General features: G+C 39.0%; 4 protein-coding genes and 1 non-coding gene across 9 annotated transcripts; 2 read left to right on the top strand and 3 right to left on the bottom strand.

The window, feature by feature from the left end:
• The first annotated feature begins 7,215 nt into the window (after positions 1-7,215).
• On the top strand, positions 7,216-7,322 carry LOC122670198. Its single transcript, XR_006334172.1, has one exon. It is a non-coding gene; the product is annotated as a small nucleolar RNA R71 (small nucleolar RNA).
• Positions 7,323-21,653: 14,331 nt separating this feature from the next.
• LOC122667646 (AT-rich interactive domain-containing protein 4-like) lies at positions 21,654-46,447 on the top strand. Its single transcript, XM_043864014.1, has 16 exons — positions 21,654-22,080; positions 22,177-22,687; positions 22,788-22,979; positions 28,954-29,007; positions 29,201-29,289; positions 29,746-30,022; positions 30,111-30,167; positions 30,754-30,785; positions 32,734-32,869; positions 33,031-33,204; positions 34,592-35,230; positions 35,842-35,979; positions 36,099-36,197; positions 37,366-37,466; positions 38,016-38,106; positions 45,961-46,447. The coding sequence occupies exons 2-16, from the start codon at positions 22,535-22,537 to the stop codon at positions 46,057-46,059; spliced, it is 2,331 nt and encodes a 776-aa protein (XP_043719949.1). The 5' UTR covers positions 21,654-22,080; positions 22,177-22,534; the 3' UTR covers positions 46,060-46,447.
• A 3,817-nt stretch (positions 46,448-50,264) lies between these two features.
• Positions 50,265-51,305, bottom strand: LOC122668790 (probable E3 ubiquitin-protein ligase rbrA). The gene is made up of 2 exons (XM_043865321.1): positions 50,485-51,305; positions 50,265-50,368 (listed from the first exon to the last, which is right to left on the bottom strand). Exons 1-2 carry the CDS (start codon positions 51,303-51,305, stop codon positions 50,296-50,298), a joined length of 894 nt encoding a protein of 297 aa, XP_043721256.1. The 3' UTR covers positions 50,265-50,295.
• Positions 51,306-54,883: 3,578 nt separating this feature from the next.
• LOC122668008 (transcription factor LRL1-like) lies at positions 54,884-85,828 on the bottom strand. Of its 5 annotated transcripts, none has more exons than XM_043864524.1 (10): positions 85,674-85,828; positions 78,689-79,415; positions 78,147-78,251; positions 77,873-78,031; positions 77,701-77,766; positions 74,868-74,933; positions 71,422-71,490; positions 70,031-70,523; positions 66,067-66,095; positions 54,884-55,064 (listed from the first exon to the last, which is right to left on the bottom strand). In XM_043864524.1, exons 2-8 carry the CDS (start codon positions 79,235-79,237, stop codon positions 70,095-70,097), a joined length of 1,443 nt encoding a protein of 480 aa, XP_043720459.1. In that variant the 5' UTR covers positions 79,238-79,415; positions 85,674-85,828; the 3' UTR covers positions 54,884-55,064; positions 66,067-66,095; positions 70,031-70,094. The 5 variants fall into 5 exon arrangements, with proteins under 5 accessions (XP_043720459.1, XP_043720463.1, XP_043720462.1 ...); XM_043864528.1 differs by having other exon boundaries at positions 77,873-77,983; XM_043864527.1 differs by having other exon boundaries at positions 78,156-78,251.
• Positions 67,495-68,286, bottom strand: LOC122668010 (probable E3 ubiquitin-protein ligase RNF217). The gene is made up of 2 exons (XM_043864529.1): positions 67,708-68,286; positions 67,495-67,582 (listed from the first exon to the last, which is right to left on the bottom strand). Exons 1-2 carry the CDS (start codon positions 68,244-68,246, stop codon positions 67,504-67,506), a joined length of 618 nt encoding a protein of 205 aa, XP_043720464.1. The 5' UTR covers positions 68,247-68,286; the 3' UTR covers positions 67,495-67,503.
• Positions 85,829-108,112: the final 22,284 nt, after the last annotated feature.

Here is a 108,112-nt window from a genome sequence, read left to right as displayed (position 1 = left end):
ACAACCCAATTGAAGACTTAAATTGAAATTAAAGCATAAACTAAACCTATTATAAGCATTAACTAAAAATTATAAAAGCAAACTAGAACTTAAAAAAGTCAAAAATCACAAATTAGAAGGAGAAGAAGAGAAGAAATTTCACCAAGTGAATGAGCAAATTTTTACAAGAGAGGTAGGGGGTATTTATAGGTGGAAGAGAGGAGAAGAGAGAAGATGGAAGTGTAGGAGAAATATTCCCTAAGAAAAGAGAATATTCTCTTCTCTTTCCTCTTTTACAATGCCTTGAATCCTAAGAAAAAGAAAAAAATAAAAGAAGAAGAAGAAAAGATTGTTTACATGACCTTCTATTTCTAGAAAAATAAACTTCCAATTTTAACAAGTGCTTTCTTTTCTTTGTAGATATCTTCTCCAAGCAATAAAATCAAAGCATCTTTGATTTTTCAACCTTCCATAGATGAGAAAATATAAATCTATCCCAAGTAGAATTTCAGAAGTGCCCTTGAGAAGTTGGAGGAGAGAGAGAGTAAGGGTGATGACTAGGATTCCTTCAAGAATAAATAAAATACCCATTCTATCCTTCAAAAAACATGGAGCATGGGGTGCTTATATAGGTCTCACCATTGTGTTCCTTGCGAAAAATCACACAAAATAGACCCAAATTTCATCCAATTCGGAGTTGGGGAGCCCTAGATATCTCAAGTTGAAGTTGGACTGTCCAGAGCCTTCCAAATGGAATCTTTCGGGTACAGTAAAGTAACTTCTGATAATTCATTAAGGCCCCTAAAATCCGAACTTCCGTTTCACTTTGTCCCCATCCGACTGTCAATAATTATAAATAAACCCTTACAGACCATTTTCACGCGTCGTTACGGAAACGGCCATAACTTCTTCGTTTCAACTCGGAATTAAGTGTCGTTTGAACCATTACGAAGCTGACTCGATGGGCTATGCATCCATTTACACTTCTAAAAAGCTTAAAAACATCTCCTTAGCATCATCTCCTTCATTTTCACAAGAATTCACCTAAACCCTGAAAAGCACAAGAAAGCACCGAGTAACTCTGTCCAATGTGGTAAAATGTATAATTTATGCCCTAAAATTTCACACATAAATGTGCTCATCAGATTCCCCCACACTTGAACGTTACTTGTCCTCAAGTAAAGCAAAAACAAAAACTAACCTAGAATGCAGAAAATCCTAACTCACTTTCGTAGGAATCACGGTTGCACTTAGCATGTGCAACAAGCCTTTAAACCCCTAGGTTACCCCTAGTGGACGAGTTGTGTCTCGTGGGTGTTTGCAGTGAATATACACCCAAAATTCAATTGTAAATAAATGCTACAAATTTTAATCATGGCATAAGTAGGACAGTGCACATAATCCCAAAAAGTGTTCAACTAATGATCAAGGAGCCAAAGGTTCCCCCACACTTGAATTTTATCACCCCACATCAATTCATGTAACAAGCATGCATCAAGTTCAAGGGATCTCCTCATATTTTCTGAACACTACTCATCTTCAAGTAAACCCCCGTAGCATCGATGGAACCAAAGACTTAGGCATTGAGTATTGTTGACCATACTTTTTTTTTTTTTTTTTTTTTTCAGGCATTAAGGCAAAAGTTTTTTTTCTTTCTCAACCACAAACTCTATTTCTACTCCACTACTGTTCTCTGAATGACATGGTGGAGCATACACCAGACACCCAAATACTTGGTAGCTTCTCTTTTTGCATATATCCATAAGACATTGAGACATTGATGCAAGAGTTTTTTTTTTTTTTTTGAGTTTCCTTCCAAGGAATTTCGATCAAGTCACCCCGCTTCATGAGGCACAAGGCCTGTCTAGTCCTAAGGAATTCCACTTTCTTTTCTTTCCTTGTTTTTTTCTTTTTCTTTTTTTTTCATTCACTTCCACTTTCATGCCTTGCCTTGCCACAAACAAATTGGTCTCAACTACTAGCCAAAAGATCAAAGGGGTCCATAAACACATAGAGGAATCTAACCATCACATGAAGTAGCACTCATATTTTCAAACTCAATCCCCATCACCGGATACAAACCAACTACCATCCTTGAAAAGAGATTTTTTTATTATTTCGCATGCTAGGAGGGCACCTAATTCCCTCTCACTCTCGCTTTGCAAATCGAAGAGACTTATGCACATACCTAAAAACTATCGCCACAATCAAAATTCACAAAATTCAAAATTCATAAAATTCACAATTAAAGTCCAACACACCCCCCCACACTTAATTCATGCAGTGTCCTCAATGCATGCAGAAAAGAAAGAATAAGGGCAAGGGAGGGGATACATACCAGGATATCAGGGGTCAAGGTAAAGAGGCTCATGGAGATTCATGACCTCTTCGTCAACTGGAGTAGGCATCTCTATGTACGGCTTCAATCTTTGGCCATTGACCTTGAAAGTAGCTCCTGTACTTGGATTGAGGACTTCAACAGCCCCATGAGGATAAACTTTTTGAACAATATAGGGCCCATCCCATCTAGAACGCAGCTTACCTGGAAAGATATGCAAACGAAAATTGTACAACAAAACATTCTGGCCTACCTCAAAAGATTTTCTCAAAATGTGCCTATCATGGAAAGCCTTGGTTTTTTCCTTATAAATTCGGACATTCTCATATGCCTCATTCCTAAGCTCTTCCAACTCAGATAGTTGGAGTTTCCTATGGGCACCTGCAGTGCGTAGGTCAAAGTTAAGCTTCTTGATAGCCCAAAAGGCCTTGTGCTCAATCTCTACAGGTAAGTGACATGCCTTTCCATACACCAGACGGTACGGAGATTGACCAAGATCGGTCTTGAAGGCTGTCCTATGGGCCCACAACGCATCTACCAATCGGTTAGACCAATCCTTGCAGTTCGGGTTGATGGTTTTCTCAAGAATTTGCTTGATCTGCCTATTTGAAACCTCAACCTGGCCACTGGTCTGGGGATGGTAGGGTGTAGCCAACTTATGGACGACACCATACTTTTTCATGAGGGCCTCAAAAGGCCGATTACAAAAATGCTTGCCCCGATCACTAATGAGAGCCCGGGGAGTACCAAAACGGGAGAAGATGTTCTCCTTCAGAAAATTCACAACCACCTTGTGGTCATTGGTCTTACAAGCAACTGCCTCAATCCATTTGGACACATAGTCCACAGCAAGTAATATGTACAGGTTACCAAAAGAGTTAGGGAAAGGCCCCATGAAATCAATACCCCATATATCAAACACCTCAACCACCAGAATTGGGTTGAGGGGCATCATATTTCTCTTAGTAAGACGCCCTAAGGATTGGCATGAAGAACATGCCCTGCAATAAGTAAAAGCGTCTTTAAACAGACTAGGCCAATAAAATCCACACTGTAAAACTTTGGCTGCAGTCTTATTAGGCCCAAAATGGCCTCCACAAGCCTGATCATGGCAAAAAGATAAGACAGATTGTTGCTCATGATCGGGACACATCTCCGGATTACTTGATCCGGCAGGTCTTAAAAGATAAGGATCATCCCAAAAGAAATACTCAACTTGTGAAAAGAAACGATTCTTATCTTGGGTGGACCAATGTGCGGTGTCACACCAGAATCAGATAATTAACAATGTCGACAAACCAAGGTTCACTAGACACTGCCATCGGATACTCATCAGGAAAATTCTCGTTGATTGGAGAATCAACAGTCAAGGAATTAGGGAGCCGGGATAGATGGTCTGCAACCAAATTTTCACACCCTTTCTTATCCCTAATTTCAAGATCAAATTCTTGTAACAAAAGGACCCACCTAATGAGGCGAGCCTTGGCATCTTTCTTCGCACAAGATATTTGATAGTGCATGGTCGATATAAACAATCACATGTGATCCAACCAAGTAGGGCCTAAACTTCTCTAAAGCAAACACAACGACTAAAAATTCTTTCTCGGTGGTGGTATAAATAAGTCTGTGCATCATTAAGAGTCCTACTTGCATAATAAATCACATAGGGCAATTTATTGATTCTTTGCCCAAAACAGCCCCTATAGCAAAATCAGAGGCATCACACATAAGTTCAAATGAAACTGTCCAAATTGGAGTTTGAATAATGGGGGCTGAAGTCAACGCTCTTTTCAATTGCTCAAAACTATCATGACACTCAGAAGAGAAATCAAATGGGCAGTCCTTTGCCAAAAGAGAGGTGAGAGGTCTAGCTATTTGGCTAAAGTCCTTGATGAATCTTCTATAAAAACCTGCATAGCCAAGAAAAGACCGAATGTCCTTCACACTCTTGGGTGGTGGTAAATTGGCTATAAGGTCCACCTTAGATCTATCAACCTTGATCCCTTCTTTGGACACAATGTGACCAAGAACTATACCTTGCTTTACCCCAATTCAGGACCAAGTTCTTTTCTATGCATCTTTGAAGAACCAAAGAGAGATTATGCAAGCAATTAGAAAAAGTAGAGCCGTGAATAGAAAAATCATCCATAAATACCTCTAGGAAGTGCTCTACCATATCAGAAAAGATACTCATCATGCACCTTTGGAATGTAGCAGGGGCATTGCAAAGCCCAAAAGGCATACGCCGGTAAGCAAATGTTCCATAAGGGCATGTGAAAGTGGTCTTGTGTTTGTCCTCTAGAGCAATAGGAATTTGGTTATAGCCTGCATAACCATCAAGAAAATAATAATATTCATGGCCAGCTAGTCTCTCTAACATCTGATCAATAAAAGGTAAGGGGAAGTGGTCCTTCCAAGTTGCCGCATTCAATTTCCTATAGTCAATGCACACTCTCCATCCTGTTTGGATACGGGTTGGAATCAACTCATTATTAGCATTCTCAACTACAGTGACTCCTCCTTTCATAGGCACAACCTGCACAGGACTCACCCATTGGCTATCAGAAATAGGATAAATGATGCCATGATCCAAGCATTTTAGGATCTCTTTCTTGATTGCCTCTTTCATCACAGGATTAGCCCTCCTTTGGGGTTCCCTAGAAGGTGTGGAACTCTCCATCAGATGTATATAATGTTGAACAATGGAGGGGCTAATACCTTTGATGTCAGACATGGTCCAACCTATGGCTTCCTTATTGTCCTTTAGAAGCTTAATCAACTCTTCTTCCTGAATAGAAGTCAAATCAGAAGCAATAATAACAGGAAGAGTATGATCATGTCCTAAGAAGACATACTTGAGGTTGGAGGGCAATGCCTTCAACTCTAATGTGGGGGGCTCAATAATAGAGAATTTGGGAATGGAAGTGGATAGGGGTCCAAGGGGCTCCAAAGGTGGTTGGATGCTCCAGACCTCAGATAAGGGAGTATCATCAACACCCTCCAATTCTTGCATACATTCTTGAAATCCCGAATCAAAATCAATCTCAAAGAACGTATCAATATCATCGGAAAATCCTTGAAGCATATGCACCTCTTCATCCATGTCGGTGCTTGCCCAACCTAAACACATTGAAGTCAACGAAGTATTGCCAAAAGATAATTTCATGAGACCATTCCGTAATTGATTAAAGCATTACTGGTAGCTAGGAATGGTCTACCCAATATGATTGGGATTTGCTCCTTGAAGTTGGCAGTGGGTTGGGTATCTAAAACAATAAAATCTACAGGAAAAATAAATTCTCCAACCTTCAACAGGACATCCTCAATCATTCCCTTAGGAACTTTAACCGATCGATCTGTAAGTTAAAGAGTAATTTTGGTCGGTTTTAGTTCTCCCAATCCCAGTTGTTAGTAGACATGAAAGGGTAAGAGGTTCACACTTGCACCAAGGTCCAATAAGGCATGATCAATAGTAGTATGGCCTATAGTGCAAGAGATGGTGGGGCTTCCCGGATCCTTATGCTTGGCTGCTACTAGCTGTGAGATTAGAGAACTAATGTTAGCAGCCAAGAATGCCTTTTTGGACACATTGGTGGTCCGCTTTTGGGTGCATAAGTCTTTGAGGACTTTAGCATAAGCGGGGATCTGGGCAATAGCATCCAACAAGGGGATATTCACCTGAACCTGTTTGAACACATCCAATATCTTCTCCATAGAAGGAGACTTCTTACTAACCAACCTATTTGGGAAAGGGGCAGGTAGGGTATAAATTCTTTCAGGGTTGGTCTTTTTAACTTCCTCAATAGAATCCTCTTTGGTTTCCTCAACCAAATCATCTGGTATATCTTTAGGTTCATCAGACGAACCTGAAACTATAGGCACTTCAATGGCCTCTTCAAAAGGGGGAGAGTCAACAGGAGTATGAGATGATAAAGACTGAGGTGCACTAGCCTGTTGATCCTCACGGTCACTCCTTAAAGCATAAACAACATTTACCTGTCTAGAGGGCCCTCGGTGCTGTTGGCCTTGTGCAACATTTGGTTGGAGGAGCTTGGGTACCTTCTTGAATATGAACTCGATGCCTAGGATTTGGCTCAGGTGCTAGGTAACTTCCCTGTTTCCCTCTCATGCGGGATAGTGACAAGTCGGGTGAGTTGTTTTTCCATGTTATTGTGGCTTGTCATGAGAAGAGCTATCTTGTTGTCCATCTCATTCGATCTTGTTGCCTCTCCTATATTGGTAAACCCGGGGTTCTGATAAGGTGCAAGGAGAGGAGGCCTAGCAGAATTAATAGAAGGTCCTAGATGAGGACGAGAGGGAAAGGGGTTAGGAGACATTCCTTGGCTTTGTGGTGCATAGTTGGTCCTTTGGACACCAACCTGGCCTTGATGGTTAAAGTTGGATGGGCCTGCTTGGTTCCCTTGATTCCATGAGAAATTGGGGTGATTTCTCCATCCTGGATTGTAAGTATTGCTATATGGGTTATTTTGGTAGAGAGCACTTACAATCTCAGTGCTGGAATTGCCCACCAAGGTGTTGGGGCATTCCTTAGAAAGGTGTCCAGGGGTTTGGCACCAACTGCATACTGACACATGGTTGACCTGGTTGACCAGATTAACTGGTATAGACTCTTTAAGAACTATGGACTCCAAACGTTTTATGAGGCTATCAAGTTTGGCCTCCTTGGCTGGCATACCCTCAATGAGATACCCCTTAGTGGTCCTTTCAGCCTCTTGGGAAGATTCCCATTCCCTAGTCTTATCACCAAATTGGTTAAGAATGTCCATGCATCATTCTCCTCGAAAAAGAAGTAAAGCCTTGGACACATAGACTCTACAAGTTGCTTGGTCTGATAATCAATACCCTCATAAATAATTTGGCATAGCTGCCACAAGTCAAAACCATGGTGAGGGCATTCTAAGAGGAGGTCCTTGAATCTTTCCATGAATTTAGAAAATGACTCATGTGGTTTCTGCCTGAACTGGTGGATGTCACTTTTAAGCTTATTGGTCTTGTGAAGAGGGAAGAATTTTCTCAAAAAGAAAATGGTGAACTCATCCCATGTATTAATGGAGTTTGTTGACAGTCCATAGAGCCACTTCTTGGTCTGGTCTTTCAGGGCAAAGGGTATAAACCTAAGCCTAACTGCATCATCAGTCAAATTATGGACCTTAATTAGAACACAGACCTCCTCAAATTCCCTAAGGAAGAGATATGCATCCTCATTAGCCATCCCATGGAAATGGGGTAGCATCTTGATGAAGTTGGTCTTGAGTTCATAGTTATTCCCTGTAACAACAGTGACTAATGCATGAGGGCTGTGCAGCCCTGGTGGGGTAAAACCTATCCTTAAGAGTCTTGGGTTGTTGGTCACCCATGGTCAAAGGTGGTAGAGAAGGTGGTCTTCTAATAAGACGATTACTTGAATCACGAGTCCACACCTTAGCCACCTAAATAGATATGAGGTCTCCTTTAGAAAAATTAAAGAAAAATAAAACACTTAAAAAAAAAAAAAAAAAAAAAAAAAACTAGAAACAAGAGGGACCCCAAGGTAGATAGTGCATCTCTATCCCTCAAAAATCGAAACAATGGTTCAAAAGCTGTAAGGATGCCATATAGGTTGACAAGAGGGAACCCGTATAGTCTTCTATAGCCACCTACGTGCGACTCCAATATGGATTCTGATGTAGAATGGAGGTCTACTATACGTTTATGTTTCCAACACTCTCACTATGTCGCTTTCCTGTTATCAAGAGTGGTCACCTCCAAAGATAAGTCACATGTCAATCCACCCAACTAAGTCAAGATGTAGCGTCATAGGTAACTTAATCCTATGAGGGACACCAAAAGATGGAGGGTTGAAGCATATGAAGGACTTTAGATTGGGCGCACACTATTTGAAACAGAAGAGAAACAAGAAGAGGTTTTCAAAAACTGATTTTTTTTTTTTTTTTTTTTCAAAAAAAAAAAAAGAAAAGAAAATAATAAACTAAAACACTTCGAACTACTTAAAAATCAGATAAATAAAATGGACAATAATCTCCCCGGCAACGGCGCCAAAAACTTGTTTGAGTTAAAATAAAACCGCAAGCGTACGGGTTAATCGTAGCTACGGGTCGAACACGAGGAGATATACGCCACTCTATTTAACTAACTTAAAAGTAATGCAAAATGAACCAAATTAAAGTGTTAAATTAAACTAATTAAACTAACGAAAATCAATGCATCCTAACTCATAAGCATCTAACAAAATTAAGGGATTAAATCGGCGTCCTAACACATGAGCATCTAACCTATCAAACTAAAGCGAATTGAAAGGAATAAAAATACAGCCACACATACTAACCACATAAAAAGAAATAAGGGAATAAAATGCATCCATAAACCACAACCATATAAAATTAAAATAAAAGAAATAGAGGGGAAAGAAGAAGAAGAAGATAGAGAGAGATAGAGGAGATGGAGAATGAGATTGAGAGTTTCGATAGTAAAACCTGGATGTGCTTGCATGAATGTAAATGAAAAGCTTGAATACTTGCATAAACTTACCATAGCCTCCTCTTTTAAATCTTCAAGTCTTGTCATCAACTTAAGAACTTAGACTAGAAGGCTTAAAACCTAAACTAGAATTAAGAAATTACAACCCAATTGAAGACTTAAATTGAAATTAAAGCATAAACTAAACCTATTATAAGCATTAACTAAAAATTATAAAAGCAAACTAGAACTTAGAAAAGTCAAAAATCACAAATTAGAAGGAGAAGAAGAGAAGAAATTTCACTAAGTGAATGAGCAAATTTTTACAAGAGAGGTAGGGGGTATTTATAGGTGGAAGAGAGGAGAAGATGGAAGTGTAGGAGAAATATTCCCTAAGAAAAGAGAATATTCTCTTCTCTTTCCTCTTTTACAATGCCTTGAATCCTAAGAAAAAAGAAAAAAAAATAGAAAGAAGAAGAAGAGAAGATTGTTTACATAGACCTTCTATTTCTAGAAAAATAAACTTCCAATTTTAACAAGTGCTTCATTTTCTTTGTAGATATCTTCTCCAAGCAATAAAATCAAAGCATCTTTGATTTTTCAACCTTCCATAGATGAGAAAATATAAATCTATCCCAAGTAGAATTTCAGAAGTGCCCTTGAGAAGTTGGAGGAGAGAGAGAGTAAGGGTGATGACTAGGATTCCTTCAAGAATAAATAAAATACCCATTCTGTCCTTCAGAAAACGTGGAGCATGGGGTGCTTATATAGGTCTCACCATTGTGTTCCTTGCGAAAAATCACACAAAATAGACCCAAATTTCATCCAATTCGGAGTTGGGGAGCCCAAGATATCTCAAGTTGAAGTTGGACTGTCCAGAGCCTTCCAAATGGAATCTTTCGGGTACAGTAAAGTAACTTCTGATAATTTCATTAAGGCCCCTAAAATCCGAACTTCCGTTTCACTTTGTCCCCATCCGACTGTCAATAATTATAAATAAACCCTTGCAGACCATTTTCACGCGTCGTTACGGAAACGGCCATAACTTCTTCGTTTCAACTCGGAATTAAGTGTCGTTTGAACCATTACGAAACTGACTCGATGGGCTATGCATCCATTTACACTTCTAAAATGTTTAAAAACATCTCCTTAGCATCATCTCCTTCATTTTCACAAGAATTCACCTAAACCCTGAAAAGCACAAGAAAGCACCGAGTAACTCTGTCCAATGTGGTAAAATGTATAATTTATGCCCTAAAATTTCACACATAAATGTGCTCATCAGTACCCATATGCAACAATATCTCATCTATCTTCATGAATCATAATAATTGGATCTTAATATGGGAAAAGGGGGTATGGAATTTGCAATGGAAATATTATCAAGAGAGGGAAGAATAAACAACAATAACAAAATAAGAAGAGAAAAGTGCTAAGAAATGAGATTATTGTCATCAGGACTAAAAAAATTACTTTTTCATAATCCATATCATCAATAAGAATAAACAAAGGCTCTATTGTTATTATGTCAGCAAAATGTTCAGTACAAAATATTAAACTACGAGTATAATGTGTAAAGGGGATAAAAGCTACAACGGAGGCACAACAATACTCTAACAACAACAACAACAACTCAGTCTTATCCCAACTAAATCGAATCGTTAAAGGGGGGAAAAAGTAAAAGAAAAGAAACAAAACAATCACAATTACAAATCTGTCGTATACAAATTAACTCGAATCGACTACACAGATCCTTGCTCCAATTAGCTCTATTTGACGTCATACTAGAGACAAGAACTAAATTATGTATGAATTTCCTCACCACTTCTCCTTGGGTTATTTTAGGTCTTCCCTAGCTATTTTAGTACCTTAAATCTGAATTAGGTCACTGCTCCGAACTCGAGTGTCCGAAGGTCTCCATTGAACATGGTTATGCCACCTCAAACGACTTTCTCGTAGCTTTATCTTGAATCGGAGCAACTTCCAAACTAGTTCGAATATAGTCATTCCTTACTTTATACTTCCTGGTTTTGCTACTCATCCATCTCAGTATTCTCACCTTTGCTACGCTTAGCTTACCTATATGACACTTCTTGACTTCCCAACACTTCGCGCCATACATCATACCCGGTGTTACGACTGTTCTGTAAAACTTTCTTTTATGCTTTAAACGGATCCGTTGATCACATAACACTCCAAATGCCCCTTTCCACTTCATCCACCCTACTTTGATCCTTTGTGAGACATCATCCTCTATATCACATTCTATTTTGATGATTGACCCTAGATGCCTAAAATGGATACTTTGCAGAATCTTCGTCTCATCAACTTTCACCCCCTCATTCTCCGTCCCAGAGTTGCTGAAGTTGCATACCATATATTCCGTATTTGTTCTACTTATCTTAAGACCTTTTAATTTGATTCAACAACACACCACCATCATATACATCTTTAATTATGTCCATATATTTACTTGAAACATTTCTCCTCCCTAGCACCTGCCAGATTAAATCTCTAGGAACTTTGTCATAAGCTTTTTTAAGGTCAATAAAGATCATACGGAAATCCTTCTTACTCTTTCTAGATCTTTCTGTTGTTCCCAGGTTGACACTGGGAGGGAGGGGGAAGGTGAATCAGTGGACCCTAAAAATTCTTTCCCTTAATAGTTTCACTCCCAATTCATCTGTTAAGATCCCTTGCAATCAATACTAACACAGACGTGGACCTCTCAAATACACATGCACTCAAACATACACTGATTGACAATCGTAACGAAGGCACACTCAATTACAATCACAGACTCTGCTACATAGAGCTGATCCTCACACTCTGCACCTCTTTATCAATTAAACAACCTCAAACATTGCGGGGACCCTCACCGTGGGCATATAAAATCACACACAGTCATGTACACACCCTTACTTGATTGTTAAAGGCTATACCAGGTGTGTACACCCATCCTACAACAGAACACTCCAATATACATACAACAATCACAAACATCAACAACACAGAGATACACGTGCTTCGACAAGTTGCTTGCATGCACGGAGTAATGCCCAAACTTGGGCTCAATTTCTACTCACTACTAGTCTTCAACTGCAATCAACAGTCTAAGTCCTATACCGGCTTCAATTTCTGATATACAGAAGCATGGACAATCAATCCCATTGGTGTTTCAGTCACAATAATAACATAGAACACTTTGTCTGCTTTAACCCCTAAAGCATAGAGGCAAGGGTGTTACCCTTAATGGCTTTCCAACACCCATTGGTAACCTAAATACAAAATTTGGTTTATCACAGTACCCTACAATGAAACCACATCTAGCATAGGTCTATGGCAGTAATTAAACCTATCTAGAATTCAAAGTGAATACACAAAAATAATGACAAAGGCAATGGTAAAGAAAAGCTCACAGTATGCTAAGTCAGTATTGGTGTCCTAAGAAGCTCGATGATGGCAATTCGGCTTTAGAGAAGGTTCCCTGGTAGTGGTGGACCTTCACAAGGATCTCCTAGTAGTGGATAATCCCTTGCACACTCTCTTCTTCCCTTTTTTCTTCTTTCTTCTTCTTCTATTACATAAACGTCATAATTTGTTCAATGTAGTTTTCCCACCATTCAAAAGACCTTAAATGAAGCCATGAATGCAAGTGGAATGGATAGCTATGAGATTCAATGCATGTCCATACAAGCACAACCTCATTTCGGGTTTTTCTTCCCATTTCTTCAATGGAACTCACTCAATGCACCATTGATGTGTTCAAAAAAGCTCATCTACCAACTTCAACCTTCAATACATCTTCAAAACGAGTTCACCAAAGGTGGTTGGATGGTGTTCAATGCATTCCCCCAAGCACACACACACACGCTCTTTCCCTTCTCTATTTTATCCTATTTTTCATGCTTAACCAGTATACTACTTATTGCAGGGATGATAGAGCCTATTTTTCTTAGAATTTTGACACCTAGCTCACCTCAAACGGATATTAGACGGCTAAGATATGGCTAATCAAAGTCCATCCAACCAAAAAGAAATTACTTAGAAAAGAAATTTTTGTAATCATTACTCCTTGTGACGATATCTTTTTTTTTTTTTTGGTAGATAACAGGGCTATTCATTCATGCGCGCCCAACGCCAACAGAAAATAGGATACATAAAAGGATACTAAAAAAAGATAGGTAGCATGACCAACAGAAGGTTTGGGTATACAGGACCCAGATCGACGAAGCGAAAAGCGACCTGGTCTCGCATGCCAAAGACTGAGTCATCCAGAGAAGGGGATAGGTGAAAGCCATTGCCCCAAAGAAAGCGCTGTCAACACAGCAACTGATAAGCGCATGCACTTTCGTGCCAAAAGAAAGGACCCCAAAAGTGCCAAAAAGATCTGCGCCATCATGCCCACACGAGCCGGCACGCTGCCGCGTCGAGAGGAGCTTCGGTGAACGGTGATCGGGCCACAAGATCTGTACGGTGAGAGGGGTAATGGAGCCAGCCATTTCCATGGCGACACCAACTCCAGAATCAGCGTAACCTGCAAAGCCAGAACCTAAAAAAGAAAAAGGAGGTGGTGGATGTCACGTCCCTATCCCGATGTAAGATATTTTGCCACATAGGGGTATGACTGGGACAATTACACATCATCCCAACACCTACCAGGATCGCGGATACAGTGTCCCGAGTCACAGTCCACCCTAGCATCATGTATTGATAACAGAAAGGAACGTACAAAAAAAAATAAATCATTCCAGAGACAGAGTTAGCGGAATCGAAATTAAATTAAATCATGTAAAATTATAGAGCATCGGTTCTCTAATGATAACATATATTACAATTCTAACATAAGTAACCATTCATTACTCTCCCTATAAATAAACACACAGTTTATACTTGATTGTGGAATGAAGACAGAAATTAATAAAACAACAGGTGACCGCCACAAGGGCACCAATCTTGGGTGTGCATCTACATCCAAGTCACAGCATCGGGTCCCACTTGATTGGCATCCAACGGTGCTCATCTAAGTAGTACCTCCTGTATAACAACTAAAAAGGGGTTGCGCAATGGGGTTAGCTACACTAGCTAGTGAGGGAGCAAAGGGGATAGCACATTCACCATACAATCAATATCAATCAGAATGATGCATGCTAATGTTAAATTCGTTTTCTACCTAGTACACAATTCTATCGGTCAAGTATATGCTACTGTGATAACTCGAAAAACACTGAGGGTCACTTATCCTATCGCTCCAGTGAGACCTCAATTATCACATGGGGACCTACGCTGGTAGAAGCCATAATGACCACCCAGTGGCAAACCCCGATAGCCATCACTGCCCCTACCCTGGCCTCTCCCACATCCATAGACCGTAGGTACTCATACTATCCAACACATAAACCCCTATTGGCAAGGGTCGTAGTATAAGGGAACAAGCATCCTAGCCGCAGATATACTATAAGCAGGTCCTATCGTCCCAAGAGGTACTAGATGGAATGGGACGATAGGACCAGCACGGCACAGTACATACAGATCAGGATGGCATACAATAGTTTTCATAATTAAATAAATTGGGGTTCCGGTACCTGCACACCTGGCACCGTAGCCCGATACATTGGTGAGCATGCTATCACATTCATAACAATTCACATTTGAATAATAATGCAATGCGTACATTGCTTATAAATATATACTAGCATGCTTAAAATTAACAATTATATAATATTCAAACCCAATAAAATCACCCAGAACCCACTCACCTAAGACGAGCACCATCGCGTATGGTTGACATGAATCTCACATGGGCTTCCCACCAACCATCAAGTTGGGTAGCCTAGGAATACAAAAACAATCATTAAAGCGTGCATAGAAGGGTCCCATGCTAGGCCCATAAGCTTAAAATCAGGTTTCAACCAAGACAGCACGAGTGGACTCACGGGCAATCTCAGTAGAGGTGAGTTCGTCCCTGACTTCGTTCTGGCCAAAAGGTGAAAACAGAGCGAGCGGACCCACGGACGGAACATCATACATGGATCCGTTCGTGCATCCTTTCGACACCTAAGACAACTATAAATGGAGCAGATGATCGGGCGGATGTGCTTCTTGGGTCCGCCCCCTGCATCCGTTCGATTTCCTGAGACAGACACGAGAGCAACAGGCCCCAGGCGGAGGCAAACAGAGTGAATCCGTGCCTTTGTCCGCTCAAGCCAACACACAGGATTTATACTGGGCGGACTGACGGGCGGTATCACAATAGATGCATCCGATCATTCGTCCGCCGACAGTCTCTTCCGAGATTTCAGGGGGCTTCAACTCCAACTTGAAGCTTGGAGCTCCCTTAGCTCTCAGGGACAAGGGGGAGGTGTTTAAGCCTTCCTAAGGTCACTAGGTCCTAGGCTCACCTTAAGGATCCAAGATCCTACAAGGGTTGGGTTTCAAGGTTCAAACCAGGGATTCATTGGCCATGGCTGTAATTGCAACACTTAGAGGCCTAGGTCAGCATCATTAGAGCTCCCAACTAGGGTCGAGCTTCACATTGAGTCCCAAATGGAACCCTAGGTTATCCCTAGCTCAAGAAACCAATAAAATCAAAGAGAAATGAGGGAGAGCTAGGCTTGGGGAGCTTACCTTGGTGAGCTTCCTTCTTCCAGCCACTCTCTCCATCTCTTCTCCCTTGGATCCGGCCAGCTTGGGAAGAGGTGTGGAGCTGCCAGCCATCTTTACATGGCTTCCACCTTCTTCCCTTCCCCTCCTATTCCTCTCTTACTTCTACTTCTCCTTCTTCTTTCCTTCTTCTCCTTCTTCTCTTGTCTCTTCTCCTCCACGGTTTATGGGGGAGGGGGAGAGATAAGTGAGAGAGAGGGGTTCTCCTATCCTTTAAGGGGTTAGATGGGCCTTAGGGTGTATTTGGTTTAGGTATCCCCAATCACTTAGTGGCCCTAGGTCTTTAAATGGGTTTTGGTTTAGGTCTTAGGGCTTGTTTGGCTTTAGCCATACCCATTAGGTCTATTAGGTCATGTTTGGGGTGCACCTTACGTCCATAGGACTTAATTGTCCACTAGGGTCTGTTTGATTTGTAAATTCACCTAGAGGGGGGGTAAATAGGTGTAGGTTCAAAAATTAAAACAACAATGCGAAAATAAAACAAGTAAAGATAACCAATTGACAAACAATAATTAAACAGAGACACAAAAGATTTATAGTGGTTCGGTCAACACGTGCCTACGTCCACTCCTCTCAACTTAGAGAGAATTTCACTATAAGAATCTTGAGTAAGAGCAAGAGGATTCGTACAACTACTCCTAAGAAATGAGCAAGAGGACTCAACACTACTCTTGATTCCGAGCAAGAGGACTCAACCAATCTTGATTCCGAGCAAGAGGACTCACTACTCTTGATTCCGAGTAAGAGGACTCAATTAAAACATAAAGTAAAAACTACTAGGAAAAGGGTTACCTCAACCTTAGTAGGAGTATATGCTACCTTCCACCCTTGGAGCTCGAAGCTAGATGAGGTTGAGGAGCTTGAGTGTGTGAGCTTGTGATGATTGGATGCTTGAATGCTCACTTAGGCTATTGCAATTAGAGCTTGTGACGAAGTCTCTTAATAATGATTCTTAGTAGTCATTAGAGCCTAAAACAAAAGGGTATTTATAGGCTAGGTAGCTCTAATAAATATGAAAACTGTCTTAAGATCGGATAGATTTAGACCGCAATAATCTGGTATGCTGGATTCCAATCCGGTATGCCGGATTACCTAATTTCCGTATTGAAACAAGGTGCAACGGTCAAATTGAAACAGTTATAAAGTGATCCGACATGCTGGATTATGATCCGGTATGTTGGTTCATGATCCAGTATGCTGGATCCTTATCCAGCTTACTTAACCAAGCTACTGTGACCATTTTCCTGAGATCAACAGTTGATCCAGTATGCTGGATTTTGATCCGGCATGCTGGATTCTCAATTTTCTGCATTCTCATTTAAGTCCTTTATTGGACTTACATGGGAGATTCCAAAAGAGTTTGGTTTGGGGGGTTCCAAAACTCAATAGTCACATGTTTAGGGGTCCATTTAACCTCCTAAGGTCATTCTAAATGAATGTATGTGTGCGTGTGTGTATTACATCAATTATGACTTTAACAAATGAATTTACAACTTAGTACAATTCTAAGTCTTCACAATTCTTCAAGTATTGAACTTCACTTCTTTACACGAGTATCTTCAAAGTGAGTTCCTCTAACTTGTCTTGATCTTTGTCTTCAAAACTTGTTCTCCATTCTTTATGATTCTTTGATGTCTTGAAAGATTGGACAAGTTCAATTTGCTTTTGAGCACAATCTCTTGAATTGAGTGCTCCCCCTCACTTGATGCTCTGCTCTTATCTATGCATCTTTTAGACAAGAGTTAGTACAACTAACTTATTTGTTATCATCAAAACCATAATGGGTGATGTGTGGAATTTACCCCAACATGGTTTAGGCTAAGGTGTATAAAATCCATTATTCACCTAAGTTAAGCCTTGTGGGTCCACTTTCATGGCCCACTCAACCAAGCAAAGATGAGGGCAGGGGTCCATAAGGTCCAAAGGTTCAATTAGGTTGTCTAGGCCACGGGGATGTGGGTCCCATAGGAAAATAATCCAAAAAGACTGATGACAGTACGGGCGGATCCTCGAGCGGATTCAACAAGAGTGAGTCCGTTCGTGACTCCGGTGCTGCTGTCATGGCCCAAACTTCAAGAAAAGTTATGGGGCTTTGGCCCACACTTCCAAAATTTTGAGGGGATTCTTTCTACGGTATTACTAGTTCAAGATCATCAGTATTGACCATGGCCATAAGGCATTGCCCCTTGGGTAAGGTCTGGATTGCCCCGGGGTACAAGGGGATATTTGGGGTGCGGGTGTAACAGTGGAACTTGGCACCACCCAAATAAAAAAGAAAAACCTTCCACACCAAACACCTCGGCGTTGCTCACAGCTCGCATTACCAATACTTCCAACAACTGCAAGGACGGAAACTCGATCAGCATCAGCCACGTCCCCTTGCCTATGAGGCGTCTGCCATCCTTATTGCGCAGGTCAAGAGCCCACCCAAAACCATCGACAGAGATGAAGACGAAGACGAAGACGCCGACGCCGCCCTGGTGGAAGTCGAAGAGCACCCTGACGTGGGAGTGAGCAGGGGAACCACGGTCTTGCGCTTGAAGTCCAGAGAAAACAAAAGGTAACGCTGCCAGAAGGAGAAGGAGAGCTTGTATTGTCTATGCACTTGGGCTCAGCATCATTCCAAATGAACCAGATGCAGAGGAAGATTCCGGCGTTGGTCAGCAGGGCAAACTTCTGGCATTCCTTGTCCAGATTAAAGAGATCGATTTCAAAGAGTAGTGGTGCTCGAGAGATAGGTTAAGTTTGGACCTGAGATCGCCGTTGGAGTCATCGTCGGCATCGTCGTCGGCTTTGGCGTCTTCTTCACTGGGGGATCCAATGATCATGGTGAGAAAACGGAACACGCACTAAGGCGGAGAGCTAAACACGCACTACGACGGAGAACGAAACACACACTGCGGCGGAGAACTAACAAGCACGACGGCAAAAAAATAAAAGCATGCACCCTGCGGTGGACAACAGGAGAAGAGGAAAGAAAATCCTAACCCTATTGCCTTGCTCCACCAACTCTTTTAATTCAGAAAATTGACTCAACAGGTGCAGCAAAAAGATCAGCAGAAATCTTCAATTCATCAAAGAGCAAAGGAGAAATCAGAAATGATGAGCACTTTGAAACCCTTGTTTGAAATAGCAGAAAGAACTCGAGCGCTCTAAAAAGAAGTAGTGGCAGCAAATCGATTCAGCATCAGAGGCAGCGAGAGCATAAAATCCGCAATTGGTAACCAATATGATTACTCTGAGAGATTCTGCGGTGCTTCTTTAATGTCTCTTCTTCTTCATCTTTTGCGTTCAGTTTTTCAAACAGAGTAGACACAGAGAAAGATTAAATCTTGGATGTCTGTTATCTTAAACATCATGGTTGAGGACCCCAACATCGACTCTGCGTTGCCTCTTTGATGTCTCTTCTGCTTCGTCTTCTTCGTTCAGGTCTTCGAATCAAATGTTTCAATGGATTTGCACTAGACTAGAGAATGTGGCAAACAAGCATATCAACCCTTAGGAAAAGATCCAACCATTTGAGTCTAAGCATATCATGATTTTTATTTGGGAAAAGATCTCCACGACACAAGAGTACCTCTACCATTTACAAAGAGGAGAAAAATGGGAGTCCTCCTTGTGACGATATCACTAACTCCAAATCATTCCATATTTGGTTATTAAATTCCACTTTACTTTGCATCCAATTCCCTTTAAATTAAAATGTAAAATAAATATTACATATAAAATGTATCATTTCAAGATATGATAAGAAATTTAAGTAGTTTATACAATCACATGGGGTAATGATTACAAAAGTTTATTTTTTAGGTTTGAAATTTTTTCTTTCCCTTCCCTTTCATTCCCCTTGCAAACAAACGGAGCCGATGTGCTTTTCACCAATTGAACCCCAACCCAATGTTGATAATTCTATTGATTTATAAGTGGACCTATCACCTCAAGCTTCTTACTTTGGGTGTTGAGATGAACATGTCGTCCAGAAATCATGATTCTTATTTAACTCTTGATGATTACCAAAGGTTATCAGATGGGGCGTCTTGTATTTTCATTTGTGATGACAGTTATGAACTAAGTACAGGTACCATAGGTTGGACTTATATATTCTTGATTAACTCTCAGTTTGTGGTGGCATATCATGGTTTTATAGGGTGTTCTCAAGAATCAGAAATTTTGGGATTGTATCAGGGCTGACAGGGAGCAAAAGAGCAGGGGTGGACAAGTATAGCGGTATGGATGGCCTCTCCCTGTCAGGATGTGGCTGATGCAGGCATTGTCTAAGTTCACGGTATCAGATTCGAGATCGATCACCCAGAAATCGATACAAGATCAGATATGGATCGGCATATTGACATGCATCAGACAGTTTTATCCCCGGTTTTCTGTAAAAAAAAAAAGAGTAAGGTTTTATTGACCTTTTTACCCTTGGTCCGTACTGTCACATTGGTACGAGATCAACCAAGAATTAGTATCAGCCTCAACTGATATCATTGTGGATTGATCCCAAACCGATACTTAAAACCATGTATGCAAAGGTCAAGTACAGGACGGCTATGAGAATATTTCAATAAAACTTTAACCTTTGTGTCGGCATAATCAAGAAGAATAGACAAATTATATCTATAGCTCATAAATGGGCTGTAAAGGGTATAGTTGAGAAACTAATAGCTACTAACAAAAAGTATGTTAAATTTTTTTTATTTAACTATTATAAAATTGGGAAAAAAGCGTGGTTCCTGCGCTAGACACATTGGGGGGCAAAATGACTACCCTACCCTTCATGAAAGGCAGAAATTCCACCCCGTTGATGGTTCCATGTGTGCTTCAATTGGCCCTCACATTGACACACGACCACACTGCCTTTGAGAGAATCCTTTCCTTGTAAAATTCTTATAAAAAAATGAACTCTGTCCTAAAGCGTGGCCCCTGCATTAATGTTCCAGCCAATGAGAACATACATGTGGGTATCGACTAGAAGGGGTGCGGTGGTCATTTTGCAAATCCTTCTTATGTTTGGGCATCAGATAGAGAAATTTTTTTTTGTGGTAAAAATGGGACAACACGTTATATCAATTTTTTTTTTGGGTGCAACTTTTATATCATTAATAACCACCGTTTTTAGCTTTGGATCAACGCCGTTAGGCTATCCACCTAACTACACAGTACTACAGTACACATTGAATTTTGCACCCCCAAAAAAAAAAAAAAATTGAATTAATGTTGACAATCCAATCTGGTTGGTCAACCCTACTAAAAATTTGTATTTGTTCAATAGTACAGTTGATGTCAGGCAATATTTTGATGAAATGAAATGAAGCCCACTCGTATTGGATGAAACGTACAGAAAATAAAATTGCATCCAAAATGGTTTCAAATAGATTGGAATCTGATTCCAACTTAGCACACTATAGGATGGGACCCCCATATATGTGTTACACTTACAGTTTTTTTTTTTTTGGTAAAACAGTATGAGTTTCTTAAGGAGACGAATTATACTATTTTTTTTTTTTTTTAATGTAAAATTTTCCTTTTACCATGTCGATAGAGAGAGAGAGAGAGATCCCAACGCAAGATTGAGAGTTGAGTGTTAGCGTAAGTTCTCAAAAACGGTGGAAGCGACGACGACGAGAGACTAGAGAGAGAGAAAGAGAGAGAGACACAGAGAGAGAGAGGAGTATGAATGCTCGAGTGTCGGGCAATAGGAATAACAGTCATGAATCTAATCTCCCGTCAGAGAATCCAAAAGGAAAAAAAGAAAAGAAAAGAAAAAGAAATCCGAACCAACAAGACCCATTTCAGGATTATTCAGATTTTGGAACCTCGAAGAACAAAAAGGAAAGTAGAAAAATCTGGCTTTTTTAGGTTTATCTTTCAGAGCAAGACAAAATGTTGGGTTTATGATCTCCGAATTTCTCGTGGTTACATACGGAAATAATCGAAAAATCTCTTTCTGATTTTTCTTTGGTGTTTCATTTTCAATAAAAAGGGCTTTAATATTTTATATGCTTTGTTTTCGTCTCTCGCTTTCTAATTTCTATTTGTTTGTTTTTTTGGATTTGTTTCGTTTCCTTCTCGGTTTGTCAAAAACCCCAAGATTTTAATTTTAATCCTAATCCCTCACCAGTGTCGCCACACCCACATTCTCTCTCCTCTCTATTCCTTGATTCTCTTTTTTTTTTTTTTATTTTGCTCTTTCCCTTTGTTTCATGCTTTGTTTTTGTTTGACCTGGTTGATTTGGGCGTGCGTATTATGTTTTGTGACAGCAGGAAAACTGACATTTACTTAACCAATGTGAATTTAATTTTAATTTTAATTTTTGCGAAGTTGAGTTTGTGCTGATATTGCGGGTGGAGGAAGTGAGAATTTTTATTTGACGACGTCCTTTCCGGTTTTTTTTTGTTGTGATTTTTAAGGGGTCTAGGGTTTCCTTTCCACTTTACTTTTCTTTATCGACGAGCGTTTTGAGTTGGGAGCTGCGGATCGTGTTCTTCTCACTTTGGTCGTTGATTTTTCTGATTTTCTCATCTGGGTAGTTGCCTTTTCGTGGTTCTCTCCTGGGTCGCCTTTTTCTCCTGCTCTTCTCGTCTGATGCGATTGTTCTTCGAGCTTCTTCATCACTCATAAGGTTTGCTGATTTCTCCTGTTTTCTTCATCTGGGTAGGTTGGTTTCGTCAACTTGGAGTTGTTCTCAGTTATAATTCGAAGTTTTGAACTCACTTAGGTGCTGCACACGGTTCTGTCCAAGTGGGCTTTTGATAGGATTGTTAGGGAATCCTTAAAGTTTTCCCATTGAGAGCGTGGTGGTGGTAAATGTGTTTGGAAGGATTATGAAGTGCTTTGTCCCAGATTTGGCGTTTTAGCTCGTGAGATTTTGGTTATTCTCACCAGGACTTATTGGTGCCGTGATTTTGTTCTATGGTGCTAGTAATTGGGAGGTGGTGGCCTTGATTTTGGGTTTTTGCAATGGTACCGTTACGCTTCTGGTTTTAAGGTTTCAAAGCGCGGCAACAAGTCTAACTAATTATATTCGGAAGAATATTGCTTCCTCTATTTGGATTCGCTCAGGGCTGCCATGTATAATGATGTTTCATGCTCAGGGTTCTTCAAAACATACGTGTAGTCTCCTTGTAGTTCTCTGTGGAAAGATCCCCGATTATAAGCAAAAGGAGGAGAATTCAGAGGATCACCCAAAATATCCCTTTCCAGAGCTTGTCTCTTCTGGGCGTCTAGAGGTGGAAGAACTAGTACCGTATTCTCAGCATTTGCTGATGCATTTTTTCAGTTGAAATCTACAAGTCACAATAATCACCCACTCTTTCCTTGTTAATGCAGGTTCAAACATTGACAAATCCGACAACTGATGAGTTCCGTCGTGTTTTTGATTCATTAGAGCCAAGTTTTGTCTACTTGAAAGGAGAGCAACTTTCAAATGAGGAAGAAATAGGCTCTCTGGTATGGGGTGGCGTTGACTTGTCAAGCCCCGAAGCAATATCTACAGTGTTTGGTCCAACATTACCCTCTACTGTAAGTGATTTATATGTGGCAGTGACATTTACTTTGTGTTTATGGGATTTTCTTTTTGTCTATGGTTTTCTATTTCTTTTGCTGCTTCTGAATCTTTCTTTGATAGGGTTAACGACTAGAAGACATCCGAGACCTTGAAGGTCTATACTGGTTTTCTTGTAAATGCTGATATTGTTCTGAAAGATCGTATATAAACTGACCCCAAACAGTAGAGAACTTTATGTGAAAGCACAATAAGATAAAATTCAAGTCTTGGCGGATTTACTGTTTCTCACTCTGCAAATTCCACTTCCCCCCCCCCCCCCAAAAAAAAAAAAAAAGGGAAAAAGAAAAGAAAACCCATCCAGATGAAGTTGGGATTCAATTCCAAGACATGGTTTTATTAAGCCACTGTCTTTACCAGCTGATCTAGCTGGCACCTTTGATTCCCTTTAAATTTGATGCTGAGTACACAACAATTAGGTTTTTCTACATGAAAAGATGCTCTATGGACCACTATGGTCAGATGATTGCTAATTATAACTTTGCTTTGAACCGTTAGATTTACTGGGTTGTGCCTCCTATTGGATGTTATGGATCGGGAATTGTGGAAGGTAGGAAGTTAGAGGAAGATAGCTAAGGAGAATTAAGATGTTATAAAATTGGAGACAGTTCTGACTCTTGGAAATCTCGAGGGACCCCCAAAATGGGGAACAGTTATGAGAAAGGGGAGGGGGAATCGGTTAGTTTAATGTGCCTTGTTATAGATATTCAAATAGATGGGGAAAGATGGAAGGAAGGATGATGGAGTTTCTAAACTTCTAGCCGAAATAAAATCTAACAAAGAATAGAAACGAGAGGATTGCAGAATATAGGAAAGAACTATAAAACAGAGCACAATCAATAATCTCAGCAAACAAATCAGATAGGTGTGAAACTCGATGGACCTGTTCTGCAGGTAGAACAAGTCTGCAAAGTTTGATTAGATTCAGACAACAGTTTAGCAGTATTTTCAGAAATCCTACTGTCTGCAAAGTTTGATAAGATTCAGACAACAGTATAGCAGTATTCTGTGTAATCCTGCTGTCACTGGGAAAGAACGAAAGCAAGAACAGAATTGCAGCAAATTGACTATCAGCACCAGAAATCAAACCAGAAGATTTGGAAACTATTAGAATGTAGAATAACAGATCAGGTCAGGCCTAAAACCTGTAACAGATCTTGAAAATTAATAGCAATACAGGTCTGAAAGTCGATTAGGAGATTTAGAGCTTCAAAACAGAACTTCAGAAAGAACTAAACTAGAGAGGAATTGAATCAAACTGAAGTCAACTAGCAGCAAGGATAAAGAACTCAGTGCCAACATAGGTTTCAACCAGCCAGAAACTGAAATTTGGTCGAAACTGGTTAAAACCTAGTATTTTTTGGGCAAAACTCGACATGTGATGGGCTGGTCAAACTGGTCCAAACTACCGTGTTAAGATATGTATCACAAGTAGGGGGTTTGTCCCTATCGTGATTACATAGGCTAGTTGCTATTTCTTTGCTATGTTTCCTACTCTAGGTTAGATTCTCTTGTTTTTGTTTCCTTATTTGATTAATTTCCTATTTTCTCTGCTTGGCTGACAAGGAATTAGTTTCCTTTTCTAATGTAAAACTTTTTATTGATTTTACTATAAATAAGACAAGGGGAGAAGAGACCACTCTCATGTTACTGAGAGCTAACATAATCAGCTGCCCTTTCTTCTTCTCCCTCAATCTCTTTTTCTCTTCCCTTTTCTATTTCAGTTATTGATTACAGGTTCTGGGTTTGTCACATGGTACCAGAGCAGTTACCAGTAGCTGTTTTGAGAGTCGTTTTAAGTTCTCTTGCTACTGGTGAAACCCTAGTTCATAGAAGAAGAAAGAACTAGGGTTTCGGATGGGTTTCGATGAAGATTGATGCTTTAAATGAAGCCATACCTGTTACTGCTGATTACTCTACCCTGCTGATCGAAGAACGAGGTTTGTCTCCATTTTTTTCTGGCTCGTGTTCCGCTGGGCTCTGTCTATTACTGAAGGTTGAAGACGAAGGCGAAGGGAGAAGGCGGCGATCTGTTCATTTATAGTTTGGCTACTTGCTGCTGAACCGATTTGCTCCTATTGATCTCTGTGTTGCAAGATTTGGTGATCTTTCGATCATATTTCCATTTTCCAGTTACTGCTCTTGGAGTTCTCTCCGTCGTTCCATAAAGTTCCACACCGTCATCTGAGTCGCTGTTCTGGGTATGTTGCTGAAGATGGTAATGTCCCCTTTGGGTATTTGTGCTTGCTATTGATAAATTCCCTGGTGTTTTGGTGTTTCAGTCGATTGATCGAAGAAGATTAATATACTACTGGTTTTGGTTCCATGCTTTCCGCCTCTGGTTCATGATTCAATTTCGCCAGATTATAGCTTTCTTGGTCGATGGTTGGGAAATACTCCAACATCAAGTTGAAGTCGATGGGGGTGTTGGGGTTTTGGTTCACAACTCCTCACGTTACCTATTTCAAGAACTCTTTTTCTTGTACTTTATTTTATTTCCTTTATTTTGTTGCCCCTTTGTTTTCTTGGACGATAACATCTATGTCATCTTTACTTTATCTAGTTTCCATATTTACCCCTTTCTTCAGCATTAATGTACTCATGTCCATATTTTATCATCTTACAAGTTTACCCTTTGGCCTCCGTTTTTGCTTATATTTGAATTCCTCTAAATTACATTCATGCCATTTCCCTTCTGTTTTGCTATATTTACAGTATTGCCATTCTTCTCCTTTATTTACAAATATCCCCTTGCAAAATTCTGGTTATTTACCAAACCGCCACTAACCCCTTGCATTATTGCCTATTGTGTACTTGGGTGGGTCCATACTGAACTCAATTGGGTATTTTGTTCCGGTTTCTGCATTACTTGGGGATTGCATGCAGTGATTACAGAATTGCCATTGGACTTATATATTTACCATATTATTATTTGGTGGGCCCGATGATATCAATTTGGGGTTCCAATTTTTGAAGATTGGTATTTTGCATGGAGATTGGAAATTATTTTTTGGGATCGTACTTGCGTGGAGATTATTTCTACCGTGAAGGGATGAATTGGAAATTATTAGGATCTTGTTGCAGTGCTACTCTTGATTATTGGAATTTTTTTGTGATGCATCATCCTTTGAGATGCTGCTTATTGGTGGTCACTATTTGTCCACGTGTAATGCTACACGTGAGAGGGAGACTAAAGATTATAGTCTCGTACCTGCTATTGAAGATTATTATTTTCTTATCTGCTCAAGTCATCAACTCAAAACTATTTTTATTTGAAGATTACTATTATTTTGTTCGTCCTCAACAACAATTTTATCTGTTAGGATGATATTCAACAACAATTCATATTTATTTGGTCTACAACAACCTGATGTTGTCTGGTCCGCAGTAATCTATACTACCTATCTGGTTTGCAGTAACCTATACTGCCTAATCTGGTCCACAGTAACATATATTGTTTATCTGGTCTGCAACAACTTAATGATGTCTGGTCTGTAGTAACCTATACTGCCTATTTATCATTGAAATTTTTATCTGAGACCTCTGTTTGGGGCTCTAAATCTGCCTTTGTTTGAGCAAAATACTACTTAGTACTTACTACCTGCCTTCTTTGAGAAGGGTTTTTGATGCGCCGTTGGAAGCTGCGCTTTTATTTTTCTTTGGGTTGTTTGGGAAGATTACTACCTACTACCTGCCGCTTATGATGTAGCCGTTGGATGCTGCACTTTTATCTCTCTTTGAGAAGATGACTACCTACCTACTACTGGCCTTCTTTGAGAAGTGTCTTTGATATTATTGTTGCTGCTATGATCTTGTGGATTGCGGTTCGTGTTCACTGCCGCCTATTTTACTCGTTGCTGATTGAATTTGTTCGACACGAAGGTTATTATTTACTGAAGTTGTTGATGATTGGTTTGCTCGAGTTAGTACTGCTCCCTGATTGATTGAAGTTCTCATTGTGTTCATTGGCGTCTGCAACTGCTATTCAAACTGGTGCTGCTTTTAATATCTATTCGTATTGTTCCAAGCTAGAGCCCTTGATATGTATACTTTAGCTTGAGGGGGGAGTGTTAAGATATGTGTCACAAGTAGGGGGTTTGTTTCTATCGTGATTACATAGGCTAGTTGCTATTTCTTTGCTATGTTTCCTACTCTAGGTTAGATTCTCTTGTTTCCTTATTAGATTAGTTTCCTATTTTCTCTGCTTGGCTGACAAGGAATTAGTTTCCTTTTCTAATGTAACTTTCTATTGATTTTATTATAAATTAGACAAGGGGAGAAGAGACTACTCTCACGTTACTGAGAGCTAACATAATTGACTGCCCGTCTCTTCTTCTCCCTCAATCTTCTTCTCTTCCATCTTCTATTTCAGTTACTGGTTACAGGTTCTGGGTTTGTCACATACTGAAACTGGGTTGGTTGAAATTGGTCGAAACTTGGTATTTTTTGGTCGAAACTGGTCAAAAACTATCAAAATTTCCGAAATATTGTCGAAACCTGGTCGAAACAGTAGTACATATAGGTTTTGTCTCAGAAACTTGGGAAACCGAGATATCTCAGTTGAAACCACTGGTTTCGACCGAGTTCTTCTTCCATGACTAGCAGGATAGGCAGAATCAAACAAGCAAAACAGATTTGGAAAACTCAACAGAATAGTATAGCTGCAGGGTAGTAAGTTGAGTTGATCTGACCTGAATCTCAATAGCAAGATTGATAGATAGAAAGGAGAGATAACAGGCCAAGAATCCCACCTAAGCCTCACCCAGAATCCATTGAGTAACAGCACTGAATCCACAGAGGTAGGTCTGAATTCACAGCACCAAAATCATAAAATGAATACTTCATTTCTTCAAATCATGGGGATGGCCTGTAGGCCAATACGTTTACTTATAGCTTAGTCTTTAGTCCTTTAATCCAACCAGAACTGATTATAATAGTGTAGAAACCAAATCTGATAAAGAGAAGGGAAGAAGGAAACCAAACAGAAACCGACTCTAATTTCTAATCAACCAGACGGAAGAGGTAGAAACTAACTAGAAAAACTGAAAATAATAAAAATTACAAACCAAACAGAACTGGAACTAAAAAAAACCTAATCCAGTCTGACTAATGATAATTATAGCAATTTAAAAAAAAGGAAAATAAGGCTCCTTAAAAGACCCCACAATTGTACTGCTGAGTAGGCAGGCTGATAAGATAAGATTCCTGCTGTAATCTGGAATCTTATCTCAAAAGCAGAAGCAGAAAAGGAGCAGGAATTGCAGGCTGTCATGACAGAAGATCTGTCAGATTGCCTGACAGGGCTGGTTGTCATGGCTGTGATGGCTATGAGACTTCTTCCTTCTCTGGTACCGTTGCAGGAACTTAGTTTCTGCATCAAAGCACTTATAGAAGAGAAAAAAGGTAAGGTTTGAAATGTTATAAAATTGAAGACAATACTGACCCTTTGCAATCTCAAGGAAGCAAAGAAAAAGAAAAAGGAATCTCAGCTTGTCATTTAGTTCATATTAGAGAGAGTGTTTTCTCTCCCCTGATATGTTCTTAGTTGTTAATGTAGCCTTTTCTCTGTATGTCTTTGTCCACCTTCAGTCTCTTGGATGCCTAGATAGTTGATATATACTTGTTTCCCCCCCCCCCCCAACACACACACACACACAAAAAAAGGGGGTGGTTCCATGTCATGAGCTGATACCAAGTTTCGTTTTTAATATGAAGCTGTGAATATGTTGAAACTCAAATGCAATAGAAACATAATGGCCTTTTCATCTAGACAATGCCAAAGTTGGGGAATGGTAGTTCGAAAAAAGAAAGGGAGGGGTGAAGGGGAATATAGTACACATGCCTATAGTGGTTATGAGAGTTCCACAATTTTTGGTAAGTGATTAAATAGTTCTGGAATTTGATTTGTTTCATCGCCAAATTTTGGTTTAGGTTTATTTGGAGGTCCCGAATGGAGAAAAATTGGCAGAGGCACTTTACTCTAAGGTAATCCAACTCAAGAAGTTTCAAAGCATGTTTCTTGTTTTTCTGCTGATAAAGTTTTGACCATGGTGCTTTAGGTTGAATAACAAATTATATCTGTGAACTGAAATCATAGATTATATAATTGCTTTTGCATGCTCTGCAATTTCGGCATTCTATAGAATCCATCATTGAAGCAATATCTTTCTGCTTGCAGGGTGTTCCATATGTGATATATTGGAAGAATGCTTTTTCTTGTTATGCAGCCTGCCATTTTCGCCATGCTTTGATTTCAGTGGTACAGAGGTATTAAATGTATATTGCATGGGAAAGTCTGGTACGAGGGGGTTCCTGCTGCATCATGGATAGTTGAGGTTAATGCCTGTCCGCTTCTTGGATGGGCCATAGCCTAAAATCGAACTATTGGATTATCCTTTAGTGATCATAGCCTAATATTGAACTACTGGATTATCCTTTAGCGATCACAAACTAGGATTGGACAACTGGATAGTTGTTACTGTTTGATTTTATGTCTCGATTAATCTGAAAGATTTCACCTATTGAGCAGTAAGGTTGTCCATTCTAGGTATTTTCAGGCTATGGACTGGGTGACTGTGATAGGTAAATACATGTTGAGCTCTAAGATAGAGGAGCACGTCAACATCCATTCTTGGGGTTCAGCATGTATTATGTACTTACTATTTATGTTGGAGGAAAACTAGTGATCATGTTCTTATTTTTCCCCCTTTTTGTCGGTGGCAGTTCCTGTAGTCATACATGGGATGCATTCCAGCTTGCAAATGCATCCTTCAGGCTCTATTGTGTACGAAACAGCCACGTTTTGCCAGCCAACAGCCATAAGGTTAGTGGTAAGCTGGGACCTCGCCTACTTGGGGACCCTCCTAAAATCAACATTCTTCTTCCAGAAAAGGATGCAGCGGAAGAGGAGGAAGGTTCGACTGGCTCTCTCCCTGCTATAAAAATATATGATGACGATGTAAGCATGAGGTTTCTTGTTTGTGGATTGCCATGCACATTGGTAAGTTGGGATAATTTCTTAATTCTATCCTATATTTGTTTTTTGTTGGTGGAATAGTATTCAATGCTTACAAATTCTTTATTTGCAGGATGCTTTCTTACTAGGATCTTTGGAAGATGGCCTCAATGCTCTGTTGAGCATTGAAGTAAGTATTATTCTAGAGTTTTTTGGATTCTTGCAGTAGTTAATTAATGTGGCCCTAATTAATGTCTATACCCATCTTAATATTTGAGGACTTTGTTGTTCCGAGTGCTGCATGACCATGCCATGTTCTCTCCTGTAAATGTTTTTTCTATAGAAATCAAGCTCTGGTAGTTCAACAAGTACTCGGGAAGAGGAACTAAGAAGTTGCTTTACTAAACTCAGCACAGTCCTATTCTCTCTTCATTCTCTTCTGAGCGGAGTTTGGAGTTTCGGATGGTTATGATTTCTTGGCTGAATATTAATGTATTCTTGTCTTTATTCTGGTCATTATTTTAAATCCCATAATCAGGATAGCTACATCTTGATGTAGCCTCACTTTTTCCAAAAATGACTTGAATAAAGATACAAAAAATTATGCTTTGATTTTTTGGTCCAATATATGTGATTATTACACCCTCTTGGATCACTGACTAATTTATTTTCTTTTTAATATTACTTTTGGCATTATTTGCTTTTTTTCTTTAATTTAAAATTTACAGAAGAATACAAGTTCTTATTGTCTCAATTCTTCTGTGGTGTTGTTTCAGATACGGGGGAGTAAACTTCATAATCGGGTTAGGTATGTTGTTGCTTTAAAGCAATTTTCTTTTCTGTTAAGGGGAGGGAAGCAATGTTTCATTTAACACACAATTTACATGCAGAATTAATTGCAAGTGGGTCTTTTAAATTTTTAGTTCTATTTGTCTGAGTAATTTATCAGTATGCATGCACTAAACTATGATTCAGTAAATCTATGAATGCTACAGTCTTTGCAGTATTACCCTGACGTTAGAAGAGTGGGGGAGTGAAGAGAGACCTATTCTTCTTAAGATTATAGGCAAATAAAATGTTCTAAACTGTGGATCTCCTTGATAAAAGCTGTGTTGGTGGGGTGGGGGCTTTCTCTGCATGGGTGGTAAGGTTTACCAGTTGTAGCATGTAAATTTCTTGGTGTTCTCTATTAAAATCGGTCTTAGATTGTTACTGCATAGGTGTATTTCCTTGGTGCAGAATTTGTTGGGTTTTTCTCTTCAAACTGATCATAGGTTGGTGCTACAAAGATCTATTTCTTTGGTGCATTGCTTAATAAAAACCCTTCGGGCTGGTTTGTCCTCAGGGTTGTTTTTTCTTAGCCGTTTCTCCTTTGCAATAGGCACCCTTGGGTGTCAATGAAGAAACTTATGGACATTTTTCCTTGATAGCAATCTTGTGGATTTTTTTTTTTTTGGGGGGGGGGGGGGGGGGGGGGGTGGGGATGGTGGTGGTGGTTAGCATTAGGAGCAAAGCTGCAGAGAGTATTGACCAGTTTAACAGTGTTGTGCACTACTGGTATAGTAAATGGTCTCTCCAGGTATGAGTTTTGGGTATTATCTAATTCAAATTTGAGTTTTGGGTTTGTTAATTGCCTAGAAAACTGGATTATATACTTTAGGCCATGTGGGGACAGTTTCTTAGATAAGTCATTCATGCCAATATAAGACAATTATGAGCTTGAAACATGAAATATTAAGTGCATAAAATGATATGCAAAATGTCCAATGAACTAGGTCAAAAGGGCATGCAAATTATTGACTTGATTACCATGGAGTTTCTCATTGGGTGATCGCTAATACTTTAGTTATTTATTCTTTTTGATAAATAATGATCTCTCTTGCTAGTTGCTACTATCAGCTACTATCAGGGACCTAGCTTTTTGGTTGGGAACATCCTTATGGGTTTTAGGCTTCATGACTAATGGACCGATTATAATGTTTTTGGGGCCTCTCCTCCATAGTTATCAAGGCGACGCCATGGCGTCCAGACTCCTTGGTCGCCTTGGATGCCTTGGGCGCCATGGCGGGCGCCTTGCCGCCATGGCAGTGTCACCTTGCTTTTTACCCTCTAAAACGCCATGGTCGCCTTCCCGCCTTGATAACTATGCTCTCCTCCATGTGGTGCCATTTTAACTTATTTTTTATGGCATCTCCTTGGAGGGTTTGGTGTTCTCTGCTACTGCTGGAGCTTTCTCGAACTAGGGGTTATTCACAGGCATTCTAAGGTCCTTCATGGAACTTTGTAGCAAAGGGCACACCTCATCAGAAATATGTTGCACTGTGTCTATTAGGAACATCTTCTTCAAATTGGTGCTTTGACTAATTCTCGAGGGGGTGAGCTTGTCAAATAAGGTGTGTGAGGGTTATTTGGGAATGGTATGTTAGGTTGATCATTTGCTCTACTTGATTGTCTTGTTATGTGACCCCTTTTGGGTTTCTATGTCTCCCTTGTTAATACATTCTCTTTTTGTCTAATACTGTTTTATGTAATTCTATTCATTGAGAGTGTTATAGTGAAAAGGCTGTGTTCTTCTGACGTCAAGGGAATGTATGTAAAGACTCTTTCTAGGGTGATAATTACAATGATTAGAAGAGCATTAGTTGATGGATATCTGTATGCGTAACGGCAACAGTAATTGCTGATGAAGTCTCTGTATTTGCTCTGAATAAATGAAGAAATTTCTGCTGATGGATTGCATCATTTTGCTTTTCCAGTGCCCCACCACCCCCTCTTCAGGCTGGGACATTTTCTCGTGGTGTTGTCACCATGCGATGTGATTTTTCCACCTGTAGCTCTTCTCACATATCACTTTTAGTCTCTGGTAGCGCACAGACTTGTTTTGATGACCAGGTAACGAAATTTGCATGTGGGTATCAATTGAAAGATAATTAGATAAAGTTCAAATATGGATTAGCGTTGCTGTACTGGACTTCTACCCTTATTGGGGTTCCTAAAGTTTATAGATATGCATGGTGATATTATTTTATATTTTTTTTGTTATTGATTTTCAGCTTTTGGAGAATCATATAAAGAATGAGCTTATTGAAAAAAGTCAACTAGTCCATGCATTGCCTAGCTGTGAGGAAAACAAACCACCTCTCTCTGAGCCTCGGAACTCTGCTTCAATAGCTTGTGGGGCCACTGTATTTGAAGTTTGCATGAAGGTCCCAACATGGGCTTCACAGGTTTGTAATTCCTATGCCTTCTCTTTTTATGTTTAGATGATCTATAACGAATTAAGTAAACTGGAGGGATGCCTATCAACTGCAGTAATCTAATGTTGGGCAACGTATGTTTGGCTGTGGGTTAGCAATTGCCTTGTTGACTAGTTGTTGTTCAATAAGCCAGTTGCCCTATTGAATTTGAAGTTTGCATGAAAGTTAAGATATGGGCTTCACAGGTTTTGATTCCTTCTTGGCCTTTTCTCTGTTTGGTAATTCTGTTATGGTTGTCATCTAGATTTGTGCTAGTCAATTCACTTGAGTAGTTGGGACCGTATCAGCTACATTTAAAACTAATCTTGGTTGATGTATGTTCGGTGGTGGTTCTGGTGGATTGGCCATTGCCCCAGTTGACTGATTGCTAGTTGATATGTCAAAGCACTTCCGTATTTTACTTAGACAGACTGAAGACCATTATATTAAACAGTTGACCTCTTTAGTGGCTGTAAAATAGTAAATCTCAACCCGCAAACCTTGAAAAGTCAAATGATCCCTTCATATGATGGTTTGAAGAAACCTAACAATGCTTAGCTTCATAGTTGTAGGCGAAGCCTGGGCGCCTTGTTGGTATCACCTTAGTTTTTGACCCCCTCGACCACCTTGGGTCGCCTATACGCCGTGACAACTATACTTAGCTTTGTTGCTCGATAGTAGATTTAGCTTTAATCAATTCTTTCCTGTGAAGAACTAGCATATGCATCCTATAACATGTAAACATTGTTTTGTTGTTGCTGACTGGGCTATGCCTAGTGATCACTAGTTGAGGACTTGTATTTGGAGGCTAAATGCCTAGGTGTTGCATGGCTCCATTGCTAAACAAGGGTTACCGTGCATTTGGAAGAACTTTTTTTTTGTGCAGTCCATATTTCACATTTGGCTCAATAAAAATATTGGTGTGATTGTTTAATTGGTTTTTCACCTTCTGCAGGGGGACACAGTCCCAAGTTCTCATATTTGATCAAACCACTGTTTCTGGACTTAAACTCTTGGCATCTAAAAGTATGGTAAATAATGGTATAACAGGCCTAGTGGTTTCTTATTTTTACGAACTTCAATTGTTTCATTGAAAGCGAGGAAGATTTTCCTTTGAGACGGCTTAAAGATTCCAGAGCAAAAGGTAGTTCATGTGAATGCTATGACTGAACTAACTAATTAGGATTGACTTGATGAGTTCAGTTTCTGCCATCCTTTCTATTTGAATCCATGACAGTTGTTTAACTTACAAGCAGTCTTATTCAACTTGCAAGAAACACTTATTAACCCATTATGTGGTCCTTATGTGATGGATTGGGTTGACCAAACACGCTGTAGTTAATATTTTCAGACCTTATATTGTTGCACATTTTGGCAGGTCTTAAAGCAACTGGCACCAGATGTTTCTTACCGTAGCTTGGTGACACTTGGCATAGCTAGCATCCATGGATCATCTGTTGCTTCTTTTGAGAAAGATGATGCTGAGCGCCTCCTATTCTTCTGTACAAGGCAAGGGAAAGATCTCCATCCGACCAAATCAAGACCTTCTAATCCTCCAAGATGGTTGAGATCACCTGAGCCTGGCCGGAAGAGATCTGAACCATTCCAAGGAACAACAGATGTCATCCATAGTAGACTGGTTGCTGAAAATGGAGCTACTTTCACAAAAATAGAAAATGAAAATGAAGAATCCAGATCAATAGATGAGGTCAGCATGCCTTTAGTACCTGTTCGACAGAAATTGAAAATTGCTGCTATGAGGCCCATTCCTCACACTCGTCAGTATAAGATGCTTCCCTTTTTGGGAATTCCTGAGGCAGATGGGAATGATGGAGGACAGACAAAACCTAACTTAGCAATTGTTCCCTCTGCAAAGCATAATTTTGCAGGGCCCACACCTGCCACACATCGGAAATCATTTTCAAGCTCATATCAAGCTCAGCAGATTATTTCATTGAATCCCTTACCCCTGAAGAAACATGGCTGTGGAAGATGTCCAATTCAGGTTTGCTCTGAGGTGAGTTGTTCTGGTGCCATTTCCTCGAGTAGTTTAGAGTGACTTGGATGTAGTTCATACTACGGTGTCAGATGCCGTTTTCAGGGAGATCTAGCATGATTATGTCCCACTTATTGTGCACCGCTTTACCATGAATGATAGACACAAAAAATAGCATATGTGCGGTAATTAGGAAGAAAAAATAGAAGACTGTGATGTGTTATTTTTGCAGGTTCCCCTCCTGAATTTTGTTTTATTATATTTAATAATGTGTTTCGCTTGTATACATTGAAATTCATTCAATCTTAGCCCTTGAACGAATCGAAAAGAAGTTATTATGTCAATACTTGAAAGAAAGAAGCAAGCTTCCTTGCTAATATTCTAGAATGTGGCAATATGCTGGGTGTACAGTATGGATCTTTATGATAATCTAGTCAGTGGACTTTTCATAAATGTTTCATTTCACATCTCTTGTCAATTAAATATGCCATTTATGCATAGGTTTGGATCATGTTTATTGGGGTTGCTTTTGGCCCTAGGATAGCTCCTAGGTTTTTAGGTTTATCGTAATTTTGGAACTTTTTTCTTTATTTTTTAATTTGAATTGTTCTCTCCCATATTCTTAATTGCAGGAGGAATTTTTGAGGGATGTCATGCAGTTTCTAATCCTTCGTGGTCATACTCGTCTTGTCCCTCAAGGTGGGTTAGCAGAATTCCCAGAGGCTATACTCAATGCAAAGCGTCTTGATCTCTATAACTTATATCGAGAGGTGAGCACTGGTGATGTTTTGTTGGTCTGAGGGTGATATCTTTTTTCTTCAAATGTGATTTGATTTTCTTGTGATATTGCTTTAACATAAAAAATTGTAATATGATGGAGCTGGTATAGGTGGTTTCAAGAGGAGGCTTTCATGTTGGGAATGGCATCAACTGGAAAGGCCAGGTTTTCTCGAAAATGCGCAATCACACATTGACTAATAGAATGACAGTATGTCACTCGCTTTCCGTGGATTGCAGGGTTTTTTTTTTCCTCGCAGCTGCTAGTGCTAGGATATTTTGTTACCACAAGATCCTGCAAAACAAACAATTAGACCTATGTTGTGCTCAGGAACCTTAGTTTTCTTTTTTATAATATGATTTCTTGCGTTATCTAAGAATTGTATCCATCTATTATAACTATAATAAGTTTCTTTAATTACACTGCAACTAAACTTGTCTTTCAATTCTTCTCTAGTGGACTTTTATTTAAAATAAAGATTGAGTGTGAACCTAAATAAATGTTGAGATTCCACCAGTTTATCCTACGATGGTGCTTGAAACCGTATGAACAACCTAAAGAACTACTAAAATAGTGGACTGTAAATAATGGCTATTCAATGGTTTTCTTATAAAATTGGCTAAATATTTCTGTTTCCCTTGGGGTCAAAATGGCATAGTTGGCAATTTTTTGAGAGGAATCTGTTGAAATTGGCAAAATATTTCTGTTTTCCCAGGGGAAATCAAATCCCCCAGCCATAATTTCAAACATTGTTGATTTGGGTGACCAAGACACTGGCTTCCTTCACAAAATAAAGATTAAATCACTGTGGTCTGCAGGATGACAGTGGTCTTTTTGTTCTTACAATCTACTGTGTGTGGCCTTGAAAAGCTCAACTATACATTTTAATACATCTCTTTTGGTTGTATACTAACTGTTTTCTGTTTCCCATCCCCTGCAATTTTTCAGCTCTTTCTGACACCTGCATCTCATTATTTCTATGCTTCGTTCTTAACTTTATTTTAGTCTCGGCCTAGGCTCCTGCGCATAACATAGTTGTCAAGGCGTTGCCTAGGTGTTCAGACGCCTCGGTCGCCTTGCGTCCAGGGCCCCTCCAACGCCATGGGTCGCCTAGACGCCATGACAACTATGGCGCATAATCTGTTAAAGTTGTCACTGGAGAAAAGAAATGAGGCATTTTATTAGTTATTATGTTGCATGAGGTCTGCTAGCCATTACTTTTTTGGAGGTTTGTACAAAGTCATTCAGGTTTTTTTTTGATGTGCTTATTTGCAATTTATTGTGTTATTCTAGATTTAGCTCTAGCCTGCTGTTGACTCCTTTTTCTTTGTTGAGAAAGGAAATCTCTTAAAGTCTGTAATCTTTGTGGTTGCACCAGGGTGTTGGGAATACTCTAAAAAGGCATTATGAGACATATTTGTTAGAATATGAGCTGGCTCATGATGATGTAGATGGAGAATGCTGCTTGTTATGTCACAGGTCTGTTCTCTCTCTCCCACAACCCCACAAGATCAAGGGAAGAAAATACCTCAATCAATCTATCTAGATTTTATCTGTCTGGTATGGGGTGTAAAGCATGGATATCTTTTTGCCATCTACCTGAGGTACATTAATAAGATCCCCAGTACTTGAAACCATATTTGCTTGCTATTCAGGGAGCAGGAAACTTCTCCTAAGGTCAATCCAGAGGGTACCTGTTAGGTGGTTAGTTTATATCCTCATCAAAAGGTTGTGGTGGTTGAACCAAGGATGCAATACACATTATTGTAGGGGTTTTTAATAATTCAGCCTTGTGTACTGTACCCATTCCCCTTGAAATTATGCTGACTGGTTCTTCTAGAGAGTTCTCTACAAAACTTTGAGTGGAATCAGAACATGGGATAGGATTTCTGGACTGGCCAGTTCATTCCACTAGTTGTCTCAAATGAATTTTGGGCTGCCTAAAAAATACCTTTAGCCATGCTTCCGTGTGTGTGTGTGTGCGTGTTGCACTTTGCTAACAATGGGGTTGGTGCATCCTTTTATCAGTAGTGCAGCAGGTGATTGGGTGAATTGTGGCATATGCGGCGAGTGGGCCCACTTTGGCTGTGATAGACGGCAGGGCCTTGGGGCTTTTAAGGTACGCTGCACATCTCTGTACTTAATCACTATATTAAGTCGTATTTTCCAAGTCTGTCCAGAAAGTTTGCTTTCTTGCTGGTTCTCTTGTGGGACTGCATAGATGAATATAATTACATGTCTTGATTATATCTGCTGCCCCTGTCAAATTTCAGTGGGAAGACGGTCTGGTTTATCTAGTTCTAACATGTTTCCATGTGGGGCCTGTAAGTTGATATGGTATGTCATCGTGGGTGATTCTTATTTTCCCAGGTTGAATTGCTGGTTTTGTGATTATGCAAGAAACTAATGTAATAGACTGTGCCTGTAGAAGCGTAATGTGACATAGCAAGTTGCTGGTTTGGTCTATGTCTCTATGATTGTGATCATGCAAGAAACTAATGTCATAACCATGATTTTTTCCCAGGGTCGAGACGAGATGGCATACGAAACAAAAAAGTACCCCAACTCGCTCGAGATCTTGAGAGATCTCGACCCAAACTCCTTTATATGAGTGCCAGATCTTGAGATCTCGCCGTCGGTGGGAAATCTTGGTATACAAACACCTATCTATGCAAACCTTGGTATACAAACACTTATTTATGCCTAATATCATTTAAGTAAATGAAATTGTATTTCGTTTACTTAAGTTATTATTCATAAATAAGCAAATATCCCCTTATTTGAATCCAATAAAAATAGTTAAAAAATCAAATTCCAAAAGAAAAAAAGTCAACCCCCCCAGTTCAAGAACAAAAACTGGATTTTCGGTAGTAGGTGCAATTTTCAACTTTCTAATGTTGGGGTTTTTCTTAAATCTTAAAATTCCATAAATTTTAATATGGTAAAACATTGCTAAAAACCAAAAGTGCGATAAAATATTCATTTGTTTTGATTTCCAAAATATATTTCATTCAAAGCGATTTTGACAGCATTCACGCACACCAAATTAAGTTTGACCGGTACATAACTCCTTCTATATAAATCAGATTTAAGTAATCTTGGATTTGTTGGAAAGCCCAATCCGGGTTTTTGGTCCAATAAGGGTTGGTAGTAGTTAAGTTAATCTATGTCTTTTATTTGTTTTGGGTAGGATACGTAGGAGATAGGCTAGATATGTTGAACTCTATTTTAGTTTTAGAGTTGGATTAGGAGATATAGTTTGATTGCAAGTTTTTTTTTTTGGATTAGTTTTAAGGGACACATTAAATACACCGCACCGCACGCATCACGCCTCGCCACGACACGACACTATTCGAATCAACTCGACTCTGTGCGTGCGTGCGTGTGTGAAAAAGCACCCCGGACCCCCCGACACATGTGTGAAGGGAGAGTCTCTCCTCTAAGGGGCTTACGATTGCAAGTTAGTTTTATTAGTTTAAGTTTTACATTTCAATTAGGACTCTTTTGTTTTGTGTATTTATACATTGTAATCCAACAATGGAAACACAGATTGAAAATACAAAGTGATATTGGGTTGCTCCTCTCCCTCCCTTGCAACTCTAAGTTCCTTCTCAGATTTCTTCCTCTTTCCTAATCGACCCTCCATCAATTTAGTATCGACCATCCATCAATTTGGTATCAAAGCCAAAGGACCCCTCTTCCTCCCCATCAATTTCTCTCCCCTTCCTTAAGGTACGAGGTATGTTACCCCTAATCCCTTCTCTTCCTATTGTCACTGCCATCCCCTGCAACATCCTGCCGCAATCCCCCTCCCTCCCGATTACTGCAACAACATCCCATCTTCCTTTTCTGCCCTCTGTAACATACCCCCCCTTCTAGGGTTCGCCAGTAAAAAACAAAGCAAGAGAAGAATTTTGAGGTAGGAAACCCATCGAGCCTACCTAGTTTTCATCGCTGTAGTTCGAATCCCTCCCCTCCGGTGTGCCTGATTTTTGGAGTTGAGTTCCCTTCTATCCAGCTCTGAGTGTCGTCTCCGCTGGTGTGTTTTCTACCGTGACCAAAATTGAAGATGATTGACCTTATTCGCAATTGTCTGGTTCGTTAGTTGGAATCGATCCCATCTCCCATGCTCGAAACTCCAAGTCGAGGGCCTCTCTTTGTCGAACTGAAATCCTTTCCCACTGGTTCGACCCCAATGTAGAAGATGCTGCCCTTTTCTCCTTTGCTGGCTGGTTTTTTGGTGTTGTGAGGTAGGAGACGGTATCCCCTTCCCACGATTCCCTTTTGTCTCTTTTTTTCTTTATTTTTCCCTTGTTTCCCCAAATTGCCACTCTATTTTACCTTTATTCTGTTTTACCCTTTATTTAACATTATCCTTTTATTTTAATTCCTTTTTAATCCAATTACCCATCTAACTACTTGGGTGCCCTTTAAGATTCCCCTTGTTTATAATTTTCGGCCACCATCCTTATAAACTTCCGTTTATTTACTGATTTGCCATTAAGCCTTTGTCTTAAGTGTTCTCTTGCTATAGTGGGCCCATAGTGATTTTAAATAGGAGTTCTGAACCCCAGGATCTCCACCACTTTGGAGATTCTATCCATATCTTAACCATGGTGGCAATAATGAGATCCTCCAACAACTTAATTCTTATAAAAATGAAAGCAGGATGGAGATTGCCAACCTTATAGATCGTGTTGATACCCTCAACACAATTGTTAGTTCCATCCAGACAATGATAGCATCCATGTAAGCTTCTATTGACTGACTAGTGGCTTCTGATAAAGCCAAGGATCCCATGCAGTCTGGGGATTCTTCCAACTCCATCCCACAGGGTCCGTCTCATGGTACACTACCTCCACCACCACCACCACCACATCTTGTACAACCACCACTATATGGAGTTGGTTGATATGATGATCCTCTTTATGCAGCTGAAAGAGACCCAAAGCTGGATGTCCTTGATTTTTATGGGGATAACAACCCTGAGCAGTACCTTGACTGAGTTCACAGTTTGGAGATCTTTTTCATATGGTGCGGGTTGACTGAGGCCTAAAGATATTATTTGCAAAAGTTAAGCTGAAGGGTATGGCTCGAGTCTGGTGGATGAAGCACCAACAACAAAATCAGAATCAAGGAATTGGGTTAGTCACTCCTTGGGTTGAGATGAGTGAAGCCATGAATCAGAGATTCTTGCCTACCGACTACAAGCAGTGCATGCACCTCAGGTTTGCACAGTTGAGAAAGGAAAGCATGACAGTTGAGGAGTACATCGCCAGGTTTTACTATTTAGCTACCCGATCTGACTTTGAGTGGAATGAAGAGGTATTGGTGGCATAGTTCTATAATGGTTTGTACCCTCAGATCAATGCTGCATTAGCATCCAGTAGAAAGCCTATGATGGAGGATGTTGTAAAGTAGACTATCAGGTAAAAGAAAGTATGAAACGGCCATATCTTTGGAAAACTTTCAGAGAAAGGTCCAAGGGTGATAGTTTCAGTCAACAACAATCTTCTCCATAGGGGAAGTCATTCAGCAGGCCACAGGTTAGTGGTTCTTCTATGGCACCTTTGAGGCCAAACCACCCTTATTCTCCGCCTTGGCGTGTTTCGATAGACCTCCTATGAAGCCACGGGCTGAACTACAATGCTTCCATTCAAGGGAGTACAAATATTTTCTGCTTAGTGTCCTAATTGTTTGGCTGCTTTCGGTGATAAAGAAGAATTTATGGCTACTACTTTGGAAGAGACACAGAGAAACAACCTAGTACTTCTAGAGCAGGACGCAATTGTGAACCTAGTGAAGTCAATGATAGCGATAGTGATGGAGAGTCACAACATAGTTACATTTAGGGTGTCAAAAACTCGGCCATCCCGACCCGGCCCTAACTCGCCTTGAGCCTTGACAGGGCTGGGCCGGGCCTGTGTTCCTGCCATGATCGGGCTGAGTTTAGTATTTTCCTGGCCCTAGCAGGGCAGAGCTGGGCTGAGCCTCGGTTGAGGCCTTGGTCTTGGCAATACCAGCCGACCCTGTATGCACTTAATAAATGTGTCGGACCCTGTATGCACTTAATAACCCACTAGTGCATTTTAAGGTAAATGCACTTAATAAATATAGGCTTTGTTAAGTGGGCTGGGGCTATGTGAATACATCATATATATATGTTTAGTGGGTTGTGATGGGTCAATCAGGGCCGGGCTGGGGAATGGTTGGGCTGGGTTGAGGGTATGCTTGGTCCTGGCAGGGTCGGGCTGGGCTTGGGTTTTGGTTAAGGCTGCCAGGGTTGGGCTAGGGTTAAGGCCAAGACCAGCCCGTTGACACCACTTGTTACGTTCTTTGTCTACTTTTGGCTACACACAATGTTTTTGACGAGGATGATTGACGTTGTAATAGTATTTTCCAGGCCGGAGTGAGATGCAATAGTTTGTTCACCATGGTAAGCGATGGTGGTAGTTGCACCAATGCCGTCTCTAAAGACATTCGCAAATTCGGTGTAAAGACAGAGCCGCACTCTAACCTCTAAAAACTTGCATGAGTGAACAACACTAATCTTAAGATCAATGATCGATGTTTGCTCACATACTCCATTGGCGGGTTGGTTGATAAAGTGTAACATGATGTCCTACCCTTAAGGGTGTGTCACATCCTCTTGGGGCATCTATGGTTATTTGATAAGAAGGCTCAACATTATGGTTATGACTTATGAGAACTTTTACTCCTTCAAACTCGATGGATTCAAAGTGAAATTTCTCCCAGCTAACGACCTTCCGGCGATCAAGCTTCAGCGAATAGCAGGATCTTTTCTACTTCAGCATGTTAAGTCAGATGGTCTCCTCTGTCCTTGTCCAAACTCGACGGAGTCGAGTTCTTTTCAGAAGAGGAGAGTTGATGTAGTAGCACTCGACTAGTTGGACCAGCATGACCGGGTTTAGAAATCCAAACCCAAATGGAATCTGCCGAATCCGGGTATTTGGTCCAATAAGGGTTGGTAGTAGTTTAGTTAATCTCTATATCTTTTATTTGCTTTGGGTAGGATACGTAGGAGATAGGCTAGTTATTTTGAACTCTATTTTAGTTTTAGAGTTGGATTAGGAGATATAGTTTGATTGCAAGTTAGTTTCATTAGTTTCAGTTTTACATTTCAATTAGGACTCTTTTGATTTCTGTCTATTTATACATTGTAATCCAACGATGGAAACACCGGTTGAAAATACAAAGTGATATTGGGTTGCTCATGTAAGAGTGTGGTTATGTGAGTCTCTTCCTCCCCAGCAACTCTGAGTTCCTTCTCTCTTTCCTAACTGGCCCTCCACCATACTTAGAAGACATTGCTTTGCTTTTTCTTACATCTTGTGTTGGTGATTTCTATTTTTGACATCAAGACTGATCGCTTGTGCAAGTGGAAGTCTTAAAAGATAGCTTTCTTTTAAGGCAGACATGGTATAAATTCTATTAAGCTTTTGGTGGTGTGAATGCTGTCAGTGGGAACCACACTCATGTCTACCTACACATGGCTGCTTTCTATGGAAATTTATTTATGGGTAATTTACACATACCACCCCTGAGGTTTGATGAAAAGATATTTTCACCCCCCAGTTTTGGAAAATTCTGCGTACCCCCCTGAGGTTTGCAAACGGTAACAAATAAGCCCATTCCATCAGTTCATGACTAACACTGTTAAAAATTAGACTTGAACTGACTGAATTGCCCTTACAAGAAGAAAAAAAAAAAAAAAAAAAAAAAAAACACCTGCAGCTCATCTTCCCCAATCGATTTTGGGGAAGATGAGTTGCAGGTTTCAAAACCCTTTCAACCCTTAAGGAATTTAGGGTTCAAATTGGGAAAAAATCCCAAATCAAAACCCTTTTGCGCACTCACTAACATCAATCAACACTGAACCATTTCTCACATCAATCAAAACCCTCTTCACCCATTTACTACCTCTTCTCCTTCTTCTTCTAAATCCTCATTGTTTCCATTTCTCACTTTCTACTTTTCTTCTAGAAAGTACCCTTGCAAAAAAAAAAAAAAAAAACCTGCAACTACTCATCTTCCCCAAAAAAACCTGCAACTCCCATATCTCAATCCTCAAGCAAACCTACCCTGAAACCAATCAAATTGGATGGAAACTGTAATGGATTAGTTGAATCAACTGATACACTATCAACCTCTTCTTTGTTTGGTTTTAATTTGTTCTTCTTTTCTGGGTTTTTGTTTGATTTTTATCTATCAATCACAAATTCTGGACTCTTGATTTTTTATTCTGATTCTCTTCCAGTAGTCAATAATGGAAGAAAACGATACCCGAGGATTGACACCTGGGAGCTTTGCCCTCCATTGCCGGTGGATTTCAGATCTGGAAACTATATATTGGAGAGTCCTGCTCCAATATCTCAAATTTTCTTAAACTTCAGATATATAGTTTCCAGATCTGAGTTTATATATAGGGTTGGAGGACCTTGATTTTGGCTGTGATGACGTTGAGGGGAGAACTCAAGAAGCTATTAATACTCTATGCATTGCATGAGGACGAAGGTAGGAATTTAGTGTCTAGGAAAAACGCCTGGAGCAGGGGAAGCAGCAAAAGGTATCAATTTGAGAACTCTCCAGTTTCAGTGAGCGAAAGGAAGCAACCAAAGAGTACCCCAGACTCCCCAATTCAATATGCAATAACTGTCCATTAATAAGAATGAATAACACATTACTTCTGTACAGCCTAATATACAGTTCCACCAAAATAAACAATTTTGATAGGATAATGTAGTTTACCAGAAGAACAAAAAAAAGGATAAAGTACAGTTGCCGCTTTACATTCTTGTAGGTAATTCATCGAAAACCTTATCTGCAAGCGCCATCAATCGCAATGTAACACTCTTCTTATCCTTGAAACGGAACCCATCAAGAAAGCTCTTGATGTCTGCCCTGAAATTTGATTAGGTTTTAGAAGAAGGAGAAGAGGTAGTGAAGGGGTGAGAGCTGAAGGGGTGAAAAGGGTTTCGGTTGCAGCAGTCCTAGGCGACAGCAAATCTGGAATTTCAGAGCTGTCTGAGACAGATATCTCAGAGATCTTGGATTCCATGGTGTTCCCTACAAGGATACCTGCAACTCATCCTCCCCAACAATCTTGATCGAGTTCTGCTTGAATCGAGCAGTGGACGGCGAGGGTATTGGTAGTTTGTTCCATACCTGCAACTCATCTTCCCCAAAATCGATTGGGGAAGATGAGTTGCAGGTGTTTTTTTTTTTTTTTTTTTTCTTGTAAGGGCAATTCCATCAGTTCAAGTCTAATTTTTAACAGTGTTAGTCATGAACTGACGGAATGGGCTTATTTGTTACCGTTTGCAAACCTCAGGGGGGTACGCAGAATTTTCCAAAACTGGGGGGTGAAAATATCCTTTCGTCAAACCTCAGGGGTGGTATGTGTAAATTACCCTTTATTTATTATTGTTCCTAACTCTTTGTGCAAGCAAATTCTTGAGGTTTCTGTCTTTGTAGATTTAGGTTCGCTTTTTGAGTGCTCTTACTGGGTATTGGGTTTGATATTAATGATACTAAAGAAAAAAAGAGAAAAAGGAAGGGTGTTGGGGGGGGGAGGGGAAGCCTCCTGTGCGAGGAGCTGCTGATTCTGTTTTGGATAGTTCATCTGCCCCCTCCATCCCAAGAGAGAAAAAGAGGGTTATGCTGAGTAACTGAACTGAAGTTCGCATATGCATGCCAAATGGTGGTTGGTTTTGAACAGCTACAACTCACAACTAAGCCTTTTCTGATTTTATGTAATCGGGCTACATGGATCCTGTTTTGTTTTTCCATTCAATTCTGTTTGAAGCTATGTCCATTTTCAGCCCAAAGCCATTCCACTTCCCAATTATTTTTCGATCTACCCCTTGGTTTACATGGTTTTCACTATCTTCAAATTATGGCACTAAGCTATATAGACATGTATATCTCATTATTAGTTATGTGGTGATGGCAGGACTATGCCAAAACGGATGGCCTGGAGTACATTTGTCCTCACTGCAGCATTACAAATTTCAGGAGCAAACCACTGAAAACTACGAATGGATTTGCCTAGGGTCAATAGTTTCAAGGCCTGTGTAATCTTTTATCTTTCATTCTCTCTATATATATTTTTTTGTTTTCTGAGGCACAAGAGAACCCCAACCTGTTCTGGGGTCAGTTGTATTATTGTTCTTCTCCCATTGTTGGATTGTCACAGGTTTTTAGGGAAGAAAACGGAGAAAAGCTCCCCACTTCCCCAACACCCCCATGGGGAAAAAAAAGGAAAGGCATGTGTTAAAGAGTGCAAATATATGAAGAAAAGCCATTGTAGAGTATGTAGCCCCCCTCGAAAATCTGTAGGATGGATGTAATAGTCTGTGGTTTTTATTTTTTTATTTTTGCTTTTAATTCCATTCTTGTTGAATGGTCGGGTTGATCTTTTTCTAATACATGATTTATACATATGATGAAAAATGGTCGGGTTGATCTTTTTCTAATACATGATTTATACATATGATTAAAATTGCCTGCATCTGTCACAACTCTTACAGGTTTGATATCTAATCTTTGGTGATGATATTAGTTGTGTTGCAGTTGGCAGTTGCCACCATGAGCCTTTTTCCCTTATTACTTCAGGGTTTATAATGATCAAATGACTACAGATGGCAGAGATGGATTTATTCCCTATCCAATGGTTAGAGTGACTTCTGACCGACTCTTGTGAGCTATTTTTAGGTAAAAAGGATACTACTCATTGAGACTCTGTTTCTATCTTCTGGGGGAAATATTTCAAGGGGATTACATAAAAGCAATAGAAAATATTATTTGTCAAAAAATTCTAAAATTACTATAAGGTAAAAGGTTCTGCACACGTACAGTGTGCTTGAAATGGATTTCCTCCAGCCGTGGCGGGAGCTGGAGTGTCCAGCCCTGCTAAACGACAGCAAAAACAGGGGTGGGCTGGTCATTTCACAGGTGGGAAATGACCAACAACCCCCCCTGTTTTTAGGGTGGTTTCCGAGCGCTGGAGGACCAGATCCCAGTGTCCCTTCCCCCCCCCCCCTCTCATAATTTATTTTTCTCCCTCTAGTCGATTGTTCTAACCCCACTCCCCTATTTGAAGATTTGAAAGGGAATCCACCGTCGCCCGAATTAGTACACCGGCAGCGGAGGGAACCCTCTTCCATTACTAAATTATAATATAAAATTTTGAAAAAATTCAAAAGCAAACAGATAGTAAAAAATGCAAATAAATTTTGTGGGCACAGAAATTTTTTTAGAACTCATCGACTGCAACTTTGTGAGGGAAATTGAAGCAGAATTCCAAGATCTCAGAGAGCATTCACTGATGTTAAACTGATGAAAGTGATGATCTGCAATCTAAGAAGAATTCAATCACCTGATTAAGATTATCAATCTTTAAAGAATCTCTCACGTTTAATGGAATGTACATTTCACATATTGAGCAATCTGCATGAGATTTAAGTTCTTAAATGGAACTATGATGATTAAGCTTAGCAGGATGAGTGACTGGAGGAATGGTGGGGCGTGAACTTCTGTTAAGGTAGTGTTTAATATGCATTCTCGAAATAGATTTTGGGTCTCGAATGTATTCTAAAGCAAGAAATAAAAAAAAATCGGATATCAGAATTCGTTCTAGACCCAGAATCTGTTCCGAGAATGCATAGAAAAAGCCAGCCTTGGATTTATGTGATTGATAATGAGATGGAGCAAAAAAAATCACTGGGAGGTTGTGTTATCTGCTGCTTCTATGTAAACTGTTGGTTAAGTAGATTATCATTTAAGAAACAAATCTACAATACAGATTGACCGATCAGGAGAGGCATCCATGGCCTTGGGATCTCTTTTATCTGCTATTTGATATCCAATATCTATTTAAGTCTTTTTGGAATGTAAGTATTATTAGACAACCTAGAAGTTTAATTCTCCCTGTTTATAGACTAGCTACGCAGGCAAGACTTTTTAATTCTGCTGAACTATGTATGATGGATTGTTTCAAGTAATTCAAATTATTTTCCTTTCATTAAAAGAAAAAAGAAAACCCAACATTGCTTGTAATACATCCATTCAGCTTCCTACTTGTAGCGTTAGTAGCTAAATTGTGGGCTATGCTACCGAGTGATCTGTCCACCATCTTAATACTAACATAATTCAGTCTTCTAAAATATATTGCAAATAAAAGAGTGGTAATAGTCTCCCATGACAAGGTTTGTCCTCCGGTTGCATAAGCCACTGTACCATTTCTGCTGAATCTGTTCATATCTCTTCTCTTTAATTTCGTATCCCAACCAAGGGAAGAGTTTAAATTTGGGGTGGAAATTGAGATTCCAAATGGCCTTCCATACCAGCTTCTTATCATCACCAGACTGGTGCAACAGGTAGTTACCATTTAAAAAGGAAGCAACAACTTTAGCTATTAGGATACCTGCTGGGGTTGTTGGTGAAAACACTTGGTCTGGGTGAGGGCTAATGCTAAGTGGAAGATTGACAATAGTTTCAACAATATCATTTGGGAAAATATTGAAAATCAAATTACAATTCTAGTGCCTATTTACCAACAAATCTTCTACTTTACAATAGAGGGGGTGCACAGGAGTCGATGGAAGAATACGAAAAACTGGCGAGATTTGGCAACCAAGGGTCAGTATAGATGTTTATTGAATGGCTATCACCATCCTTCCAACAAAATGAGGTTTTGTAAGTCCATTAAGGCTACCTTTAAACTGTTCCAAAACCAGGAGTCATTAGTTCAATCAACATTCTTATCAAGGATGCAGTTTGAATGAATTTACTTGGCTTTAATGATCCAAACCCAGAGACAATCAGTTTGTGTGAGCAAGTGCCAAGCAAGTTTAAGGAGTGCTTTATTATGTATATAACACTTCCTACTCCAAGTACACCATCAGATTTAGATGTACAGATGGATGACCAAGATATTAGACTAAGGGTCTTTTCGGATCACATGAATGGAATCTAATTGTTTGCGTATTTTTTTTAGGAAAGAGAAAACAAGACATGAGGTAAGTGGGAATGGAATTGAGAATCGATTTGGTAAGAACAGTTCTACCTGTTCGAGTAAGTACATTGTTCTTCCAATCAGATAAACACTCGAACAACCAAATGATGAGGCATGAGAATTTGGATCTAGGGTGGAAAAGGAACACATTTGCATACTTGAACAACCAAACGATTGCATAATCAAACAACTTAAATTAGTTGAGTGTTAAATTTCAGCTTCAAATTTAACTATTTTACCTTTCCATCTAATGGCATACCCTTCGTTTTATGTCAATCAACCTTCGTTGGTTTGGTTTTGGAATTTTAAATGTTTTGTATATTGCCATGTGACCAATTCCAATTAACGTAAAAATTGACATGTGAGTAGGAGACCCTAAAGTTTATCTGCCAATAAAATTTCAGCGTTACTTGACAGATCTAGGTGCTCAACCACTGATTTGCCTTGGATTGCTGCTCCCAATTTTTTATTATCACACCAATTAAGTCTCATCTCTTTGAGTTAGTTATTGGGGAGTAATGATTTTATTTCCGACTATGTTGTCTATTGCTTCCAGACCATGGAATTCCATGGTCAACAAACTTACTCCAAAATATAGTTATGCAATTGTTTTTTTCTATATTGTTGGGTAAGTTTTCAATTTCCTATTCCTATTATGAGGTCCTCTATCACATGTACTTAGCAATAGTGACACCTAGAAGGACCATTAAAAAAATCCCAAGGACTATGGTGTCTGATAGTGATTAATCTGTGGGAGGATAAATTTCTCTCTTCTCTTTAGTGGGTTCTACACTCCAGAAAGAAAGAACAGACCAATCCTCATCTGGGTTCACACTTTCTCCCATTTATCCAAAAAAATAAAAAAATCTTCACACATACAGAGATCATTTTTCAGATAAGATTTCTACAGTATTTCAAGCCAAGCCGGCATAACCATAATGGATTCCAACGGCAGCTATGAATGAACTATGAGATCTGTTCTAGTGTTGAACTCTAACTCATAACTATCAATATGCACAAAATTTGGGTGGAATTAAAATCAATTTCAACTATTCAATACGATCAACATTTGGGCGGAGTCAGTCTTGAGCTCCATTAATGGTAACACATTATGGACAATTATTATAATGATATATGAAGGACTTATCGTTTCCTACCACCTTCTTCCTCTCCCAAAACATCCACACACAACAAGAGAGTTGATCGATCGCCTTCTAATGACCCACCACCACCACCACCAGCAGCAGCCGATTACCTTGATGCCTTCAGACTTCACAGTCCTTCGCAACTACCATGAGTTTCAGTCCATGTCGATCGGCATCGATAGCAGAATTGAAACCCACACCTGCAAGCAAAATTAACACACAAAAACAGGGGAATGAGGAGGTGATTTCAGACAGAAACATAAATAATTAGTTTGTATATAACCCTAGTAATTAAGGGCATGCGTGACAGAGAGACCTGCAAGTAATATGAAGACAACCATCTCTCTTCTCAACAAAGAAATTGCACTGTGGGCATCTCTTCCAACTGAGCTTCTTAGCGAGTTCAACAGCCATTAAATCTTCTCTGGTAGTGTCGTTTTTGTCCAACCTCTGGAACTCCTCGCAAGGGATTTCAGAGTGCCATGGAACCTTGCAGTGAGCGCAGAACAATCTATGGCAATAGGGGCACTCGGATGCCCTAATAACTTCTCCTTCGTCGTCCACTAGCATCACTCCTGAACATTCCTTAAAAGGACAATAGAACCTGGAAGAGCCAAGTATCAGAGAATCGCAAATGGAGGTTGACCAGCGATCGAGGACTTCATCAGGGACGACGGAGAGACAGTGATGTGGCTCCAACACTGTTTTACAGTTGAGATCGGGGCACTTCACCAGGTTTGCGTTTTCTTGGATCTTTGAAGCAACATGTTTTCCGATACAGTTCCCACAGTAGGAGTGGCGGCAGGTGGTCATGTTCCTGAACATCTCTTCCACCGGTTTTGCCTCCATACATATCTCACAGACGCTCTGGGAAGATTCACCGATTTCTTTCTTAACCTTAATCTCAGTCTTGGTCTGTTGAAATTGGTTCATCCGAACAACACCGATGTTGGATGATGATGGCGACGATTTCAAGAGGTTGGAAGAGACCAACGAGGACATCAACACCTCTTGAAACTGTAACCCTTGTGAATATTTCTCATCAGAGATTGGAAAGATCTCTACTTCTACTTCTTCTTCTTCTTCATTTGCGAGTGCCGAGAAATAAAAATCATCCACGCATGCAACATCCGCCATTGAAGCTCCACTGCTTCCGATCTTTTTTACCTTCTGGTTGGTTTCAGTAGTGCTTCCTTAATTCCTCACCTTCTCCATTTTTTTTTTTTAATCTAAAAAACCCTTTCTTAGTAAAGAAGGAAACAGAAAGCCCGTAGTTTCGTTCTTGGGAATACGTACTCGTTACTACTACTACACCGTATTGAATTAATTTGGTTTGTTGGGATTTGTAAAAAATTTATACGAGATTTGGTAATGGCTTTATTTCTCTAAAATACCCAAATTTTATTGGATTTACATCACCAATTTATTCGTTTTCAAGGCAGCTAAAAAGTCGTCCCAATCTTTGCTTTTGGATTAAGATCCTTTATTTTCTCCACCCCGTATCTCTCTTTCGTTCCACTATGCCAATCCATTCTCTGTTTCCTAGAATCTTTCTCTCTCAGGAGTCAGGGCCAGGACTCAGGACTCGGGACTCGGAACTCGGAACTCGGAACTCGGAACTAACTACTACTTATTAACCACAGCTGAAATTAAAATGAATAAATCCAAAAGCAAAAAAGAAAAACTAAAGGGAATTGTGAATTTGTGATGATGATGGGAATGATGGCCACCCTTTTTAATTCTCTTTTTTCTTTTGTCTTCATTCTGTCCTCCCATCCCATGAGGAGGTTGTTCTTTTCTGTGCTTATTGATTATATTTTTTATTCATAAAAAAATATAAATAAAAAAAGAGAAAAGGCTAGGTATTTTAACGGTATATCGTAAGCTAGCACCTTATGTGTCTATCTCTCTCCTCTCCTTTTGAAATAACTCCCTTGCCCTTCAAAGAGAGGAAGAGAGAGATAGACACATAAGGTGCTAGATTATGGTATACCGCTAGCATACCCAATCTTTTCTCTTGTTAATAATTAGGAAAAAAGATCTATGTTTGGGAGTGTGGCTTATGCCAGCACTCCCATGAGTCTATCTCTCTCTTCCCAATGTGAAAAGACACCTCTGCCCCCTTATTTTAAGGAGAGAGATAGACACATGGGAGTGCTGGCATAGGCCACACTTCCGTGCAGAAAACTGTTTCCCTAATAATTAATAGAGCAATACATACTTTGTGCAGTGAAGGGAAGGAAAAGAAAAGAAAGCGAAATTAGTTTTAAAAAGAAAAAGGGAAAGTTTTCATACACGGCTGTGTAAGTCGTGTTTGTGAGAGGGTTTCTCACAAAGAGTTGGAAAAATCATAAATTCCCACTCATTAATTAATGCGTTAAAATCCCCACCCTCTCACATACACGGTTTACACGACCGTATATGAAAACTTTTCCCAAAAGAAAATGTAAAGTTTTTTAATCATGATTATGTAATCTACCTTGAATTCATATCCTATTTGGTATTTTAATTTTGGGAAAAAGATCTCTACTTGGTGGTGTTTCCTACGCCCTCCAATGGGTGAGCACGCCTGGGTATCTACCTAGGGGGCAGAGGTGTCATCTCACGGTGACTTGTGAGAGGGCGTAGGAAACATCACCAAGTAGAGATCTCTTGCCCATCTATTTTTTAGATGTAATCTTTATGGGAAAGGAATCTACACCCTCCACCCTTATATTGATATCTTACCAACCAACCCAATAATGGATAGTGAAACATTTTGTAATACAAGAAGACTCTGTAAATGGTTCTCCCTCTTTAATTTATTTTATCTTTTAGGGAAAATTACATAGTGACCCCTTGAGTTTTGCCCTAAATATAGTACAACCCCCTATGTTTCTAAAATATACACTCGAACCCCCTGAGTTTAGGTTACTTGTTACACTCAGCCCCACTCCATTAGAGCATTCTCGTTAGTTGTTGACGTGTTAGTCATTGATGCCTTAAAATGACAAATATACCCCTATTGGGATGTGAGTTTACCATCTTGCCCATAGGGCAACCCAAACTTCACACTATCGTCTCTGTTACTTGTCTCTGCTATCTTTCTTCTTTTTCTTTTTCTTCCTCTTCCTCCTACAAACTCACCTACCCCCACCCCTTTGCAACCCCATCCATAGAGGTTTAACCCCCCCACTCTCCTTATTTTTATTATTTCATTTTCCCACAACCTCACCCACCCTTACTCCTCTGTAACTCCGTAATCTAAACCATAACTCACCCTAGTTTTATTTTATCAGAACACTTGCTCACCGACACGAGTCGTCCCCTTCTACGAATCCGCCACTTCTGTCGTCAAATCCAATACCTGACAGAAGGATGCAGAAGGAAAAATTACAATGGGTTCAATGGTTTTGAGTTCCGGCCTCAGGACCTTAATCAGAAGGACATTGAAGGCCAGTGATGTTGTAGGCTCCAAAATCTTGGCTGGCGAAGTCCCTATGGACCACCACCAATGGAGGACTTAGATCTGAAATTGGATTGATTCTGGACTGTTGGATCCTCGCAAGAGGGTCACCGTCGGACTCAACCGAGGTATCGCTGAATATCTTCGTGGCTAGCAGTAACCATTATGGCCACTGGTTTTTGTGGTTTTGGATTTATGAAATCGGAAAACAGTGGGTGTATATTTTCTCTTTTCTAACCTATGGGATCCTCATTAGAGGGTTGTCGGAGTTTGCAGAGCACTTATAGGTGTTGATATAAGACGACGTCAGCCCTTGAGGCCGCCACTGCGGATCCCATAACCTCCCTGTGGCTGTTAAGGTCTCCAAGAGGGGGATTTGGAGCAATTTTAATTGAAGGGCAAAATTGCCATTTAAATTTTATGCTTAACACCATCCACTTAAAGGTGCCAAGTGTATATTTTAGAAGCATAGAGGGTTGTACTATATTTAGGGCAAACCTCAGGGGGTCGTCGTGTAATTTTTCCTATCTTTTATTATAAAAAAAGGCCAAATGTTCTCTGTGTCAGGGGCGCAGAATGCATCTATATGGGGATGGGCAAAATGACCACCCCACCCCCTGAATGGTCACCCATGTGTCTATGCGCAGCCTGCGCTCCCAGGCAGAGAACAATTGCCATATAAAAAAATAGTGGATAACGAAACGGCATTTTTATAAGGAGAAAGAGCCACTATATTTAATAAGAGAGAAGAGATTGGGAAAAGTAACTATATACCGAAAGAGTACTTTTTCCCCCAATTTTATTTCCAGTGCATTTTAAACCTATGTAACAATGAGAAGGGCAAGAGATTAATCACTGCCAGGCTGTATGGCTTGTGTGGGCCAATGAGAGCGAGCATCAACATGGATGAGATTTTTAATTTCACGGTGGCAGAGCAGTAATTTCACATGCTCCTTTGTCTGGGCACATAGATCTTTTTCCCCTTATAGAACTACTTTAGAATATGCCTATTAAACTTGTTATTGCATTTAATTAAATGGGAAAAAGAACGTTGTGTGGTTGTGTGAGACCTGTGCCTAGACACAAGAGAGCACAAATTACCACCCCACCCCCTGTGAAATAAAGTATTCCATCCATATTGATGCCTCTGTATGCGATGTCATTTGCCCCATGCTAGTGCAGGGGCCACAAGACTAGGCAGTGATTTCTTGCCCTTACTAGATATTCATATATTAGGTCAAATATGCTTTCACAGTCAGCCCTAATGCAATAAAATAAAATGGTTAAGTTGAGCAAACTATTTCATTACATCACAAGGAATTACAGAGTCATACATACATGTCAGGAAAGTCACAAAGTACTTATTGATATATACTGATCTTTGTACTCTGTACCTACTTACCTCATCGTATACTCAGAAAAGAACCACAAAAAAAAAAAAAAAAAAAAAACTATTCAAAATGTTTGGACTAATAATCTCTGATGATCCCAGATTCCCAAATTGACACTGAGAAGGGGGAGTTCTAAGTTGGCCCACACATCAAGGGCTGCATGTTGGCAATGCGGGCTCAAGATGAGATTATGAATAATTAGGTCGAGTAAGAACAAGGTCAACAAAGTGTCAGTTCGGTTTTCAATCGATATTACAATTAGCGTGTCGTCACTTAAGCGTTAGGCTCTAAATCCCTACATGATGCATGCTGGTTAAAAGATAATAGGATATAAAAGGGTTCCCTTAGCAAGGTGCTCCTATATACCTCTCACCACTCTTACGAGTAAGATGATCAAACTGCACGACGGTGCAAGGTTCCCGTAGCATGATTATGAAATTTTTCATATTTTGTATTACCATGTGACCAACTCCAATTGGACTGAAACTTGACATGTTTTTTTTGTAAGAAAATTCATTAACGAGGGAGCAAAGTTTCAGAGCAATCCGCATACAAAGGAAGGAAAATGCATAAAGGAGGAGAGCCATGCCAAACAAAATGATGATGTAAAATAGAAACCTGAGAAGCTAATCTATCTACAACTGCATTGACCTCACGAAGCCTATGAAGGAAGATTACTCTATCAAACTTGAGGGAGAGTTCCCAATAGTTTGAAATAATGGCTCAGATTCTCCAAGGGTTTGACTTTGAAACCTTGTTGAGAATGTTAATAACCAGTAGATTATCTCCTTCAATGATCAAATTCTTTACATGCATGCTTGATGCCATTGAGAGAGCGAGCCTGACGGCCAGAACTTCTGTGACTAAGGCATACTTCCAACCAATCCCGAGGGAGAAACAAGTAATGAAAGACACATTAGGTGATCTGCAAACATTGTCGATTGCCGACTTCCCTGGTTATCGAGACTTGCACCATCCACCTTAAATTTTACAAAGCTGCTTGGGGGAGGATTCCACTTAACAAGGCGACAACTAGTAGCACTTGGTTGAATGAATCCATGTACGTGATCTCTATACGATGCCATAGCTCTGAGAATAATCGCATTGCAGTTGAACCTGACTTGCCTAAAAGTCGAGTCCCAATAGCTATTCCAGATATGCCAAATCACACTGCAGAAAAAGGAGACCCGAAACCTATCTTCTCGATTGCTGTCGTGTTTAGTATTGACAATAGAAGTGACACCAGCAATCATGTTGTGATTTGAGAAATTATTAAGGAGACCAACTTGTCATCACAAGTCTTGAATAATCGGGCATTCCAGAAATAAATGATATGCAGATTGATGCGAGAGATGACAAATGTTATAGAGAGGATTAAGATTCGATCCTCTAGAGTTTAAAAGATTTGGTAGGGGAAGTTTTTTATGTGGCATCTTCCAAATGAGATGTTGAGTTTTTGGGGTAGTTGGAAGATACCAAACCTTAAGCCAAAAGTAGGGGGTGAACTACCCATGATAGCAAGGTTATAAGCTGAGGCTACAGAGAAGTCACCATTAGAAGTAAGACCCCATACAAAGTGATCATCTTGGGGGCAAAATAGGAAGAGGGATAGAGAAGATAATGAACGCTATGTCAGGTAGCCACCATTGAAAGACCTCATCTCTACGCCATGACAAGCATGGGGATCAATTAAGTGATCCACAGAATTAGGAGCATTGAAAGGTAGAGGGAAGGGAGCAGCAAAGGGTGGTGGTGGTTAGGAATCCAATGATCTAATCAGGGTTTGATGAGTCTACCATTACCAACTTGAAAGAAAAGACCTTTACGTAGAAGATCTCTTGTGGAACAAACTGAATTCCAGCCCCAATATGAATTGGCTGAACACTTTGCATGGAGGAAGGATGTAGAAGGGAACGTATTTTTCTTTCATGAGTTTGGACTAGAGGGATCGGGGAGAGTGAAGGAGTTCCCAACCTTTTTTGGCAAGCAAGCTTGATTCATCAGGGCGGAAAGTTTGACATTCAAACCTCCACACCACTTAGGAAGACAGATGGTGTTCCAAGAGATGGTAGGAACAAGAGATTGGTTACCACTTGACCAAAAGAAGGATCTGCTTGCAAAATCCAAAGCTTTTTGAATAGAGACAGGGATATTAAGACATGACATGGTATATAGGAGAATAGAGGAGAGAGAGTGGATTGGACAAGGACAATCTTACCTGCCGGGCTCAGGAATTGGGCTTTCCAATGCTGTAACTTGGAAGTAACTCTGTTGATGAAAGGAAGGGGTGATCCATTGAGAAGAATGTCCACCTGAATGTTTTCAACACAAAACATGACCCTCTAAGTCCAACCATTGTCAAATCCCATACTTGTAAAAGTATCTCTTAAAAAATCCCATTCAAGTCTGTCGTAAGCTTTGTTCATATCCAACTTGAGCGAAAAGAAACCTTTATTACCTCTCCTGGTACCTTGATCTTATGAAGGAGTTCATGACAGATAAGAACATTATATTGGATTTGTCTACCTTTGATGAACCCATTTTGGTTGAATGAAATGATACGATTAAGGATAGTTCGAAGACGATTAACAATGATACGAGAGATGATATTGTAAATGAAATTGCAAAGGCTTATGAGTCTCCGAGATGGACGAAGGATTATCAACCTTGGAAATTAAGGCAATGAAAGTGTGATTCTTAGATAAACTGAAAGAACCAGAGGTGAAGAAGTTCTTTATGCAAAGAGAGATCTCATGACCAATGGTGTCCCAAGAGCTTTGAACGGGACCAGGAGCTTTGTTGGTAGGCATAGATTTCACGGTGCGCCAGATCTCATCATCTGTTACGGGGATTGTCAATATGATATTATCTTCTGTAGAGACCTTCCCACGAACTAGAAGAAAGTAAGAATCTTCAATTCTAGGAGAACTCGTCCATCTCCTGCTCCTCTGAGAAGGTGATCCCATTAGCATTAATGAACCTAATCTTGTTCCTAGCTCTTCTTTTGAGAGTGGAGAGATGGAAGAACTTGGTATTTCATTCTCCTTCCATGTATCAATTTGCCCTTGACTTCTGTTGCCATAATAATTCCTTTTGGTGAGCTAACCTTCGCAAAATAGCAATATGATGTTTTTTTGCTAGAAACCATTGGTCATCTCTCAATGATGGTTGTATATCATAAAGGGAGGAGAGAAATTCTTTTTTTGATTCAATCCTTTGAAAGATATTCCCAACATGATGCTTATTCCAAAATTTAAGTGAGCTTTGTTGCTTTTTGAGCTTGTTGCAAACTTTGAAGGATGAAGAACCTCGAATTATAGTGGAGGACTAGGTCGAAGAAACAACCTCAAGGAATCCTGGTTCTTGTAGCAAAAAAGCTTCAAACTTGAAAGGTCTGGCTTTCCAATTGGAAATTTGATTAGTAAGAAGAATCATGGCCTTATGATCTGAAGAGGCAACATGTTTTGTAATTATTGAAGCATTCTGATGAAGATTAAACCACTCAGAACAAGAAAGAAACCTGTCAAGTTTAGCTTCTATTCTTCTATCTCTGAATTGCTTGTTATTCCATGTGTACTGGTATCCAATTTGTTTGATTTCAGAAATGCAAGCTTGATTAATGAATTCCCTAAAAGGTTTGAGTTGGGATTGCCGAATCTTCCTTCCTTCTATCTTATCATCATAAAAAAGGTAAGCATTCCAATCACCAGCAATAAACAAAAGAGACCGTCTATGTTCGATTCAAAATAGAAGGCTTCAACATGGATGCACCTATCATTACTCCATAAGACATTGCATTGAACACTGAGACCACATAAGTAAAATACCGCCAGCCACAAGATTGGCTAGGGAGCAAACAAACTGATTGAAAGAAAGAGACCTGCAAACATTCAGTTGATTTGAACTGGAGTTTTTTCGTCTCAGATAAAAGCAAAAAACAGGTCTATGCTAGCTTATCGAATTTCCCACTTCATCGAGGGGTGACCAATTCCTTGACAGTTGAGAGTTAAGAGCTTCATTTCCCCTTGGGTGACTGCTTCCGGCCAGTCAGCTGTGCCTCAGATTCAATTGCTAGTGTTATACTCGCGCCCAAAAATCCAAACTAATTTTAAGTTTAATAGTTGGTGCTGCTGTAATGGCAATTGTAGGCATCAGTGACCTTGGGCCGTAGTAGTCAAGGTTGGAATTGTTGATCAAGTGGATGGGAATTTCGCCTAGATGGGTGGTGTGGCCACACAAAGGTGAGCATTTAACCCTTAATGTCATGTATACATACAGCCTTTGAGGCCCTTGAAGTGTGAGCCAAGGCCCGGAAGTAATTGATGTGAGAAAAGCCTTTTCAGCAAGGGTGGTTTATCATGCGATTGCAGATGCTGATGAAACCGCCCATAAAACCGCTAAGCTGTAAGGCTCCAAATGAAGTGGAATTCATGGGGGCCACTTGGCCCGTGAATCTAGATAGTGTGTTGGTGCCTTGAGCATCGTCAACCTTGACCCTAGCTCCCCATGTTTCTTGGATGATGGTTAGTGGGTCTCGTTGCCTAATATAGGGTCTAATGTGTTTTATACTTAGGCTGCGTTTGTACGCAGATCAAAGAACGCCCGTTCTTGACTAAGAACGTTCTTTGCGTTCTTAAATGCAGGACGGCGTTACGAGACCAAAAATAACCATTTGTAACGTTCTCAAGAACGCTGTTCGAAACGGAAATGGTGTTTGGTAAAATTTGTTGAAACAGTTTTGATGTTAATTATAATAATGCCATCCTTACCTCAAAATACATGTTTCTCTACAAACATAAATTAAAATTGTCTCATAAGTTCCTTATTTAACATAGATTAAAATATCTAATAAATTCCTAAACTTAACATAATTTAAAATATGTCTATAATTAAAATATGTCAACTTATAGTTAATTAAAGTCATTAAATTACAACTTTGACAACCTCTCTCATGATTTAATTTTCTTCTTTCTTCAAGTCTAACTTGGTAAGACCTTTAAGGATGTCTTTGAACATCTTGGCATGATTCTCCGAGGATGTAATTGCACTCTTGCAATAACCTTTGAAATTTCGAAGAAGACGGAGCGGATACGTGTGTGAGCACGAGGGACAAACCACGATACATTAGTCCATTGGCTAGAAGATGAGGTCATGCCTTCTTCTATCGATTGAAAAAATTCACATCCGCAATTATCACTCTATAAAATCCAACGAAGTTACATAAACAAGCCATAGTTTGGTCAAACATATACAAAAGAAACTCATTCAAATCACATTCTTGCATTGTCTCTCGATTGAATATCTAGTTTGGTCAAACAAATACAAAAGAAACTCATGTAAGTTGCGCCATCCTACAACTTATGGCCAATTCATTTGCAATGTTTATCCAATCCATTCATGATTCTTGCACTCTCTCTCCGATTGAGAGTAGACATAGATGTATCATAAGGCAAGTGTACGAGGATTCGGTGGATCTATGACTACTTTGTCATCGACACTTAAACAACAAATATTTTATGCGCCTCTTGTTAAATCACGAATAAAATTATGCAACCCACAACGAGGCCATCACAATGTAAGTCGATCTCCGATTGAGTAACTAGTCATATGTCTTAATATTCTAAACCTATTTTTGAACCCCAAATGTACGCTCAATTACATTCCGAAGTGAGGAATGTCGTAGTTGAACAGCTCTTTAGCAGTCTTTGGGTTTCTCCCACTCCCTTGTAGTCCGGAATATGGTACCTCTCACCTCGAAATGGAGTTAAGTAACCAACTTGACTTGCATACCCGAGTCTACAACATAATATTTTCCTACACATACAAACCATTGTAAGGAAAAACTCAACTTTACCAATAAGTACTTCATATATCGGTAGAATTAAATGGGTTTTACCTTCGGTGGATGTGGGAACGTAATGTTGGATCTCTCCTTGCGTTCAAATATCGACAATCATTAGCGCTGCCCTCCCAACCCGCATAAACATACGTGAATCGCATATCAAAAGAACATATACACATCACGTTTTGTGTGGTAATGCCCTTTCGATTTACGTAGCGAGTAGCATCTTGTTGAGGCACTATGGCACTAATATGACTACCATCTATTGCTCCAATACAATCCTAAAACAGATTTCATAAAATAAACTTGTCATACTAAAATAAGAAAAATTTAAATAATTGAATTTTCATACTTGTATTGATTGTATATTACCTTAAAGAAAGGATAGTATTTTGGTTTTGATTGCATGTCTAACTGAATTTTCGGATGTCCGGTGGTGTGATCATTTCTTTTGCCAATTTTCCCATAGCCATTAAAACACGCTTGAATGTACGGCTAATGGTCTCTCGGAATGTTGAAACTCCTCTTGAATATCCCGATTAGAGAAACCCCTTCCTACTATCATCATAAACATGGCTATTTGTTCATCCACCCTTAAATATCGATTGTCTTTTAACCACTTTCTAGATATCATCGAGTGTACATAGATTTTGGAAAACATGTCTTTCCATGCTAAACTTCGAAAACAACGGTCCGCATGACCACTCAAAACTTCATGGACCATAATTGATCCTGGATGTCTACCATCCCTACAAGGTTCTCTTGTATATAGAGATTGTGCGGCAACTAAAGTTGCGGCTACCATTATCAAGTCATCCTCATCACTTGAAGAGTCATTCGGGCATATTGTTGTCATGACCGCTAAATATACACAACAAGTAATAAACTTTTAATATAATACGATAAGTAAATTGTTTCAAACATAACTAAAAAAATACAAGATTGTATCATCATACCATCCAAATTAAACATAACACAACCTAAATTGTTTCGGACCACCACACAAAATTTAAAAAATACAAGATTGTATCATCATACCATCCAAATTAAACATAACATAAGTAAATTGTTTCAAACAACCACACGATTTAAATAACATCACCCTATAACTCCTCCAACCCACATCCTCTGTCGGGCCTACAACCAATGAATGACTCCTCCACGGTCCTGACTCCTAATTTGTTTTAAGGCTTTCGGATACATGTCCTTACTTATATCGGGTATCTCATCAAGGACACGTGTACATGCCAAAACACTAGTATCGATAGGAGTCACGAAGTGCCATGGCCGAAACTTGATAGCCTCGGCACTTGCGATTGCCTTCTCTATCTTTATCGACATAACTTCCCAACATATCCCAAAGCGGTTGTCACACTACCACTCATACTTCGCTTCCGTTTAGCTTGGAGTTCTATCTTGTTTATGGTGTAGTATCTTCCTCAACCTCATTGACTTCAAAGTCATCTAGACCCATTGAAGTGGTGTGGGTTGGTGTAGGTATTTCATCATCAACATCTAGATCATCAATCTCGATTGTCACCCGGTCTTGCGTGTTATCCAAATGACCATCTCCACGGGCATAAGAATCTCCAAATATAATTTGGAGTTCGGACCAATGTGCCAAACCTTGATGCCTAAATTTTTCCATCCTGAATTTACCTATATACAATATCAAATAAATTATTAGATATTTACTACATAATCAACATAAGACTAAATATAATAATTTAGATCAAACCAAAGAAGATATTAGTATAGTATTTACCGCTATAGCTTTATCCCAAACACTGTCATCGTCAACGATGGCTATCGCAGGTGATTGAGTTCCATCCAAATCCTGTAGTTTGAAGTAATGACTTGAAACTTCCATAATCTATCCTCATCTTGTTGAACTTGTTCCTTATCATTCCCTATCGAACACCCTACCAAGAGTGGTTTCCAACCGGGTCGAATATCATCCCACCCATTCTTCTTTGAAGGTTGCCCCACTCTTGTTGCCACCCTTACATTATCTACCATCAACCGAACTAGTAAGGCAACCTCGTAGTGGACCAAGATACGGGACCAACTTTTGATTTTCCTTTTGACCTTGATGAAGTAGCCATAATATCCGAATAATAACACATACATTAGTTCTATCTATTTCATAATTCCCTTCCTTTCAATGTAAAACAGGGGCTCCATTTGAAAACCTGACCCTCCAACCCTTCTATCAATTGCCATCGCTGGCTTCAATCCAGGCAAAAAGACGGCCACATTTTTTCTTGTGGAAATCAAATTAAAAGAAGATTAGTTAAGAAAAGAAATTACAAAATCCATAACCTTCTTTGAGGCCCAACAATGCAATTGAAGTTTCAACATTGCTAGTAATGACAAATTGAGAACCCATGGACTAAAATCAAACCAGTTGTTATGCTACAGAATCTTTGAAAAAAGTTTCATCATGACTACACTATGAAACCACATGGAGAAGTTGCATACTGTCCACAACTTGGTTGGTTAAAAACTTGAAAAAAAATACCTTGAAATGTACATAAAAATTGACTTAAATGTATACATATGTGACCTAAATTGACGTAAAAATGTACTCTCTAGTTTCATTCTCTTGCTAATCACTTGAAAACCAAGCTGTTGGATCTTCATCCTACTTTGAGGGACCGAGGTACTATTAGTTAGCTACATGTGATCTAGATTGGGGCTTACTTTTGGTGTTTAACCTTCTGGTTTTGAGTCTTATAAATTCTGCGTGTTGGGTTAGAATCACCTTCAGCTTCTCCCTACCAGAATTTTTTATTCAGCTTATCTATCTCCCTTGGTTGTACAAATAGGGATAAGGAAAAATTTTCCAACTTTGAATTCTTTTCCTCACCTTATCAACCAGAGAGTCAAAACATAAACTTTTTTTTATTCAACTTGCCTATAAAAAGGGATTTCCAAGATCTCACTCCTTTTTTGACATAGTGCTAACACCCAAATATAATAAGAAATCTCCTTTTTCAAACTAGAAGTCTTGAACGGCTAAAAACAACAACGATTGCATTTTATCTTCTAAAAATAATAAGTAATCCCAAGGTATGGTCCTTATCTTCCACAATCATCGCAATAGTCCGTTCTCTTGTCATGAGTTGTTAAAGACAAATCTATCCCAATTACCCAAGGGGGGAAAAAAGATATATTAAATGCAATTAAAGAGGGGAAAGAAATTGGAAATATGTGTTTAAGAGCTTAAAAAAACAGTCACAGATATGCAAACCAGAGACTCTGTAAAAGAGAACACTACAAGAAATTATGCTATTCTACACCAGTTTTCTATTTAAAACCACTTCGGAAGACATACATTTTAATGAATTCATATCAACCTTCCAAAAAATAAAACTTAAATATTCAATTTCCTCTACAGATATTTAAATATGTGCAATTCAAATACACTCTTTAGGGCTAGCTTACTTATGAATCTTATTCCTAGTGGATTATGTTAAATTAGAATGTGTTGTTTTATTACCTTCGTGAGGAACTCAGGAGTGTATATCCGGCCTCGGGGACCAGAGGGTGGATTCTCTAGTGTGTACTTTCCTGTAAGAGCACCTACAAGTTCGAAAAGACAGCCATTAATGTATAGATACATTAAAAGAAAATAGTAAATAAATAGAAAGGAGAAGGAAGAAGAAGGGTGTGCGGTGGGTGCGAGTTAAAGCAACCACGAAGCAATCCTTTTGGACTCAAAAGTATAGAACTACAAAAGTTATTTATTTCTCAATTGAAGCGATACAAAATAAGTGCTTATCACAATGACAAACTGATGAAATTTCTCTAGGCAAAGAATAAGTGAAATAAAAACAAGGTCAAAATAAAAGTCAGCCAATTTTGTAAACCTTGAGAAGGAAGCACTACAAGAAATGCTTGATGTGGTCTTGGGTAAGGAATAGTCATAGGTACTTGGGTACAAAAATACCAAATAAAAGTAAACTAGAAAACAAAAGAGAGTAACAATACGATTAATGCAACACTAAAGTCTCATTGAATTCTTGGACAAATCCTCAACTTGAAACTAAAGTTGAAAATGCTTGAAAAAGTAGTCATCTAGGTTCTCCTTTGCATCCTAAGTTGAATTTTGAGTTCAAGCTTATATTTTTAGCAAAATGTTTCTACGTACATCGAATGTATAGGAATCCCACCTTAGGTAATAGGAGAATACGCAATTAGAGTGATCCCACTCATCACAGGTGGCTTTCACACCTTTTTCCTCCGGAGCTCGTATATCAGTGTAATTTACCTGGTTGGAAGCAGTGGAATACCTCTCTTCTTAAGCTTCTCATAAGCATCACAGAGGCGTTTAGAGGAACCTAGACCTACCGACAAAATTCACTTACATATAAGATGTTAATTTGGGACTAAAGAGTTTTATACAAGTTTTCTCAAGGAAACAATAGAGGTGTCAGTGTCCTCAGTGTGGTGCTCAACTTTGGAATCCCTAAAAAATGATTAGATGTTCTAAAGAGAATTCACAAAATTAAATCATTGTAATCCAAAGATCATCTTATTTGTTTCCCTTGTAACTTTTTTCCACACAAAAATCATAAACACCATGTTCTTGAAAATGAGAAAATTAGCGTTGTAATTTGAGACACCAAGACCTTCACAAGGCCCGCTCAACCGCATCTCCAAGGCCATCAATGTAACCGCAAATATCTTTTAATCAGTCTATGTGAGAGAGTCTTAAGACAGTTGAGCATAAGAATGATAAAATTTCTGTGCTCATTGCAACATGGAGAGTAATGGGGTTGCGCGAGCGAGGAGGCCGTGAAGCTCTGTTTCGATGATGGTTCAAAAATGGTGGCGGATCATGTCATTGTGATAGTGTCTTTGGGGGTTCTCAAAGCTGGGATTCTGGGAAAATCAGGTATGTTCAGTCCTCCGCTTCCCTCCTCTAATGCCCAACTAGCCATTCAAAGCCAACATAAACATTAACTTAGCATAAAACAGCCATTACGAAGACAGATCAGAGAACTACAGATCTACTACCTTCACAAACCAGCATCCCCAAAATCCCCAAAATCCCTAACATCCATCCGGACCTAAAAATCAAATATTTCAACAGATCCAAAATCATACCTTTCGGCGATTACTTCTAATTTTACGATTGTAGATCCAAAACCGAGATTCCCGAGACACAAATGGGAGGAAAAAATTCAGTCCTCGTCAAAATCACAATCTAACAACGATTGACAGAGAGAGAGAGACAGAGAGAGCGTGAGGGAAAGAACGAGCAAAGAGAGACAGAGATAGCGAGATAGAGCGTGAGGCAGGGAGAGAGCGAGCGAGACGAGAGAGAGAAAGAGAGGATGAGAGAGGAAGATACACAGAGAAAGGAAGAGAGAGCGTGAAGGAGAGAGCGAGAGAGAAAACCATTGTACTGCGGGTGGTTCGAGCGTTTCCCTTCTCTTCCTTCCCCTCCTCTTCTCGCGATTGCGTTTCTTTCGATTGTGAAGTCACGGGTTTTGCTCGATAGCCTTCTCGATTTGTTCTTTGTTCTTTGCGGATGTCTCCAAGGCGATGCAGAAGAACGTTCTTTTACTTCAAAAATGCCCGGTTCGGTCTTTAAAGAATAAAAAACGAACCGATAAGCCAAACACTTTTTCATATTTTTTGTTCTTTTTGAACAAAAGAACTGTCTTTTATTCGGACCGTTACCAAACGCAGCCTTAGAGTTGGGCTGTCAACCAAATGGGCCCTAAGGCCACTTAAATTTATATAAGGCACTGGATTCCCTTAGCCCATTTCATTTCTCCACCAAGTCAAAAACGGGCGGAGGGGAAGAAGAAGAGAAGGGGGAAGGGGGAAAGGGAAAGCCCTTTCTGTCCTCACCTCTTGTGCACTACTCTCTTCCTCCCCTCTTGAAGGCCATGCCAAAAGAAAAGAAGGGGAAGAAGAAAAGTAAGGAAGAGAAGGAAAAAAAGGAGAACGAAAGAGATCACCTAACCTTGATTCTTGCTCCCTCCATAGGTGAGTGCTCTTCCCATATCTTCCTCTCCATTCCTGTATTTTAGTTTTAGGGTTTTGGATGGATGTTCGAAATTTCAAATTGATCCACCTCATTCAGCAAGTACCCAATGGTGACCAAAGTTTTATGGCTCCAGAGAATTACATCTCCGTTGCACTGACACCCAAAATCTCAGACAACTTTTTCTGAATATAAGAAGACTTGACACATTACATTACAAAAGGTTAAAAAGACTAGATAGTGGGTCTTCTCCACTTTTCACACAGAAAGCACAAACAGAATTTGTCCCATTTATGCCCCCCCCCCCCAAAAAAAAAACTTTCCACAGTATTTCAAGCCGCCATAACCCAAATGTATTCCAACAGCAGTTATGAATGAACTATGAGATCTGTTCTAGTGTTAGAACTCTAACTCATAACTATCAACATGCACAAAATTTGAGTAGAATTAAAATCAATTTCAACTATTCAATACGATCGACATTTGGGTGGAATCAGTCTTAAGCTCCATTAAGGGTAGCATAATATGGACAATTATTATAGTGATGATATATCAAGGATTTATCTCCCTAAAACATCAACACAGACCAAGAGAGTTGATCAATCGCCTTCTAATGACCCACCAACACCAACACCCGATTACCTTGATTGATGCCTTCAGACTTCACTCTCTTCGCAACTACCATGAGTTTCAGTCCATGTCGATCCGCATCGATAACAGAATTCAAACCCACACCTGCAAGTAAAATTAACACACAAAAAAAAAAACAGGGGAATGAGCAATGAGGAGGTGATTTGAGCAACATAAATAATTAGTTTGTATATAACCCTAGTAATTAAGGGGATGCGTGACAGAGAGACCTGCAAGTAATATGAAGACAACCATCTCTCTTCTCAACAAAGAAGCTGCACTGTGGACATCTCTTCCACCTGAGCTTCTTAGCGAGTTCAACAGCCATTAAATCTTGTCTGGTAGTGTCGTTTTTGTCCAACCTCTGGAACTCCTCGCAAGAGATTTCAGAGTGCCATGGAACCTTGCAGTGAGCGCAGAACAATCTACGGCAATAGGGGCATTCGGATGCCCTAATAACTTCTCCTTCGTTATCCACTTGCATCACTCCTGAACAGTCCTTAAAAGGACAATAGAACCTGGAAGAGCCAAGTATGAGAGAATCGCACAAGGTGGTCGACCAGCGAACGAGGACTTCATCAGGGACGACGGAGCGACAGTGGTGTGGCTCCAACACTGTTTTACAATTGAGATCGGGGCACTTCACCAGTTTTGCGTTTTCTTGAATCTTTGAAGCCACATGTTTGCCGATACAGTCTCGACAGTAGGAGTGGCGGCAGGTAGTCATGTTCCTGAACACATCTCTTCCACCGGTTTTGTCTCCATGCATATCTCACAGAAGCTCTGAGAAGATTGACCGATTTCTTTCTTAATCTGCTGAAATTGGTTTATCCGAACAACTCCAATGTTGGAAGATGATGGCGATGATTTCAAGAGGTTGGAAGAGACCAACGACGACATCAACGCCTCTTGATACTGTAACCTTTGTGCATATTTCAAGTCAGAGATTGGAGAGATCTCTTCTTCTTCTTCATTTGCGAGTGCTGAGAAATAAAAATCATCAACACATACAACATCCGCCATTAATGACGCTCCACTGCTTCCGATCTCTTTTACCTTCTGGTTGGTTTCACGTTTCAGTAGTGCTTCCTTGGTTCCTCACCTTCTCCACTTATAAAACCCTTTTGAGAAAGGAAGGAAATCGAAATCCTTATAACAGAAAACCCGTAGTTTCAATTTCAAGAAAGCTAAAGAGTCGTCCCATATTTGGATCCTCCAAGGCCATATCGTGCTGTGCGTAGCCGGTAGCTCTCAGGTCGCTAAAGCAGCACAGATGCCCATCCAATGGTTGGGCATTGAGCTCTTTAAAAATACCGTTCAAAATTCAAATCTGATAATTTAATTTATGTCTGTTATAACCAATTTCCTGTTTACCAAATTACTGGAAGTTTCTTCTACCAAAACAAAAAATTTACTGGAAGTTTCAAAAGCAAAGCTTATCTTGAGAAAGAAAAAAAAAAAAGGATTTAGATCCTATGCCTGCGGTTCAAATGGATTTCATGTATGCGGCCTCGTATTTTTGAAATTTGAACGACAATTTGAATTTTGAAAAAACTAAAAACTAAAAAACAAAGCAAACCAAACTTTGCTCTTAGATTAAGATCCTTTATTTCCTCCAACCAATCTCTCACCCTTTCTATCCACACTATGATCTATGACAACCCATTCTTCTGTTTCCTAGAATCTCTCTCTCAGGAGTCAGGACTTCTTATGACCCAGTGATTATATTTTATCTTTATTCAGATCCTTTATTTTATCTTTTATTATAAAAAAAAAATAGTGGACAGTGAAAGGGTATTTTTATGAGGAGAAAGGGCCTCTATATTTAATGAGAGAGAAGAGTTGGTAACTAAGTATAGATTGATAGAATACATTTTTCCCCACTTTTATTTCCATTGCATTTTAAACCTATCTAACAATGGGAATGGCAAGAAATCATTGCCAGGTTACGTGGCTTATGCGGGCCAATGAGAGCACATGTATGGAACATCAATATAGATGAGATTTTTAATTTCATGAGGACAGAGCAGTAATTTCACATACTCCTCTGCCTGGGCACATAGACATGTAGACCCTTTTCCTCTTATAGAACTACTCTAGAATTTGCCTATTAAACTTGTTATTGCCTTTAATTATATGGGAAAAACAACGCTGCGTGGTTGCGTGACACCTGTGCCCAGACACAAGAGATCGCAAATTTATCGCCCCACCCCCTGTAAAATAAAAAATCCCATCCATATTGATGCCCTTGTGTATGCTCTCATTTGCCCCCATGCTAGTACAGGGCCCACACGACCAGACAGCAAATTCTTGCCCTTAATAGATATCCAAGTTATATATCAGGTCGAATATGCCTTCAGAGTCAGCACTCATGCAATAAAATAAAAGGGTTAAGCTGAGCAAACTATTTCATTACATCACAGGCAATTAGAGAGTCATACAGACATGACAAGAAAGTCACAAAGTATTTATTGATATATACTAATCTCTGTACTCTGTACCTACTTACCTCACCGTATACTCGAGAAATAACCACCCAAAAAAACAATTCAGAATGTTTAGACTAATAATCTCAACAAAAATGTGGGGGTTGCGAGAGAGAGAGAGGATGTCCCAGCTATGCCTCAGGTTTCAGTTCTCTAGTATTGCATGAAGTGTTCATCTCTTCTTGATTGACAACAATGCAACCATTGGTTGTGATGCCTTGTTTATTGTAGATCCCCACTGCATTATCCTTGGTCAAAACCTCACCACCAGAGGACATTTGCCCAACCCCAGTATCAAGTGAGCTGTTGTTATGAGGAACAAAACTGGGTTTCTTCATCTCACCAAAGATACGGCTCAGCGATGGCTTGCTCCCAGAGATGGCAGTTGCAAGAGCAATCGGCATGAGACAGAGTCCTTTGCTCTGAAGATATTGCATGGCTATGGTGACATTGGATTCCATCAGTTTTGCCACTTCCTGCTCAAAGGCAATATTATCTATGGATTTTGAAGGATCAGCTGCCTGACCAGTTGATGATGATAGTAGTATACCACTTGATCCCTAAACAAACATTATCTAACATTAACTCACTACCATGGCAGCAAAAATTTCCAGGTTGATCACAGTATAATTTGTCTTAAGATCCCTGCTCCCTATTAATCAGTTTCAGTAGCTTTCATATTTTACTCACGCACTATTAATGAGTTTAGATACATATTACCACGCATAAATTGGACACACACACAAATACAAGGGTTAGGACCAGAAAAATATTGGGTCAGACTCACTGATCATTTGGATGTAATATGTATTGATATTCTAATCATTTGAAGAAAGTATAAATATGTATTCAAGTTCATAAATTAGTCTTCATGGCTGCCAACAGAAAATGCGTCTAACAAAATCTATATACATCTGCGTTACTGCATCTTATTACAGTATTACATAGAAGTTGAAGGATGCTAAAAACCCAGGAAAGGTTTTACTGGTCTGTGCAATCTAGAGAATAACTCTGGACTGCGCACAAATACAGCCACATGGCAGGTCATGAAGAGCTGAAATTTTATGGAAAGGTAGACCTAAGGTCAGCCCCATGTTCAAAGGTCAAGTTTTAGCCCAAGATGGAGGTGGCCAAGAGGAAAAACGAAGCTTTGAAAATTCCAGGACCGTGGAGAGGGTGCATGCCAATACATGGGAGGGTAAAAAAAATTGAAATTGAGTCTAAGTTTGACAGTGGTCAATGCAGACCATTTCCTAGATATAAAATATTTGTGCCACATCATTTTCCACATGGCACAACTAGGTGCATAGTCCAGAGATACCCTTCTAGTCGGGTGGACCAAAAAACCTTTTGCCTAAAATATCAAGTAAACAGAATAAAACAACTGGATATTTTTAACTGTTAGAAGAGGATGAAATTCAGATGAAATGTAGAGTTAGAGAAGTAAGGATTGAGCACCTCAGCTTGACCATCAGTGATGAGAGGAACAACTGCCCCTGCTGCTCCCAGCCTGCTCATGCTCAAGACCTGCAAGAGAGCAGAAAGATGACCAAGTCATTCAAGATAGATTAGAAAGCAAATTTCCACAATTCACAGGATTGGCTCACAACTTGGACAACAGATGATTTTAGCAAACTGTAATCAAAACATCTAAACAGTAACTCGCTAAGGATTGCTTTGCCAAGGGATAATGCAATCATTGGTAATAATTCACATGCACAGAGACACAGAGAGATCAGAAGGGTGAGTTCTAAGCAATGTGAAAGGTTTCAAGAGATTGAGAGGCTATGAATATTCTCATGTATAACTTTACAGTTGTGCAATTTTCATAAGTTGTAGATGCAGTGTGGTTTTTATAAGTTGCTGATGTAATGCATGGGTCTTGGGCTATGGGCCTACTGTTGTTGTTTTTGTAATACTAGTTTTATTTCTCTTCTTGCTTATTGTTAGAGAATATAGATGAAGAAAACCAGAACCGAGAATGGAGGAAGAAGAGAGAAAGAGAAAAAGATGAGGAAGAGGAGACAACTGTTAAACTTATCAGTCTCCCTCATAATGCTTGTATTTATAATCTCAAATTACAATAGAAAGGGGAACACCTAATCAGATTAGGAATTCCTAATCATGATACGATTCCAAGTTACAATAGGAAAAGAACTAGAACTAACAACTCAAACTGAAACTAAGACTAACAACTCACAGTAGAATTAGGACTTGACATAATTAGAAACTAGGACTCCAACTAGGACTAGGAAATAGAAGATACACATATCAACCAAATCACTGTTCACATGAACAGTATCACATGAACAGTACTTCAACACTCCCCCTCAAGCTGGATTATACAAATAAGTAAAGAAAGAAGATCCAGCTTGAACTAAAAGGGAAAAAAAGAACTCCATAATAATGCAAACACTCCCCCTCAAGTTGGCGCATACAAGGTATCAATGCCCAACTTGAACAAAATGAGAAGAAACTAAATTGCAGCAGAATCCAGCTTGACAGATGAATGTAGCTCCAAATACACCTTCAAGAACTTGAAATAATTGATCTTCAAAACCTGGACAGACATGATCAGCAAACCGGGACTAGAATTTCTTCCAAAAAAAAGGCAACTTTTAACGATCTTCAATAGCTAACCAGTGATGAATCTCAGATTGTCATAATGACATAAAATCTTGAAGTTAAATAAATAGAGCAGCAAGTAGCGAAAACAAACGGAATCAGGCAGCGGAAAAAAACTATACTGAAAGTCCTCAAATAGGCAACAACTAAATATCTTCAATACTTCAATCTCCCCCTTACGGCAAACTCAACCCAATAACGAACGATACCCAATGGCAATGGTGGAAAAAAAATGGTGGAGAAAACTGATCTTCTATGTTTTGCATCAATGTTCCTACAAGTTCTGCGTTCTGCAATGTCTGCAGGTATACTGTACATAATCCCCCTCTCACGTGTAGTACACGTGGACATAATAGAGATGATGTAAGAAATAGGGCAAAAACATAATATTCCAGAATTTTCCAAAGGTGCTATGGGTAAGTAAAAAGGAAGGAATGGCAAAAATATAATTTACCAGAAGTTTCCAAAGGTGTTATGGGTAAATACCAAAGGTATGGGATATGAAGGGAATTAGAATTATTGAAAGAGAAAGGTGTTGGAAAAAAAATGGCATGGCTGTAATTTGGTGGAAATCCACTTTTAAATACAATCCAAGACAAAGGGCAAACTGGTGATAAACCAAAATTTTAAGGGTCAATTGGGTAGTCAAATAGGGGAATGTATTAAAAGGTAATTGCAATTCCGTAAATAACCAGAATTTTGCAAGGGGTTTTGGTAAACAAAAAACCATGGGATGCAATTGGTAAAATAATGGCTATGGAGAGTGGCTATTTGGTAAATAACCAGAATTTTCAAGGGGACAGATTTGGAAAAGAATTTAATTCCCTAGTAGAAAGGGTAAACTAGGAATGGAATGTAAAAAATGGATTAAAGATAATAAGAGATAAAGAGAAGGGTATTATTGGAACTCAAAATATAAGATTTTAAGAAACCAACGTACGAAGGTTGTCTTCAACCTTACGACAAAGAAGTCAGGGAAAGCTCGGCAGCGGAAACAAGGGGAGAAGAGGAACCAGCAGAAGCGGCAACTCCTCATGGTTCATGATCTCCTAGAACTAGCAGCACCATCTCCAACCTCCAGCCAAAAAAACCAGCCGAAAAAACGATGGCAGCACATCATAGAAACCCAATCTCACGATAGATCTGCAACTCCATTGACCAAACCTTTGAATCAAGGAGGAACATCTTCACAAACCAGTAACAGGGTAATCGATTCAGCAAACCCTGGTAGCAACTCAATACCAACAAGATGCTACTGAATAATCAACATCAGCAGCAAATCGATTCAGCCAGCGAAGAGAACCTGTTGACAGTCACGCTACCAGTAGGAAACCCCTATACCCCCATTGACTTAAGAGAAAAGGGGAAACAGAGAGGCGGAAACCAAAGGACCCCATTGATGAAGGTTGTCTTCAAACTTCGAACCAGCAGCCAACGGAACTGGTTCAGATATGGTAGATCGAGATGGATCGAGATGCAGCAGGTCTTCAACTAACCTAGAATTTCAGCAAAGAAGGCCATAGGTAGAACAGATCTTCAAAAAACAAGAGAAAGCCATGTCGAGTCAAATAAATCTTTGGCAGTAGAACAGACACTGCTGCCAGAAAACCTCCGAACCTTAGGGCAGCAGCAGAAAATCGTTACAGCCAAGGATCCTCTTCAACTTTGCAATACATACAATGACTACGGAAAATTAAAAAAAAAATCGATAAAGATTAAATGAGCAGGAAACCCTAGTTCTTCTTTTCTTTCTATGAACTAGGGTTTCTCCATAAATTGGAGAACTTTGAAACAACTCTCAAAACTGCAAACCAGAAGAGAATCAATCATTGGTTACAACAGCTCTGATACCATGTTAGAGAATATAGATGAAGAAAACCAGAACCGAGAATGGAGGAAGAAGAGAGAAAGAGAAGAAGATGAGGAAGAGGAGAGAACTGTTAAACTTATCAGTCTCCCTCATAATGCTTGTATTTATAATCTCAAATTACAATAGAAAGGGGAACTCCTAATCAGATTAGGAATTCCTAATCATGATACGATTCCAAGTTACAATAGGAAAAGAACTAGAACTAACAACTCAAACTGAAACTAAGACTAACAACTCACAGTAGAATTAGGACTTGACATAATTAGAAACTAGGACTCCAACTAGGACTAGGAAAATAGAAGATACACATATCAACCAAATCACTGTTCACGTGAACAGTGTCACATGAACAGTACTTCAACACTTGTCAATAAATTATTACTTATCAAAAGAAATATCTCATGCATACCTTGACTTGAAGCTGAAGAAATTTGACATACTCAATAATTTCATCCAGCATTGATGCCTTATCTGTCTGAACAAAGAAGATGAAAAGATTAGCTTTCCTTTCCTTTTCCTCGGAAGCAAAGACCCTTCTATGCTCCACCATTCAAGAAGAGACTTCACTTTGAACTTCAACTACTTCAAAAGAACTAGGACACCATGATGCATATCAAAGGGATAGTCGGTCTGTACATAAAGATCTGAGAAGCTGCTCATTGGGGAATAGTAGAAAGAATTAATTAGAGCCCTGACTTGACTTTCAGAATCAGTCTTTCCATTTCCAGGAACAGCTTTGCCAAGTTGTTATTGACCTAATAAGTATAGGTTGGTTGATCCAATCGCTTTGTGAATAAGTTATTAAACTTTATACCTAAGCCCCATCAGATCAAGCAGAGCAGAAGTCAAATGCAATTCTTCTTGGATTTTTCCCCCTCATAGAGTCAGCACTCAAACTAAGATTTTGGAAAAATTTATCATTCATCTAATGAGCCAGGATCAAAGACATTCGGAACCATGTTTCAAATCTTTTTATGCTGATCAAAGAAAGGTAGCACTACAGCATGTCAGATACAAATCAAGCAAGTTTAATTTGAGAAATAAGTAGATCCAAACTGAATGCAGCTAACTCAGCCAATAGGCACAATACAGCGAGACCCAGACAAGAGCATTTGCAGTGCAGCATCTGACAGACTATCAGACAGAAGAAACTCAGAAAGAACTAAAAAATACCTTGGTCATCCAAGATGTAAATCATGCATGCCACTTTAAGTTGATATCAGTGTGCAATGTCAGTCTCTAGATAAGTTCAGTCAAGAATAATCTCTTTTTTTGCTTCCCATGAATAGGCTACATAAAGTCAGAAGAATTTGAACTAATATACCTTACACCCCTAAGAAGTCCGTTTCTGTGATTTTATGACATTTCACTTTGACAAGAAGTTCCCAATGACCCTCTTGATGGCTAACATATAATTTGTAGGTCAGTTCCTGATGCAGACAAGTCACATAATAGGCTTATTTTATTAGAAATAAGCTTTGGGTGGGGTTATGTATGCATTTGTAGGACAGTTCCTGATGCATATAAGTCACATAATAGGCTTATTTTATTGGAAATAAGCCTTGGGTGGGGTTATGTATGCATTGGGCCTTTGATTCCATGTGTTTTCTTTATAATGGGCCACTTTAATGGGCCTAAAATGTGGGTACAAGGAAGGCATACAGGATTAGGCTTAGTAGTAGCTTATTTTCATTCCTAGGTTAATTAATGTAGTGGGTTTTACTTTTCTAGGTAGTATTGATTAGTCTTTTAGTTTTTCCTAGCTAAGTAGCTATTGTCTTTGGAAGCCTCCACCCATGTCTTGGGAATTCCAAAAGACCATTTAATGTTTTAGTTGTTCATGTATCCAACGTTTGGAATTCTTCCCTTTGTTTGGGAATTGCAAGTGCTGACTAGGATATAATCAATTGAGGCTCAGCCTCCTTCATCTATAAATTGAAATCATGGGTGAGCTCTCAATCATCCAAGAATCCAAGAAAAATATGAAATATGATTACTCATTTTGTGAGAGTTTTTCCTTGTGAGATGCAAGAAGGTTTGTGAGACTCAAACGGGATCAACGCGGAACTCCTTCGATCGTGACCTTGGGGGGACTCCGACGGCTGACAACTAGTGGGACTCTGGGCTGCACCTATCCAACTATCATCATCACCTCCATCAGTCAATTTCATCACCATCGCAGGTATTTTGTTTTAGATCTGGATAATATTCTCTACCAGAATTGGTCCTGGCGTGATAGCCTCCAAGGCTACACCAGTTCCCCTTATAGAATTCACCTGTGTCCACATATCATGTCAGATATTCACATAAATATAGTTAAGCACTCATTTGGATACTCTTGTTCATATATTGCATATCATCTGCTTGACATGCCTCTGTGAAACCACTAAACCTACTATCAACATAATTTTATCTTTCTTTCTTCTTTTTTTCCCCATTTAAGTATAATATCTTATACAAAGGTCAAGGACACAAAAAGTACTCTTTCATAATTTAACCACAAAACAACCTAATGTTAGTGCTCCTTTTACTTTGGCGAAGGGATGATCTATTTTGAAGATTCAAAATATTTTTAGCATAGATGGTCAACTAATTTTACAGAGCCACATCTCCATTTCTGAATTTTGAGCTCATACACCCTGTTTCCATGTCCACAAATCTTAGCATATAACTTAAATATTGATGGACATTAATTGGAAACCATGTCTGGAAACAGCCATTCTGCGAAAGCAGGGGTAAGGCTGCGTAAATTATGACCATCTCCAGACCCCGCAGTGGCAGGAGCCTCGTGCATTGGGTACTAATTGGAAACCATGTCCATCAGGCACGGGGGGTTGTTTTTGGTGCTTTGCTAGCTCTATTTGCACTCTTTCTTCATGGGTGCCACAGTTTCAAAAGCAAGATATATTATGCTTTGACAATGGAGAGTCTAAATCATTGAGCAACTCACTCTGGGAAGCTAATGCCCCTTAATAGAGAGTTCAAATTTTCAGCATCTAGTATGAACATTAGATGCCCAGATTGGCTAAAAGGATGGCAAATGACCTAGTTAAAACAAGGCTTTCAGAAAGGAGTCACTATGTTGCCCAATACTTGCCATTCTTGTCAGGCAAGGGTTTTGACTCCTTCCCTGTTGATTTAATCCGATATTGTTCATAAAAACAAAAAAGAAATTTCTGGCAACGTACTTGGTGATGAATGAAAATTAGCACAACTCAAGTACACTTCATGCACATGACTACCTTGTTAGAATTTGGTACAAGTTCTTGCAAATTCTTCATTCTTTCAGCAATTTTTTCTCTCCGAAGCTGCATAAGAACTCGCTGATATTAAAAATTCGGAATAGCATAAGGAACTTCAAATCCAAGCTAAGAACATGGAAACAAACTTAAACAAAAAGGTAAAATTACATACCCGTTCAGCAATACTGTGTGGATCAGTGGCCTGACCACGGCGTGCTCTAACACGAGGCTTTACAGTTCCATTACAACCCCCAACTACGGGGGCCGACTGAGAAGCAGGACCCTGGTATGTATACTGCTTCATGGAATTTCCTTCACTCAAGTGTGACACCTGAGAATTGAAAATGACAGAGAATAAAACAACAGACTAGAAAGAGGAAGTTGCCAGATAGAGCCTTCAAACAACTGTCAAAAAAAAAAAAAAAAAAAAACTGAATAATACTTATTTTTAGCACCTCCAATTGAGAATTAAACCCAGCAGTTACCGGCATTGTTATCAGGGGCCCAGTGACAAAAGAGGCCAAATGATCATTTTGTAGCTCATCTTGCCCCTACAATATCAAACGAACAAAATAAATGTAAGATAAAATGCCAGACTCTATGAAGGAACCACAGCACTGGAAGACAATCAGCTATGGATAGTTGAGATTAGCTTGTTTTACAGCATTCGCTGGATGGCCCTTCGATTCAGAGCATCCAATCAATGGAGCCTACCATTAGATGGCAGATGGAGACAACCAAACCAATCCAAAAGATCCAAACCAAACAACAGGAGGAGTTGATGGTTAGAATCATCGGCTAGGTGCCTTTCCCCTGTTAGAGCCCATTGACTGGATTACCCTGATCAACGATCACAAAGACCCACTAGGGCACCAAGGCAGCATCATCACCAACTGCAAGCTTCAGACTACATTTCCCCAATCACATAAATGGAAGTCAATCATATAAATGGAAGTTAATCATGATAGAGATATAAAAATATATATACATTTATTGACACTGATGCAGGCACATTGTCCATTTTCAGAATTTTATCATCCCCAAGGTATTTGCTCCCCAAAAAACTATTATCAGTATCTACAAATTCTTCTTGCAAACCAAGTCCTTGTAGTTTATCTTGTCCTAAGACAGGAGAGGAGGAAGGCGCAGTCATGTAGGATTGCGAAGGCCACAGCTGTGCAATCGAAGAATCTCCAAGGGCTTGTTGACACGCAGATAGTTCATTGCTGTTGCTTCCAACAGAATCAGACTCCGGTATTGCAGTAGGTGACTTGGCCGAACTGCCAGCCAAATGAAGCACCTCTTCTCTGGGAATTAAACCCATTCCAGAAGCACAGATGGAACCACCACCAACAAGAACAGTTGAAGCACCTTGTGCAGCTAAATTCTCAATAAGTTGATTAGTGGGAATCAAGCTTATAGAATCAGGGAGTAACCCATTGGTTTGAGCAGATCCACTGCAAAGCCAAGATTTTTCAGCTGCATTCACATCTGACCATGATGAGGATGATAATAAGTGATCAATGAATTCATCCATTAAAAAGATTATCTGTACAATAGGAGCTTCGCTTAATCCATCACTTCACAGCAATTTGCAGGTTAAAAAAAAGAACTGCTCACAACTGCTTCCTCTATCACTGTAGAGCTTTTATCATAGAAATGTTCAAATGGAATGAAGAGTTATATCTCCTCACATTCTCTTGGCTCCTGCCTACCTATGAGGAAAGTTAGAGAAACATCAGCTTTTTGTTAAGCCCTTCTTGGAATAGAGGTTTCTAATTTCATAGAAAACCATTTCTTCAAAATATTGCATATAAAGTGATTATAAAGTAAAATAAGCAATAAATATCGTTTTTCAAGGTAAAAACATGGAAGATTCATCATAAAAGATAAGCTTACAATTTTGTTTATCAAATCACGGACATGCAATTTTTAAGATAACAATACCTAATTTTTTACGCTGTTTAGCTGGGCAAAGGATACAGCTTGATGGTTGGACATGAGACTGTGTCCTTGACAGGTTTTTCTCAAGGCAATGGTATCAAAATTTCAGAAAATGAGCATGTCACAGCCCCACCCAACACAATAAAAGGGGGAAAAAATGTAATGTCTAACACCTATACAAAAGAAATATGATGTCTTGTATTGGCAGCATGTTTCATTAGAAATACCTAAGATGGAATCCAGCCATAATTAGTGAAGCATTCTAGAACAGCCAAGCAAGGTAGTACATTATGACTATTCTGACTATTAACAAAAAAAAGGTGTAATGATAGATCCAATGCAAGGTGCCAGCCGTGACATATTGACCATCCGCACCTTCTGACCCATCAACAGAAATAACTACTAATATGATTACAGAAATTCAGCAAAGCATATTTGCTAATAATAAGATGAATGGTGATATAGGATCCATGTAGCCGACCTCATTTAGTTGGGATAAGGCTGTTCAAACAGAAACAGGGTGTAAAGATATTTTGTCAAATATATAAACAAATATAAGGTGTCAGACAGCCAGAGAGTATATATTGCAACTCAAAGGTCATGGAGCATAATTAAAATTTTCCTTTTGATTTCCTCACTGATATATCAGATATTATCTTCCTCTTTCTGATGCAGAACTGAAGACTTGCATCCATAAGAAGACGAAGAAGTCCAAGTAGCTGTTTAGCCTTTTAGTAGTTTTTCATACTTAGTTTATTTTGATGTATTTGTGTTTTTAAATTGAACCAGGTCCGAGTTGGTTCGACCAGTGATTCAATTTAAGTGATTTTAGTAGATTTTCATTATGTTGTTTTTTAATGTTTTTATTTGGGTCCACTCCTCTCCATGGTTTTAGAGAGGGAGTGTTTTGTTTAGTAAGTCGGATAGGGGGGGGTTTTCCACTCCTTGGCTGATTAGGAGAGCTGGCCTGTAGGCCCTTATAAATAAAAGGAATTTGTGGGGCTCTTTTTACCTCACAGAATTTTAGAAAAAACAACTCTCAAGCTGCAGCTCTGCAACTTTGTCTTCCTTGCTGAAAATTTGTCTTGTGTTTGATCAAAGCTGACGGAATCGGTGTTTGATCCGATTGACACCTTGCGGTGGGATCTCCATTACTGTTCTGCATTCAAGTAAACTGATCTCAAGGATTTATTCATCACCAACAAGTAAGTTCAACTAATGTAGCTCTAGATAGGCAAAGGACCTACTAGAGGCCAAATATCCAGGATCTAATGATAAAGGAACCAAGGGGCTTCTGCTTCTGCAGTTGCAATAGGGCAGAATTGTAGTTTTAGGTCAAAACTAGGGTTATATGTAGGGCATTGAGGTTGGATCTTATTTAGTAATGATAGGCAGGTCTAGGGGAAGCTAACGGTATAGGTTAAGTTAGGTTTGAATGAGTTTCTAAATTCCAAAAAATTAGGGTTAGGGTTTCGGGTTTTGGGAAACAGGGAAAGTAGCTACAACTAGGGTTTAAGATGGGAATCTGGACTAGGGCTTCTGGCCAAGTGCTAGGGGCAATGGGAAGGAGGTTCGGCTGTAGTATGGTGTAATTCTGATGACTGGTTAGGTCTAGACAGAAATTTAGGGCTTTCGGGGTTTTACAGAGACAATATGGATTAGGGTTTGAGTGGGGGAATGGGGCAGAGCTTAAAGTCGAGTGTAAGGGGTGTGGAGAGGAAGCTGTTGTCTGAATTTGGGTTGAATCTGATGAAGGATGAAGGCTGGCTGGAGTTAAGAAGATCTAGGGTTTTGAGGGGATTCAAATAAAATAAAAGGGGATCGATTGAGAGAGGGATTGGAGGGTTAGAAACAGAAATTGAACTCAATATGACAGCAGATTCCACTGGCAGCAAGCTTGACCAATGGAAAAGGATAGAACCACCTTCAATGGATATCCTCCCGATCGTCTCGATGCAAGGAGTCGTAGGTGATCCACCTACCCTTTCCACCTTGATAAAACCACAAGGATGCAAGCTCTCAAGGAGCAACAGCAGCAACAATGGCGGCAGCATAATTCTGTCTTTTTTTTTTAATTCATCAACTGTGGGGGAGCCTCCCACGATATTCAATATTTATAATAAAAGGCCAATGGCCAAATCCTAATCTAAGCAAAACACTCCCTCACTAAATCGTGGAGGGGTGGGGACCTAATAAAACAACTTAAAAACTTAAAATAAAAAAACCTAATTGTTCCAAACAACTTAAAATAAAGGGTAAATTACAGATCACCCCCTGGTTTTTGAAAAAACTCAAATGTCCCCCTTTACAGTAACGGTGTTAGTCTGCTGTTAGTTGTTGGTATGAAAGGACTATTTTATCCTTGTACTAAAACATTAAAATTAAATTTACAATACTACCCTTCCTTCATCTTCAACATTGGTCATGGGTAGTTAGGGATGTAAATATATTTAACTGGCTAACATCATCACTTAACAGCATAAAACTAACAGTAGGGACTAATTTGTTATTTTGGGGTCTAAATCAGGGGGTGATTTGAGTTTTTTCAAAAATCAAGGGGTGATTAGAGTTTCGATTGAAAACCAGGGGGTGATCTGTAATTTACCCTAAAATAAAACACTTAATAAAAATCACTTAAATTGAACCATGGTTTGAACCGGTTTAATTTAAGTTTACAAATAAGCTGAAAAGTATGGAAAATACTAAAATGCAAACCTAAACTATGGCTCCCAAACTAAGCCCTAATTTCAGGGCTGCTTCTTCTTCTTCTTCTTCCTCTTCCTTTGGGTGTAGGCACTTGGTGCTGCATCATCAAGTCCCCAAACCCTAGATTCCCTGTTCTCCCCTTTCTTTTCTCCAAGTTCTATATTCAGTCCAGACCAACCCAACCATGCGAATCCTCCCAAAATTAGGTGGAGTGCTCCCCTGCCCCATTGGGAAACTCGATCCAAATTAGGGCTGGTTCTGCCCAGCCAAACCCTAGCAAATCCATTTTCTCCCTATTAACCCTAACCTAGTTTTCGCTTTATTTCCCCATTGCTTACTGCCGATTCTGTCCACACCTCACTGGTTTGCTAATTTCAGTTCATTACATCACTGATCTTAGTAAATTAATTACCTAACATTAACTCTAACCAGTAACCATCATACCCTAATTCCCATAAAACCCTAAACCTAATTTAGCCCTTTTTCCTGGTTTTAAGCCCTAAATTGAGTCATCCTTTGAAGACAGATTCTGGTTTGGCTTCTAATTTGAGCAATTCAAATCCAGAACTACATTACTGATGCAGATTCATCACCAAATAGGGCTTTTTCATTGGGAATAAGTCTAGGGTTGTGTTACATACATGTTGGGCCTTTGATCCCATGGGTTTCTAATGTAATAGGCCACTTTTATGGGCCTAAAATATGGGTAAATAGGTTGCATATGGGATTAGCTCCCATACTTAGCTTTTTATTTGGTGTTTTAAATTGAACCGGTTCAACCAATGGTTCAATTTAAGTGATTTTATTACTTTTTCTTTTAGTTGTTTAGTTGGGCTGGATTAGGACTCTATTTTGAATCTATTTCAATTTCCTAGTCAGTTTAAACTAGCTAATAGATTAGGGATAGGATTAGGCCTTTCCTTTTTAGTGTCTAAGTCTATTTTTGAGTCTTCTATATAAGTTTGTAAGGGAGGCCAGCATTGAATACGAATTTGATTAATAAAACTCAGCTTTATGATTCCTGCCTTTGTTGCTGCTATTCTCTCCTATGAGATCTAGTCTTGTAAGTCATATCAAGGATTGAAGGACTGGAATCCCCAGTGACTCCTTGCATCTTGCAGATCGGGAGGTCCTCTCTTAGCTCTTCTTCAATCTGTTACTGTTGGATATCAGTGTTATTCAAGTAAGTAGTTTATTTAATTCTACAATTACTTTCTTCTTCTAATCCTCCAACCCTAACCTTCACAATCTGTCCAGCATTCCCTTCATTAGACCACATCCAAACCCCCCTCCATCCATTAAACCCTAGCCTCCATTAAACCTGCAACTTCCCCCCATTCGATCCATAGCTTGAAATTCAAGCACCAACCTTCCAGCCATCAGATCTGTCCCAAACTTTCAGCAGACATCTCTCCCTCTCCCTCCTACACTCGATCCAACTTTGAACCCAATCTGACCATCTAAACCCTAATTCCCCTCATCTCCCACAAAACCCAAAAACCCTAAAAACATTCTAAATTCTGTCCAGACCTATTTAACCATCAGAACACCTCTAAATTCTGATCGAACCATTACCCCACTGCCAGCCACACTCGACCAGAAACCCAGGCTCAAAACCCCACTCTAAACCCTAGTTTACAGCCTAGAACCTAAAACCAAAACCCAAACCCTAACCCTAGATTTGCAGAATTTCTAAACCTATCCAAATCCTATTTTCTTTAGAACCTTCTAAACCTGCATACTAAAACCATATACAATCCTTACCCAAATTCCTAAACCTAACCCTTGTTTTACCCTAAACATCCCCAAATCTGCCTAATTAGCAAACAATTTCAGAACTCTGATCTTACCAGGCTCCTATTAGGCCTTGCCTATATAGGACTACATTAATTACCTTCCGAACCTGCTTTATTTAATTGAACATCATATATAAACTTTTTGTCAGGAACAGACCTAATATAGCATAATAAAAAAAATATATGGTGAATATTGTGGCTAAAAAAATGGAATCATAACCAGGCACCCCACTTATGCTGTCCATGAGCATGCAAAAGTGAAATATTTTAATAGTTTGCACACACACACAGTGGATTTTATAGTGAAATGGCATGCTTCAGTCAGATGATCTATATAGGGCAAATAAATATCGTCGGACAGAGAACAAAGCATGTCTTGTCAAGCAAAAATCTTTTAGTGTCGATCATCGAACACCAACCATTGGCTCTATAGTTTATACTCTTGTTCTCAAATAAGTAAACTCTCTTGGAAAGCTACGAGAATAAATAATTAAATACTAAAGTGCTTATAAATATTAAAGGGAATCACATCAATGGCATGTTAATAGTCTACGACAATGCACATTATATACCAATAGAAAGCTAAGAACTCAAGGAGATCACACTTATAACAACTTACTAGTCATTGATGCTGTTTTATTAAGCGGAAAAAAAAAGGTGAATAAAAAAAATTCATATAGTTGGCAAACCAAAAAGACAAAACGGTAAAGGTTGCTCCATTGTGACCAAGTGGTCATGGGTTCGAGTCTGAAAACAGCCTCTCTGCGAAAGCAGGGTTAAGGCTGCATACATTATGACCCTCCCCAGACCGCGCAGTAGCGGGAGCCTTGTGCACTGGTACCCCCCTTTTTTTTGGGCAGACCAAAAAGACAAAACAACTAGCTGATGCACAAATTCACAAAGATCAATGGTATCAACTGAATTTAAGTGTCAATGCTAAGTAATCAACAAAACTTGACTCTGGTCAATAGCAAAAACACCAGTCACATGATTGAGATGCCGATGATGGTTAAGACAGAGAACTACAAAAACGTCAAATTTATTCACATTAGCAGTAGAAAATTAAACATAGAAATGAAGAGAAATTCATAAGAAGAGGAAGGAAGAAATAAATTTACTTTCTAAGCTGAGAAAGCTCTGAAGTAAAACCAAAATCCTACAGAAAACAAACAGGTCAAACCATTTCGAACAAGTTCATCAAAAAAATAAAATAAAATAAAATGCCCAATCAAATAAATTGAATCCCTTTTGATAAATGAGAAGAATATTCATGCAGACCCAGCAGCAAAAAGTTAACATTTCCACAAACTGTTAGCTAAACTCCAAAGAAAATTTGAATTAAAAAAAAATATTCTAAACAACATTTTCTCGACCATAATTCATTCGAATGCTCTTTAATTTACAAATAAGAACAGGATAACACAAGGTGGGAAAAAAATCAGAAAATTACATAAGTAAAACTTCAAAACAACTTGTGATTCATTTGTAAATGAAGCAATTCAAGAGTAAGAACGACACAGAACTTACAGAGTAAGCTTCGGAGCATCCAAGAAGACGAGGAGAAGAAACACCTGGAAAGGAAGTTGCAGCCTTTTTGACGAAAAACCGCTCATAAAAAATAAAGAGGGGGTAGGGGAGGGAAAAGCAGATTTTTATTATCGAAAATTCTACCATCACCAAGTTATGTTACATTGGAATGTAAACCACTAATAATTTTATTCTTTTTTAGCGTAAAACACCACCATTAAGGGGGGGGGGGGGGAGGATTATTAAGGTGTGGAGGGCAAAAACTGATACAATCTTAAGAAACTCCTCCCAAACGCAACCCACATAAAAATAGCATGAACCATAACATCAGAAAAAATTATTTTTTGAGATGTTGGGGTTATGGAAACAAGTAAGATATGAGCAATACAAAGATAGATCCATAATGAAGAAAGAATCTCCTAAGCCACAATATTTGACCTTTGGATTAGACTTAGGAATGATGGTTTTGATTATTAAAATATTATACGAGAAATGAATGATAGATTTCATCATTCAAAAGTACAATCATAAGGTCACATCACCTGAATAGTGAAAAAAATTCACTTAAAACAATCAACAAAATTGAGGCAAGCCCCAAGGGATAGATGACTAGATGATCAGCGATGGGGGAGTGCAATTCTTTCATAGATTATTATCCTCTCCAATTCCTAAAGCTCAGCAGTGTGGCAGTGCTAGGTGGGGATGCCGACATATGGCAGCTCAGACATCCAACGGTCCGAGCTCAATATAGACAATGAGCTCGGATCATTGGATGTTCGAGCTGTCACATGTCGGCAACTCCACCTAGCACTGTTGCACTGCAGAGCTTTAGGGAATTGGAGAGGATAATTTTCCCTCTTTCACCCCTATTGTTGCCACATGCCTTGATAACTAAGCAAATCCCAACCATTGAATTGGAACATGATTTAGATATGGTTTATTGAATTAGAATAGCATTCGCCCATTCACATTCCTATTTTATGTACTCCAGTGTCTTTCATTTGAGATCATAACTCTTAACATATCATTTAAGTTGTGTTTAGTATTCATTTTTATACTAGATTTTGGGAGTCAAATCATTTTGAAGTGAGAAAATAGAAATTAACTATAGATCCATAATCTATTCCAAGAATTCATACTAAACAACTTTAATTCCCTTCCTTCTCTCTATCTTTATGAAAAACCCCATCAAAGCTATATGGAACTAAGAAAAGCTTTGGTGAACTTGCTACAAAAGCTTGATGAAATCTTAAAAGTCAAATTATGAAAACTTAAAATAGTTGAATCTTAAGATTAGGCAAATAAAAAGACGCAACAATAAGAAAGATTTTTTTTTTTTGTTTTTGTTTTTTTTAGTAAATATCAATAAGAAAGATAATATCATAACAAGGAGAGGACGGTCATCTGGTTCGGTTTTAGTATTTGGACCAAGTTTCTCTATATCCATAGTGAGGAAGGAATTGTTGGACAAGTGTGTGTCCATCAAACCCGATTCACCTTTGTATTGAACATTTATACATTTTAGTTTAATACTGTCACATGCGATATAAACTTTTTGAGCATTATGTATCCGTAAGTTATATTTAAAATGGTAGTCACGACTAGGGTTTGGGCTGGGCACCCTTATCAAATGGTCGTCGCATTGGGTATGCCTAGACATGTGATGTCAGGGTACGAATGCGAGTGCTCACATGTTTGATGTGTGGATTGGCGAAGAATCTACTCTGTCGATTCCCTCATGTATTACTACCAGATGTAGGAAGGGATAGACATGCGTCACCGACACCCTGTACTTGAGGGAACCCTGTCACTGCAAAGTGTGATCGCATTCTTTGGTTCATCAATGACTGAGACTCAAGCGAGTCAAAGCCGGTGTTCTGGGAATGCGTGAACACTTTGTGAGTGAAGGAGTTATCCAACACGGTCACCACTGCCCGATTGGGGAACCCCAAGACAGAGACTGTCTGTGCATAGTAGGATCAGAATTTGGATCCAGTACCGTTTTGAAAATGGTTTTGCAAAATTTATTTTACATAAAATGATACATTATTTATAGTTATTTCAAATAAAGTGTTTTATCGAGTTTTGCGGGACCCAATCGGATGCACAAACGCTCTTATATGGACATGTACTATGGATTGGGGTTTGGCAGTACATGTGTACATGCCCTAGATTCCATAATGATGGTGTTGATTAGTGGGGGGGGTTGTATATGATAAATTGTTATCATATAGGGAGTTATTTGAAATTTGCTAATTTAATTGGCTCTTTATTTAATTAATGGTTTTGGTGCTAATTGTAATTATCCATTAATAATTAAATAAAGAATCTAATTAATACTTTCCCTATTAGATTTTGCTTCTTCACCTGTAGCACTTTTAAGTTTAAACAGAATCCAGAGAGAGAGAGAGAGTCGACTCTCACTAGAGCTCTATTAAATCTATATAGGATTTAATTAAACTCTATTATTATACATAGGGGACCATAAAATGCAGAAGAGAAGAGCTCTCCACGTTTTTGGAGCAGACACTTTCTCTCCTGCATTTTTGGTTTCTCTCTCTTCCTCTTGTGATCTCTCTTCTTCTTCTTGCTTCTCTCACCTGTGTTTGAGAGTTAGGGTTTGTGAAACCCTAGATCTGTGCTGAGGAGTTTGAGGGCATCTGGGATTGGCGTGTAGAACCTTGGTAGCACCATTGGAGGTTCAGATCTGTTTGCTTGGAGCGCTCATTAGAGGAAGAACCATTGTCTATTGGAGGAGCAACACTTGAAGCTCACCAGGTTAGCAGTTCTTTATTAATTCCTTCTGTTCATTGATTATTAATATTCATGGGATGCGAAAGAAACTCGAATCGATTTATTTCCGCTGCGTATTCGAGTATGGGATGATCCCTCTTGCCATGTGATGACTAAAGATATATTTTCTCTGTCCCTAATGTGTTCTATAATTGCGTGGGACACATGAGAGAAGGAGAAACCCTAATAGGGATGCACCAGGGTTCTCATGGGCGACCATGAAAAACCCTAAAATTTATTAGGGGCACCCATGGGACACCATGGGATAACCCAAGGCGTGCAATATCCTAATTGGTTTATAATTGGTTTCCCTAGGGAACCATGTTTTGATCCCTGGACCGTTGTTTGACCAACAGGAATTCCACGTCTAAAGACATCTAACCATTTGGATTAGCATGGAAAAGGTACTTCCAAATTCCAATCTTATCCATTAAGGAAATGAAAATTTAATAATGACGCAAGAGTCCAACCATACTGTCGTAATGTATACTTCCATTGTCCTTAGTCAAGCTTACAATTTTATTGTGAGGTGCCTAGCAAAGTTATGTATTCTTTTTCTCATTAGCTCATGAAGAAGCCCAATGGTCAAACACATGGTTGGGCTGTATTGGTGGGTTTATCTTTTAGCATAACATGGCCGTTCATACTTAAAGAAGAGGCATGACTGCATGATCATGAATGGTTGAGTATATTTTTGTTAGGACTCCTTTTTTATGTCTCCTAAAAGTCAATGAGTATACAAATTCTTTCTTATTTGTCGTTTTTGTTAAAGTTTTTTTCTGATAAGATAATGTATCAAGGAGTTGTTGGCCTACCTCATGAGCTTTTCGGTTTCCCCCATTTTATAGCTCCTCTTTTAATGAGAAGTCAATTCTTTAGGGGTAATTTACCAAAAAAATATTCTTTATAAGTGTTAAAGTAAGGGCAAAAAGGATATAGCACCTTCATTAGGCAACTTGTTGAAGCGAAGGACACCCTGGATTTTTGGTAAGTGCAAAAATTCAGGGCTTAACTCAATTAGATGGCCCATCATTTATTGCCCAATTTCTATTTTCTTTTAGTTCTGTTTGTTTTTACGTAGAAAGTTTGACGCGGTAAATTTTGCTTTGTAAATGTAAAATTTTACATGTTGAAAAATTTTTTAATAATTGTTTTCATAAAAAATATATATATATATATATTGGAACATTTTTCAACATTTAAAATTTTATATCTAAAATTTTTTGAAGTGAAGAATTTTCAAATAAAAATTTCCAGGTAAAATTTTACATCGAAAACAAATAGAGCCTAAAAGATAAAGATCTCAACTTGGTGGTATATACTACGTTCTCTCATAGGGCCCTGTGACACGACGCCTTTGCCCCTGGTTAGATACCCAGGTGTGTTCACCCATTGGCCTAGACACTTGTGTAGAGATCATGCGACCAAGTAGAGATTTCTTACCATTTTTTTCAAATGGTCTAGAAGATTCATAGACTGAAAATGGCTTTAATCACTTTATATTGACTCCTGAACACATAATAAGTTTCTACCAAAAGAACACATGATAAGTAATTTGGACCTAAATTTGACTGGTGAACAGTGTAGGATGGACCTTACCTTCTACTATAGTATATGGGCTCCAACTTACCTAATTATTTGCCAGAAATTAATGTTTGAGTGGGCCTTCAAGGCAACTCCCCCAAGCTGAATCCACTCCCCTCCCCTCCACCCCTACCTCCACCTCCATTGAAGTGGGAAAAAATCTATAAAAGTTTCTTTTTTTCTATACCGCTTAATTATCCAAAATGGAACTTTAAGTCTTATTTGTTTGACGAGGACTTAGGTGGAATAAGAGAATTGAGGTGGGAAAGTATTGATGTGACACTTCAAAATCCCACTCCAATTTTGTTTGTTTAATCGGAGATCACTTACAAAAGCTCAGGAACAACATTAAATGCTTTGTATGCTGACATGACACTTAAAAACCTCATCCCTATGTTATCCAAAGTTTCATACAAAAGAAAAGACTTTGGTTACTGTTCATGGAAAAAGTAAAAATCGCACCTTTGATCCCAACCGACCACACTATGGGATCCAATCCCAAAATATTCCCACCCCATCCTCCTCGTCAAACAAACGAGGCCTAAAGGAAAAGATTAGGCATGCTGCCAGGATGTCCAATATGTGTCGAACCCATGAATTCCTGGGAGCTTGCACTCCACTAGGTAGGATAGACCAACTGAGTAAGTAGTTGTCTTCTGAAGGTAAGAAGACAATGAGAGGGTCAAATCCCATGATGGAAAGAGATTCTTTCTTCACCATAGATGGAAATAATTCTTCCCCCAACCCCAAACGCATGAGGTTGAAAACATATTTTTCCTGTCCAATGTGAAAAGAAACTGAATCCTCTTTGCTTGAGTCAGGAACAAACATCAGTAAGATACCTGGGGTATTTTGGTCAATCAACAGTGTAGGGTTATGATAATGCATCCGGATGGTGCGGCCGGTCGGGATCAAGATCCTCTCCAATTCTTTAATCTGGCAATTCCCGACAGTGCCACCTTCCCTGTGCAACACATGGCGTAAAAAGATCCTGTGATTAAGATTAGTTTGCACCATTTCATGAACCACAACCTGATTTGGAATATGGATCATCTCAACCCGAGTGGATTGTAAACCCAAAAACATGGTTTCCTAGAAAAAAAAAAAAAAAAAAAGGCAGAAAGGGGGAGATAAGTTTCAAACCGTGACTTTCCCTCTTCCTCTCTTCCTCTCTTCCTCTCTTCCCACCATTGGAGAGCTTCAAGGTCTGAAACCAAAACCCAAAACCATGATTCTTCTTTAACACCCAAATCCCTGACCAGTTCCACTACTGGATTTCCTGCGTGCTTTTATCGGAGCAGGAGGAGCTTTAGAGGTGGAGTAGTGGCCATGGCTGCCCCTGGCTCCGTTAAGAAATCGGAGGAAGAATGACAGGGAAGGTGGCACTGCCGGGATTTGCCAGATTAAAGAATGTTTGTTCAAATTTATTTTAAAGGATAAAGGAAAAAGAATAGAGAACATTATAGAGAGTAGTTAGAGTTAAAATCGGATTATCTTAGCTTTAGTTTTCCACCACCGTTGGTGTTGCCACAAAATTAGTAATTCCCCACCTTAAAACTATGAACTCATAGAAGAGAAAACACTCTCTATTTATCGTATTGTGTTCTATAACACTAACCCCACCCCACCATTGATCAGGTCAGAAGTTGGGGATAGATAGAGAGACCCACAAGCCGCATTTTCTGGAAAATTTTCTCCTCTTAACTTTTTATCTTTTTGCAATGCATTCTTCAAATATATTTACAATTTTCATGCTATTATTTTAGGAGCAATTATTTAGAATGATTGATACCAAAAGTAATCAATAATTTGATAGCTAGGTCTTTAAATTGTTTGCATCAATGCACAAGAGTAATCCATTCATTGCCAGCTCGTTACCGAAAAAAAAAATCCATTCATAGACAGCTTGGTAACCTAGTGCCTAGTGTGAACTTTCCTTTTAATTAAATAGTTCTCCTAAGACTTTCATAACTTCCCGAGTCCGAAGAAAAAATATATGGGTGTGGAGTTTCTAAACAGACAATATGAGAAAGATTCTGTGGATCCACACTTTGTTTTATCACATTGTAAATTTGTAATGTAGTTGAGGTTAAAATTTATTGGACCGGTAGACCTCAAGGTTTGTTATCTCGTATGTCAAGGTTCAATTCAAATGAAATTCTCCATTTTTAGGGTTTAAAAACTCGGAATGGTGACCAGATAGAAATCGATCAAGATCGGTGATGAATTAGTAAGAATCAGTCCAAATATATCCTAACCCTAATTTTTGGAAAGGGATCGATCTCGGCCAATCCCATCCTGGTTCTTGAAACTTTGGTGAAGTTCGAAAACAAAGCATTGAACAAATTGTGGGTGCATGAACATGATTGAAAGGGTATAAATAGAGCATTAGATGGAGGAGCATATGAATTAGAGTTTGAAATTTAGACCATTTCAATTATATCTAGCTAATTGTTGAAATTGCCATATCATTTCTCCATGCCGTATGAATTGTTTGTTGGATTTATGTGTCCATCAAACTCAGTTCGGTCCGGTTCAATCCGATTTTACTTTGTATTAAACCTTTATACATTTTAGTTTAATATTATCATATGCAATATAAACTTTTTGAGCATTATGTGTCCGTAAGTTTTACTTAAAACGACTAGGGTTTGGGCTGAACACCCTTATCATATGGTCGTTGTATTGGGTATGCATAGACGTGTGATGTCAGGGTACGAATGCGAGTACTCACATTATCGATGTGTGTATTGGCGAAGAATCTACTTTGTCGATTCCCTCATGTATTACTGTCAGATGTAGGAAGGGATAGACATGTGTCACCGAGACCTTTTATCTAAGGAAACCCTGTTGCTGCAAAGTGTGACCGCATTCTTTGGTTCATCAATGACTGAGACTTAAGTGAGTCAAAGCCGGTGTTCTGAGAATGCGCAAACACTTTGTGAGTGAAGGAGTTACTCAACATGATCACCACTGCCCGATTGAGAAACACCGAGATTGATGTTGTCTGTGTATGGTCGGATCGGAACCTGGATCCAATGCCATTTTGGAAATGGTTTTTTGCAAAACCTATTTTACATAAAATAACAGATTATATATAGTTATTTGATTAAAGTGTTTTGTCGAGTTTTGCGGGACCCGATCAGATACACAAACACTCTTATATGGACATATACTATGGAATGGGGTTTGGCAGTACAAGTGTACATGCCCTAGATTCCATAATGATGGTGTTGATTAATGGGGGGGAGTTATTTGAAATTTACTAAAATAATTGGTTCTTTATTTAATTAATGGATATTGTGCTAATTATAATTATCCATATATTAAAATAATTAATTAATTATAACATTCCCTATCAAATTTTTCTTCTTCACCAATTAGAAGCACTTTGAGTTTAAACAGGACAGCCAAACAAGGAGAGAGAGAGTCTGACTCTCATTGGGATTTTATTTTTCCCATCTAGGTTTTAGAAACCCTAGTATTATATAATAACCAAAAACGCAGAGGGGGGCACCAGTGCTCCACGTTTTTGGCTGCCTCCCCCCCCTCTTGGATGGTTTTTGGTTCCCCTCTCTCTTGTGATCTCCGCTTCTCCTTCTTCTTCGTCTCTACTTTGTTTGAGTGTTAGGGTTTTGGAAACCCAGATTTATGCTTGAAGAACTGAAGAGCATCTAGGAGTGGCTTGAAGAACCTTGGCTGCACCATTGGAGGTTCAGATCTATTTGCTTGGAGTGCTCATCCGAGGAAGAACCATTATATATTGGATGAGCAACACTTGAGGCTCATCAGGTTAGCAATTCTATGTTAATTCCTGTTGTTTTAATTATATAAATTATTCATGGGATGTGAAAGTAGACCGAATAGATTATTTTTCACTGCGCATTCGGGTGTGGGATGGATCCCTCTATCTATGAGATGGAATAGGGATGATTATCCTCTATGACATGGATCCCAATATTTTTATGGGATGTCAAAGAGACAGACTAGGCATTGGTTTGTTATACCAAACCCTAATAGGGTTCCAATAGGACACTATGGACTACCATGGAAAATCCTAAAATTGAAAATAGGATGTCCAAGCCAGATTAGGGTGCCTAGGGCGACCTTAGGGTTCCCTAGGGACAACCCTGGAGTTCCCTAAAATAGGGAACTCGAAAATATAATTTCATTAATTTACCAAGGTGAAACACCATGATCCCATGGACCGCAGGATCAACCTACAGTGTATTCATGCTAGAGAAATCATTAACATGCACCATGAATTGTAGCCCGAAATTGTCATATCATTTCTCCATGATCATAAATAGTTATGATCAAATCCTCTTTGGTAGATCAGAACCTAATCCAAGTTGGATATTACACAATGTTAAGCCAATGGATGAATGATTTAGCTAATTTGGGTTTCGTACTGCACATGAGAATTGTAGTTTGTCGAGTTCACTTTGAAATGTAATTGGAATCATGCATTTCTGACATTTGACGGCGAAGTTACAGCGATTCTCGTTTTGCACTTCAAAATTAAGGGTATTTTATGGGTGCTCGTGCACCATCAGAACTTCGAATGATGATATCTCCCTCATCCGAGCTCTGTTTGAGACGATTCAACTTGCTGAATTTTTGTCTTGGCGAGCTTTAAATATAATAAATGAGAAAAGAGGTGGGTTGTAGCCTTCACCTATGCCAAAATCGTAAAAATCCATGTAGGGTTATTTTAGTAATTGCATCAGATTGGTCGGCACTTTCGAAGTGTCTATGAGCTAATCTGGGATTCATACTGGACATGAGAATTATAGTTCATCGAGTCCTCTTTGAAATACAATTGGAATCGTGCATTTCTGACGTTTGACGGCGCAGTTACAACAAACCCTACCTGACCAAATGTCACCGACTCTAGACTTGAGTTAATAATGGGCTCATGTTTACATGCCTTAAATAAATTTTTGGGAAAATTACATGATTCTTCAAAATTGAACGACCCCCAACATTTAAGGGTTTCATGGCAGCTTGAGTGGTGGGTGGCTTTGTTTGGGCTCAACACAATTTACTGTAGTACTCCCACCTTCTTTGCAGAACTGTAGCCGGGAGTTGTGATGGTGGTTTGAAGTAAGAATGGTTATTTCCAAGCTATTTTCTTTGTTTATTTTGTCTTTATTTTTTTTCCTCTCACCACATCCAGAATCGAACTTGTATTATTCCCAGTTGGTTCCTTCAAATTTCGTTCTCATCCTCTATACACGGAAGTCACATTTTCCGATATTGGTTAGTTAACTAGTACCTATTCCTCTAAACATGTTTGGTTGTTTTGCTTTTGTTGATTCTTATTTTGACACATTCAATTCATTGTTCTTCAACTTAAAAATAGAGTAAAGAGATACATGTGTGGTTGATTTTGATGTTGTGTATTAGCGGCCTAGTAGTTGGAGAACATATTTATCCCATCCAATCATGGAGTTTCTTGTTAGACCCAAAATCACCATTCCATAAGCAAAGACAAATAGAATCAAGAGAATTACAATTTGTTTTTTTTTTTAAATAAAAAACATGACATAAGATAAGATGGAACAAATGCAAGCACATATTGAATTAATACTTTTATACTAGCATACGATATGAAACATGATTTTCACGTAGGAAGTTTAGATTGAACCTTCTTCACCATGTATTCCAAGTCCTTAACTTTGGAACTGGAGTGGCACAACCTTGTTCCCAGGTGAGTAAAATTAAGAGACATTTCAGGAATTTTAATGAATGAGCAAATCTTTCTTCTTTGAGTAATATTCACATTCTTACTAAAAAAGATCTCGCTCTTAGAAAAATTGATCTCTTGTCCTGTAATGTCAATGAACAGGTCTAGAACTGATTTTGTGGTAAATAAATCATCATCAGGTGCCCTGCAGAAAACAAAAGTGTCATCTGCAAAAAGGAGATGTGTGATTTCAGGAACTCCTCTAGCAATCTTAATCCTTTTAAAAGCCCCTAAGTCTCTATAAGGCATTAAGAATCTGGAGAGAACCTCTATTGCAATAAGGAAAAGGTAGGGATTTAAGGGATAGCCTTGTCGGAGACCTCTTTCAGGCCTTAGATACCCATAAGGACTTCCTTCAATTTTGAAGGAGAAAGAAGTAGTTGAGATGAGGATATGGATAAGAGACACCCAAGTGGGGCTAAAGCCAAGGTAAAGAAAGAGATTGCAGAGTAGAGGCCATTCAACTCTGCCATAGGCTTTGTCCATGTTAATTTTGATGGCAATATACACGTTCTTGCCTTTCTTTTTATTGAGATAGTAAAATATAACCTAAGCTATGGTAATATTATCAAAAATCTGACGACCCAATAAAAAGGCATCCTGAAAGGGATATAATGGGGAGGGGAGGGGAGGGTATCCTTTAGCCTAGTAGTCATGATCTTGGCAATGATTTTATATGAGACATTTCAAAGGCTAGGGCCTAAAATTCGAAGCAGTTGTGGCATTGTCTTTTTGGGGGATCATGCAGATAAGGATATGGTTACCATGCATGTGGTAAAATAGAAGAAGTAAAAAAGATCTTAACCATACTCACAATATCATAAAGAGAGGACATCCTAAAACTTATGGTAAAAACAAGGTTGAAAACCATCAGATTTGGGAGCCATAAAAGCTCCTGTGGAGAAAGTGGCTTGTTTGGTCTCCTCCTAAGGGATATAAAAGTTTGTTTTTAAAAACTTTTTCGCCCAGATTTAGAAACTCGCTAATTAATTTTATTGGGATTTTCTAAATGATAATAAATGTATTGACGGTAACTGCCAAGTTGCTGTTGGTTTCTCTTTTGCTCAGTTCTTGGAAGAAGCAAGGAAGCATATTCCATGGTAGACAAGCTCCAAGCTTCATCATCTCCCTATCAGAGTAAAGGACGACGGAATATATTCAGTGAGAACAAGGTCTAAGAAAATCATGTTAAAATGCCCTTTTTCTTATGGTGGAGGGTTTATAAACAGGGATGGTGGCTACCTGAACAACAATCTAAGTAAGAAAATTTCAAGACAGGAGAAGGGAATGCATCCGGCTAAATAATAAATCTTGGGAGCAGAGACACAGATTCTGGCATTCATACTCATTGCAACTGTATTTTTCACTCCAAAAAAAAAGGGGGGGGCAGGGGGGGAGATTGAGATGCTCTATGCGTCTCAAGATAGAGCATATTATTTTTCCTTCTCTTGCATCTTATCCAACCTACCTCTGTCAAGTTCTCATTTGATTAGCTGTTTAAGTTGCTTTGATTGCCTAGCGCAGTTGGTCGAGTGTGGTGTGTAAAAGCCCACCATACTAGGAGGTCTCAAGTTCGAGCCTTCTAATTATCACCTTCCCTGTCCCCCTTAAAATAGAATACCTATAAATATAAAAAAGAAAAAAGCAAAAAAAAAAAAAGAGACTTGGTGGACTACTGTTACTGTTATTGTGGTATATGGCAAGATTATTTTTGTAGGGCTTGACTTTGGTGGAATAGAAAATGAGATTGAGGTCGTAGCAAGGTGTCACAGCCCACCACCAAGGCCCACAGGCCAAGCTCACCAGCCCATGGACATAGCCATTGGGCTAAGGAAAGAAGGTTCCTTATCTAGAAATCTCCATACTTGTATAGAGAGTCTAAAAATTCTTGAACCTCTAAAAGTCAACAAGGTTCTAGAGAAGCTTATATATAATTAAGAAAGTGGAGATTTCAAGAATTGTCCAAGTTGATAGAACCCTCTACAAAGGAGGCGGGAACTTACTAGTATCCAAGGCTAGAAAGTTCGCAACCATTGGATGTGATAAATGTACTATCTTAGGCATTCTTCGGCTCCTTAGTTGCTTATAAATAGGAGTGACCTCATTTAGCCAAGGCTCCAAGCATTGTAAACAAGCATTCTTAGTTTAAAACAATTTACATTCTCTCAAATTCTCTTTTGTTCTCTTCCCAAGTTCCTTGCTAGAGTTGTCTTATCTCAACTTCTCCTAACTTATAGAGAATTGAGTATGTTTAAAGATATTAAGGTGGTTATAAATGCACTTGAAATTTCTCATCTTCTATTTGCTGATGACACATTTATTTTTTGTCGGACAATTGAGGGAGATATTTTATCTATCAAGTCTATTCTTGACTTATTTTATGACATGTCTGGACAGGAACATTAACTATGGTAAAAGTGAATTATATTTTAGTCGTAATGTCCATCTTGATGACAGAAGGAAACTTTGTTCCTTCATTTGGATCAAAGAGATGTCTCGTGATTCTATCTACCTTGGTTCTAAATTGTTTCCATCCAAATCTAAGGTCAAAGATCTTGAGTTTCTTGTCAATAGAGTCAAGTGCGTCCAGACTTTCCATTTGGAAGTCAATCCTACTATTTTTTGCTAGACGAAAAAATTTTAATTCAATTTGTGTTGGCTTCAATTCCCTCCTACCTTATGTCTTGCTTTCTGTTTCCCATCAAGATTTGTAGAAGTTTGGATTCCATTTGCTCAAACTTTTGGATTGGTAATTATGAGAACTCCTTGAAAGTCCATCGTATTGGATGAGATAAAATTTGCACTCCCACTTTGAAGGAGGTCTTGGCCTTCGTAAGTCCGATTCTCATAACAAGGCCTTACTTTTGAAATTGAGATGAAGATTTTTAACCGTACAAAACTCCTTGTGGATAAAAGTGTTGAAAGTAAAATGTTTTCACAACTCCTCTCCATTTAACTCAAAGGTTCTTGTTAAGCGAGGATCTTGGACTTGGAACAATATTGCCCATATTCTCACTACTTTAAGGAAAATTGTTCAAATTAGTATTGGCAATGAGACCCCCTCTTATTTCTGGGATGACCCTTGGATTCCATCTATCCCTGGGTTCTCTCTACCAACTGAGATTACTCCTATTCATCAGAATTTTCTGGTTGTAGACATGGTTTAGGACTTTTATGGGAACATGGACATGCTTCACTCCTAGCTTCCTACTCTCTTTGTAGATGAAATTGTACCTATTCACTTATCTGAAAATGAGGATTGGAGGTGCACTCTTTCTCAAGACGGCCACTTCTCTACCAAATTACCTGATAGATTTCATTTCCAGCATGCTAGCCCTACTAAAGATGTTAATCTTTATAAGTGGTGGCGTTTCTTTTGGAAAATGAAATTACATCCTAAATTTAAATTATTTTTTTGGTGTGTTTTACATGCAGAAATCCCAGTTAAAGCAATCCTCTCAAAATGGATTTCGGTTGAGCCACAGTGTGTTCTTTGTGGTTCTTGTGCTAAGTTGATTTGGTACCTCTTCCTCTCTTGTGATTGGTCTAAACATATTTGGACTACAGGTCCTCTGGGACTATGCATTTCTCATTCCTTATTGGCAAACTTCTGTGTGTCTTTCTTCTCCAACAGGTCTCTCAACAAACAATTTCTTTCATGGTTCTTTTATGTGTTTATAATATCTTGTAATTTTATTTGGAACATTCAAAACAAGGCTCTTAAAGGCTTGGCTAAGCTTGATTCATATTTGGTTCTTCACTAGGTCTCTCGGTGGTTATGTGATTTAAACATTCACCCCTCTTCCTCTAATTCTGTTGTTGATACTTTGTTTTTAAATCCATCTGATGATGCCATCTGTATGAATAATTTGTTTGTTACTTTTTTATAACCATCCCATTCTAATTTGCACAGGAGTTGCTAACCCATCCCTAGCCACCTTTGCCTGGGCTTTTTGCATTTTTGGTAGAAGGAAATTTTGTGTTGATAGCTGTAGGTTTTATGAAAACAGGGAATGGTGTGGAGACGGAACTTGCTGGAATTTTGGAAGGAATTGGTCAAGCAAAAAAGTTAGACTTATCATTGCAAGAAGTCTGGTGCAGCACCCCCAAAATCTCTCTCTTGCTTCTCACTCTTTCTAAAGATTTCTGGCCATGGAACCTCTTTCCACTGTTATTACACTATTGGGATGATCTTCTATCTCTAACTGTTAAAACTAATCCTAGTAAGTCTCTTGTGATTATTGAGTCTGGATCAGCTACCCATATGGGGATGGGTGAGGACAGATCTCACCCCTTCATGGGGCATGGGTTCCACACCCTAGAGACGGGTCCCACACCCCCATGGAGGGTTCAAATCTGTCCCCACCCGTCCCCATGTGGATAGCAAATCTGAACTCGTGAGTATTATGCAACATTTAGCTTATAATGTGATGGTTGGAAAATGGTTTTTTTTTTTTTTATGTATAAGAATACTGATGCAATCTCTTCCTAATCAATCTATTTTCTTTCTGATTAAAAAAAAATAAAACAGGGAGAGGGAGGGGAGGAGTATAAAGAAAGAAAGTCCCTCGTATGGAAGCTAGACCAAGGAAGAAGAGAATTCACTGCGATCATACACATTATTAAAGAAACCCATCAAATTTTCCATCAACTTAAGTCTCTTTCTCATTACCTTAGCAATCTAGGATTAGGCTTTAAATGAGAGTAATGGAGAGAAACATCGGGGTATCTTTATCAATCATAAAACTTGGCCAACTGGTTAAAGTGTTCTGTTCTTCAATATTCATTCCATTTTGACCAGTTTGTAAAAGACCCGGAATTAGGATTCAGACTGGTCCAGGCTGATTTTGATCCGGATTGAATTAGAAATAATAAAAACTTGTTTAAAAACACCCTAAACCCTAGATTCCATATAGAATCGACGCAAACTGGATCAGCTTGATCGAATTGGGGATTGGTCTAGAGTCTAGATTGATGTCGATCCGGATCAACTCCAATCAACTGATATTGATCCGGTTCAACTTGAATCAACCAACTTAATCTGATATTTGATTTTTAATTCCTTGATCTTGACAGGCAAGGCTGTTAATATGGATGAGTATGAAGAGAAATTGGAAGAACCTTCTCCATGGGACTTTATTAATAAATAAAAAAGTGGGCAAAAGTTTTAAGCAAAAATCCCATCTAAGTACACTTATTATTAGTGATAAGAACATGATTTTGCCATTTTTGTTTTCTTAACAAAAAAGCTTTTGACTTTCAAAAGTATCAATCCTCTCAAAAATCCAACCTCATCAGTACTTCTCTCTCTCTCTCTCGTAATAATGAGAGAAGGTTCAATTATTGCCTGTGACCTACATGCACCCAAGTGACCCAACTCTTCAATGTTTTTGAATTCCCCCATTCTTCTTTCTTAATAGTTATCTTCTGAAATCCTCTGTGCTTTTACTTTTGTTGAGGTAAATGGGCCATGCTGGGCTGGGCTGGCTGGCATCCTTTAATTTGAAGTGTCCTTTTCCCTCCTCTATCAAATTTTTTTTAAATTTTTTTTGGGCTTTTGCAATCCTTTGGACTTTGTTTCATCATTTCGATTTTTCCTTCAAACTACTATACATGGTAAAGTATAAATCATATCTATAATAAAGAATGAGAAATAGAGAGGGAAGAAATAAGTAAATTAATTAGAGGTTCGGGAGTTAAAAGGAGAGATGTGTAATGTTTTTTGATGATGGAGGTGTGGCTTTAAGAAACAATGTCCCTACCAGGCCACTCTCTATTGTTCTTTTAGAATAGATAGATGATGATTACTATTTATTTAGATTTTGAGTTTTGAATTCGAAACAACTGTCCTTAATTAGTAATTACTACTACTCCTTAATAGTTAGTAGTAAGTGGTATACCATTCCCTTGCACGTGTACATGTGCTTATGCAACTGATCCCAAGGGAGATTGGGTCTCTCTCCTTTTGACCGATGGTTCATGGTTGGTTAAAATGTGAAATGGTAAAAAAATTTGTTCTAAATTATTCAGAATTTGAATGTTATGGTCAAATAAATTGGGAATAGTAAGATAACAAATCAGATTCTCCACCTATTCGGCTGCACTTCCAAAACGACTTATGGTTTTTAGGAAGGTTGGTATTAGTTGCGGATGTCTTGGGGCTGATTGACTCTCTTAGATCAATGATTTCTTTTTTATATCGTAAAGAGTATAGAGTCACGGATTTATTGGCCAACTTGACTTGTGAGTCAGCGTCGGATTTGGTGCTTTATGGAAACTCTCATCTATCTTAGAGGTTGCGGCGAATTATTCGAGAAGATGCAATGGGCTTTCCAATGTTAAGAAAATAAGTTGCATGTATCTTTTTTTTCTGAGGGGTCTGGGTGCGAGATTTTTCTTTGAGCGGTGGAATAATTGTTTTATTCTTGGGCTAGGGTAAGGCAGGAACGTCCCCCTTGTATTCATCTATTCTTTGAGACTTTATTAATAAAAGCTAAGGGGCTGGTCCAGGTCCTAAAAAATATTCGGGTTAAAAAAAAATCCAGTAAGATAACAAAAACAAAATTGATTTTTGACGAGCTTTATACAAATAGGAATGATGTTCTCTATGCCGCAGAGCAGCCTACGCACCCGACACAGAGAACATTTGGCCATACAAATATTGTGGGATCAATTCATATTTTATTAGTTAAATATTAATATTTGGTATATGAAATTATAAATTATGAGTGATATTTAATTACTTTTTTTGGGAATCTAGAATTATGGTTTTTTTTTTGGTACTAAAAAAAAATATAGGACTCGTTCTAATTTTTTTTTTAGTTTAAAGAAATTTTTACTTCATTCTTTGGATAAAAATAATTTGTATTTGAAACATGTTTTAACTAACTATAGTCTTGGTCTTATGACTCTTATCTAATGTTAGGAGATAGTTTTCCTACACTTTTTATTTAAGAAGTTTTTCTGAATAGTCTTAAAGATCTATCACAGTTGTAGTAATCTCTTAGGTCTCTTATTTGCATGTTAAGTTTTTATTAATTTAAACGGATGACTAACCTTGTGGCAAAATTGAGCTTGGAAACTCCAAGACTATGGGTGAGTGCAACATACATGAAAACTGTATTGGATTGAATTTCACGTGAAATGTACAACACGGCTAATCCTAACTATACCCACTCTATCAAACCATCATAATTCTAACATAATTTTGTTGTAACATAATTTTGTCCATGATGAGCCATAAAAACAACCACCAATCAGAGAACGACATGTAGTGGGCCCAGGGCCAAGCAGAAGAGCCCGGTTGGACTGGATCTTGCGTCGATCAAATAGGGTCGGACAGGATGGATGAAGAGGCACCCATGGCCGTGATTGGGGACGAACAAAATAGGGTCGAAGGAGAACAAGTCACTGAGGATCCAAGTGTTTCACACTCGGACAATGGGTCGAACCAAGTAAGCTCGGCTGACAGGGACGAGTCATCTAGGCTTGAGCGAGAAGGCAAGCCCAATACGCTTAGAACGCTTTAAGACGAAGGGTCGGATGTCTACCCTGAGCCTGAGGCTGAATTGTCAAATGTCTTCACCGAGCCTGAAGGTTCGGATGTTTCCGCCAAGCCATAAATCAAAGCGATAATTGTAACCCACACAAATCACAAGGCCATATTAGCACATCCCGGCATTCTCGGGATTAGTTGAGTCAGCCAGATCAGGCTGTTATTCATCAGTAGGATTGTGCCACAGTCAAATAAGGACTCTTACCAAACAAGGAGTCACTCTCCTACTATTACACCATTAAGAAGACTCCTAGAAATAGAACTCTTGCCACATGAGGACTCTCCCTATATTGCATAAGGTATTCTACAAATACCCAGGTATGCACCATAAAAAGGGGAAGAACTTTTTATTAAGTTAAACTGCTGCTAAAACGGGGACCTAACTTAGGCATCGAAGAGTCCTTGGCTAAAGCCACATTAGTTCCCCTTTGTTGAACCGATTTTTTGCAGGCTCATCCATAAGCAGATCGGACGGAGATTTCCTGACGCAATAGTCCATGTGAAACAATGGACCATTCAAAATAATTTCTCCCATCAATAAATTGGAAACTAAAGCTACATTTGGTATACATTCTTGGAATGCATTCCAGCTCGATTTTGCATTCTCAGATGATAAAAGATTAAAAGTAATTGTTTTTATCATTCGAGAATACGAAATCGACCTAAAATACATACCAAACATAGCCTAAATTATCAAATTACACAATATTGGGTCTGTCTTTATCAAAATACCCAGCTAAAATTTGATTTCCCCAAATTGACCAAAAATAAAATTCATATTACCATTTTAACCGAATCAGTAAAACATGAGATAATCAAGTAGAGAGGTGGGGAGTCAGAGATTGGACATTCAAATAGCTGGATTTCTAGGGTTCATGCTGGTTCCGGATGAATCATAATCCGCTGACGTCGATCCCGTTGCCGATTCTAGTTACTTGAACCTTGGTTGGATTTTAGAGATGGACTCCAACAAAAGAATCCGGGGAATCAGACTAGGTGATCCATTTTATTACTTACGAGAATCATGTATTATAATCATAATCAGATGTTATCGATTTTGATCCAAATTGGTTTATTCAACCGATTCCAAACTGAGTTTTTAAAGTATGGATTTGGAGAATTCCATGATTGGCTAAAATGAGTGTCAGACATTTCAGCTTAGTGGCAATTAGGGGTGAAACAAGGTCAGGTTGGGTCAGGTTTTTTAAAACCCTAGTTCAACCTTGAGTCTTCTGAGCTCAACCCAAGCCTAACCTGACCCTAGGTCAAGCTGAGATATCTCAACCCATGCCCAATCCTGTCCAATGCAGCCCGACCTTGATTTACCATGATTTTTGGTAGGGCCTGGCTGGCCTTGACTTGCCATGTTTTTTTGCCATTTAAATCATCCTATGCATTAAAAAAAGAGAAAAGTTTTCATACACGGCTATGTAAGCTGTGTACACATAGCCGTGTATGTGAGAGGGTCTCTCACAAAGAGCTGGAAAAGTCATAAATCCCCACTCATTAATTAATGCCTTGAAATTCCCACCCTTTTACATACACAGTTTACACGGATATGAAAACTTTTCCCTTAAAAAAATGAGACACATGTGATTGGTATTGGTTTGTTTTATACTTAATTGACTTATTAGACTTTTCTCTGGGTTAAGAAACTCAATCCAATTTTAAAAGGGTAATTTACACATACCACCCAGTTTGACGAAAGGATAATTTTACCCTCCAGTTTTGAAAAATTCTGCGTACCTCCCCTAGGTTTACAAACAATAACAAATAAGCCCATTCCGTCAGTTCATGATTAACAGTGTTAAAAATAAGAGGTGAACTGACAAAATTACCCTTGCAAAAAAAAAATAGAAAAAAAAAACCTGCAACTCAGCTTCTCCAAATCGATTGGGGAAGATGAGTTGCAGGTTTCAAAAACCCTTTCAATTTAGGGTTTTATCTCTGTTTCTTTTGGATTTGTGTGTTGAGAATGAACTTGAAAGTGGTGCACTCACCAGAAACCCCTTCACCAAATTTTTGTTCAACCTGTTCAACCACCATGATCAAACATTTTGAAGCCTTCTTTATCATTTCACAAAACAGAAAGAAGAAAGGGAGAAAGGGGGAGAAAAGATAATTAACTGGATCTGGCAGTAACTAGCTTCACGATAGAGGAAACCCACATGAGGGAAGTTGTAAACGATGCAATCGAACCTCTGAGTCCTGAGAAAATAGTGTTGGCTCATCTTGGTTGCATCGGTTCCATGCAAGACTAAACAACCCTCTCTTCTAGCTCTCTCACATTCCCAATTCCATAGCTATACTTTCCGGCTAGATCATCTTCGTTCTCACAATCATCATTTACTCAGTTAAATCAACAAGATTGTAAAGGAAATAAATCAAATCACTAAGAATTTCAAACATCATCAGAAATGGAAGATGGAGATCTACAATATTTTTCAGAATATTCGGAACCGATCCTGATTCACTCTCCTTCGTTTCCCTCTTCCATTTGCTTTAGCTTTTCCTCTCTCTGGGGTTCGTGCATAACGCCCCTGGTTCTATTTTAGCTCTCAATTAGGGTTTACATTTGCCATTTCACATATGCTCTCAATTACGGTTTTCATTTCCCTTGTGGCTGCCGGAGCACCTTTCTCTCACCAAATTCAATTCCCTCCACAAATTGGACGCCATAGCCGGTGGCTCCCATTGCCTCTGGCCCCAACACCATTGGTCATGCCATCTCGTCTGTTGCAGCTAAGGTTGAGAATGAGCCTTGTAAATAAATATGAATCTTCTTCTCCGAAATCAGATAAGAACTCAGGTTCCACCTATAAAGGAATCCCCTCGTACCAAATTGGATGAGATTGCTGGGTTTCTTTTTTAAGTTCCCGATGTTAGCGTCTGAAGACCAAGCGGAGATCCTTGAACAAAAACCAAGGGTTGGAGAAGAAGTTGTCAGGGGAAGATGAAGTGGGATGGAGAGAGAAAAAAAACAAAACTCCTCCAAGCCCCAAAAATCTACGGTTGATGAGAATCCCAGGGGAACAATCGATGAGTTTACCGGAAGGGTGATTGTTCATTTGAATCTACCCCATTTCAACAATAGAAGCGAAAAATTGTGCAGAGGTTGAAATTTTTTTTCTTCTTTTTCTGCAAGGGTAATTTTATCAGTTCACCTCTTATTTTTAACACTGTTACTCATAAACTAACAGAATGGACTTATTTGCTACTGTTTGTAAACCTTTTTTCAAAACTGAGGGATAAAATTATCCTTTCGTCAAACCTCAGGGGTGGTGTGTGTAAATTACCCAATCTACAACTAAGGGGAAGGGGGAGGGGGAGAAAGGTGCCTTTTTTTTGGCACAAATGCAATCTAGGAGAGTCGAACCCTTGATCTCCTTGGGGGCATGCACCAACTTATAATGCCTCCAATCAACCGAGCTAGCGGTTGTTTGCAACCAATAGATAATTAGATACTAAACAAACATTGCAAAATATAAATAATATATTATAAAACATAACCTAACACCGGGCTGGGCAGGGCTTAGCCCAAGACCTCAACCCTGGCCCAACCTGACCCTGACCCAGAACCTGAAAAATATCAACCCTAACTTGCCCTCAGAATTGAAAAATCCAATCCAAACCATGTTCGGATTCAGGACAGGCCAGGACAAACTTAGAGCCACAGGACCAAACTACCCTAGTAGCAACCATAAATTCACAACCAAGGTATAGACACTGGAATCGATCGCTGCTTGTATCAGACCGTATCTGGCCGATTCCAATACCAAAAACTATTTTTTTTAATCAATATAAATATTTTTTGACTGCAACAGTTTATACATATATGTCGGCCACAAACCGATACCTAAATCCATAGTGAAAAGGATCTGCCACGCAAGAATTCTTGATCAGTACACACCTACCTGTCAGCTGCAGTTTTTTTTGTTTTTTGGGGTAAAGCTGTTAGCTGCAGTTATCACCTTCAAGAATTATATTTGGGATTTTACCAAATATAAAAAAGAATTATATTTGGGAGACCCATAAAAATGTTTGACAATTGACCAAAAAGAAACCTGAATATGGGACCCCTCACCTTCTGAGCGACGTGGATAATTCTGATTGGTTTGGGACCAATGTCCTAAAAATTCTTCTAGGACGGAGGGCCCGGACCCCGGAGGGAGGGAAGAAAGAAGGCATGGGATGTTGAGATTCTGATCAGAGAATCATCAACAACTCTCTGAACCAATCAACCAATCATGAATGTTTTTTTATTTTATTTTTTATCCCCAAAGACAACTTTAAACTACTCATTTTCTAATTTTTTTAAGTCTAAACCAGATGTTTTACTCAAAGTTAAGGGAGTGTACAGTATTATCTAGAATACTAATATCCTGATATCGTATCGGATATGTCAGTCAATTCGTATTAGTATTGTTCATGCTTAACATCGATATTTGTCCAATCCTATTTTGGTAAAACAATTCTTATTAGGGGTAATATGTCAAAAACAAATTTTTTTATTGAAATTGAGGGCAAAACCATTTGATATGTCAGATACGTATAACAATATCAATTTGAGACTGATACATAACAATTTTGATGGTCAATATCAATCGAAATTGATACAGATCCTGATACCGATATTTATAACCATGACTAATACATATGGACTTCTACCAAAAAAATAAGACTAGTACGCATGGACATAGATGGGATGCATGTCAATACAAAAGGAAATTTGATTGAACTGGTCCAACTCTAAATTTG

The sequence above is a fragment of the Telopea speciosissima genome, chromosome 7, assembly GCF_018873765.1.
Source record: "Telopea speciosissima isolate NSW1024214 ecotype Mountain lineage chromosome 7, Tspe_v1, whole genome shotgun sequence".
NCBI classification, from domain to species: Eukaryota; Viridiplantae; Streptophyta; class Magnoliopsida; order Proteales; family Proteaceae; genus Telopea; species Telopea speciosissima.
Note: the sequence above shows the minus strand (reverse complement) of the source record. Positions and strands in the feature narration are given on the sequence as shown.

Excerpts from the sequence above, each read along its gene's own strand:
- LOC122667646 (XM_043864014.1), top strand. The coding sequence starts at position 22,535 with ATGATGTTTCATGCTCAGGGTTCTTCAAAACATACGTGTAGTCTCCTT. Across the intron at positions 22,980-28,953 it reads GTCCAACATTACCCTCTACT|GTTTATTTGGAGGTCCCGAA; the intron begins GTAAGTGATTTA and ends ATTTTGGTTTAG. Across the intron at positions 30,168-30,753 it reads ATGCTCTGTTGAGCATTGAA|ATACGGGGGAGTAAACTTCA; the intron begins GTAAGTATTATT and ends GTGTTGTTTCAG.
- LOC122668790 (XM_043865321.1), bottom strand. The coding sequence starts at position 51,305 with ATGGCGGATGTTGCATGCGTGGATGATTTTTATTTCTCGGCACTCGCA. Across the intron at positions 50,369-50,484 it reads TGTCTTCATATTACTTGCAG|GTGTGGGTTTCAATTCTGCT; the intron begins GTCTCTCTGTCA and ends TTTTGCTTGCAG.
- LOC122668010 (XM_043864529.1), bottom strand. The coding sequence starts at position 68,246 with ATGCATGGAGACAAAACCGGTGGAAGAGATGTGTTCAGGAACATGACT. Across the intron at positions 67,583-67,707 it reads TGTCTTCATATTACTTGCAG|GTGTGGGTTTGAATTCTGTT; the intron begins GTCTCTCTGTCA and ends TTTTACTTGCAG.
- LOC122668008 (XM_043864524.1), bottom strand. The coding sequence starts at position 79,237 with ATGGATGAATTCATTGATCACTTATTATCATCCTCATCATGGTCAGAT. Across the intron at positions 74,934-77,700 it reads TTGTACCAAATTCTAACAAG|ACAGATAAGGCATCAATGCT; the intron begins GTAGTCATGTGC and ends TTCTTTGTTCAG. Across the intron at positions 70,524-71,421 it reads TCACTGATGGTCAAGCTGAG|GGATCAAGTGGTATACTACT; the intron begins GTGCTCAATCCT and ends ATGTTTGTTTAG.